The 117,851-nt window shown below is 49.3% G+C and overlaps 1 protein-coding gene and 1 long non-coding RNA gene across 3 annotated transcripts; one reads left to right on the top strand and one right to left on the bottom strand.

The window, feature by feature from the left end:
* Window positions 1–24,867: 24,867 nt before the first annotated feature.
* Window positions 24,868–76,249, top strand: LOC118977658 (uncharacterized). 2 transcript variants are annotated; one of them, XR_005064578.1, is made up of 5 exons: window positions 24,868–25,111; window positions 62,337–62,414; window positions 63,210–63,408; window positions 73,600–73,797; window positions 76,068–76,249. It is a non-coding gene; the product is annotated as an uncharacterized LOC118977658 (long non-coding RNA). The 2 variants fall into 2 exon arrangements; XR_005064577.1 differs by lacking the exon at window positions 76,068–76,249 and having other exon boundaries at window positions 73,600–75,171.
* Window positions 76,250–97,052: 20,803 nt separating this feature from the next.
* Window positions 97,053–106,097, bottom strand: IL4I1 (interleukin 4 induced 1). The gene is given in 15 exon segments (XM_037032546.1): window positions 97,053–97,151; window positions 97,316–97,391; window positions 97,459–97,587; window positions 99,890–100,226; window positions 100,229–100,344; window positions 100,346–100,427; window positions 100,430–100,472; window positions 100,475–100,593; window positions 100,596–100,744; window positions 101,290–101,426; window positions 101,629–101,697; window positions 102,199–102,403; window positions 103,637–103,743; window positions 104,181–104,395; window positions 106,001–106,097. Coding segments are annotated over 15 exon segments (1,980 nt in total).
* Between the last annotated feature and the right edge of the window lie 11,754 nt (window positions 106,098–117,851).

Raw genomic sequence — 117,851 nt, 5'->3', positions numbered from 1 at the left:
AGGAAGGGTCTGAGGACACCTCAGCCTCCCCTCAAGTCTACCCTACCCAGCGGCTTTAAAGAGGTGTGAAGCGGGCTGGGGAGCCCTAGCGCTGAGCTTGGAGGGACAAGTGGTCCCCACCCCAAGCTTCGCTCACACTGACAGCTTTGTTTCCAGAGACTGTCTTTAGCCCAGGAAGTAATTTGGGACTCTTCTGGGTCTAATTTCAAGCAATTCCAGCGAAAGCCACTTGGAGGAACAGAGCTTTCTGAGACTGGCAGAGCGGTTCCAGGTGGCCAGGCGGATGCAGGCTAGTGCGTGCCGAAGAGCACGCACGAGGGCTCGGGCGGGCGGCGGCGGCGCTGAGCAGGGTCCTAGAGGCTCCGGAGTCATCAGTGAGTAAGCCGCTAGGGAAAAGGCTTTTTTATTTTATTTTAGCCTTTAAAGGCAAGCGTCCCTGGCAGTCGGAGAGAAGGCTTGCTGAGTCAACTGCAGCTGATGCAAGGGAGGGCTAGCAGGGGTTGGGACGCGGGAGCCCCAAATCCATGACAGGTTTTGCAATTCAAATTCTCCCAGGCTAAAGGTAAAAACGGTGTTGGACTTCAGGAAGGCCTGATGGGCCAAACGGAATAGTTTGCGTGCGTTTAATATTTTCATTCTCATTTGTACACCCACTCAAATCACCCGCTCCCAGAGAATTTCCTGGCGTTTTTTCTTTATCCTTTTGTGCCCCTCTCTGCAAGCTCTCTCATCAGGGCCACCACTCACTCGCTGGTACTTGGGGGAGGGGGGCGGTGAAGCAACTCACCCCTCTTCTCTTCTCTCCTGAGCACCAGGCTGGTCTGTCCGCCTGTCCCAGAGGTAGTCTGGGACTCCCTGGCACTCCCCAGGTTTAAATCTAAATACATCATCTTCCCCCATCCCTTCCAGTCCCCACCCAGAGATGGTTCCTCTATCCACCAAGTTACTGATTTTTTCCCTTCCCCCGCCCCAGCTTTTAACATGGCTCAACAGGCACTTACTAATCCTGTCATTATTTAAAATTTTGGTATTTTGCCATCATGGGTTTTTCTTTTTGCATTAATTTTGAACCTTAGAAAATATTGCATAAAAAACATTATTTATCTCAATGACTAGTTTATGACCCCCCCCCCCCCCCTTGAATCTTACTGGAGATGAGTGCCTCACTTCCCACACCCTGATCCTGACCCTACTGGTAATGGTTTGTAATCAGGATGCTGGCTGCACAGGTGTGTTTGATCTGTCGAAATTCATTGAGCTGTACACTTCCAATTTTTGTATTTTTCTGTGTGTACATTATGATTCAATTAAAAGAATATTTTTACTTGAAAATAAATCTCACTGTAGTTTCAGGGGAATGCCTGCTGTCTGCTTCTACTAGCTAGCATTCCAGCACCAAAACAAAACAAAACACAACCCAGTATCTTGTACACTTTGGGACTCAGTACTTGTTTGTTGAATGAATTAATACAATATTGTTGAATTTAATCCCCCCCAAAATTATGAGTATTTTTCTCTTTTTCTAAAAGGGAGTGCTGAGATTCAGAGAAGCAAAGTAATTTGCCCAAGATCACACAGGTTCTAGACTTGAGTTCTAGCACCTTCATTAAAAAAATAAAGCCCTGGCTACTGTGCCTGGGCCTCCTCATGCCTGGGCTGCGAGCCAGGTACCGGGTTAGGGGCACATGAGAAGCAACCACACATAGATATTTCTCTCCCTCTCTTTCCCCCTCCCTTCCCCTCTCTCTGAAAAATAAATAAAAATCTTTAAAAAATAATTTACAATAGTTTGAGCTGTATCTTTCTCTAGATAATGTCTTCCTTGAGGCCTGGACTCAGTCATTTCTGACTTCCCTCTTCCAGCTAGTTATGGGTTGACCACAAAATTTGTATGGTTTTTCTGTAAAATGAAATACAGCCCTGGTTGGCGTAGCTCAGTGGATTGAGCATGGGCCTGCAAAGAAAGGGTCACTGGTTCGATTCCCAGGCTGGGCACATGCCTGGGGAGTAGGGCAGATCCCCTCTGGGGGATGCATGAGAGGCAACCACACACTGATGTTTCTCTCCTTCTCTTTCTCCAAAGAGAAACATCATCTATCTCTCCCTTACCCTCTCTCTAAAATTAATTAATTAATGAACAAATTTTAAGTACATATTTTCTGTTTTCTTGAGTAACTGTATTGATTTAGATATTTTGAGTGTGTCGGCTCTCTCCTGTGTGGTATAACATTGAGTGTTCTCAATTGATGTCTCGATTTGATGGCTATCAATTTCACCTGGTCGGCCCCAGCGTCATCCAGCGAGAAATCTACAGCACGAAACCACTTTTGACACATTCCATCATTCACACTGCACAAATCTTTTTTTGTGCTTCAGTTGTGTTTTTACCTTTCTTGAAATAATAAAGTATAATATGCTGAAAATGCGGCTTATTTTCTTCCTTCTTCAATACTAAAATCAGTATACAAATATTCACCCATTTTTATGGGGTTTTTAAAATTGATTTTATTTATTTTTAGAGAGAGGTGAAGAGAGGGAGAAAAAGAGGGAGAGAAATATCAACATGTGAGAAATATACATCAAAGGGTTGCCTCCCTCTTGTCTCCAGTTAGGGATCTGGCCTGCAACCCAGGCATGACCAGAAATGGAACTGGCAACTTTTTGGTTCACAGACCAGAGCTCGGTAATTTTTTACCAAGCTGGGCTAATAATTTTTTAATACATCCTGATATGAAAGCTATCACAATACAATCTATAACAAAATTGTTTCCAACGAAGTTAAAGACAACTGAGCGCTAGTAGAGTCATCTTATGGGAAAAAAAACGAACAAACTTGTTGGCCAACCCAATACTTAGCACAAAGAAGACTGTAAATATTTTTTTAAAGATTGTATTTATTTTTAGAGAGAGGGGAAGGGGAAGAGAAAGAGAGAGAAAGAAACCTCAATGTGTGGTTGCCTCTCATGTGCCCCCTACTGGGGGCCTGGCCCACAACCCACGCAGATGCCCTGACTGGGAATTGAACCCATGACTCTTTGGTTCGCAGTCTGGCGCTCAATCCACTGAGCCACAGCAGCCAAAGTTATAAATATTCAATAAATGAATGAAGCAAAGAATGGATGAATGAGGCCAATGGTGATATGTAGTGGGTAGAGTGCAGGTTTTGGAGACAGGTCTGCTAGCTGTGTGTCTTTGGACATATTACTTAGCCTTTTTGAGCCTCAGTTTCCCTAACTGTAAAATGGAAATAATATCAGTACTTCCCTCAAAGATTTATTGGGAATATGAAGGAAAAAATGACTGGCACATAATAGATACTGGAAAAATTGTAACTATTATTATTATTTCTAATGTTTTACATTTTCAAAGACTATTTGTGTCGAGGGGGCAGAGATCTACCTCTTCTAATTCCCATGTGTTGTTTTCTGGGGTTCTCTGGGGTAGGAAGGAGGGGACCTGGTGCAGCCCACAGGAGGGAGCTTCCTTCCTCAAGCTCCCAGAGAGGGCAAGTGCTGCAAGAGCCCGAAAGCCTGGCTTCATGGCCCACTTCCTTCATGCCAGGGAAGCACCTTTGATGAGTTCCTTCCTCTCTGGGAGCCTCTATTTTCTCTCTGTAAGATAAGGGTCAGAATAAGCTCAGTCTTGTGGGGCTCTGGGGAGGGTTCAACAGCATGTCCCTGGGCCTAGCACACAGTTGGTCTGAGGAACTGTCCTGCACTCTGAGGTGTGGGACAAGAGCCAGCAGGCAGAGGGTCTCGGAGACCAGAGAAGTCCCAGGACTGATGGAAAAAGCACACAGCCTCCTGTCTGGGCTTTGTTCTGTTCTTACAGCCTTATTCTCCCGAGAAGGTAAATAACAACACCCGGACACAGTTGCAATTTTGTGACTGTGCGAAACCTTCCCACACCAGGGTCCTCTGTTCCTTCTCGCACGCACCGTGTGCTGAGGGCAAGACGGAATTTATTTACGCATCTGCTGGGCAGTTGTGGAGACTGAGGCACACAGAGGTTAAAGCCACTTGCTTTACCAAAGCAGGAAATTGGTAGCAAATTAAAGGTATGAAACTTGGACCTCTTAATTTCTACATAACACCATGCAGCTGTTTGTATCCAAAACAAAAGAAACAGTCCACTCCTCCCCTCCCCTCCTCCACACCCCAATCCCCTCCTCAAACAAGCAGTTACAACCCGGCTGGCACTGGGCCATTCCTGACACCACCTGGCAGCCAGTCACGTTCATCACGGAGCTGCCGGCTGATTCATCCCATCATCCTGGAGCTGATGAAACACGGAGCGAGAGCCGGTGGAGTCCTCCCTTCCCCACTGAGGCTTGAAATTAGTGCCTCGAATGCAGGCAGTTTAGAAAGCGAAAGCTCTTGGGGCTGGTGGGAGGCAGAGCTGTCTAGAGTGGGAGCGGGTTCCAGAGGTCTGTGGATCTCTGAGTTCCACTCTGGCTCTGCGACAGGTTTCCTGGGTGACTTCAGGCAAGTCACTGTCCCTTTCTAAGCCTCAGTCTCTTCATTTTTGTGATGAAAGTGTTGCAACAGGTGACTTCCAAAGTCGCCTTCTCACCCTGGGTTGAGAAGCCTCGTCATAATGTCACGTGTATTGGCAGTTTACTAAGTGCCAGGTGCACTACGTAGGGGCTAAGGGAGTGGTACGTAATTATCTCCTTCAATTCTTGTGGCAAATCCTAGACTGGCTGTGTTACCCCATTTCACAGAGAAGGAAACTGAGGCAGTTTCAGTGTGCTTTGCCCCAAGTCGAGGAAGGGAGAAAGGGATAGTTGTGAGCGAGGATCGAGCCCAGTCTGTTCCCAGAACTCTTATAAGCCCACTTATACTTACTCCCTCTCTCCTGCTAGGTCTTTTTCCTCAAAAGCAATTGTGGTAAGATACATGGAACATAAAATGTACCATTTCAACCATTGTTAAGCGAACCGTTCAGGGGCATTAAGCACATTCACATGCTGTGCAAACAGCACCCCATCCAGCTCCAGAGCCGTTTCACCTTCCCCAACAGAAATCTCGTGCCCATTAACAACTAACTCCCCACCCGCCTCCCGCCAGCCCTCGGCATCCGTCGTTCTACTCTCTGTCCTATGATGTTGACTACTGCAGTTACTTGGTATAATCTTTCCTCATTTTAAAAAAACAATGATAGTAAAAGTCAAGAGTTATTTGACCCTTCTATGAGGCAGTTGGCTCTGTCTTGGGTTTGAGTTCCAGTTCTTCCATTCAACAGCTGTGCGCCCCACGTAGCTCAGGAGAGAGTCGCAGGACACGATGCCGAGGAAGGTGCTGGGAAAGTCTGGTGCTGCTTCAAGAGCTTGTTACATACACCTGCTTCCGGGAGTGCTGGGACCAGGGCCCTGGCTTCAATTTGTAGGTGTGAGAGCTGGAAAACATTTAGAATTGTGCATTTCAACCCATTTCCAGATGAGAAGACCGAGACCTAGAGAAGTGGTGGTGACTTCTCCGAAGTCATGGAGCGCGATGCATCTGTGCCCGTCTATGCCCTGAGCACGATGCCTTGAATGTGGCAGGTGCCTGACAGATGTTCGCTGCTGAGGTTGGAAGGTGAAGGCCGCAGCATAGAAGAAAGACACTGCCTGTGTTCCAGCCTGGGTACCTGGAGTTGGAGAGTGGCTGGCACAGCCCCTGCTTGTAGGAGGTGCTGGGGCAGTGTTCTGTCTTGGTTGTTCTTCTTTCTACCAGTTCCCAGAGGCCTGCCTTGTGGCTGAGAGGCCTGTCTTCCTTCTTTCCTTAGAGTAACAGTGTTAGGATTTTTCCATTGCAAGTTTCAATATATCTAAGCCAACTTCAGCCAAAAAAGAACAATTATTAAAGGATACAGAGGCATCTCCCAAACCAGTGGCAGGTGTTAGGTAGCCAAGGTGGCCAAGAAAGGACCAGGAGCTAAGAAGGTCCAATTAAGGGCTTTTATTTGAGGCGAGATGCTGTGGTCAGGTGGGCTGAGTCCCAGCAGACTGCAGCAGCGAGGAACAGAGTAGAAGCATTTCTAAGGGTGTGTGGCAGACCCAGGGGAGGGCGGGTCAGACTGCTGATCTGCCCCAGGCGTCCTGGGTGTAGGTGTTTGGGAAAACAATTTCCTCTGACCAGAGATAGCTGATTCAGCAAGGAAGTCCAGGAGATTTACAGGCCTTGCCTCTGGGACAAGCTCGAGGAAGAGGGGAGGGACAGTGAGGAGTCAACCGGTTTCTAGCAAGACTCCGGTGGCTATGCCTCAGTTGCTTCTGATAATAGGGAATCTCGTGGTCAGGTAGTTAGCTGATGACACATACCTTCTCTGTTCTAGCGTAGGCGGTGGCTTAGGTCCTCCATGTCCCAGCACATTCTAACAGCAGGGATGTAGTCAGGGGCTGACAGAGGCCTAGACTTTGCACGGAGGCTACCACCAGGATGGCTGCACTCCTCCCCCCAGCTTTATTCCTCTCCTCACAGACAGATGTGTCCTGCGCTGCGTGGCAGAATGTGACCACTGCACAGTGCCACACTCTCACGGGACGGTCTCAGCAACCCTCGGGGCTGACTTCAACCGTCTCCTGGGTCAGATTCTGTTTCTGTGTGAGAGAAGCATCTGCTCCCTCTGGGTGAGATGTTCACCCTGGTCCTATTGGCTGTGGTCACGTCAACCCAAGAAAAGTTCAGACCTGTAAAGAATTATCATGAGTTTATTTGAGCCAAACAGATGACAGTTGCCAGGAAGCAAAACCTCAACGAGTTGAGAAAATGCTCTGGAAAATGGCAGTTTTGCACCTTGTTTTATACATTATAATCAAAAGAGGAGGTGTAAGTAGGTTATGTGAAATCCATTGGTGATAGACTAGGGAGGGGGGAGAAAGCAGGGCAGGGTGGGGCTTGGGAGATGGGCAACTTCTGAGACTGAATAAAAAGTAAAATGATAGACCCATATTTCTTTTACACATTTGGGTACAGGATAGCTAACAGCCAACAGCTAACAATAACAACGTGGAGATCTGTGGTCTCTACTCTGGTGTGGTGGCTGTGCCCTGAGGGGGTCTGGAAAAACACACCTTCACATTCCAAAGGTTCGTTTTCAGAGATTCCAAAATACAATAGACAGGCTCAGTTAAGGTAAAGATTGACTTTTGTCAGGGAAGGTTCTAGCCTAGGACAGGACTACCTGCCATAAACTGCTTTTGGTTCAGAAGTTCTGATTTCAGACCATGCTAGGTAGTTACTTTAAGTCTCTGAGTTCGTAAGGCCACCATGCAGGCCTCCCCTGAGCTGGTCAGGTTTACTATGTGGCCCCTTTTCGTCCACAGTCAGGGCAATTGTGGGCTCATAGAGCACCAACAAGGCGAACAGGGCTCACCTCTGTGTGAGGGAGGGGCAGAGGAAGGGCTGTGAGTCACACAGGCAGACATGTGCATCCACTAAAACAAAGTTGAATAGACCCCTGGCTGGTGTGGCTCGGTGGATTGAGTACCAGCCTCCCAACCGAAAGGTCGCTGATTCGGTTCCCAGTCGGGGCCCTTGCCTGTGCTGCGGACTGGGTCCCCAGTGGAGGGTGTGCGAGAGGCCACCACACATTGATGTTCCTCTCCCTCTTTCTTTCCCTTCCCCTCTCTCTAAAAATAAATAAATAAAACCTTTAAAAACGTTGAATAGAAATATACACACATTGACATGAAAAGAAAGTCAAGACTGTTTTGAATGAGAAAAAAAAGCAGGTTATCAACAGTACATTGATCACATTTTAAAAAGCAAATATTTGTATGTAATATAATTAAATTTCTATGCATATGCGTATGCTAAATGATCATTGAAATTATGGGTAGTGGAATTGGGGATAACTTTGACTTTCTCCTTTTTTAATATCTACATTTTTCTGATTTTTTCTCTAATGACTATCAATTGAGTTATGATAAAACAATAACTCTTACCTCACAGGGCTGCCGAGTGTTAACTAAGGCATTTATTCCCTTATTCAGTGACTATTTATTAAGCACCCAGTATGTGACAGTCTGTAAAAGCTGCACAATGACTGGCCAGTGACAAAGACTTGATAATTGGGGTCCCCCCAGGCCCTGCCTTCCAAAAGTGCAGAACAGGGCAGTCTGCTCAGACAGGTGCGTCTTGTTCTCCTGTTCTCTGAATGCTCTGAATCAGGCAAGTGCAAACAGTGGGGGGTTCCGCCATCTATTGCTGTGGAGTAACTACCCCAAAACATCGTGGCTTTAAACAGCAATGATGTATTATTTCTTACAGTCTGGGGCAGTTTTGCTCCTGATGGCACCGCTGAGGTTCTTTACTGACACGGTTGCATTCAGCAGGATCCGTGGCTGGGACCATTCTCTCTGTGTGGTGTCGCATCCCCCTCTGTCTCCAGCTCCACGGCAGCGGCATCCAAGGGGGAACATTCCAAGAGGACAAGCCCTGACGTGGCAAAACGCAACAAGCCTGCTTGCGTCAGTGCACGTCACTCTGGATGTTACTTGCTTCGTTTCTTAATCTATAATGAGCATTTTCTTTGTGAGTAAATATTCCTCCCAGCCCGAATTTTAATGGCTGGGTAATTGTCCATCATTGATTTAAGCAATTTATTATTGATGAATATTTAGGGAGCTTTCATTTGGGGGCAGTTACAAACTCCGTGAAGATGGACTTTGTACCAAGAACTCGGTACAGGCCCTTGGAGGAGAAAGACAACAGGATCAAAGGACAAGGGCATCTTTAAGACTTTACCAAATCATTCTTCAAAACCATAGTACACATTGCAATGCTACCAGCTGTAAAGAAACCCACCCTTTTCACAATCCTCTGGCCAATACTGGGTATGTTTATCTCCTTAGACTTCATCAATTGGGTAAATGAAAACTGGTATCTCATCATCGTCTTCAAAAGGGAGACCACTAACAGTAAGTCTCCCAGAGGCAAATGCTGGAGAAGAGGTCTTGTCTTTCGCTCAGAAGCAGCCCTAAGAAATCAGCAGGGACAAGGGCAGTGTGGTGCAATGTCGCTCAGCCCACCGACTTCAGACTGTAAAAAGGGAGAACAGCCTCCATTGTACCAAGCAGACCGGTAACGTTTTTGCCCGCTTGTTTGCATAAACACACCAAGAGCAGCCATTGATCACATATCATATTTAAGTCTGCTGTGCTGGAACTCACACAAGAAACCTTTAAATTGACTTTTTAGTCTGCCCTTCAGGGCACAGAAGCTGAGCCAGACACTGCCATCTGGCCCGCCTAGGTCACCTGCGTCACTCAAGTCCTTGAGGTTTCCACTGTGCCTTAGTTCTTTTGACAACCTTCGTTCCCTCCCTGAAAAGACCAATATGAGCCCCACAACCAACGGAGGCATCAGCCTTTTTCCATGGGCTTTCACTGGCTTCGAAAGTCAATCCCAGTTCCTCAGGGCTTTCTGGTGACATCCAGAGCGCAGACACACCTCCTGCAGGCATGACATTCGTTCAGATTTGGTTGACAAAACTTCCATTAACCACTGGTCTTGTTGGTTTTATGCAAAGCACCCACGTTCCATCACTTGTTCCTTCAGAATACTGAATTCTGGAGGGATCAGGTAGGGAGAAAAATACAAAGTATGAAGGAAAATCCCTGTCCTTTGAAATTGCCTTTCTACACATTATTCCTTCCATTACTAAAACCATACAACTCCTTTCCAAAGTTTGTGCAAACTTCTGCTACCTTCTTCATTTCCATGTCCTATACTTTCCCTTGTCCACTTTCTTACATAGTATGAAGTTTTAACTGTCCTTGGAAAATCTCAATTTCCTTTTCAGAGCAGATACAGAGCAAAATTTAAAGCAAAGACAGAGTCCCAAAAGAAGAAAGGGGACTACAACCAGCTTTGGATTATAGGTCCACAGGTCCTACTAACCAGTTACACGGGTGAGCTTTCCTAGCCCCGTATGGCCAAAATACTCGTCGATAGAGGCACTCTCTCACCCACCAGTGTGTCCACTGGTCTTCTGGCAGAGACATGCCCTCTCACCACGTGGTCTCTTGGCAGAGACATGCTCTCTTGTCCCAGGGTGGCATACTCATCAGCCCTGAATGACCCTTCCTGGGTCCTGTGTGGTAAAGGTATGTCCCCTAACTGGTTACAGGCGACCTTTCCTAGGTCTTACTGGCCAAAAAGCAGAGACAGGGGATTCCTGTTGCACCCAAGACAGCAAAGTTAAAACCATATCCCCATAAGATCAGAAAGCAAGCAAACAAAGAAGAACAACATCCAAGAGCTGAGGTTTTCTTTCCTTCAGGTTTAAAACTTTCATAATCTTTCCATTTATCTTTACAACTTACCATAGGCCTTCTGTAACATTAACAAACTTTCTGTACATCTTTACCCATTCAGATTTAACCATCGACCTTCAATCCTTGTTCTTTTCCACTCTGGGAAGTGGACTATACTGGCAGCTAAAAGTCCCTAGTTTTATAGGCACATGTATCTTCCACTAAAAGTCTCTCCATCTGCAGAGACATCCTGCAGCTTTCTGAAGCTCAGACCTTGCAAACACCCTGTAACTCAGAGGGTCGCCCTTGGACCCCAGTTCACAGCCTTCAGAACCAGAGCCACCCTGTCAGAACCAGTTGCACAGAGAGCCTGACTGGTACAGTGCCCACACAGCAGCAACACACAACACATGAAAAGTGCATGAAAAGTGCATGAAAAGTGCACCTAGTCCACCATCTTGTCCACTTCCAAGATGGTGGCGCTCTCATGTGACCCATTATCCAAAATGGCGAAACAGCCATGTGCCACTCCCAAACTGGCAGAACAGTCACATACCATTCACAAGATAGTGGCACCCATGCACAACCCATCCTCCATGGTAGAGCACTCATGTGACTCCTCCATTTTACCCAGAATGGCGGCACATCCATGTGGCTTACTGTCTGAGCTCCAACATGTATGTAGGCTTGGCTCACAGAGCCTAGGAGTTCCCTTCCTCTCCAAACCAGCTCCTTTATACCATTCTGGCATTTCTGGTGACTGGCACTTTGGGCTGGGTGCAGGGAATTTCCCTGAGATTGGTAAGTCCCCACAGGTATGCTCCAGGAGTCAATCTGCCCCATGTGGCTGGAACCTGAGTACAGGTTCCTTTAGTCCCATCTGGGTCACCAAAACTGTTACCAAGCAGACTGTGGCCCGTCCATGTGACGCCTTGGTGAATGACCCAACAATTAATGCTGGAAGGAGCAGAACTTTATTTATAATATTCCAACCTTAAGGGGGGTTACAGTACTTCATACTCTGAGCCCTATTTTTCCAAGAGACCCAGCACTTTCCATGCTCTCCACCAGGCTACTAGCCAAATACATCCCCCAAACTTTCTCATGTCCTTATTTGTACAGAATCTGGAACACATTGCCATCAGCCTCTGTAGAATGGTCCAGAAAAGCATGTACCATGTTACTCTGGATCATGGTGAAACTCAGGAAAAACACAGATCTTAATAGTCCAGGTAAAATCCAGGTTCAGCAGGACAGGATCTTCTTGCAAGGAAGTCCTCTGCAGCTCTGAAGTCAGCTGGAGCAGGCACGATCCAGCAGCAGCACCTCCTTTCTTATTAGTCCAGGCCACACGGCCTCCTTCCTCACTATAAACTACACAGCTGCTTGTTTACTTCTCCCTTCTACCAACCGCATGGCAAAAATTCCCTATTACAGACAGCATGTCTCTTCTTGCACTACTGCTTGCTGCGTGGCGAAGCACAGAGCAAGAATGACGGCTGTGCCTAGTTTAAATCATGGCGCCTTCTCTGTAACCCCACTTCTGACTCCTCCCACAATGGGCCACATCTGCCAGTCCTCTGGTATCTTCTGCCTTTCTGCCCATCTCCCTGGCAGCATAGGTATTTAACATAATTATAACACTGACCAACTGTTATTAATATGCAAAGTAACTCTCAGTGGTCCTGCTCTGCTTCTTTTTCCACCAGCTATGGCTGTGGAAGTTTTGGGATTTTTTCCCCTATTTTCCATATTCCTAGGGGCTTCTCAGTCTATACCCCATTCTGAACCTCATTTCATACCCATTACACTGATGGCTGAACTTCCGGCTGTGGAGATGAGGTCATTGTGTCCTCTCAGTGCACTTTATTGGGACAAACCCTCTGCTGTCCTGTCCTGTGTCTGAGGGTTTTCCAATGGGCACGAGGCCCCACCTCCCATGCTCACTATGTTTACCTTGACTCTGGTCCTGTGCCCTCTGATCCCCTGGTGCTGAGGTCCGGACCTGGTCAGCTATGACTGATGAGAATTGTAAGGAGAGGTACACAAAATGGGACCCTGAGAGAGTCCTTGTCTTTGAGCAGCCAGAGCCATTCCTTATGGCCTCAAGAACTCATGAATGGGGGCTACCTTCCTGTGTGGAAGTGGGAGTCCTGGACTCAGAGTCAGCTCTGCTTCTTACTAGCTGTGAAAGAAGCAATGAAGCCTTCCTGAGGCTCAGTTTCTTCCTCTAGAGTATGGGGGTGGTAGAGCTGTTAAAATTATCATGTATTTCCTCTATGTCTGACACTTGTGATCCTCACAGGACCCTTCCAAGTGGGTATCCTGCCCACTTCACAGATGAGGCAAAGTGAGGACCAGAGAAGGAGAATAACTTACCCAAGGTCACACAGCAAACAGGTAGTAGACTTGGAAATGAACTCAGGCGAGTGTGGAAACAAAGCCCATGCAAACTCCTTTGCAGGCTTTGTAAAGGGTTGGACGAGAAAAGGACATGTTAAAAAGCTCTGAGACTCCTTTTTTTATAAAATATTTTATTTATTTATTTTAGACAGAGGGGAAGGGAAGGAGAAAGAGAGGGAGAGAACCCTCAATGTGTGGTTGCCTTTCATGTACCTCCTACTGGGGACATGGCTCACAACCCAGGCATGTGCCCCAACTGGGAATCAAACCAGCAACTCTTCGGTTCCCAGTCTGGCACTCAATCCACCAAGCTGCACAAGCCAGGGCAGCTCTGCTACTTATAAGTAAAAGAATGTCTGCAATGACAGCACAATGTATAAAATCTGCTATCACCCAACTGGATGGCTACTTAGAGCTATTCTCGGTGCTGAGGATAGGTGCCTGATTCCACAGCTACAATTCTGCTTTAGTCCACTCTCTCAACAGAGGCCCTTCACTAATGCTCCCATTTGTTAATGGAGCTAGAAAGCGCTGGGTTCCCTTCATATGCATCTGCCCCTTGTTGCAGTCAGTCTCACAATGATCCTATGTATGAAAGGTCCTGTCGAGGTCCTGCTCTTCAGATGAGCGGTTGGGGCACAGGCAGGTTAAGCCAGGTGCCAGATGGCAGAGCTTGGTTCCAGGATGACTTGGATTCCCACCGTCTTAATCAGAGCCCAGAAGTGAGGTGCTCAGGGCTGGACCACCAGCGTTTACAGAGCTTCTTACCCAGTGATCATCAGAGCCTTCTCTCAGCCCTAGATGGCAGCCAGGGCAGAGCCATTCTCGGCCTTACAGTTGGGAAAACTGAGGCTCGGGGGGAGGAGGAGGTTTGCTCCCTCCACCACGGCAGCTTGTTCAGCCAGGAATGCTGGATGGGGACATGAGGGAGGAAAGCCAGCCACTGATGCTGGACTGCTGCCTGTCAGCCGAGTTTTGGCCGAGTAAGGGCTGGGTGTTTCTTCCAGGGAACTCAAGGTGGGGCAGAATGGGTGGGAGTGAGATCAGAGGGCAGACCAGGTCAGGAAGAAGGGAGGGCAGGTCTCTGGGGGACTGTGGAAAAAGGAAAGGAGCCTAGAGCAGGCTAGGAATGGACCTTGGCCTGGGGGTTATTTAGAGAGAGGTTTAAAGAACGGCCATGTGGGGTGTGGAGCTGGGGGATCAGAGGCTCCCAGGTACAAATTAGACTATGAGAACGGTCAGTCTGGGCAGAGGGTTCCCTGCACTTCAGTGTCTCCATCTGCAAAAGGACCAAAGTGCAGTGGGTAAGACCTGAGATCTGGAGCCCTGCCTGGTTACTCCCAGCTCTGCCACTTTCAGCGTGACTGAGGTAGGTGAATTTGCCCCTCTGGGCCTCAGTTTCCTCATCTGTCAGACAGACCTGGTAAGGACAGTACCCACGCACCAGCCGTTGGGAGGAGTCAGGGGCCCAGCAGCATATGCGGAGGTTTCTTGCAGGCTTGTCACCCAGTCCATCGTTGCTGCCACCACCATCTTCACCCACCTCAGAGGGTTCTTGGGAGGCCTCCACAGGCCGCTGGTCGGACTGGCAGGCACAGGCGTTACTGGGTAATGACTGTGCAGAGTGGCAGGTCCTCTGACAGAGGCAGTGGGAAGAGCAGGGAGATTCACAAGAAAGAGACAAGAGTTCTGCCTGGCTGAGTGGAGGGAGAGTGTGGAGGGCTTCCTGAGGGAGGTGGCTTTTTCTGGGCCTGGAAGGATGTGTGGAAGTTCTCTTGGTAGGGGAAGGAGAAGCTAGAGAGAGGAACTGGAGTGAAAGAGCTGGAGTGTGTCTGGGGACCGTGGAGCAGTTTCATGAGGCTGCATGTTTGGGGTGAAGGGCGAGGTGTGAGGCTGCCCTGGGGCACTGGTTCCAGATGGCAGAGGGGTCAGAGTGCTTTGCCTGGGGGTTAAACCAGCTCCAGTAGGTGGGTAGTTTCTATGCCTGTCTACATGGCAGAATCACCCAAGGGACTTTAAAAAACACAGATTCTGTGGCCCCACCAAGCAATATTCTCAGGTGGGACCCAGGAAATCTATGTTTAAAGCTTCCCAAGAAACTGTGATGCCCACCTAGGTATGGGAACCCCTGCCATGGGGAGAGGGTGTCTCTAAGCAGGGATGGGCCCCATTGAAATACCAGCCCAGATCTCCAAGATCTGAGCAGGAGCCTGAGAAAGTGGGTAGACATGTGAGAGTCCTCTGATTCTGACCCCCAGCCCCCCACGCCTTTCCAGGGGAGTCCCACACTCTGGTGATCACATCTGCCAGCAGGGCTGGCCCCTGGAGATGCTACCTCTCTATAGCTCTCCGTCCCCAGGAAGAGCAGCCTTCCACCATTCCATCCATCCATCTGTCTGTCCATTCATCTATCTGTCCACCCATCTATCCATTCATTCATCCAACCAACAGCTTCTGAGCTCCTCCACCAGGTGCAGGGCGTGAGCTTGGGTCCTGGAGGTACAGTAATGAATAAAGCAGACACTCTACACCCCTTACAAAACCCTTTGTCAGATCTGGCTCTCCCAGCCGGCTGAGCATGGAGTGCTTTGTCATCAGGAATATGGCTAAGTACAAGAAAGCCAGGACAGGAAGCCCACCCAGAGGCCTTAGACAGTGGTAGCAGCAGGGCCCATGCATCCAACCTCCAGGGCCCATGGCTGCCAGGCACTCCTCGGGGTGCCCCTGCCAGGAGGACCCTGGTGCCCAGGGTAGGCATGAACTGTGCAGGTAGGCACGAACTGTCCTTCCACCTCCGCCCCCAAAGAAGGCAACAACCTTGGCTAAGGCCTAAGCAACTCTTCCCAGGGCAGGGTCAAGGAGCATTTCCTCACAGGGGTAGCAGAAATAACAAACAGGAGGAAATGACAGGGATTACAGAAATTCCAGAGATTTCAGAGTACACAGCTCTGGTAAAGGACAGAGCCACACAGAGAGATGGGGCTGGGACCCGTTGTGCCAACTTCCTGGCCTTGCTCTTGGAGCTGTCTCCTTGTGTCTTCATGCTCCTGATCTCCTACTTTACTGTGACCTGTTGCCCACTCCAACACCGCCCACACCAGTGTGGGTGTTATGGATTTCCTTGTTGCACTCACTCATTGCTAATCATTCACTTCATTCATTCATTCAACATGTAGGTATGATGTGCTGGACACTGAGGACGAAGCTATAGGCAGAAGGGCCTCATATGGAACTCTCAGCTGGGTGGGAAACAAACTCAGAGACACCACCAATACAATGTGATTATCATCACCACAGTGTTGTGCATGGAGTGCTATAAACCCACAGTGGAACCAGGGAAAGCTGATTCTTGATGAGGGAGTAGGAACTTGAGGAGAGCACGTCAAGCCGTGAGGACAGCAAGTGTGAAGGAAGAGTGAGAAGAGTCTGCAATGGCTGGGCCGCCGGGAATGTCCAAAGGACAGCAGGAGTGGAGGTCACAATGGCAGTCCACGAAGGGCCTTGAACGCTGGCCAAGGAACTAGAACTTTCTGCTGTGGGCAATGGGGAGCTATTGGAGGATTGTGAACAGGGAAGGGTTGCAGTCTGCATCTTACAATGATGTATAGGAGTTGCTCTGGGGGAGTGGACTAGAGAAGGAGAGGTCAGGCCAAGCAGCCAGTAAGAGGACCAGGCATAGTCCAGGTAGGGAAGCCAAGCCTAATCTAGGGCAGGAGCAGGTTGCTAAGCAGGAATAGGGCACCTCTGGGTATAAGAGCAAAGGTGGGTATAGGGCAGATGGGCTGTAGAGCTGGCCCCACTTGGGGCAGCTGGGCATTTCCATGTCAAAGAGAGTCTGAGGCAGGCAGGAACTCCAAGAACTTCAGGAATTCCTGGGCTTTGGACTTGATCAGACTTAAGGTCAGCATATGCCGCTGGGTCTGTGTCTAGAGACAGGAGGTCCACCAAAGGACCGCAGACAAACACAGGAATCAGGGCAAGGTTCAGCCCTGGAAAAGAGTTCCCATGAGCCAAGCGGGGTGTCAGATGGAGCCCTGGTCCCAGAGGGAGAAGAAGCTGCAGGGTAAGGAGCAGGGGACTCCTGGTTCCAACGTCGTTATGTCCCGGACCACCCGGTACAGCCAACTGTGAATATGGGCGGCAGGGGGCACCTAGGCTATTTTCTTGCCCTCTCAGTTGGTACTCCCCTTGGGCTCCTCAACTAGATTCTAGTTACCCCCTGCTCCTGACCTGGGCACCCAAAGTCTGCATCGGGTTATCCTGTGCGGACGAACTGGGCTTCACCTTTCCAGGTGCCTTTGGGAGTGTGCCCCCCTCGCCAGGCCCCATCAGAATACAATCACAAGATGATGAACTGGAGCACATGGACCCTAGTGCTGGCTGGCCAGAGCCTATTTGGCCAATCCGTCACCCATACAATACACATTTATTTTACAGTTTTCCAGTCTCTGGACTGAGAGCTGGATTTACACGGTTGAATCAGATTCAGTCCTTGTCCTAGAAGGTTCACAGAACAGTAGAGACAAACATTTCCCACACAACACATTCTGTTAGAACACAGCACAGCACAGTTCAATATGGCTCAGCACAGCACACCTCGGATCTCAGTTCTGTTTTGTAGACCCCTGACCTGGAAAGAAGGACCGCTCGTAGGCCACAGGGTTGTGAGGGCTCAGTGAGTAGGGAGGGATGCTTATAGGAATGCCGCAGCAGAGGGTGGAGAGACAGAGGTCCATTATCAGGATTCCCGGTTTTGCTCCTGCCCTTGTAACTTTGGATTGATGACTTAGTGATCTGTGCCTCAGTTTCGACATCTGCAAAATGGAGACACTAATGTGTATCTCATAGGGTTTAAGAATTAATGGAGATAGCTCTGGATGGTGTGGCACAGTGGATTGAGTGCCAGTCTGAGAACCAAAAGGTCACCAGTTTGATTCCCAGTCGGGGCACATGCCTGGGTGGTGGACCAGGTCCCCAGTCGGGGGCGTGTGAGAGGCAACCAGTTGCTTCTCTCACACATCGATGCTCCCCTCCCTCTCGTTCTCCCTCCCTCCCGCTCTCTCTCTGAAAATAAATAAAGTTTTTGGAAAAAAAGAATGAATGGAGATAATACATGTACAGTGTCTGGCATGTGGTAACAGAAGAACATTATCTTTGGGGGTGGGGGTGGTTGCTGCCTTAGAATTCTAAAACCTTATTATACTCTTAGATTCTTGGAGTCAGATAAGTATACGGTCATAGAACCCTAGGATCTTAAACCTTATACATAGAACCTAAATAAAACATAGAGCTTGAATATTAATTAGGGGCCTCCCTGACCCTTCAGGTGGTGGTAAAATTTCTTCTAGTGCCTCCGGGCGGGGCTGTCACATTCAGTGGCTCAGGCTGTGTCCTGTGTGCCTCTAGGGAGAGCCATTCACAGGAGCTCTGCTGTGAGTGCAGCCCCACTAGGTGCTGCAGGACACCTCAGTGCCTGCACCACCACAGAGGAGTGGCCTGCTTTGTCCCAGAGATGCCTGCTAAATGCCAGGGGATCCGGATCACCCTCTTCACCGCCGCCTCCAGCCAAGCATGCTGGCTTTGTCCTGAACCACATTGACTTGAATGTAATGAAACTCAAACCCTGGTCTGGATTCCTTATACAAAATAAAAAATAAAACCACTCCTCCCAGGCATTCCTGAGACTAAATAGTGCAGAGGTTTTGTAATGTTCCAGAGAAAGATCACATCTTGTGGAGCACAGCCTGCTGGCATCTAGATGGATAACGGGGCATGTGCTCCCCCTGCCCGACATGATGAGTCTCTCCCCACCCTTGTCCCCTCCCACTCCCAGCTGGCCCTCCAGGCGCCCAGGCTCTCTGTCAGAACTCACTCAAAGCCCTCCTCTAAGCATTTTCCCTACAAAGAAAGCCCTTTCTCTCCCCAGGAGGAAGGGGCCATATGATTATGTAGTAATTTTTGTATACATCAGCATAATTAGTACCACTTATAAAACCTGAGACTCCCCTGGCTAGTGTGACTCAATGGATTGAGTGCTGGCCAGTGAACCCAAAGGGTCACCGGTTTGATTCCCAGTCAGGACACATGCCTGGGTTGCAGGCCAGGTCCCTAGTGGGGGGTGTGTAAGAGGTAACCACACATTGAAATGTCTCTCTCTTTCTCCCTCCCTTCCCCTCTTTCTAAAACTGAATAAATCAAATCTTAAAAAAATATATACCCTGAGACTTACAGAACATTAAAATAAAAAATCTTAAAAACAAGACTCTTGGAATAATTTAGCTTAAGGAGAAATGATTTCTCTTCCACAGACGTCTCTTCCACAACACGCTGGCCGCTGCTGCTCACCCTGCTGATACGGGCGGCCTCTCCTTCAACGCTCTCACCAGGTGAAGCGTTCGTTCCACTGGGGGCTCCCGTCAGTTGCCCATACAAATGCTTCAGATAAGGAGGCTCTTAACTTTCTTTCGCACCTGTCATAATGCAGGTGGAGTGGGATTTTAGAGCAATGACAGTCGAGACCCAAGAGCTGGGACCTGAGTGGTTCAATGTACGGTAATCGTGGGAGCTCAGATACGATTGGGGCCGGGGTGCAACCAGAGGGCGAGGATAGTGGTGATGGCTACCATGAATTAGTCACGAATCACAATTCCTTAATCATGAGTAAGTTGTATTTCATTTTCATTTAGTTCCAAATAATCTAAGAGATTTCTTCTTTGGCCCATGTGTTATTCAGAAGTGTGTCATCTAATCTCCCGGTATTACAGAGAGAGGGAAAGAGAGGAAGAGCAACATGGATGTGCAAGAGAAACATTGATTAGTTGCCTCTTGCACATCTCCAGTGAGGGACTTGGACTACAACCCAGCCGTGTTCCCCGACCAGGAGTGAACTGGTGACCTTTTGGTTTGCAGGACAGTGTCCAAGCCACTGAACCACACCAGTCAGAGCAACGATCTGTCTTTGAATTGGTACATTTAGACCATCGATATTAAAGTGATTATTGATATAGTTGGATAAATATCTACCATACTTATTGCGTTTTTAATTCATTGCCCTTTCTTTGTTTCTGTTCTCATCTTCCACTTTTTCTGCTTTTTGTGGTTTTACCTGAGCATTTTTTAAAAGATTTTATTTATTTATCTTTAGAGGGGAAGGGAAGGAGAGAGGGAGAGAAACATCAATGTATGGTTGCCTCTCATGTGTCCCCCACTGGGAATTGGCCTGCAACCCAGGCATGTGCCCTGACCGGGAATCGAACCGTGATCCTTTGGTTTGCAGGCCCGCACTCAATCCACTGAGCTATGCCAGCCAGGCCTTACCTGAGCATTTGATATGATTCCATTTTCTCTCCTTTCTTAGCTTATCGATTATACTCTTTTCACAACTTTTTTTTAGTGCTTGCCCTAGAGTTTGCAATAGGCATTTACAATTCATCCAAGTCCACTTTCAACTAACACTATTCTGCTTCAGAGTAGTGCAGGACCTTATACTAATATTTCTGGTTCTTCCTTCGCATCCTCTTTATTATTGCTGTCATTCATTTCACTTATACATAAGTCATAATCATCAAATACATTGTGGCTGTTGTTTTGAACAAAACCTACCTACTCAGATCAAGTAAAAGAACTTAGAATTTTTATTTTCCCTTCACTTATTCCTTCTCCAATACTCTTCCCTTTCAGATGCGGCTCTGAGTTTCTGATCTATATCATCTTGCTCCTCTCTGAAATTCTTTTGACATTTCTTGCAAGACAGGTCTACTGGCAACACATTCTTTCAATTCTTGTTTATCTGAGATAGTCTTCAGTTCTCCTCCACTTTGAAGGACATTTTGCAGGGTACAGAATTCCAGTCTGTGAGGTTTTCCTCTCAGCATTTCAAGTATTTCACTCATTCTCTTCTTGCTTACATGGTTTCTGAAGAAAGGTCAGCTGTAATTCTTATCTTTGCTCCCCTGTAGATAAGGTGTTTGTTCTCTGGTTTCTTTCAAGACTTTTTTTTATCTTTGATTATTTGTAGTTAATACAGTATGCTTAGGTGTAGCTTTTTTTTTCTTTTTCTCCTGCTTGATGTTCTCTGGTCTAAGGTGCGGTGTCTGACATTAATGTGGCTGAAATTCTCAGTGGTTACTCCCTCAAATATTGCTCCTGTCCCTTTTACTTCTTCTCTCGGGCACTCACAGTCTGTAGGTTATACCTTTCGTAGTTGTTTCACAGTTCTAGGCCGTTTTGTGCCCCCCCCCCCTTCTATTGGTTTCTTTTCTCTTTGCTTTTCAGTTTTGGAAGTTCCTACTGAGATACCCTCAAGCTCAGAGATTCTTTCCTCAGCCACGTCCAATTTACGTATGAGCCCAGCAAAGGCATTTTTATTTTCGTAGACATTTTTATCTCTGGCATTTCTTTTTGATCTTAGAAATGTCATTTCTGCTCACATCACTCATCTGTTCTTACATGTTGTCCACTTTTTCCTTTAGAGCCTTTAGCATTTTAATCATAGGCATTTTAAATTCCCAGTCTGAACATCCCAACACCGCTGCCTGATTCTGTGCTTGCTCAAACTGTATTTGCGCTTCGCTATGCCCTGCAATTTGTTGTTGTTGCTGTTGTTGAAAGCTGGGCATGATGCACTGGGTAGAAGGAACTTCATAAACGGACCTTTGTGATGTGCTGGTGGAGGCGTGGGGGACAGGAAGTGCCCCATAGCCCTCTGATTCTGTCTCAGTGTTTCAGTGAACCTGCGTCCCAGGACCATGAACTTCACAGGGGTTTCTTGGCCCCTGCCCCACCCCACTTAGGTGGGACAGAATGACTGCACAGAGCTAGCATTGGGTATTTCCCTAAGGGGCTAGGAGGAACAGGTATGCAGAAGTACCGGTGGGGTAAGTTTTACTTGGAGGGCTTTGGAATTTGGCCATTTATGGTAAAGAAGCACCAACGCCAGGTCTTCCCAGACAACAAGCGAGCTCTGGGCTTATGAAAGGGTGCTGGGGTTCAAGTTCTGGCTTTGTCCTGGTCCTTTGGTTCTGGGGGGAGGGGCAAAGACTGGTGCTGCTGGAGGTCAAAGTGTTGTCCTCTGCTCATGCACTGGCTGCACAGCTTGCAGTGTTGGTTTGCTGTCTCTGAAAAGCAGCCCAGTATCTCGTTAAACAGGACAAGACCACTCTGAGCTGGGTCTGAATTTACGTTGCTAACATGTATAAACACCCGTGTGAAGCGAGCACTTATTAGATACCTCGTTTGATCCTCATGCCAGTCCTGTGAAGTAACGTCATCACTCCACTTTGTAGAAGTGATGCTGTGGCTCAGCAAGAGTAAGTGACCCCTCAAGGTAGCAGTTAGAAAGGAGGACTTGAACTTAGGTCTGTTTAATTACAAAGCCTGTGCATGTCTCATCCATCATGCCATCACCCACAACTGGGCAGACTCTGGAGAAGGCTTTAGGCCCAGAGGCAGACACAAGTCAGAACTAGAAACAGGAGCCCAGGCCAAAACGAAAGATGGGACCCAGAGTGTAAGAAAGTTCTCAGGGCTCATTCCTGGCAGGCAAGACAGCAGGTCTCTGAAGGTAGGTGCCACCTCCTGATTCTGCCCCTTCTAGCTGTGTGGCCTCAGGAGAGTCACTTTACCTGCCTTCTCCAGCCCCGACCTCAGATTCTTATTAAGTGGCCCAGAATCTGGAGAATGGCAACTGATCAAAAATGGAAGTTTTTGCTCTTGTTGTTAGGTAATGTTGCCAGCGGGAAGGGCACAGGTGCTAATTCCTGTTTGACCCTGGGCAGGTGAGGTCAGTCACTGGAGAAGAGGTCAGAGCTATCAGAGACTCCAGCTAGGACGGCTGGGGGAGGTGAAGGCATTGGCATCTCAGAGGGGAATCATTTTGTTGACAAAGTTATAACGAGATACCCCAGCTCTGTCTTCCCATGGGATACACTTGTTACCTCCTCGTCCTGGCCACTGCCCTGGCTGGCTGGCATGCAGCGTTTGAGAGGCGGAGGGCACAGTAGAATCAGTCCTTCCCCGGGGCCTAGCGTGCCGCCTGGTGTAAGGGAGGGAAGGCTCCCAGCCAGGGCGGAGCCAACCCTGACGCTTCCTGACCAATCCCAGCGCCAACTCTGATGACAGGCACTTCTGCTTCTGGTGAAGAGGGAGTAGCAAAAACTAGATTTACTTCCCATCTGAAACAACTAAAAACAAAAATGTGGCACTCAAGACATTGCACCGTGCAAAGAGTGACCACTGAGAGAGAGAAAGGGAGAAAAATAGGCCAGTCCCTGTGATTGACGGAACTCACCGCTCGGAGGAAGTTCTCAGGTACGGCACAGGAACAGGGACATTCAGTAGAGCCTGGCTGTCTCCCTGAGCTAAGGGAACAGCTAAAAGTCCTGGGGAGGCCCAAGAGGCTAGAGTTCGCGGGAGAGAGAGCTCTGAAGACCCGAAGAGGGCCCCTCTCCACTATTCAGGTGCGTGTAAATCAACCAGATATTGTATTAGTCACCTTGAGTGTGGAAGAAGAACCACTCAGAAAGACAAGAGGGATGCGTGCTCAGCACTCACACAAGGCTGGGAAAGGGAGCTTATTCCAGAAAGCCCGAGAGCCAGGGTGACGAGGCTCAGAACTCCAGGGGCAGCAGTAAGCACACTAAGGAGGGTCTTGGCTGAGGGCTGGGGAAAAGTCATCCTGTGCTAAATGTAGCTTTGGCCCCGCCTGACAAAAAGATCAAACTGCTTCTAAGTAATTTAATCACGTCCAGCACAAAACTCAAGGTTATTTATGGAAATATAAAAGTCTACAGAACTCAAAAAGGTAAAATTCACAGTGTCTGGCCTAATCAACTATTACTAGACACTGAAAGAAGCAGGAAGCACCACTTATAATGAGGGCTAGACACCCACTGAGCAGACGGCAGAGTCGATGGGCGCAACCCCAAAATGGATGCATTTCATCTGTTCAGCGAGAGATCGCTCTGTAGAGACATGATATTGCTAAGACAAAAAAGGCAAAAAAGTGGTGCTTTTCATTGTAAACTTTAATAAGATCCAAATAGAAACTTCTAGAGATGGAGACTGCAATGTCTGAGATAGAAATTACAGTGGACGGAAATAATGGTAGATTAGATATTGCAGAAAAGAAGATTAGTGAACTGGAAAACATAGTTATAGAAACTATGCAAAAAGAAACAAGAGAAAACAAAACAAAACAAAAAACCAGTTGTTTAGTAAACTGTGGTACAGCTTCAAGAGCCAAATAGCTGTTTGCACAATAAAGCAAAAACTAAAAACAAAAACAAACAAAAAACAATAAAAGGCAAATAGGATTGGAAAGAAAGAAGTGAAATCACATTTATAGACATGATTGCCTGTCTAGAAAATCCTATGGTATCTACAAAAAAAGATAGCAGAACTCATAAGTGAGTTTAGGGAGATGAATATACAAAACTCAATTATGTTTCTATACACTAGCAACAAACATTCTGACATAATTCTAAAACATTTCAGTGTCAGCAGAAATATGAAATATTTAGGGATAAATCTGACAAAATATATTTTAAGATCTATACACTGAAAATGATAAAATATTGCTAAGGTCAGTTGGCACAGTCCATAAAAAAATAGATCAATTTGACTTTATCAGAATTAAAATTTACTACTCGTAGAAAGACGTTGTGAAAAAATGGGAAGACAGCTACAGACTGGGAGAAAAAAAGATGACCTATTTAACAAGGGACCTGTTTGCAAAATTTACCAAAAAATCCTACAAGTCAGCACTAAAGCGAACAAACAGCCAAGTTAGAACATGAACAAAGATTTGAGCAGACGCTTCGCCAAAGAGAATGAATGGATGCTAATAGATGTGAAAAAAGCCTCCACATCATAGTTACTAGGGAAATGCAAATTCAAGCCACAAGCCGTTACTGCCATGGCTTCATCAGGACGCACAAAATAACGATGCCTTGACCACACCAGGCATTTAGGACGATGGTGAGCAGCTGGAACTCTCAGAGGCTGCTGGTGGGAGGTTCAAATGTATCACCACTTCGGGAAAACAGTTTGGCAGTTTGGTAAAAAGTGAAATGTGACCCTTGTTGTGACCCAGGCATTCCTCTCTTAATTATTTACCCAAGAGAAATGAAAGCATTACAAAAACTTGTGCATGAATATTCATAGCAACTCTATTTGTAATAGCCAAGCATTGGAAACAGTCCAGGTCCTAGGGCCAAGGAAAAAGTACAGGGGCTTGGCCTGAGGATGGCTTAGATGGAGGTTGAAACCAGAGCCATGTGGAGTGTGGAGCTGGGGCATCAGAGGCTCCCAGGTACAAATTAGACTATGAGAACGGTCAGTCTGGGCAGAGGGTTCCCTGCACTTCAGTGTCTCCATCTGCAAAAGGCCCGAAGTGCAGTGGGTAAGACCTGAGATCTGGAGCCCTGCCTGGCTACTCCCAGCTCTGCCACTTTCAGTGTGACTGAGGTAGGTGAATTTGCCCCTCTGGGCCTCAGTTTCCTCATCTGTCAGACAGACCTGGTAAGGACAGTACCCACGCACCAGCCGTTGGGAGGAGTCAGGGGCCCAGCAGCATATGCGGAGGTTTCTTGCAGGCTTGTCACCCAGTCCATCGTTGCTGCCACCACCATCTTCACCCACCTCAGAGGGTTCTTGGGAGGCCTCCACAGGCCGCTGGTCGGACTGGCAGGCACAGGCGTTACTGGGTAATGACTGTGCAGAGTGGCAGGTCCTCTGACAGAGGCAGTGGGAAGAGCAGGGAGATTCACAAGAAAGAGACAAGAGTTCTGCCTGGCTGAGTGGAGGGAGAGTGTGGAGGGCTTCCTGAGGGAGGTGGCTTTTTCTGGGCCTGGAAGGATGTGTGGAAGTTCTCTTGGTAGGGGAAGGAGAAGCTAGAGAGAGGAACTGGAGTGAAAGAGCTGGAGTGTGTCTGGGGACCGTGGAGCAGTTTCATGAGGCTGCATGTTTGGGGTGAAGGGCGAGGTGTGAGGCTGCCCTGGGGCACTGGTTCCAGATGGCAGAGGGGTCAGAGTGCTTTGCCTGGGGGTTAAACCAGCTCCAGTAGGTGGGTAGTTTCTATGCCTGTCTACATGGCAGAATCACCCAAGGGACTTTAAAAACCACAGATTTTGTGGCCCCACCAAGCAATATTCTCAGGTGGGACCCAGGAAATCTATGTTTAAAGCTTCCCAAGAAACTGTGATGCCCACCTAGGTATGGGAACCCCTGCCATGGGGAGAGGGTGTCTCTAAGCAGGGATGGGCCCCATTGAAATACCAGCCCGGATCTCCAAGATCTGAGCAGGAGCTTGAGAAAGCGGGTAGACATGTGAGAGTCCTCTGATTCTGACCCCCAGTCCCCCCACGCCTTTCCAGGGGAGTCCCACACTCAAAATGCTACATTTACTGCCCAGAAGTTTCTTGTAAAGATCTATATTTACATTACAACTTTCCAATTGAAGATGTAAGTGAAAGCTCATAGCAACTATATTTGTTCCAACCCAACATTGGAAACAACCCACGTATTCATGGGTGAGTGGACATATTCATACAATGGAGTACGACTCAGCAATGAAAAAGAAGCTATCGATACATGCAGAATGCCAAAAAAAAGATGAATGGAAGAAGTAGAACCCCCCCAAACAGTACATAATGTGTATGATTCCATTTCCATGACATTCTAGGAAATGCAAACTAATCTACAGCGCCCGAAAGCAGAGTAATGGTTACTGGGACAGGTGGTGATGGAGAGATAATAAGGAGGGGCTGGTTACCAAAGGGAGTAAGCCACTTTTGGGGGTGAGAGATATGTTTCCTATCTTGCAGTGGTGCTGGTTTATGGTGTGTGCACACACACGTCAAAGCTTTTCTAATGGTGTATTTTTATCATGTGCTCTTTATTGTATGTCAGTCATACCCCGATTAAGCTGTTGGAGAAATCTGACAGCGGCTCTGCCTCGTCACAGCCAGCCCGGTCTTTTCACATGACTCCTCCCCTGTGTCCTCTTCCTCATGGCCAGGGCATGGTGGGTGGTCCCCACGCACCAGGTATCATCTGCTACATACCACATGGAATTCTTCATTTCATCCTCGCAATAGCTGAGAGGCGGTGTGGTTATTATAAACTCTGTTTTACATATGAGGAAACTGAAGTTCGGAGATCTTACGTCACTTCACCAAGGAAATGTCACCTGAGTCCCAGCCCCAATGTTTATCCCCAACCTACGGCAGACTGGTCTGATTTGTTCTTATGATTACACAAACGTTGTGTTATTTGTGGCAAACAAATTTCAAATTGCTTTTAATTAATCCCTGTACAACCAAATACCACATCTAATGATTTTGTATTTTCCATGTTTTTTAATCCTTATGAAGACAGTATGTTTACTACCATAATATAATAATGTAGCTAAAAATTTGTTTTTCTCCCCCACAACATTACATCTTTATATGTAATCTTACTGTCTGATTCATAGAGAAAACTATGAAGAAAGCTTTTAGATAGACGATTTTTGTATGTTCAACCTTCTCAAAAGTGGCGCGGGGGCAGGGCACACAGTGTTATGTTTTTTCCTTTTTATCCTGATCTAAGAAAACAAAACAAAACAAAACCACAACTCAACTTCTTCATTGTTTATTGTAAGCTGGCACCTTCCTGGAACTCTCCACTGGACCTTGAAACTCCTGTGGCAGTTCTCACTTCTTACCACCAAGCACCCATTCTCCTGTGTCTCTCGGAAGTAGCTCACTCTCTAACACTAACAGTAGGTTCTGAAGGGGGGGTGGGGAGAGAGAGAGAGAGAGAGGGAGGAAGGAAGGAAGAAAGAAAAGGTTCTGGTAGGTTTTAAGACAATCGGTATATACCCATGGCCATTGTCTAGGCTTGTCTCTGAATCAAATCAGAGCCAGTGAAAAGCAAAGAGACTTTTTCTGGCATTCCTGAGAAAGAGAGGCGGCTGTCTTTTCCGTGGCTACTCCAGGGAGACTCCTTTTTACATAACAATATAGGGGTTAATAGGGAGGCTTTGAGCAGGATGGCAGTGGGTGGTGGGAAGCCTTCCGCTGACACTGTACCGATGGGAGCAGAGAGAGGGCAAGACCCCACCCCCATTCTTGGGGATATCATTTGAGCCACCTGAAGCCAATGAACAGATTCCTTTTGTTTAAACCAGTTTTCATTTAGCCCTGACCGGTGCGGCTGAGTGGGTTGGACTTGGTCCTGCAAAGTGAGAGGTGGCTGGTTCAATCCTCGGTCAGGGCACATGCCTGGGTTTTGGGTTTGATCTCCGGTCGGAGTTGTGGGTTTGGGTTTGGTCCTCAGGTCAGGACTCCTGCCAGAAGCAACCAATCCATGTTCTTCCCTCACACTGATGTTTCTCTCCCTTTCTTGCTCCCTCCCTCCCCCTCTCTCTAAAAAGAAATAAAATCTTAAAAAGAAACCTGTTTTCATCTATGTATTTATTTGAGCAGTATATACTGACCCCTTGCTCTGTGCTACACACAGTTCTAGGAACCATATGAGTTGGGTTTTCCATTTAATCTTTGCTTAATCCTTAGTCAAGAACCTGACTTCTGGCGGTTTTTTTTCTGTGAAGAGTTTTTAGTGGCAAGAAACAGTACAGAGGGCCATTACAAGAACAGTAAGATGCACTTGTACGTGCGGAGCACGAAGGGAAACGCCAGGACTATTGCAAAGACCCTACCTACCGCAGTGGGCCCAGGAGGTCTGCATGGAAAACACCACTACAGATGAGGAATGAAGTCCATCTCTAATCCGCAGAACTTCACGTCAGGTTCTAATGTTAAAAATATCAAGTAACGAAGGCATCCTTAAGTGACGTATTCCCCAGACAAACTCTGTGACTTCTTTATAGATCTCTAATGAGCCATCTCTGATGGACAAATACTACTGGGCTGGCCAAAAAGTCTGTACTCTTTTCCCTAAAATAAAATACATTTAAAAAATTTTCATCAATAACTTTCTTGATTTGGATATTTTGAGTACGTCAGCTATCTTCGGCTATTGGCTTCTAGTGGGTAGAGGTCAGGGGTGCTGCTGAACATCTTCCCATGCAGTCCCACAGCAGAGAATTACTTGGGCAAAATACCAATAGTACCAAGAAACTTCGTGAACCACCTTTGACACGTTCAATCAGTCACAGCACCTTCTCCATACACTGCACAAATACTTGTTTTGCATTTCAGTTGTGTTTTTGCCTTTTTTGAAATAATAAAGCATAAAACACTAAAAATGTTGCTTATTTTATTCCTTCTTCAATATTGAAATGGCTGCACAAAAATTCACCAATTTTGATAAGTTTTTAAATGTACACTGATATGACAGCTGTCACAATACAATCTAACAAAAGTGTTTTAAAGTTAAAGACAACTAAGCACTACTAGAGCCATTGCGGGGTGGGGGGAAACCAAATGAACTTTTTGGCCAACCCAATGTATCACCTGTATATTTACTGGACAAAAACCAGTAAACTCTTTCAAGGGTATGGTATTAAACTCCTTTCAAATAAAAAAAACAAACACGCTGATACTTTAAGTGCTAAATGCGTTCTCTCCTGCCTGGCTCAACTTCTCAGGCTGTTGCTTGTCTCTACTTCAGTGTGATGAGGTCCTTCCACCTCTGCTGACCATGAGGCCAGTCTTGGGGGTGGTCTTAGGTCTGAAAAGAAGCCTGTATTTTGGCCTCACTTAGGTACAGTTTACACACAGCAGCATGCACCAGTTTCGGGTGTAAAATGTGATGAGTTTGGCAAATGTGTACAGTCGCGTGACCTCCACCACGCTGAGACACGGAGCATTTCTGTCACTCCCAAAGGATTCTGAGTCCCTTTGAGGCAAATCCTCCTCCCACCCGCTCTCTCCTGCCCCCAGCCCCCAACTACTGATCCGCCACCTGTCACTATGATTTTTATTTTCCCGACCTTTCTGGTAAGTGGAATCACACTCTACGCGTTCGTTCGGTTTGGGCTTCCTCCACCCGGCACGCTGGTCCCGATGCTCCCCCGTGTTTTGTGTGTGACAGCGGTTTGTTTCTTTGGGTGGCTGAGGAAGTGCCATCACACGGCGGTACCACAGAGGGCTAACCCGTTAGTCGGCATGTGGGTCACGTTCAGTCTGGGGCTGTTGTGCGTAAAGTTGCTGTGAACATTCCCTTACAAGTCCCTGGGTGAACACCTCTCCTCGCAGCTACCGCCCGCGTGCGTCCGCAGGAGTGGGACCGTGGAGCCGCCAGGTAGTTCTATGTTTGAAACTGCCGACCTGTTCTGCAATCGCTTTGTGCAGTTTTCCATCCTGACCAGCAGTGGGTGGAAATCCCAGTTGCCCCGCATCCTTGCCAACGTTGACATGGTCAGTTTGAAGAGTTTTAGTCATTCTAGTGGCCGTGTAGTGGCCTTTCATTATGATTTAAGTTTGCGTTTCTTTAAGGACTAATGATATCGAGTATATTTCTGTGTGCTTATTAGTCAGTCAGTCACATATCTTCTTTGGTGAAGTGTCTGTTCAAATTTTCTGCCTTCTTGCTAAAGAAATTGGGTGTCTTCTTACTTGAAGTTGTAAGAGTTCTTTATATATTCTGGATAAAAGTTCTTTATGTGATAAATGTTTTGCAAATGCTTTCATCTAGCTGGGCCTTGCATTTTGTTTTTTTTTTTTTACAGCATGTTTCAAAGAGCAAACTTTGTTCATTTTTATAAAATCTAATTTATCAAAAAAATTTTCTTTTATGCTTTCTAACATTTGTGTCTTTTTAAAAAAAGATTTTACTTATTTATTCTTAGACAGAGAGGAAGGGAGGGAGAAAGAGAGGGAGAGAAACATCAATGTGTGGTTGCCTTTTGTGCACCCCCAACTGGGGACCCAGCCTGCAACCCAAGCATGTGCCCCAACTGGGAATTGAACCAGTGACCTCTTGACTCACAGGCCAGCACTCACTCAACTGAGCCACACCAGCCAGGGCTAACTTTTGTATCTTATATCCCATTCAAGTACTAGCCAGGCCCGACCCTGCTTAGCTTCTGAGATCAGATGAGATTGGGCACATTCAGGGTGGTAGGGCTGTAGACTAGCTTTTATGTCTTACTTAAGAAATCCTTGCTTAGCCCAGGGTTTCTCAATTTCAGTACTGCTGTTGCTTTGGGCCAGATAATTCTTTGCTGTGGGAAGCTGTGCTGTACATTGTAGAATATTTAGCAGCATCCTGCAATGTGCTTTTAATAAACCAATTCTTACCAATTCTAAGTCGGTGGACTTCCCCCTTCAACAGTAGGAACCCTTAGGACCACCAGTAGCAGGAGCTCATGGACTTTTACTCTTATAGCTCACAATTAACACAACTTAACAACCATCTGAGTTTGCTTCACTTTGTTCTGCTGGCGACTTCAATTTCTCTGTTCAGTCACTTGAACAGGCTTGAACGGGCTCCGATCGCTGGACTCCTTCATACGTTGACCTTTGCCTCCATTTTTCTGTTATGTTTCCCCATGTTTCCCTGTTCACGTTCCTAAGTGTGACCATCTGGTCTGGCCCATTTCATCTTTTCCCTCCAGGGAGCCCTGACTGTGTGGTCAGGTCCCCCCCTGATTCCAGTCTGTTCTGTCTACCAGGAACAAGGTCCCATGGTCCAAATGGACCTCCTTGGGCGGTGGGGGCTGGGGACAGAGCAGTCTCCCTTGAAAAGAGTATGACAAGGCAGGCACCTTGTCACCTTGTCATGCATCCCTCCTGTGATGGACACCTCTCACGCACACCTCCAGCCCTAGGCCCTACCTCCTTAACGCTGCTCCTCATCCAGTCTGAGAGAGAAGCCCAAACCTCATTTTTAGGCTTGGCACTGATTATCTTCCTCTTCTCTCCCAAGCCCTCTCACCCCTTTCTCTGCTCATTTACAGTCAGAACTGAAAGGCCTCGAAAAATCATGCACTCCAATCCAGGCATTGGGCAGGTGAGAAAACTGTGGTCTGGGGAGTTCAAGTTCATGTAGAGGCAAAATATAAATATGGGTCTCCTGATTTTCCCAAGTTAGTGTTTTCCCCTACTAAGTAAGTAATACTTGGGTCCAGCAGGCATGGCCACCTCCCACCCCCCTGGGTATCCGATGGAGCCAAGAAACTTGTGCTGCAGTCTAGTGGAGGCAGCAAGGCCAAGGAGCAGGTGGCAACTATGGCCCAGCCTAGGCTGTGGTGGCAGGTGTCCCATCCCACCCGGGGTCAGGCTTTAGGGCTTAGGGGTGAGAGCCTGGGGGGGTCTAAGTCCAGGTTTGGCTAGGAGAGAAGAGGTACAGAGGCAGGAGACGGGCTGAGCTGGAGAAAACTAATCAAGAAACCTAGACGAGTTTCCTGTGGTGGATGTAGCAAATCGCATCAAAGCGGGGAGCTTCACACAACAGAAAATGGTGTTGTCTTGTGGTTTTGGAGGTTGGAATTCCGAAAGCACGATGTTGGCAGGGCTCCGCTCCCTCCCTAGACTCTGGGGAAGGAGCTGTTCCTGGCCTCTTCCCGCTGCTGGTGGCTGCAGGCGTTCCTTGGCTTGTGGCCATGCCACTTCAACCTCTGTCTCCGTCTTCACATCCCCTCTCCCCTGGGTGCTTGTCCTCTCCTCTCTCTGTCTGTCCCTCTGCCTCTCTCCTGTAAGAACACGTGTGGTGGCAGTTAAGGCCAACCTGGACCACTCAGGACATGCTCCTCTTCTCAAGATCCTTAACTTACCAACAATTTTTTCTGGTTGTTTTTTTTTTTTTTTGCCTGTAAAGCAACACTCACAAATTCCAGGGATTTGAAACGGATATCTTCTGGGCCACCCTTTTGGGTTTACCATGGATCTCACCACTCCACACCACTACCCCTCCATTCAATGGCCTCTGAACTGTGGGGGAAGGGGTCTCAAGCCAGAGTTCCTTCCTTATTCCTCCTGGGAATAGAGAGGAAACTGGGGGTTATCAAGAGACAGGACAACGATTGCCCTCCTACTTTTTTAGGCACTATGTTAGTTTGGGCTGCCTTAACAAAATGCCACAGACCAGGGGGCTTCACCAACAGAAGTGTCTTTTCTTACCGTTCTGGAAGCTAGAACTCTGAGATTGAAACCAAGGGTCCTCAGGACTTTGGCTACTTTTAGCTTTAAATCCTGCCCAGCCTTTCCCAGGGATAATCAGCCACCCCCAAGACAGCAGAAGACAGCAGACCAGACCTGACTGATGATTACAAGGCACAGCCCTTAGCAGGCTGAAGATAACATGTGGATCTGAATTATGTTTCAGCAAATGAGCCCTAAGGTGGAATGACCCCCTGGCTACTTTTGTATGAGATCAGTCAGAGGGACACCAGAACAGACCTCTGAACTGTCCTCAAGACCAAAAGAAATGATTTATTATCCTTCCTTTACCTATGACACGACCCAGAACCCCCTAATCTGCAGAGTTTTAGGATTTTTGCCCTGGCTAATCTGTCACTTACATGCCCACCAGGGAGTCTGGGCTTTTGAGCCTTAGATTCCTGTTCTCCTGGACGGCATCATTCATAATAGAATAGCCAGTATTTCTCCACTGAAATTCTCAGGGTTAAGTGTTCGACTCTGCTCATGCCGGGTGGGATGGATGAACGCCTTCTGTTCGATAACAAGATCAGGGTGTCTGTGTAGCCGATTTCCAATGAGAGCTGCTTTCCTGGCTTACAAACAGCTGCGTTCCTGCTGTGTCTCCCTACCGCCTTTCCTCTGTGTGGATGAGGGGTGGGGAGGGAGGAGGCACCCTCCTGAGCTCTCTGGCGTCTTTTCTGACACTAACCCAATCAGATCAGGATCCCACCCTCCTGGCCTCATTTAACTTTAATTACTTTCTTGGTGGTCCTGTCTCCAAATACAGTCACACTAGGGGTTAGGGCTCCAGCATATAAATTTAGGGTGGGAGAGGATCTAAACACTCAGTTCATAACAGATTCTTTTGTTTATGTTCTTATTGAATCATTTCTATATCTTCAGGTAAGGATTAGTATTCCTACATTACAGGTGAGAAAACAAGCTCGTAGAAGAAGTAACTTCCCAAGTAGTAACTCACCGTCAGAGTCAGGATTTAGAGAAAGGTCAGTCTGGCTCCGAAGTCCAAGCTGAGTGCATTGCCCTGAGCTCCACTGGGAACTCCCCAGCTAAGACTCGAGGCTCTCGCCTGCACACGCTGCTCTCACTGCCGCTGCCCTCCACCAGAAGCACACACGCAGAATGCTCAGCCTCCTGAGAGCAGCATCCCATCTTCAGCCCTCAAGAACCCTAGATACATGCCCTGGCCCAGTGGCTCAGCCGGTTAGAGCATTGTCCTAATACTCCAACGTTGCAGGTTCCATCCCCGGTCAGGTCACACACAGGAGACAACTAGTGAATGATGCATGAATAATGGGGTGGAGCAACAATCAGTGTTGATCTCTCTCACAAAAACACAACAAACAAACAAAAAACAACAAGAAAAAAGAACCCAGATACACTCATGGCTGTCATGGCCCAGGTTTCTTGAGTAAGGAAGTGACTGGAGGAGGAAGATAGGGGGTCTTGTGTTGGGCTTCCCTGTGTCTCCTTGGACTTGAGCCATGCACGTGAGGAGGGTGGTCTGGTGAGAATGACCTGGGAGGGTCATTGGAGGAAGACGTTCTCTCCAGGGAGATAGGAGGTACTAGTTGAGGTCCAAGCAGGATGACCCCCATGAGTGATCTCTCTCTGGCAGTCTGTTCCACTCTCTCAGTTTCCTCATCTGTCAACGGTGAGGATTCAGTCCATCTGTAGAATATATTCAAGTCCTGAACTTCTAGGATTTAAATTACTGTCATATCTACAAAAGCCCTCACACTTAGGGGCTAAAAAAATATCGATACTTTTCCTCACATTTCCTAAGTTCTTCCGGCTGAGCTAATAACCAAATTAACGGAGACAGATTAACAGGAGAAAATCAAAGTCAATCCATGCGCACGTGGAATTCACATAGACTTGATAATTCCACGAAAATTCTAAAGACAGTGAGGGAACATTGGGCATATAAGACATTCCTGGACAAAGAACTGGAGGGGAACAGGGCGTTAGATTTCAGAAGGGAGACTGGGCATTTACAAGTAGTTGAAAGAGGGCAGAACACACGTGGCAGGAAAATCCTTGCTACGCGGGTGACACAGCAGGTATCTAGCTAACAGGCACCTGCCCGAAGCCCTCTTGTTCATGATTCTTAGTCCAAATTAGGCTAAGGCAGCATCCTGAGATCGCCTTCCTGGTGCAGGTTTCTCTGTCTGCATCTCTTGGGCAGAAAAGGAGGGTGGGTCAAAGTTTCTAAGTCCTTTATTTCTTAACCAACAGCTTAAAATCAACATCTCCCAGAGCAGCTTCAGCGTGGCAGAGTTTTGGTGCCTTCACCTCTCTGGTTAACAAAACACATTCACTCATCCCTTAGCCATTCAGTGAGCGTTCCCTTCTACTGCCGTGTGCTTGACCACGTGTTGGGTGATGGAGAGGAAGACTGCAAGTGCTGGGTAAAGGCCGACTTAAAGGGGGGCATGGACAAGAGTGTGACAGGGTGAAGAGAGCTCCCTGGGCTTGGAGCAGGTGGGAGGGGTAGTGATCCCACCTTCAGTAAAGCAAATAAGGCATTTTTATCTCCACTTCACACAAGGCAACTTGGGCTGAAAGAGACATGACCACCTAAGGTCACACAACCAGGAAGTGGCCTTCATTCCAGGGCCTGCTCTTTGGCACAGTTTGCCTCCCACTGTAGTGGACACTGGGGTGAAGGGTGGAAGGAACCTGAGCCAGACACTGAAGATGCCAGTGAAGAGTTCTCAGTCTGGTGCAACGTGGACACACCAGTACTCCACTCGGAAGAATGTCCAGTGTGCACAGCCTGGCCTCCTGGTGGATGTCAGCCCTGGGACTAGGGGCTGAATCGAAGGGTTTCCTGGCCTGTGGGGAGCTGGAACCTAATAGGGGGATGAGGATATACCCCAGGGTCGAAGCAGTGAGAGTCCCCAAGAAGTCCCAGCCTGGGCCTGCAGAGTGTTTTCAGCCCTCATGAATTCATGGCCTTGGACATTCATCCATCCATCCACTCATGTGCTTTCATTCAGTCACCACACAGTAGAGAGCCATCTGTGTACCCAGCCCTGTGTCTGCATTTGTGTCTGCACGCGACTGTTGCTCAGGGGCCTGGTCTCACTCCTCCCTAGCTGACCTACAGGAGACTGCACCGGGGCATTTGGCACCTCTGAGCTTCTCTTTGCTGCACTCCATCTCTGGGAGTGGGCGTTCTAAGCCAGGTTGCAAGGGCAGTAGGTTTGAGTGAGCACAAGGACCCCACGCCCTAGATCCACTGATCAGCTCCAACTCGGAAGGGCAGAGCTGGAGGGGCCCAGATCACAGGGCTCGGCACCATTCCCCACTGCACTGATGAGAAAACTACCCCCACCCTCAACAACTTAGCTCCTAGCTCTTTCCTGGCCTGCACACCTATCCTGGGTGGTCCTCTGGCCTCTCATTTCAATGCTTTGATGGGGAGATGGGAGGTCTCTCTGTAATGGGCCAGCTGGTGGGTGTTACAGGAGCCAGGCAACCCCTCCCAGTCCAGAGGACATTCCCTTCCAAAGTGTTTTTGATCTTCAGTGAGCATGGCTCAAATATTCTCCCAATTCTGCCCCAGGATTGTTCTGCATGGGGGACAAAGGGGTGTGTGCTGGGGGTGGAGGAGGTGAAGAGCCTGGATAATACAAAAGGACCATTCTAAGATTCCATTTCCAGCCCTTCTTGACAGTTGGGATCTCTGGAATGGTTCTGGGGGTACGAACTGGCCAGTGCAAGTAGGAGACTGGGGTGGACATGGGTCTGTGGGACTACACACACGTGCGCTCATATGTGTGGGTACCCGTGTTTGTGGGATTGTGAGCCCCATGAGGGCATCCTGTGGTCAGGGTACAATCAGTGGTGCTGCTGGAATGCCCCAGAAGGCTTTGGTCTCTCCCTATCTCCATCAGCACCACCACTCTGCCTTCCTTTGATGTGAACTGAACTATCTTTCCTGAAGAGCCACTTGGAGACCAGTCTGTTCCAGTGGACTCCTCCTAGATAAGGCATCCTAGATAAGACATTCCCCAGCGCAGACGTGAAGTGTATACGGAACATTCTTGCAGATGGAATTTTGCTTAGGGGCCTGAGGCAGTGTCCTCATCGGGGTGGGACTGAGGTCAGGCACGCCTGAGTACGCCAGGCCTCTGCCTTGGCCGCTCCTGCAAAACACAGGTCTGTGCAGTTCACAGCTCACAGCCGTGGGCTCCTCCCTGCACGACCCTGGGCTAGCCCCTTTCTTTGTCTTGCCACAGACATCCGTCTATCCAACCGGGCTCTGGCCGCCCTCTAGGCCTGTGGGGGGCCTTGAGAGGGAAAGCTCCGACAGAGGAGAGGTTCTGGCCCAGGCACGGTGCGCCCTAGAGCCCCGGGCCCTCCCCGCTGCCCCCTTACAGTCTGCAGGAGCCCCATAGTCGACGGGCTGCAGGGCCGAGCGGCGCCTGGCAGGCGACACTGGTCCTTTGTTACCTGCCCCGCAGCGTGCGGACGAGCGCTACGTGCGGCCGGTGCGGGCGGGGCCCAGGGCCCTCGGCTCACCCCCTCTGCTTCCCCCTCCTGCGTGCCCTGCCCTCTTCCTCCGCCCAGCCTGGGACCTCCCGCGGCAACCTTGTGAAACCCACTCCGGCGCCCTGCTCTGCCCCTCTGGAGCCCTTGCCCTCCTACCACCCGTGGGGATGCTTGCCCAGTTACCGAAGCCAGACTGCCCAGTCCTGATTCAGGCCACCTGTCCTTTTCCACCCGCATCACTTGACAAACTTTCACCCCAAGGTCCAGCTCAGAGGCTGCTTCTGGAAAGCTCCCTATGACTCCCAGTGTTAGTCACTCTTCTCTGGGTGACCTCTGTGTCTGATCACTCCCGTCAAGGCTTGTCACCTCTCAAGATCCAGGGCAGGGCCCGGCCCCCTGGGCGGCCAGTCTCATCCTCCAACAGATGTCTTCAGTGGGGGAGTGAATGAGTCAAGTTGGAGACAGGCAGGAAAGAAAACTCAGCTTCCCTGAGCCCAGCGCAGGCCCTGTGTGCCACCTGGGCTGCTCTCTGGGCTGTCAGTCCCTGCCACTCAGCCTACAGGCTTTCTGGGGGCCAGGATACCCTTCATTTGCCTGACCCACTCAGCCAGAACCTCTGGCCTCCCAGCCCTTGCTCAAGCTGTTCCTTCTGACTGATCCACTCTACAGCCAAGTGTAAACCAGACCCTTCCGAGGCCCATCCCTCCTGGAGAAGGGGTCCTTAGAGCTTGGTGGTGAGCTGGGCACCTGACTTGTGTGCTTCACACATACCGGAGCATTCGCCTCTCATTGCGATCCTGCAAGATAGTGAGGTGACAGACTGCAAGTGGTCGACCTTCAAACACACTTTCTCCCACCTGACACTGTGATCTTCCTTTCTCAGGCCTCCTCCAGGGACAACTGTTGCTCCGAACTGCTTCCCATCCCGCCACACCCTCCCCCTTTCAGGCCGGAGCGAGGCAGGGCTGGGATTCTCCACTAGGGCAGGTCAGTCCGGGGCCCCTGCGGCTTTGCACCCGCTGGAGGAATTTTAGGGGAGATGGTGCGGGGTGTGGTGAGAGACCTGCGATGGGGGCCGAAGGAATGTGGGGCTGCAGGACGGAAACCTAGCCAACGGCGGAGTGTGCTGGGAGAGCCGCTTTCCCAAGCTCTGGGAAGCAAGGACTAGTTTGAATGACAATGGTCCCCTGGGGAGCAGAGCGAGGCTTGTGAGGATGGGAATGTGGGAGGAGGAGGGTCACAAGGGCGGGAAGGAAGCTGCCCCTGGGTTCCCATCTACAGCGGCCCTTTCAAGTCCTGCTAAACCCATAACAATGAGAGGAACTGACCTATGGACACTATGGGCAAAGAATGATTAACGTAATTCACCGAGGAAATATAAAAACTTTACGAAAATGTTAGAAATTCCACAGGACAAATGAAAAGGCGATGCCCGCTTTTGTTACCTATAGAATTGGCCAAGATGAAAACAACGAGGCCGCCAGATGTTGGTGAGGAAGCCTCGCCTTTCTCTCAGGGAGGTAAACTGCACGCTGTTTCTGCAGGACCACTTGACAGTGTGCGTGAGCACTTCAGAAAGAGGATACTGTGATGTAGCAATTCGACTTCCAGGCTCTGCCCTCAAGTCAAAGCTTATTTATCCCAGCCTTAGTTACAATGGAGGAAAACTGGGAATTCCCTAAATGTTCGATGACAGGGAATCGGTAAGTATATTACACCACATTCACAGGTGGAAAGCTGTGCAGAAATCAGACGCTAGGTACTTGGCGGCTGTTAACGGTACGAGGAAATACTCCAGAAATGCTGGGCAGTGAAAGGGGGAAGTAAAATAGCAAGGCTCCAATTTCAGACGACGTCTGTATAGATAGGCCCCGTCTCTCCCATTGACAGGATGGCCTGAGTGCTCTGCCCTGTCTCTCACTGAAGCATCACAGCTGCCTTGCAAGGGAGATTCTGGTAACTGGACTGGGGAGAGCGAACCTGCAAGGAAACTCGCCCAGAAGTTAAGCTTGAAATGAGAGGGCAGGAGTTGTTCCCCTGACCCTGCCGCCCCAAGATTGAACTTCCAAAGAGGGTGTGTGCTTTCAGCTTGCTCCTGTATACTTTCTGACATTTTCCAAAATTTCTTCAATAAGAGAATATAATAATAGAAACATTAGCAATTTTAAAATCACAAAAGTCATTTGTTCAAACATATCTTCAACATCTCTTTTTGGGGGGTGGGGGGCAGTTTTTTCCTTTGTATTCACTTACTGGGGCTGCTCTAACACAGTGCCAGAAACTGGCTGGCTTTAAAAAAAGCCCAGAAGTTTATTTTCTCACAGTTCTGGAAGCTAAAAGTCTGAAGTCAAATTCCTGGCAGGATCTTCCCTTCTGCGTGTGTGAGGGGAGAGTCTGCTCCAGCTCTTTCTCTCACCTTCTGTAGCCTCTGCGGTTCCTTGTCCGGTTTCTCCCTATGGGTCTTCACATCATCTTCAAGCCCTAACACTGAGCCCTCGGAGACGAGTGTGGCAGGGAGGTGGGGGTGGGGAAGCCCTCCCAGGGGTGAGAGTCTGTGCTCTGCAACATGGTGGGTCTCCCTGGGTTAGCCTCACTGCATGACCTCGGCCAGGTATTTCGACTCTTTGGGCTTCACTTTCCTCCTTCGCAAACTGGGGCTGGCATTCTTTACCTCCTAGGGTTGTGAATGAGGGGAGGGGTGAAAAGGGGCTTTCATGGGCCTAGTCTTTTTCCCTGCTCAGCCCAGTGAGGGGCAGATGGGGGTTGGGCGGCTGGGAGAACACTGGTCGGGGATAGTCGTTAGTGGCTTGATTCAATTCTAGTCCTGTCCATCACTAGCTGCACAGTCCTTGTGAGCCTCAGTTTCCTTGTTTGTGAGCTGCTGTGTTTACTCTCCCTGGGACTTGGGCGCCTCAGAGTGGGAGAGGAGGGAGACTGGTAGAGACAATATTGGGGAAGCCGGCGCAGGCGGGGATGCTGTGGAAGACCAGGGCAACTGGAAGTGTCAACTTGTGTCCAATTTAGGTGTCATCTCCTTTAGGAAGTTCTTGAACTCTACAGCCTGGATGAGACCCCACCTCCACTCCACCCCAGACTCCTGCAGCCTCCTCTGCTACCCCCTGTCATGGTATTTTAACTCCTTCTCTAAGACCAAATAAAGCCCCTTGAAACAAGAGACCAACACATCTGTGTGGATGAAAAATAGTAAAACTCAGTGCTGGCAGTGTTGCAGGGATGCACACACACGTACTTATAGTCATGTGAATCAAGACAACCTTTCTAAGAACTATTTGGCAATGCCTATTAAAGCCACATGCTTAAGTATAAGCTTTAGCTAAGTAAAGTAGTTTGGACAATATAGTTCAAGTACATAATGGAAAGGGGGGAAAAGTTACTAGTATAAAGATGCTTGAGCTGCCCAGGCTGGTGTGGCTCAGTGGATTGAGTGTCGGCTTGCAGGCCAACAGGTTGCTGGTTTGATTCCTGGTCAGGGCACATGCCTGGGTTGAGGGCCAGGTCCTAGTCCCTGGTTGGGGGCGTGTGAGAGGCAGTCCATCGATCAGTGTTTCTCTCTCACATGGATGTTTCTCTCCCTCTCATCCTTCCTCCCCGACTCTAAAAATCAATCAATAAAAAAATTTTTAAGATGTTTTGAGCCAATTATCATGTCAGGGAAAAGAGTGGAAATAGTAGAACAACGAGTTAGGGAACGACAACTGTGGCAGTGGTACACACTGTGGCAATTCAGCACAGCCCAGCAAACGCTAATGGAGTGCAGAGCTTGTGCCAGCTCCTAAATTCGACCCTAGAGCCTGGGGATCTCTGCCCGTCTGGTGGGTAGACAGGCAGGGGAACAATCACTACCAGCTGAGAGAAGTATGAAAGGAGAAGGGAGGGAAGTGCATGTGGAGAGGGTAACTCCACGGGAAGGAAGGTCTCGTCGGAGACTTTTTGTAGGAGAAAAAAGGTTTTACGCAGACAATGGTGGGAAGGAGAAGGACTTTCCAGGTAGTAGGGACAGCCTAGACAAATTGTAGGCAAGGCCTGGGTGGGTAGGGGATGAGTTCAGGGTTACTGAGGCTGAAGACTGGCAGGGGCCTGAAAGCCCGTTTGAGCTCTACCTCCCAGAGGTAGGCAGCCAGCAGAAATCTTTGAATTGGTGAGCAAGAACATTGTCTTTGTGATTTAGGAACATCATGGCGTAGCAGTTCGGAGGATGGGCTGGAGAAGCCAAGAGGCAGGGAGACGCAGTCGCGGCCTCTCTCAAGGTTCAGGTAAGACAGGGTAATGAGGCCTTGGGACGGAGAGGAGGAGCAGGCTCCTGAGGAATTTAGGAGGTGGGAGACATAGTCCTTGGTGACTGACAGGATGACTGGGACAGGCAGAGGCAGGTTTGTGGCTGATGGTGCCAATCACCCGGTAGGCAACGTAGGAGGAGGAACCAGGTAAGGGGGAAATAAGGTGAATCAATTGGTTTTCGATCTGTAAAGGGTTGGAGGAAGAAGAGGCCCTCTGGGAAGGATCCAAGAAAGATCCAAGAGGTTGAGCACCAGGTTCCTCTCCCAGAAGCCCAGGCAGGAGAGTGCATAAAGGGGGATGTGAGCACCAGCAACCCCAAGGCTTTTGGGGTCTCAGTTCCTTTCTCCACCCAAGGGCTTCATAATTCCACCTGCCCTCCAGCAGCATTGGGAGCTTTGCATGAGAAACTGGAGAAAATGGTTCTTAAACTGCCAGAGATTATCTCTGGCTCAGCCCTTAAGTCTCAGGCTTTTCCTGAGGTTGGTTGGTTCTGTTTTCTCCTGTCTTTGGTGGCTCGTTGGCTCACACTTTCCTTCTCCAATCTTTTCCCTGTCTGTTCTGACTTGTTTTATGACTGCTATCAGTCTGTGGCGGGCCAGTCCAGCTCCTGTGCATTGAGTCACCCATTCAGCCCTGATTTATTGAGGGTGACTGTTCGGGCTGTTCCTCGCTCCCCTGCATCTCTCCTCTCTTTCTTGTATCTTCAAGCTCTTCCTTCTTCCCTATCATTTCCCCCTCCCCAACTCTAAAAGGCTCAAATAAATGTCTACCATGGTTTAAACAGGAACAAATTGTCCCCTTTAACCCTTCTAGCTCCCTCTCCATCTGCCTGCCTCCTTAACCAAGTCTCTCAAATAATCATCTACATTTCTCATCTCCCCTTTGTTTCTTACTTGTTTGCAAACTGGCTTTCACACCCACCTGTCCAATGAAGCTCTTTGTAATGACCGTTGCGGGAAGCTGAATGCGGACCCCCACAAGGCTGTGTCTAAGTCTCAACCCTTGGAATCCGTGAACGTGAACTTATTTAGAAAAGGGGTCTTTGCGATATAATTAAGTTAAGGATCTCAAGATTAGGTCATCCTGGATTTAGGGTGGGGCCCAGTACAATGACAAGGTGTCTTTATGAGAGAAAGTCAGAAGGAGATTTGAGTCTGAGACAGAGCAGGAGACAAGGTGAGTGCAAAGGCAGAGACCGCAGTCATACAGCTACAGACCGAGAAAGACCAAGGACCGGCCGTCCCCAGAAGCTAGAAGAGTGGCGTGAGGCGACTCTCCCTCAGAGGCTCGAAGAAGCCAACCCAGTAGACACCTTATTTTAAGACTTCTGGCCTGAACTATGAAACAGTAGATTTCTGTTGTTTCAAGCCATCCAGTTTGTGGTGATATGTTACGGCAGCCCAAGAAACTAATTCAGTAATAAGGACAGCAGCTGGCATATACGAGTGCATAGCCTGTGCCTGGCACGGTTCTAAGTGCCTCATTTCATTTATTCCCTCATGAACCCCATGAAGTAGCCACATAGAAACAAAGGCAATGCCACCATAATCAAGTTATTGAGGGTTTGCGATCCCTCTGACGTAGAAATCAAACCTCCACCTGAGTAATATGTCTTGCTGTTCTTCTCTTTTCTAGATGAGAAGTTTGAAGACCAAAAGCTTACGTAATTTGCTCAAGGTTACGCAGTGAGTGTGTGGAGGAGCCAGAGTCCCCACCCTGGTAATTCCATGGGTGCCCTTCAACACTTCGCACTTCTTCTGAGGCCACGGGTGGGGAGAGAGCTGAGGAAGCGGATGAGTGAACTGACCCAGAGCTGGGTTTTGTACCATTAGACGGATGGAAGGAGCGACAGGACAGGTGAATTGGGGGGAAAGACCTATGGGATCGGTCTGGCCTGGCGGGACTGAGGGACAGGGAGGAGGGGATTGGAGATGTGGATAACCTCACAGAGCTCACGTCCTTGGAGGAAGAGCATGAGAGGCAAGTGTCTGTGGCGAGGGGGAGGGGGAACAGAGGTTGCCACCCCCAAATAAGCCTCTTTGGATATGGATTATTTGAAGCAGGTCATGTTAAGAAATAGAGGACTCAAGAAAACCTTTGACGATCCCCCTAACAGCCTAACATTTTTAGAAAGGACCTGCAGCGGAAGGACACTATCACCGTAGATAACTCTAGCTTAGCATGAAGTGACGGTGGCAGATGGGAGGGAACCTAGCAAGGCCCCTTTGATCAGGGTCCTCCGGTGTCCCATTGTGCAAGATGGCCCAGCAAACATCTGTTTAACAAGCGATTGTTCTTCCATCTCCACATAAACTCTCTTCCTTTCCTTTGATGTCCCAAACCACAACCCTGCCTTCTCCATAGCTCAAGATGGCAGATAAGCCTTCGTTCTTATGGGACTCCCATATGGACATAAGTAATTAAATTTGGCTATTTTCTCTTGTTAATCTGTCTCATGTCAATTTGATTATTAGACCAGTCAGAAGAACTTTCTCCTCCCGCACAGCTGGCCGGCCAGCCAGGGGACTTACCGGCTGGACACTGTTCACACCGGGACCACTGCTGGTAGAGAGACCCTGGGGCTTCTCACACGGGCTGGCAGGAGGTAAGAGTTCTTACCATGTTAGCCTTCCTCCCTTTCCCCAGATCTCTGGAGGTCTGTGGGATCAAGTCGAAATGAAAGTGGGGAGATTAAACCAATCAGAGAACTAAGAAGAAAGAATTATTTCCTCTCCTCCACAATGATGCCACCCTGGAGACAAGGGAGTTTAAAGTCCAGAGCTGGAGCGGTTCTGGGTGATGATAAGGTCCAGCTCTGGTTGAACCAGAGGAGTGTTGGGAGCAACAGGATATTGTAGGCAGATTCCACTATGTCAAGAAACCTGGGCAAAGCCCTGGCTGGTGTGGCTCTAGTGGAATGAATGCCGGCCATTGAAGCGAAAGGTCGCTGGCTCAGTTTTTACTCAGGGCACGTGCCTGGCCAGGTCCCCAGCTGGGGGCCTGAAAGAGGCAGCCAACTGACGTCTCTCATGCATATCAGTGTTTCTCTCCCTCTCTTTCTCTCTTCCTTCCCCTCTCTCTAAAAATAAATAAATAAACTCTTTTAAAAAAAGACCCGAACAAAGATCACACTAGGGGAATTCGGTAGACTGCTCTGGCAGATCAAAGGGTTGAGCAATCATTCTTTGTGCTTATTATGAAATAAATGGAACCTGGGCTGCTTCTTGGAAACACACAAACACACAACACAGAGGCATAGATGTGAAAGCAAGAAGGGCTTCTAGAGAACAGGCACCGAAAGAACAAAAGTGCAGGAGGGGGAATACATGGGGCATCTAGTTTATAGATTAAGTTGGCTCTAGTTAAGGGTGCTTGACAGGGTGTGATGGGATTTGAGCTTTGACAGTATCCTAATTTGGGGACCCTGCAAAGCAGATGCTGAACCAAGGACTTGGGTGCAAGTATTTATTCGAGAGGATGTCCCTGGAAAGCCAAGTGAAAGAGTTGGGGAGAGAGACAGACAGGGGAGGAAAGCCAATAAAGTTACTTTTCTGGAGAAGGGGTGTGGCAGAGTTCGAATGGACAGGGTTTAGCAACTGACTGGATCGGAGAGGTGCAGGGGAAAGGAAGAAGATATCAGAAGGATGGTGCACCTCAGGCAGGAATTGATAACATCTCCAGGACCCGTCTTGCTCAGGGAGCCTCAAAAGAGCAACACCATGCGCTGGGCAGACCACCAAACCTTTTCTGAGCATCATTCACCCGGGTTACCCCTGTATTTGGCATCCTTAAAAAATTATTATTAAGTCCATTATTAAAGCACCTACTTTGTACCATGTGCTCTATCTACATTATCACTCTTACAGCCATACGGGCAGGTAGGTATTATGATTAACCGATAAAGTTAATAAAAGAGGAGCAAGTTTCCACTTCGGTAACTGTGGCTTAAAAACAAGGAAACAAGGACTTAAGAGGCTGAGCCACAGGCAAAGTGTCACAGCTAATAAGTGGAGATCAGATCTGCTTGACCGAGTCCTTTCTCTACACTTTATCTCACTGCACATGTGTCAGGGCCTCAAAAATCAGTAAAATGCGAGCAACGATCCTGGGTAAACGCTCAGCACTTTAACCGTGTACATCATGCTTGCTAATGACTCTGCCAAGCCCCTAAGAGCTCCGAGAGCTGAGAGGGACAGCTTTCCCCTTGACCAACAAGAAGACGGAGATCCGGAGACATGAAGTGGCTTATCCAGGTCTCCCAGGTCCCAGGTCTCTGCCTTTGGACCTCGGATCACATCCTCCGACCGTACCCGTCTTGGACACACGTGTGTAGGTAGCCTGGAGAGGAGGAGGAGAGCTGATGGAATGTGACCAAGGACAGTGACAAGGAGAAAGAAAGGAGGGGTTGGGAGAGCTCATCTGGATCCAGGCACTTGAACGCTGTGGCCTTTGTCTCCAAACTTTTGCTCCGCTTTCTTCTACACTGGCTTTATTCTATTTTCCTTGTGCTCACAGCCCCAGCAGAAAAAGAGCATCTCTTCCCTAGCACTTCCAGCATGGGACCCAAGACAGAGTTTCAGTGACTGCGTTGGGTATGTGCCCATCTTGGGCCGATCCTATGCTCAGGACGATTGAAACTACCAACTGGCTGCTCTGAAGCCAAGGGAAGGGGTCAGCGCACCCAAGCCTGGCGATGCAGCCCGCGCCTGGGAAGGCGGAATTCGACCCCAGCTGTGCGTATGCAGAACTAGCACTCCTCCTGGGCAGCACACGAGGTCCTTCTCGTTCTTGGGTCTCCCCATGCGCCGTTTCCCCCAGTTTTATCCTGGGCTCTCCATTTCAGCGCTACTCACAGTGTGTTCCATGGACTGCGCTGGTCTGCCAACTCTGTTACCAGTCCACAGGGAGTTAAGCACTAAAATTCTGAGTGAGCATTTAGAAACATTTTGCAGCAATTTGACATTGCTTTGACACCCAAATGCAGTAATAGAAAAATCTGGATCTGAGATGTGTTGTAAATAACTCGAGAAACATTGCTCAATGCAGTTATCTCTTCTAGAAAAGGCGTGAGCAAAGGAACCATGATGACACTATGGGTCTTCTCCACGGAGGTCCAGTTGGTGGCTCTGTCACTCGTCCAACGGAGGGAAGCTTTGCTATAGACTCCACCCTTAGCACAGGCCTCTACAGCACAGGCCTCTGTGGCTGACTTGCCGCTCCCTCTACCGGAAGGTCAGGCAGGCAGGCTCAGGCCCAAGCCGCTCCAGTGCCCAAGGGCTCTTGGTTGTAGTCCATCTGGAAACTGGCTGGTTCTGCCCCGAGCCTGTGGGCACCTAGCACTGTGAACCAGAGCTCCACCCACCCCGTGCTTCCACACTGTGCCCTGGAGGGAGGGTGATGGCTGACACAAGCTGTCCTTGAAAAACCACTCTAAGAAGAGACCGTTTCTTTTCAAACTGAGGTAAAAGGTCAGCTCAAGATCCAGCTGCCTCCTTGTATCTCGACACCAGGGATGGGGCATGGCTCCTACCTCTGCTTCCCCCTTGGTTGGCAAATCTCTGATGCCAGGGTCTTGGGTCAACAGAGCAGTTCCAGGCACAAGGATTTCTCAAAGCCGGGATGACACAGGTTGGCAAGTGTGAGCCGGAGAGGAGGCCCAGAAGCCAATTCAGCCCTTTGATGGGGGCTAGAGATCCTTTCATCCTGGCGAACCTTTAGTTTACCTGTTCTAGCACGCCCAGTGCCGTGAAAAGAGCCTGCTACTCTGGCTTAGAAACCCATCTGCTGTTTTGCTGAGTAATTGGGGGCCGTTTGCATAATCTTTTTGTACCTCAATTGCTACATTTGGAAAAGGATAGAACTCCCACCGCACAGGTGGATTCTGAGAGTGAACTGAGGTAACCTGCAGCGCACCTGGTATGCACAGCCCCGCCCCCCCGCCCCCCAGGACTAGTATGGGAGTGAATGTGACAATGTTTTCTCCCGCTTCCACGCCGCTGGAGAGAGTGGCAGGAACTCTGCTGTAGAGTCCTGTGGACCTGGTTTTTGCTCAGGCTCAGTTACCTTCAGCTGTGTGGCCATGGGTAAGTTTCTTAGCTTCACTGAGCCTCGATGACTTTGTCCAGAAAGAGCAAAATATCCACCTGCCAAGGTTGCTGTGGAGGTTAAAAGCAACCAAATACACAAAAGAGTGTGACACACAGTAGATGCTCCCTATGTGCTCATTAATTTAACACGTGTTTGTTACTAATGCCGGGGACTAGGTCCGCTAGCCCAGGCACTGAGGGTACCATGGTGAGCAAACACAGATCCAGTCCCTTGCCCAGGATTTAGAAAGGGAAGTGATACTGTAAGAGGAACATTAGCACACACAGATAGATAATCAAGTCACAACTGTGGCACACGCTGCAGAGTGCGATACAGACTGCTAAATAAAGATGAGACGGAGCAATGCCATCAGCTAAGGAAAGTCAGGGAGGGCTTCCCTGAGGAAGTGATAATTAATCCAAGGTCTGAAGCATGAGTGGGAAGAACATCCTGGACAAGAAACAACACGTGTAAAGCCCTGTGGTGGAGGGATCCCAGTAAGTTAAAGGTACTAATAGGAGGTGGCGAGAGCCCAGGAACCAAGGGGCTGTGGGGTAAGGTGGGGCTGGAGAGGAGAGGAGGCCAGACCTCGCAGGCCTTGCAGACTGTGTTATGGATGTTAGACTTTGTCCATATTCTAAACGGGGGCAGAGGTGACATAATCATACTTGCTTTCAGAAGAGATCCCGCTGGCTGCAGCTTAGAGGTGAAGTATGTACCCCCGCAGGGAGTTGGGGGACTGTTGCTGTGGTGTGGGTGACTGATGAAGGAGTTCTGAGCTGAGGTGGTGATGGCAGAGATGGGGAGGAAGAGACAGAGAGAATCAGGGAGGTGGAGTTGATGGTATTTGGTACCAGCGTTTCCTGTGTGTCAAGAGCAACGCCTAGGCTCCTGGACTGCACTAGGACCTGAATGGTGGTAGTACTAGAAGAGGAGCAGGTTTCGGGGATAAGCCCGTAAATAGGACTGTGAATGGGCATCGCTGGTGTGTGAGAGGCAGTTAGACACTTTCCATCGGACTGAGTGAGACGCAGCTCTAGCATTTTTAGCAGGTGCGTTTTCAGTGAGAAATGGAGCATGGAGCTTATAAAGGGGCACAGGGGACTTGCGGGTGTGATGGAGATGTTCATCGCTGTCATCATGGTGGCAGCGCCACGGGTGTATGCGTATGGGGAAACTCACGGATTGTACACGTTCAACGTGTGCCGTTCACTGAGTGTCAGTTACGCCTCACTGAAACTGTCAGGAAAGGGGCGTGGGGGACGGGGACCCAGAGACCGGGCAGAGAGCCCCTCTCAGAATGCAGTGGAGGTGAGAGAGGCAGAGAGTGGCTGCTGGAGGGAAGGGAGAGTGAGGAAGTTGGCTTTTGGTTTTCGTCTAGCAAGGTGATTTGACTGTATTGAAAGCCGAAGAGGCCCTGACTGGTGTGGCTCAGTTGGTTGGGTGTCATCCTGGAAACTGAAGGGTTGCCAGTTTGATTCCCAGTCAGGGCACATGCCTGAGCTGCAGGCCGGGTTCTCAGTTGGGCGATGTGTGAGAGGCAAGAGGCAACCAATCGATGTTTCTCCCTCTCTCTTTCTACCTTCCTTCCCCTCTCTCTAAAAATAAATGAGTTAAATTGAAAAAACATAAAGGCTAACAGGAAGGGGTCTGATGGAGAAGTGGAGACAGAAAATATAAGAGAAAGAAAGGATAGTAAGAAATACACCGTTCTGGAGAAAGGGAGAAGACAGGTGCCAAATCCAGGTGGAGAACTGGCCCTTGATAAAAAATGTCAGCTCCCGTGTTGAAACAGAAGGGAAAAGGTGGAGGATCAGTGGAGAGGTGTGTGCGCGTGTGCATGTGTGTGTGCTTGTGTCTGTATAGAGACTATAGGGATGGCATCCTTTTCTCTGTCACCACTGAGAATAAGGGCAGAGGAAGCAGAGTTTTTAAAATATATATTTATGTCATTTAATTTTTAGAGAGGGGGAAGGGAAGGAGAAAGAGAGAGAGAGACACGTTGATCAGTTGCCTCTCCTATGTGCCCTGACTGGGGACCAAACCTGCAATCCAGGCGTGTGCCCTGACTGGGAATCAAACCGGCAGACTTTTGCTTTGTGGGACAAAACTCCAACCAACTGAGCCACATCGATCAGGGGAGGAAGCAGGTCTGAGGAGCGTGGGGAAGGTGTGAAGTAGCCGTTGGTAAGCAGTTGGTATGGACAGTGTCCAAGGCTCATTCAAGGTGAGTTGCAGGGAAGACCCCTGCTCTACGGTGTGCCCGTGTCCGCAGTGTTTGGCTGCTGGGCACAGGCGTGGAGAAAGCAGATAGGGAGGGCTTTGCTCCCCCAGTGAGATCTAAACACAGAGGGTCCAGAGAACTCATGGCATTGGTGCGACTGTTATTGAAATATGGGACCTTGTCTCGGAGCTGCAATGAAGAAGAGCATGGCTCACACCTGTTAGAACGGCTATCGTCAAAAAGAAAGAAAGTGACAAGTATTGATGAGGGTGTGGAGGAAGGGGAACCCTTGTTCACTGTTGGTGAGAATGTAAGTTAGCGTAGCCACTATGGAAAACAGCATGGAGGTTCCTCACAAAATTGAAAATAGAGTTGCTGTATGAGGCAGTAATCTCACTTCTGGGTGTTTATCCAAAAGAAATGAAAGCAGGGTCTTGAGGACATAACTGCATCCCCATGTTTACTGCAACATTATTTACAATAGCCAAGAAAGCATCAAACAACAGAAGTGTCTGTCACTGGATGAATGGATAAAGAGGGTGTGGTATAGATACAACGGAATATTAGTCAGCCCTGAAAAGGAAGGAAACCTGGCCATTTGTGACAGCATGAATAGACCTTGAAGGCATTATGCTAAGTGAAATAAGTCCGAGAGAGTCAAATTCTGCATGGTATCTCTTTCCTGTGGAATCTAAAAACAACACAAAAACAAACAAACAAACAAAGCCAAACTCATATAAGCAGAGAGTAAAAAAGGGGTTGCCGGGGCTGGGGAGAAAAGAGAACGTGAAATGGAAAAGGGGTGATGGACAAGAAGAACAGAGGGTCAAGCTGCTGGAGATGCCGTGTGAGGAAAAACAGTTGCAAAGGACTTGTGTGGAAGAGAGGAGATCTCGGTCAGACGGTGGGACATCTGAGCCAGGGTTTCTGAGCTGCAGCCATTATGGTTGTCAGTGGGGTCTAAGGTGAAGCTGAGAGAGATGGTGAAGGACCAAGTGGCTGCCTGAGCAAATATATTTATGTGGTAACCTGAGACTTTTTTTGTGTAATAGCCCAACAGCTGATCTCCCTTCCTTCCTTCCTTCCTTCCTTCCTTCCTTCCTTCCTTCCTTCCTTCCTTCCTTCCTTCCTTCCTTCCCATTGTTTAGTTCACAACAACCTTGCCCCAAATCCCTAGAATTTTCTTTCATGTTTCATCTCAAAAGGTCCCTTCCACCAGGAAGCCTTCCATGACTCCTACTCCAGGAAGGGTCCTTGCAAGAACTGAACACCCTCTGAGGAACAGGCCCCCACACCATTAACACGCTCCACCACTCTTACCCTGTCTTCTCCTCGTCTGTGTTCTCTGTTCCCCGCCCTGGCTGAAACCCCATGGTAGGCACTTCTTATAATTATATTCACCATCATAAATGACAATTTAAGGCCCTGGCTGGTGTAGCTCAGTGGATTGAGTGTGAACCTGTGAACCAAAGGGTCGCTAGTTCAATTCCCAGTCAGGGCACATGCCTGGGTTGCAGGTCAGGTCCCTGGTGGGGGCCATGCAAGAGACAACCACCCACTGATGTTTCTCTCCCACTCCTCCCTCACCTCCCCTCACTCTAAAAATAAATAAATTAATTAAAAAAAATAAATGACAATTCATATGCCACTGAATGCTTACCATGTGTCAGGCTCTGTACTGAACTTTAACATGTTTGTCCATTTTACAATAATTTTATGAGTGGGAGGTATATCACACCCTCTTTTTTCAGGTGAAGGTTGAAAGAAGGCAAGTGACGTGCCCAAGGTTATATAACTAAGTATTGGTTTTGCTCACCTTTGCATCTCTACTCCCAGAGCAGAGAGGAGTGATGGGTGAACCACTGGGAGTTCTCTCTGGTTTCCAGCTCCTCACCCTGCTCAAGTTCAAGCAACAGTCATACCTGACCCTCAGCACAAGGTCCACATGGTTCTCAACTTCCACAGGAGCACAGAATCGGGCTTTCTACGGTGAGCTAAGCCCGCTGCCCTGTTCTTGCTGAGACCTTGTTATGAACTGAAAGTGCATCCCCTTCCCCAAACTCATGCCTTCAGGCGCTATCCCTCCAACCTGATGCTATTTGGAGATGGGGCCTTGGGGCGATAATTAGAGCTAGATGATGTCATGAAGGTGGGGACCTAAGAAGAGACACGAGAGCTCTCTGTCTCTGTACCTCTGCACATGCACTGAGGAAAGGCCATACGAAAACACGGAGCGAAAATGACCATCAGCAAGTCAAGGAGAGAGTGCTCGCCAGAAACCAGATTGGCCAGCCCTTGATCTTGGACTTCCCAAACTTTAGAACTATGAGAAGTACATATTAGCTATTTAAGCCTCCCAGGCGTGGCATTTAGTTAGCGCCACCTGAGCACATGAAGATAAGCCTCTCTTCCATATCCTCTCAAAATGCTTGTACCTCCTTTCCCCTGTGGCAGCCCATATATCTCGGAACCTCTGTCTTTGGCAGGATTTTTCTCTCCTTCAGGGAGGAAATCTGCCCACTGAGGCTTCCACACGATTCCAGCTCTGTCTTCCGAACCCGCACAGAGTGAGGCCGGCCGCTCTTCCTTGGCACTCGCTCCTTCAGGTGTTTGCGGGCAGAGACTGGGACCCTCCCACCTGTTTTCAGTTCCGCAGGGGCTGTGCCTGTTCTGTTTGCATCCATGTTCCCAGTGCCTTGCACAATGCTCACCTCGAGAGAAAAGTCTCATTTGTGTTTGTTAGTTGAATGACTAAAACTACTTTTTTTCCCAGGGTGAGCATTTCCAGTTCCTTTGACTGTACCTTCAAGAATGTGGTTGCAAGCCTTTGCTTCATTTTCTTTGCCTACCATGTTCTTATATGAATTTTTCAGAACCTAATTTTTGTTCCTGTAAAAGAATGAAGCTTTGCTCTGGCTGGTGTGTCTAGGTGGGTTGAATGCCGGCCTGTGAACTGAAAGGTTGCCGGTTTGGTTCCTACCCAGGGCACATGCTTGAGTTGTGGGCCAGGTCCCCAGTTAGGGGCGTGCAAGAGGCAACTGATCGATCTTTCACACGTTGAGGTCTCTCTCTCTCTCTCTCTTTCTTTCTCCCCACCCCCCAAAAAAGTAAATAATAAAATCTCTGAACAAAAATGAAGTTTTGATTCTTATAGCTTGGTAAATTGTCAAACATTCTTCCTCCATTTTCCCTTTCCTGTACCCCTCTGCCTTCTTGATCTTTCTACATGACACTGACTCCCTGCTGGAGGACAACGAATGTTGTAAAAACCAAGAAAAGAAATAAGGAAAGCCGACCCTTGTGTTCACTAATGCTACCCCCAAGTGCACCACGTTGTGCAGAGTCTAACCAGAGGGTAGGGGTGGGAGGCAGGGCGGTACATGCGTTTTGGACCAGAGTTCTGGAGCCCAATAGCACAGACAGCAAATCTCGGCTCCACCACTCCAGAACTGTGTGAGCAGGGGGCCAGCAGTGGCTACCCAAGACTCTGTCTCCTCATCAGTAAACCACAACCTTCGGCCTCCACTGCATGTAGAGAATAAATGAGGCCATAAATACCAGGGACAATGCCATTAACAGGGGGCCCAGCACAGGGTGCTCTGGAACGTTGATGATGGGAGAAGATGAAGGGAGGGAAGAAGATAGAGGGAGGCAATAGGTCCTATGGTAGGAGGGTGATGGTGTCTCAGTCAGAAGGAGCTGGGTTCAAATCCCAGCCCACTCCATGACTAGCTGGGTCACCTTGGACAGGCAATTGTATTTCTCTGAACCTCAGTGCCCTCATCTGCAAAAACCGAGGTGCCAGGTGGTTGGGAGGACTCACTGAATGGGTGGCATCAAATACCCCAGAGTAGGGACAGATCCTCCACAGATGTTTGCTCTCGGCCCTTTCCCATGTGGCCTGAGCTCCTGGGTCTCCCTGCCAGCCAGTCACGTGGAAGGAAGGGAAGGTTGGTTCCCTTGAACGGACACATGCCTACATCACAGTGGAACCCTGAACTGCCCCACGCGTCTGTCACTCAAGCAAGTCTCAGAAGTGGAGTGGCGTGGGGTACTCGGGGTGTCAGCGCAGTTTCTACTCCCACAGACTACCTCCCTGGCCTTGTGGAATTTCCCAGGAATGTGGGGCTGGAAGTGACCTCTGCAGGGATGAGCTGTTTGAGGAAGATAACCAGGACAGTAACATCCCGACTGTCAAACGATAACACTCGGTGCCCAGAAGGCCAAGGAGGTGAAATGCACATCCCAGGCTGCAGATCAGAAGTGCCGGTCTGCAACGCCCCCTTCCCCGACTGCCCCTTCCGTCTCCTTTTCGGGCAGGAAGGGGCTGTTGCTGTTTGCTCGGGGAAGCAGCGCCCAGAGAGACTGCACCACGCTATGCCCTGGCCCCTCCTTTTCCCTCTCCTCCCAATAGTGAAAGTAGGAATAATAATGATTATCCTGCTATTGCTTATTAAATGTGTATTGTTGTGTGTAAGAACCTGCCACACGATACCCTTTCTCCCCCTAGTTAATCTTCACAATAGCCAGTAAGCTTGGTGGCCGTCGCCATTCCTGTTGGACCCAAGAGGAAGCTGAGGCTTAGAATGGGGGCATAGTTCGCTTAAGGTCCTGCCGAGGGACCACCAGTCCGCCTGACCTGACTGCAGAGACTCCGTTGTTAGTCCCTATTCTGGACTTCAGAGTAACAGTGTCAGTCCGGGGCCCACCGTGACAGGGGAGCCGGAAGGCCGCAGCTCCGTGAGTGTAGCTGGAGGGAAACGAGAGCCTGGAAGTAGCACCTGAGGTGTGTTTCTGAGTCATGGTTTCTCCCCAGCTTCCTGTCTGACTTTGGACAAATGACTCAGACTCTCCGTACCTAGAGAGACCTCCGAACAAAAGGGGTGAAGGCTAAGAGGCCTCACTGCTGACTCTGGGCTGTGTGGGGACGGCAGGAGAAGGAAAAGGGGCAGAGTGTCTCTGAGTGCCCAGTAAGTGACAGGACCGACCCAGGCCCCACTGCCAACACTGTGGCCTCCACTCCCTTTTAAAAGAGGATTTATCTAAATGAAGTTTATTTCTACCCAAAGTTAAGTTGCAAGGAAAACAATGCTGCAGGGAAAAGTATATATGAAATATTCTTTAAAAAAAAGAGCGCTGAACTTTGAGTCAGAAGGTCTGTGTTTCGCTCTGGTACCATTACCCAAGGTCAAGAGGGATGCGAAGTCCTCCCCCAGCTCGAGCTGGGCTCTGAGTGCAGCTCCCTCTGTTCTCTGGCCTCGGTCTCACCATCCGTGGAATGAAGGCAGCTTTGACACAGCTTTCTGACGTGAGTGTTCTGCCTACCCCTGTGAGTCTGCTCTTACCATCTAGGCAGGTAAAAGGCCTTGGCCACCCTGTCCTGGCCTCAGCAAGGACTCAAGTGATAAGGGCTCAGGGAGGGAGAGAGCGGGGAAGGAGACTAATGCCTCAGGGTAGGCTTCTCCTGGCTTGGCCCTGCATCCCACCCTCCCCCCAGCGGCATGGGGGCCTGGCCTGAGATCAGAGGTCCATCCACGTCAGCCTCGACCCTGCCCTCAAGTCAGGAGGCGCCTTCTCAGGGCAAAACAATGCGGGCTCTTTGAAGGACTGGGCAGCAGGGGATGGGTGTTTCTCCAAACACAGGACCTCCTTTGCAAAACAGGCTTTGATTCCCAGACCTGGAGGCCTCAGGTGCCTGTTGGGCGGCAGGCGGGGCTGGAGGCTTTGTTTGTCAGGAAAAGGGTTCTTGGAAACTCAGGAACAAAGCCTGGGACAGAGCTGGCCCTGGCTGCGGGTGGTCTAGGCAAGTCAGCCAGGGCTCGGATGTCCAGGCAGTGGCCCGAATGTTGGGCCAGCCCCTCCTCAGCCAGGCAGACCCCGGGGATTCCTGGCCTCCTCTCCTGGTGGATCACACTCTCTCATCTATGTGGCAAGTGCTGTTGGGTCTCCAGGCCATCACAGTGGCCCACTGGCTCCCAAAATCTCTGCTGGGGAATGAAACGGGTAAAACCGGAGTCCAGGACATAGAATCCAAGAGGAGGGAAGGGAAGAGCACCGGCCCAGTGTCCACTGGCCAGTACCCAAGGACTTAGGTCACCAGGAAGGATGATGGCTTCTACCAGACACTACACTGGGCACTTGACAGTGACCTTGTGAATTCATCTCCGGCCACTCTCCTCCCCACTCACTCTGTTCCAGGGACACTGTGCTCCTTTCAGTTCCCGACCACGACAAACTCGCTCCTGCCTTGATGTCCCCTCACTGGCTGCTCTTCTGCCCAGCCTGCGCTGGCACGGCGGCCGCCTGCCTCCCTCAGGCCACAGCTCAGCTCCTGCACTCTCAGGGGGCCTGCCCCAGCCCCGCTCCGCTGGAGTGCCTCCCAGCCCCGGACTTGCTGGTCCCCGTAGCCCACCTTCTCCTCCTTCCATCGATTTTCACCTGCTAACACAACATACAGCCACTCACGTATTACACTGGTTATTGTCTCTCTCTCAACTAAAATGTAAGCTCCAACAGGCCAGATGCCTTGGATAACATCACGCACTCATACCCTAAGCACCTAGAACAGTGCCTAGCACGTAGCAGGCACTTGCAAGTTTAATTTTACGGCAACTTGGCTAGGCCATGGCACCCAGCTGTTTGCTTAAACACTGGTCCAGATGTTGCTGCGGAGGTGTTGGTAGACACGATTCATAGTTAGAATCAGCAGGCTCTTAGCAAGCGGATTAGCCTCCCTACCGAGTGGGTGGGCCTCACCCAGTCCATTGGGGCCTGAAGAACCAAGATCAAGGCTTCCTGAAGAAGGGACTCGCCTCGGGGCTGAGGCAGAGAAACTCTGCTGGGTTCCTCGCCCACTAGCTCGCAAAGTTCGGACAGACTCACGCCTGCAAGGCCAGTTCTTACCTGAGTTTCCTGCCTGTCAGCCTGCTCATAGATTTCAGATCTGGCAGCCCCTTAAAATAAGGGGATTTGCCAATTCTTTCAAATAAATCTGTCTGTCTGCCTGTCTGTCTGTTTATCTATCTACTTACTGGTTTTGGAGAACCCTAACTAATTCAGCACTCACAAGATACTGGAGTTGGACCGTACGGTTTTTGTGAGTAGAAAAAAAAGGAGGTTAAATATCAGTAATTTCATTTGATTCAACCTAATATTTATTGAGTGAATAAGTGAATGACTCACAAAAGAATCATGAGATAGATGTTATCTTACTGATAATGACACCCAGACTTCTGTGGAGCTGTTTGCTAAGAAAGGCACAGAGAAGCCCTGGCTGGTGTAGCTCAGTGGATTGAGCGCAGGCCTGTGAACCACATGATCGCGGTTCGATTCCCAGTCAGGGCACATTCCTGGGTTGCAGGCCGGTTCCCTGCAGGCCAGTTCCCAGCAGGGGACTCACGAGAGGCAACCATACATTGATATTTCTCTCCTTCTCTTCTTCCCTTCCCCTCTAAAGATAAATAAATAAATAAATCTAAAGAAAAATCAAAAATAAAAAAGAACTCGCTTGTTTAAAAAAATAAAATAAATAAAATAAAAAAAGGAAAAGCACAGAGAGTAAGTGTCAGGGGTGGGATTTAAACCTTCAACTGATTGAGGTTGAGTGCCCAGTAAGTAGCAGTAATGACTATTATTACTTTTAGCAAATAATATAACTACAATCTTTTTTGGGTAGTGCTGTAAGCAAAGAAGTCAACAGCATTTATTTTGGAGTCCTGATTACATCCCTCGGTCCCCTCCAGGCCCCTCTCCCCCTCAACAGCATGTACCCTTGGAAGAGGATCTGACTGTGATAATTTAGTGTAGCTTTGTGTGGGTGAGGATGTGTCAATACCTTCCCATGTTACCCTGTGAGGAACATTCCCTTTTCAGACCTGAGCTTTCATTTTGGTCCCCAAAGCTTTGTCTGCTTTCAAAAACAAACAAACAAACAAACAAACAATCCCTGGCTGGGTTGCTCAGCTGGCTGTGCGTCCTGTGCACCAAAAGGTTTCATGTTCAGTCCTCAGTTGAGGCTCAAAATGGAGACACCCTTTCAATATTGTTCCTCTCTAACATGACGTTTCGTCTCTCCTCTCTGTCTAGAACCCATAAACATGTGCTTGGGTGAGGATTAAAACAAAACAAAAACAAAAAGCGTCACCATGTCAGGCTCCTGGAAATGACACCCTACAGCAGGTAATTAGGGTGCTTTTTTCACATATGCTGGTGCTCAGGTTGAGCTTGAAGGGAGGAGTGACATGACAGGTACTGTGATCCTGATTTCGAAGGGGTGCAGACTCAGGTCCAGGCAGGGACACGGCTTGTCCGAAGTCCTCGGGCTGAGCCAGGCTGTAAGCTCCCTGTGCTCCCCCCTCTGTCCTGTGCTGTGAAGGTGGACTCCGAAGTGAGGGCAGGTGACAATTCTCTGGGCTGTGGGAAGAACTTCCCTTTATATGCATTTTTATAACAAAAAGTCATTAAACTGTATTACTATTTACTATTGGGAGAAGCAAACATAATATTTAGAAATAAAATATTTGAAACAGCATGTTTAGATTATTGCTAACCAATAATGGTATGAGATCAAAGAGGTCTGAAGACCATGGCTCGAGGGAACCACCCCGAACCTTGGCTTCCAGGATGACTTCCTTCCTGCTTCAAAGCTCAATTCAGGCTGGGTCACTGCAGGGGACCAAGAGGGACCAACAGCATCCTGTTGCAGACACTGGTGGATCCTCAGTCTGATCAGAGTTGTCCGCTCTCCCCAGTTCCGGCATTGTCTGGCCCACAATGGACAGGGAGGTGGTCCATGCTGGAGGCTCCAATGGCCTTTCCTGTTATTGCAGCCCCAGTGTCCAAGGAGGACTCTGGACCTCCTGCCCCTTCCCATCCTGCTGAGTTATGGTCTGTCCTTGGAGCGAGGGTAAACAGACGAGGTGACAGTGTCAATAAATGCCTCCCATGTGGCCTTGGCTAGCACACACATGGACAGGGACACAGGTAGATTCGTGCTCATGGTCCTTCCTATGATATACACACACACAGCAAGTATTAAGGAGACAGGAAATACTAATGAAAGCAAAGAATAGAACAAAAAGGAAAAGAATGTGCCTTTATGGATTCTGAAAGAGATTTTGCAAATGAGTTGTCCTTGACTGGTTTTAGTATCAGGATAATATTGGCCTCATAAAATGAGTTAGAAAGTATTTCCTCTTCTGCAATTTTTTGGGAAGAGTTTGAAAAGAGGTATTAAATCTTCCTGGAATGGTTGGCAGAATTCATCAATGAAGCCATTCAGTCCTGGACTTTGTTTTTGGGAGGAGGGCTTTGATTACTGTTTCAATTTCCTTTCTAGTGATAGGTCTATTTAGGTTTTCCGTGTCTTCATGACTCAGACTGGGAAAGTCGTGTTCTCCTAAGAATTTGTCCATTTCTTCTAGGTCATTGACTTTGGTGGCGCATAGTCTAAAAGAGATCTTTAAAAAACTAGTTCTGAGTAATGTAAAGTCATAACTCTTTGAACCTTGTCATACTTCGTGTGATGGGTCAGAGCCAAATTCACCCAATAAATATAAATTTCCTAGTCACTTACAAATATAATAAACATGTGTCAGTTAGTCATCAATGAATGAGGGAACCAGCAAGATGGCATGACTTGTTCAAAGGTGAATGAAAAGAACCTCACATAGGCAGGCCATGAGAATGCTGATACACTTAAAAATGTTTACAAAATTGCTCTGTCCATGGGTCAATAATCAATTGCTTTTCACTGGATGCGCCGCATTTGTGTTTCTGTGGAAAGAATAATTTGCATTATTATCAATTTTCCATAACTTAGAGAGTTCCTAAATGTCTCAAGGATAAAATAACCTGTGAAGATAACCTAGAAGAGAACTCTAAGCAGGACACCCTTTGTTTTGCTCATGTCAAAGTCTTTCTCACAGTTTTCCCTGATACCAGAAAAATAAGTTTGGAAATACATCCAAAGAATATCATGAAACTTGATTCTATTCGAATCAAAGTGAAAGATAAGTTGTGCTGAGCTCCATCCCTTTCTCCATATGGATGATTTAAGAAAGGGCAGTGTGCTATCAAGCCAGAAAGCAGAAGGAAGATCTGGGTCAGGCCCAACCTTATCTCTCCGTAGTGGGGGCGCCTCAGGCCATTCCTTTCTCTCTGAGCCCTTGACATTTGACTTACAGAAACTGGACCTATAACAATGAGATTACAGAAGGGGAAGGAGTCCCACCGTGCCCTGCACAGGGTGGGAACTCAGGACACGGGGCTTCCTTCTCCTCTTCTTGAACTGTCCCCAAAGCTTCCTCAAGGTCTGTCGAGCCTTTCCCAGTTGCAGAGGCCGCTCGTTTCATCTGCCTGGCACTTCCAGCCCCCTGAGACCTCAAGTGGATGGAGTTTTGTGTGTGTGGCACCCCAGAGGCCCTGGGCATGCCTGTGGGAAGGGTGGCCAAAGTCTTCTTCGGAAAAAAATGGAAACTGGCAGGAGAGGGCAGGTCTCTGGAGCTGGGAGGGGAGGAAGTCAGGGAGCCCAGTGCACAGCACAGCCAAGGAGGGATATTGGTTGAGAGGAAGGTTTGGAATAAGCCAGGGATTCCTACCTTTGGAAGGGTACGTCTCGTCTTTGAAAATCTGATGAAACATGACCCCTCTCCCCAGGAACATGTATGTGAGGCAGCTGGCAGCGGCTATAGCAGGGCCTTCCTCGGAGGCACTAGGCCTGGCCTGGGGCACCCTTTGTAGCCCCCTCCCCTCCCCTCAGTGACTGTCTCAGCTTCAGAGTGACTGAGAGCCAACCTTACAGGGGAAGGAAGCCCCAAAGTGAGAGTGTCTGACTGAGCTCCTTCCCTGTCACCTGAATGGTGGGGCGCGGTGGCCTAGACATGTCTCTGCCCTTGAGAGGCTGGCCTCTCTTGTCCAGCAGGGCTGCCTTGCGCATCTGTCCCCTCAGTCTTTGAGTCTGCACAGCAGAGGACCAGCATGGAGGGAAGCTGCTGGAGGGGGTCTTCCGGACGAAAGGCACGGGCCTTGACCACCTCCCTCCCAAGTTCATGGGTCCCCGAGGGAGGTAAAGAATGTGAACTTTGGAGCCAGTTTGGAATTTGTGTCAGCCATGGAGGTGCATCCCTCAGCTCTCCTTTTAAACGAAACCTTTTTATTTAGCTGGGTATTTGTGTCTGAGGTATTAGAGTGCCACAAACTGGGTAGTTTAATAACAGAAACTGGTTTTCTCACAGTTCTGGAGAACGGAAGCCTAACATCAAGAGGTCAGCCTGGTCATGCTTCCTCTGAAGGTGCCAGGGACGGACCTGGTCCAGGCCTGTCTCCTAGCTCTGGCAGCTGAGGCATCCCTGGACTTACAAATGCATCCCTCAGTTGCTCCTCTTCGCGTGGCCCTTCTTCCTATAATGGCGCTAGTCATACTGGATTAGGGGCCCACTCTATTCCAATATGACCTGATCTTAACTGATTACACCAGCAACTATACTATTTCCAGGAAGGTCACATTCAGAGGTACTGGAGGTTAGGATTTCAATATACCTTTTTGGGGGGACTTGGGGCAGGGTAGACAAATCCAGCCCAGGACAAGCTACCAGGAGTGCAGTCAGTGGGTGTCCTCTTGCTGTAGCACCTTTGGGTAGCCGCGCTTTCCACAGGCATCTCTCAACCAGTGGGACAGAGGCTTCATCAAGTCAGCCTCACAATGAGAAGGTCTAATCCTGCCCCTCTCCCTCCATCTTTCACTGACATGATCTTCTAATAGGTATTTTGTATTTCCAACTCCATCACCGTGTCTGCTTCCTGAAGGAAGCACAGGAGGGAAGACGGGTTTACTTATTAGAGCACTTGCTGCCCGGCTGTCAGCGGAGACCCCCATCCCAGGGTTATGCGAGGCATGATGGTCCCTGGCACAAGGTGGTGGCTCAGTTGCAAATACTTTCATTGGGAGGGACGATGCTGGCCATGCAATGATTCAGGTATTTGAAAAACACAGGGGCAATGCATGAAGGACAATGGAGTTAATTGGGTGTGTTAACTCACACAAGTTACATGGAACCTACAGAGAAGAAAATGAAAAGCTGAGGGTACTTGAAAACAAAAACTTCAATGTGAAGGTGCTTTGTGCCTTTCACAAATAAGCCTTTATTTCCTGCAAAGGGAGCTCAGAAAAGCTTATGATCAAAATCAGGATTTAAGAATATGGAAAGATGATAGAGGGCTCCGCTGAGGCAGGTCTGCTATGCTAAAGCCAGGGACCTGGGTAGGAAAACCGGGGTCCGAATGCAGGGGTTGCAGACACCTGTGTATTTTGCCTGCCCCCCAGACTCCGCACTACCAGAGCATGCAGAGGTGGCCCACCTCCCGCTAATGAGACAGGGAGAAAGTTTAAGCAGGGGGTTTAGGGTGGTCACACCAACAAAATGTCACAATGTCTTGGCCAATTCTTGGACCTCATCCAGTTTTTACATCTTTGTAGAAGGGAAGACCCATTGGTGGAAGAGGTGGCTGGGTCTCCAGGAGAAAGGACAGTGACACACCACAGCGAGCATATTCTGTAAGTATCTCCCAGTCCTTCCCTAAAGAGACTGACGGCCATTTACTCGGAGTCTGTTTACTGGGAAATGGGGTACCCAGATGTTGTTAGGTCTATTGGACCCAGGGTCTGCGTTGACATTGATACCCAGAGACCTGAAGTGTCAGGGACCTACACATGAAGGTCAATTAATGACCACTGGAGTCCTGTCTGGAATTTGGCTTACGGTGGACCCAGATGGGATGTGAAACCACTCAGTACTCATTTCTCTGATCTCTGATGTATAACTGGTGTTGACATACTTGGGAGATAGAGTGACCTGTACTTAGGGTAAGGCTCCCTTACCTGCGGGGTCATAGCTACTCTAGTGGAGAAGGCCAAGAGGAAGCCTCTGAATCTGTTCTCCTCTCCCCCTCCCCACTCCACTCCAGTCTCTACACTCCCCCTCCCCACCAGGACAGTAAACCAAAACCAGCATTGTATCCTAGGAGGGTGGTAGGTATTATTGCTATCATAAGGATGTCAAGATGCAGGAGTGATGGTCCCTATCATATCCCTGCTTAACCTATCAGTCTTGTCCTTGCAGAAAACAGACAGATCCTGGACGGTATGATCCTGGACGGACAGATCCCGCCCATATCTGTGAAGGTAGACCCCTGAGAGCTCTAAAAACCAGTAGCCCCAGATGCAGCTGCCATGCTAATCTAGGGTCTTTGCTAGAGCAGACTAATACGGTACGTATTAACGCACCATACATTCAGGGGCCTGGTATGCTGCTACTGTCTTGACAAATGTGATATTTTCTGCCCCAGTCAGGAAAGAAGATCAGAAACAGTTCACATTCACGTGGAATGGACAACAATATACATTCATAGTTTTATCCCAGGGCTGTGTGGATCCTCTTCTCCTTGTCACAATAGTGCAAAAGAGATGTAGACCATGTGGACATCTTGCGGAACACCACATCGATCCATGGCGTCCGTGATGTCACACTGACCAGGAGGCGGAGCAAGAGGTGGCCAGAATAATGGAGGTCTTGATATGATCGATGTGTGCACTCCAGGAGGCGGGAAAGGAGTCTTGCAAAGATTTACAAGTCTGCCACACCAGGAGAGACTTCAGGGGTCTAGGGGTCAGAGCGTGCTGGGACAGCCCATTTAAAGCAAAAGACGAATGGAAGCATTTTGCTTCTGTTGCCATATAGAAGGAAGCACAGGGTCAGTTAGGCCCTTTGGGAGTCTGGTGTTACCTATGCCGTATCTAGGGACACTGCTTCCCTTCATACACAGGGCGACAGGAAAGTCTCTCAGCTCTGAGTGAGGCCCGAACTGGAAGGGGCTCTGCAGCAAATCCAGGCTACAGGATAAACAGCTCAGCCACGTGGGCCATACAATCCAGCAGATCTCGTTGTTGGAGATACCAGTATAGAAAAAGATGTGGTGTGACATTTGTGGCAAATTCCAGGAAAAAAAGAATCACACCACAGGCCCCAGGATGAGGAATGAGGGCTTGGGTCGCGTCACCTGATCTGCTATGATGGTAGCTGAGGTGGGTGGGGTCGAGATGAATTTAAAATAGAGAGTGGAGGATATGAGGTGATGAGCCCCGGCTGAAGCTCCAAGATGAGCTCCAGTGCGTGGAGTTGCACTTTGCCCCACTAACCTCCCTCGTTTAAGTCTTTTCCCTCCAGAGAGAGAGGTCCCCCGGGAGCCTGGAAAAGGGTGTCCCTGCTAGTGTCCCGGGGGAGCCGTGAAAGTGCATCACTTGAACCTTCCATGGAGAACTTCTGTTTAGCTTAAAGGGGCACAGGAGGGTGCTGGTTTCCATCCGCAGAGCTTTCTGGCCAAGGTCGTGCTCTCTGGGCAGCTCCCAACCAAAAAGCAGCATGTAGGTCCTGGGATCTGACCCTTTCTGCCCAATGTGAGGAAATCTTCTAATTGGCAGTCTTTGCTCAGGGGCTCCCCATAGACTTGGCTAGACTGCGTCAGTTTTCTGAAAGTAGCTTGAGCAACTCTTGGGATCTGAGATCGAGGTAACTCTGGGCTTTTTGTATCCACCTGATGGGGCTGCAAAGTGAGAGGCTCCATTGGAAAGTTACGCCTCCCCCCTACACAGCTCCTGGAAGTTGAAAGAGCACAGGGTTTGGGTCAGACATGCCTGGGTTCCATCTCAGCTTCTCCACTGACTGGCCATGGAGCTTTGGTCTCTGTGCTTCCCGAAGAGGCCTCATCTTTCCAACTCACTGATTCTTCTCTCTTTCTGCCTTTTCCTTCACACCACATGCTCAGCCAGAATCCCACGGGGCCAGATTCTCTGCCAGAAGCTGCCAATGAGCTATTAAGGAAAAGTCTGTATTTCTAAGACAACCCACCCTCTCCCTGGTCCCTTTTTCCCTCCCCTGGATACCTGCCTCCTTTCATTGTCAAAGGAAGCCAGGCACTTAGGAGCTGGATTCAAGTTTAGTAAACTTTCTTGAGTTCCTACTTTGTACCAGATCCCAATGAGGCAGGCTCTGTTATTACACCTATTTGACGAATGAGCAAACTGAGGCTCAGCAGAGTCGGGAGATGAAATTGAGATGGGATCCCATCCCATCATCCTCCAGGCCCAATGCTCCTTCTCTCGTGCAAGCACAGCTGGGTGGGGTCACTGCCCCTATCTGTGGGGATGGAGATCTGAGAAGCCTGACTGATAACCTGATAACTGGGGAGCCCGGGCGACAGTGAATCCAGCCTGCCCAGGCCTGCGGTGTCTGTGTGTTGGAGGCGTCTGGAGGAGCTCCTGGGGCCAGGGAAGTCCTGGGGAGGCCCTGAACGTTCCCTGGAATGTTTGGGACAACCAGAGCTCTTGGATAACAGCAAAGTCATGCTAACAACATCAACTATGATTTCTTAAATTCTTACTATATGCCAGCCACTGAAGGCTAACAAACATAATCTCATTTAATCCTCCAGAAACTCTGAGATGGGGGAATTGTTATCCAGAGTTCCCCATCCAGGCCTGTGTGACTCCAGAGCCTACATACGGACCTTGATACAGATCTGCAGTGATGACTGATGACCCCTGCCCCAGCAGACCAGGCCTTGGCCTGGCCCCTGCTCTGGCCACCGTTCCTCTCTTGCTGGGGCTCCTCCCAGCAAGCCGGAGGTTTCCGGCTTAGATCGCCGATAGGATAAGGCCTTGCTAAGTGTGGTTGAGGCCTTCTTCCCTGAGATACTGAGACTTACAGAAGATGAAAGAGACATTCTGAACCCCATTCAGAGCAAGAGGAAAAGTGAGGGGCAGACTTAATGCTCGTAGAATAGAACAGAACCCTCCTGTCCCCCGTCCTGCAATCCTGCCTTTTCTATGAAGGAGAAAGCTCTCAAACTAGAGAAGAGCAATTTGGCCAAAGACCAGGCTGGGCTGGGACCTGGTGGCCCCCAACTGCCTTTGCTCTGCTTGAGGCCCCTCCAGACAGAGATAGGTCACTCCGGGGCCCTTATAGGGAGAGGAGAGATGCCAGGAAAAGAGCCAAAAATAATACCGCCTCAATTTGAGCAAGGGAAAAATACAGTGCATTGAGTTTATGATAATCCCAGGCAAAATTCCAGAAGTTCCTTTTCTAAGCAGGGATTATAGGGAGCCGAGACAGGTTTGGTGACAGGAGGTCAGCACNGGCAGACTTAATGCTCGTAGAATAGAACAGAACCCTCCTGTCCCCCGTCCTGCAATCCTGCCTTTTCTATGAAGGAGAAAGCTCTCAAACTAGAGAAGAGCAATTTGGCCAAAGACCAGGCTGGGCTGGGACCTGGTGGCCCCCAACTGCCTTTGCTCTGCTTGAGGCCCCTCCAGACAGAGATAGGTCACTCTGGGGCCCTTATAGGGAGAGGAGAGATGCCAGGAAAAGAGCCAAAAATAATACTGCCTCAATTTGAGCAAGGGAAAAATACAGTGCATTGAGTTTATGATAATCCCAGGCAAAATTCCAGAAGTTCCTTTTCTAAGCAGGGATTATAGGGAGCTGAGACAGGTTCGGTGACAGGAGGTCAGCACATGTCTGACTCTCCAGATTTGCCCTGTAAGAGGGCGATTGGAGCATGTTGTGGGAACAGAACCACAAACTCAGAATTTAAAAATAAGACTTTGCTGTTCTAAGAACTACACGGAGGAAGAAAGGGGAGAGTTCATCCGTCAGGTTCTGGAATCCACCACACCCCATCTCCTCACATATTAAAATTACAGGCTTCCTTTTATAGCAGAGTAAACTCAAGAGCGCTGCCCAAATCTGCCTGGTGGTCAGCAATGGAGGAGGAGCCTGGGGAGCTCAAGTGAGGAAGATGACACCTCCTGGGGTAACGGCTTTTTGGCAACATGCATTAGAGAGAAGGGGTTAGTATTGGTCCAAGAAGGCACTTGGGATCTAGGATGTTTAGATTTTATCCAGGGGAAATAAAAACATCAAAAATATGAATACAATTCTCTCAGAATACATGGCCTGGGTGAAGGAGGGGCTGATTTTCTTGGCAGGTACCTCTAGCACTGAGGTCAACCCTGCAGCTGATGAGGCGTTTGGAACGTCTCTCACGTTGTGGATGTTAGTGCAGAAATAGGGACCACATCTTAGGGTAGCTCAGCCTTCTACACGTAGCTGGTTGAACCGCTCTGCCCAGGATTGGAGGAATTGATTCTGTTACAGAGGACTTTGCCGCCTCGATGGCTCAGAGCATCCACAGCGTGGTCCTTCCACTAATGCTCAAGGGCGTCTGCTCTGGATGTGCCCTGTGTGGGGGGCAGGTGTAGAGGAAGGGAATGGGCGAATGGAAAACCCTGCCGGATGCCCCCTGGCCCTGAGACTGGTCCTGTACTGTGCTCCATCTGCCTGTGTGGCCTGGCTGTTTCTATTGCGGAGGCCATAAAGTGGGGACAGCCGAAGCTTCCGGTCTGGAGTTGGACCGACTCCCACCCCCACCCCAGACCATTCAGTCCCAGCTCTGCCATTTACCAGTAGTGCCGTAGGCAAGTTAATAATTTACCCATGCTTCACTTTCTTCATCTGGAAATGTGACTAAGAGTGGTATCTGGCGAATAGGGTTAAAGTCCTGGCTGGATTTCATTTTTTGACTTGTGACCCACAGGAAAGAACACATCTTTATACCCAGACCCAGGACACACTTCCGGTGTGTGCATAACTGGGAGGCTTTCCTACATCACGGCTTGTGGTTGAACTGTGATATTTTCCCTTCTATTCAGTTCTTTCATTAAGTAAAATGATGGTTAACAGCCATTAAATGGATGTTTACTATGCACATGGGCCCACAGTGTGGAAAGCACTTGTTTAAGGTCATTCTGGAGTGTTGTATTTAGTTCCAAAAGCTGTAGTTTTCTTATACATGTCATTTTTTAAGAGAACCGTTCAAGCTAAAAGGTGTCTGGAAGAGAATTACCAGAGCATTCCATTCTGTTATTTTTCCTCTTTCTTCTTCTTCTTCTCTCTCTCTCTCTTTTGCCTCTGATCCACTCATTTGATGGATTCTTCCTGAACTCATTTATTTACCCAGTTATCACAGGTGTACGTGCCTGTCTCATCTGGAAAAGAGACTCCGGGGAAAGACCTGTTACGAAGTCCCGTGAAGGAGGAACTAGGCCTATTCCTCACAGTCCCCTAAGCAGAACTGAGATTTCTGGGTAAAAGTGATGGGAAGCCAATTCCGGTCATCATGTAGAAGGTGTTTACTGGTCCCGGTACTTCTAGGTCACGGGTCCGGGTGCCTGTGAGAAAGTGAGTGACCAGAGGTGGGAGAAAGGACGTTACTACGAGGCCCCCAGTATTGGGTAGAGGCTGGGCTGAGGTTGGCTGTCCACCCCGCGCTCCGCCCAGCTTCGGGCTCTGCTGGAGGCACTGCGAAGGCCGCTGTGGGAATGAAGAGGAAACCAACTACTTGGGGTTCCGTGCCCTGACCTGGCAACCGCCCCCGCTGCCGCATTTCTCTTTCACACGGCGGGCTTCTCCGTGTGGTTTATTTTAGGGGGAGGAAGGTAGAGGCACTGATGCCGGCCAAAAAACCTTTAATCTCCCAACTGGGAGCTCATTAAATCCCTGAAGTTTTAGAAGCAATCATTTCCAGGATTCAGACTCATTTTTTCTCCTATAAAAGCAAGTCCATTATAATTACAGAATATGCTTTTGTTTTGCCCTCTTAAATCCAGATATAATTGAGAGTAAGAGTTAAGGAATCACAAGTATGGCAAGACCCAGGACTGAGATGTCATTTTGTGTCAGTGGTTTTTCTGCTCCCCGTGTGCCCTCCTCCCCGTCCGGCCTATCCCTGTCTATCCCTGTCCCAGGAGGAGCGAGGAGAGCCTGCCTTTGTGCTCGGCCCCTCAGGGGGTGTGGGTGAAGCAGGCTGCAATCAGAAGTCTCCTGCAGACAACTGGTCTTTCAGGCTTTCGTTGATTAAGCCTGAGGGGACTGTGCTGAAAGGAAGGGAAGAAGGAACCAGGGGGAGGTGGGTGGGTAGGTCCTGCGGGGAACTGGCAGAATCCCAGAAGGTAGTGGCTGGGAGGTCCTTGGAGGGACCTGGGAACCCAGGCACCCACGCACCTTTGATCCCCTAAAGCCACAGGGCTGTCAGCCTCCTGGAGGATTTGGGGTTAGCCTCATAGGGCTTCTCAAACATGAATGTGCCTATGAGTCACCTGGGACTCTTGATCAAATGCAGATTCGGAGTCAGTAGGCCTGCGGGTGGTGGGGGTGTGTGTGTGTGGGGGGTCCTGAGAAGCTGAATTTCTAAGGAACTATAATCAAGGACCCTGATATTGCTGGTGTTAAGGCAGTACTTTGAGTAGCAAGGAGTTCAAAGAGTCCTTTTCTTGTTTTCTGGGGGACAAAATAAACCTTCCGGACTCTTGGGCCCCCTTAGAACAGGGAAGACCCTCCCAGTGATAAGGGAACTGAATGTCCCATCAGCGTGGGGTCACAGAAAGCACCATCATTTTGGGTTTGATTTGAAAGAGCTTTCACACTTGTGCTGGTGGTTGCAGACTCACAGCCAAGGCCCAGGTGAAGCAGCATCTCCACGGGATTTGAGCGTTATTAGCCCCTCTTGCTCCAGGTTTGGATGAATCTAGTGGGATTCACCTGCTCTCCCTTCCCAGGGCGAGAAAATCCCTGGGCCTGTGTCCTTTGTTTCAGTTTCCCCAGAAGCACTTGAGCTGGGGGACATCTCCCCCTCTTCTCCACTCCAGGGGGTTAAATCCACAAAATAGCTCCTTATCTTAATGTCTTTGGGTGGAATTTTATCTGTTCCCTATCTGGCCCTCACCCAGAAGCACAGAATCCATCTGTTTGCACCCTCTCCCCCAGCCTGAGATAACAATTAAACCCAGGAGTCAGGAAAGAATGGACAGGGACACAGCAAGGTCCCTTCCCATTTTGAAGGTCTCTCTGTGTCCCTCCCTATTTTGAAGGTCTCTCTTCGGGAAGCGGCGTTAGTGTCACCCTGTTTATTTGTTCATCTCCACTTCCTTTGCGTACTTGTCCTTCCCGGGCGTATACATTATTTTGTAAAGAATAGAAAAAAGCTGACCGTTGGTAGCCTAGCCCTCCCCCTAGTTACTGCCAACCTCAGGGAAGTATTCTTAAAAGGGCCTTTGCCTTCTTTCTTCCACGTGCCTGGACACACATTTGTAAAAGGAACACTTGGTAAATACTCCTCGCCTTGAAAGTAACAGGGTCTTGTATTTGCATAGCACTTTAAACTTTTCAAAGGGATCTAGCATCAATGGGGCATCAGCTTGGGCTGGGGGCAGCATCTCATTTAATCTGCCCAGGAACTCCTAAGAGTGTTACCGAACAAGAGGTCCAAGGAGCGGGCAATACTTGGCCCACCCAGGGATGCCAAAGACTCCTTCAGAAAACAGAGGCCCCTCCCGGGGATGGTACACTAATATCTATTGGGCTCTTCTGTCCACAGCCGATTGGAAAGACATCTTTCAATGCCAGAGATTTGTGAAAAGGAAACAAAATGTTTATTTAATGCTATTCAGGCCTAATGCCTTCATTAAAATATTAAAGTCTTTTAAGGGTATACACCTACACACACACACACTCACACACACACACACAGCGCTCCCTTCTCCCACTGTCCCAACTCCAGGTACCGTGAATCAGGAAAAGAGCACACGTCCGTTTTTCAGGTCGCTGGCACTGTGAGCTGTGTCACCTGTCTAGGCAGGATCTCCAACTAATCCAAAGTCATGTGGCACCTTCNAATGTTTATTTAATGCTATTCAGGCCTAATGCCTTCATTAAAATATTAAAGTCTTTTAAGGGTATACACCTACACACACACACACACACACACACACACACACAGTGCTCCCTTCTCCCACTGTCCCAACTCCAGGTACCGTAAATCAGGAAAAGAGCACACGTCCATTTTTCAGGTCGCTGGCACGTGAGCTGTGTCTCCTGTCCAGGCAGGATCTCCAACTAATCCAAAGTCATGTGGCACCTTCCACTGGCAAGAGTTCTTTGTACCAAGTTCCAGTCAGAGTCTCTCCTGCTTTCCAGGCCACTCGGCCAAAGGGAGCACCCCAAAGCTGTGTGGGCCTCTTCTACCAAAGCCGCACTCCACCAAAAGTGCGTCTTTCTTCTTCACCTCGCCGCAGGGATCTCCATTCCGGCAAAGCTGCGTGGTTTTCCCCTTTCACCTGGCCAAGAGGAGACCCTTATTCTGCTAAAGCCACATGGCTCTTTCTCCTAGTGGCTACGGGGGTCTACATCTTTCCAAAACAGCATGGCTCTCCCCCTCACCTGGCCAAGAGGGGATCCTCACTCTGCTAAAGCCACATGGCTCTCTTGCAGGTACTGTCTCAGAGGATCAGCCCGCCAGTTCCAGCTTGGGTAGCCGCCACTCACTTCTCCCTGGCCCAAAACTTGGCCACAGCTATTTAACATATCTATGAAACCAGTTAAAGGTTATAGATATGTTAAATGACCATTCCAGAGGTTAGCTGCAAAACTGTTGCTATGCAAAACAGCTCTCAATGGCTCTGCTCCATTTGTCCCTTCCCCCAACTGACACTTGGGGGGGTGGTGAGGACATCTTATATGTCTCTCCAATATTCCTGTACACTGTGAGTTCTGGACACCATTCCAAATTTTTTTTGCCCCCCCCACCCTTGGTTGCACCCTGTATCAAGAGCCGGTGTTCGTCGTGATAGTCCTTCTCCATTGGTTCATCCACAAGTATTTAAGTGAAGGTACCTTCCCGGTTAAACCAAAAGCAGAAATGTCCATTTAAAAATGAAGTTTAAAGGAATAGAAAGCTGGAACTCTGCTTCCTTGGCCCATAGGGATGCCCCAGAAAGTTATTTCACACCCCAATCCCTAAAAGTGATAGACGGAAGTGCCGAGGTGGAGATGGTAAGGAGGGGCCTTCCTATCTCTCCAGCCATGCAAAGCCACTGAGCGACTGATTTCTTTCTTCGGGCTGTCTGTCATCAGTGAGCTGGGGAGGTGGGAAAAGGGAGCCCTGAGGCGCAGTTGTGCTGGGTCTTGTATCAGAGGGGAGATTTAGCACCAGGCTGTGCCCAAGCTTGGAGACTAGGTGCTATCTAGCAGCTGTGACATTGGGATGCCTGGAATCTAGCCCAGCAATTCCACTGGCCAACCAGGGGCCTCTGGCCTGGACGGGTGAGGCTCTAAACCTTTTAGGAAGATGGAGTGGCTGGACAGGATGCTCTCCAAGGTCTGCAACACTCTGATCTTGCAGCTTGAGAAGAGAAGTGGCTCCTTTGCCTGAGAAGTTGTGACCTGTTTTCTTTATGGGGGGGGGTGAGAGGAACGAACACACACACACACACACACACACACGGGTGTCATCCTGGGGTACATCCTGGGGATGCCGTAATGACCAAGATAGACACAATTCTTAATCTTTCTTCTCATGGAGCAGACAGAGTGTCGGGAAAGGCAGACACCGAACAAGTGACTAAACGGTTACTGCTTCACTGAGGTTAGAACAGACACCGAAGCGATGAGAAGGAGCATGCGCGGAGTGAAGGGCACAAGGGAGTTCTAGGCAGAGGGAACAGCATGTGCAAAGGCAGAGGCAGGTACAGGACTGCCATGCGGGTGGGACAGAAGGAAGCCTGAGGGTCACAGGGGGAGGAGAGATGGATGAAAGGGCAGTGGCACCTCTTTCATAGTCTGGCTCAGGCTACAGAGTCAAGTGTGGAGGCGAGGGACTGGACTGGGGGTGCTTCTCAGTTTCTTCTCCCCACCCCACCCCATCACACTCAGAGACACACAGACACACACAGCAGCCTCGGGGAGCCTTGGAAACAGCTGAGCAGGAGCTTTGTGGTAGATCATTCAGGGCAGGAAAAACTCTGTTCTTCTCCCCCCAGTCCCACTGGTGGGGGGACCTCGGGGTTTCGCCCAAGGAAAGGAAGCACTGCTTCCTGGTTTATGTTGAAATGGGAAAGACTTGCCCAAGAACAATGGCATTTTTTGTAAGACACCGCTTTGTTCTGGTGAGACCAGGAGGGGGTTTCCTTTGGGACCTTGCTGATCCCATCGCCCCCATCTGCCAACCACAACAGCCACATGGCGTTCTCCGGGACCAGCCTTTCATCTTAAGATACTTGCTCAAGCCTTGCCCTGGCTGGCTTAACCCTTCAGACGCTGCCCTGCCCAGCAGCAGCATCCAGGCCTCGAGGAGGTTCCTGGAGATCACAGGACAAGCTGGCCAGGGGAGACTTTTGGGAGAACCAATAGATGACCATCTTTGTTCTCCCATCTGAAGGGCCCTTCTGGAAAAGGAGTTCAAATCTGTCCTGGGAGTGTCTCTGCTAAAAAGAATCTTTAAAACATGAGTCAGAAGATCGTTCTTTTTACGAGTGAGGAAACTGAGGCAGAGAAAAGGAAGCGAGTTTGCTAAGGCCATACAGGGGGTTGGGGGTGGAGTCCAGGCTGAGTCCAGAGCCCTGACTCCCAGACCGGCTCCCCTCCCATGTCCTGTCCCACCGCAAATAGGCAGAACACACATTTGGGCAGGTGACTGAGGAGAGTCCCCTTTGGAGAGACCGAGGGATCTGCAGGGGCCCCGAGTGTGTGCAGGGGGGTGGAGGGGAGCAGGCTGCGTGAGGAGGGGAGTTGGTGTTTTTGACCTCACAGGCAGTGGGGGATGACTGCTGGAACCGCTCCTGTGTTTTCCAGGCACGCATGGCCGGTCCTCTGTGAATTGCCAAATGGACACGTGTAGGGAAACAATCAAGTCTATTCAGACGAGGACGTTAACAAGAAGACGGGGGGGCATGTACTCAGATAGTCAGAACAACGAGTTGGAAGGACTTCGCTTTTGCTCTCCTCCAGCTTGTTCTTTGTGCATTCTGCCTGCCATAGAAAAGGGCCCAGGTAAACGAGAGACGTCTCTCATTCCAATAAAGAGGCCCAGTGGTGGTGGTGGGAATGTCAGGGTGACGGGAGACACTGGTGACAACCCCGCGGCGGTTACAGTGACAGTATAGATGTCAGCAGTAGTGAACACCACATGACTGTGGTTATAGTAACATGGTATTGGTGTCAGCTGTGGAGACCGTGAGGTGAGTCGCGGTGGTGGTGGTGGCAGCAGTTTGGTGGGGTTAGGACAGTCATGGCAACGATAGACAGTGATGGTGAGAGGGTGAGGTGACAATGGTACGGATTATGTGGTAGCGGGCAGTGATGGCACGATGATGTTGGTGCCGATGACAGTGGTAAAGGTGATGGTGGGGTTGGTGTTGCAAAGGATGGCCATAGTTTTGGTGGTAAAATGACAGTCGTCTTGGACGGTGGTGACAGTGATGGTTGAGGCTGGTGTAAGGATAGCAGGGGTCGTTGGTCAAAATGATTTTTTCACGATGCTTTGTGTTGCTGGTGGTGATGATAGTGGTGATGGGGTTAGTGCCCACGACAGCACTCTGTCTGCTGGTGTTGATGACATCTGCCCGTCTTCACGGAACTGGTGGATGTGGGGGCTGGTATCAGTGCTAAACTTAATGGTGGCCTTGCCATCGGCTGGTAAGTGGTGATCAAGGTGGTGACCAAGGTGGTGCTCACAGTGACGGTGACGAGACAGTGGCGGGACACAGCAATAGGGAGGGCGGTCGTGGAGACAAGGGTGAAGACCGGGATGGCGGTGACTCCATGGCGAGTGGTACCGCCTCTGCAGAGACCCCTGGATTACAGGAGCTGGACACAGGTCTCCTCGCTGTGGCTGACTGTGCTGGGTGCGGGGAAAGGGTCGAACATTCCTCCAGAGCCCTCCTTCCCACAGCTGCATTCCTGGCGCAGCTCAGTTCTCCGTGCAGGAGATGGCTATCTTTGGGGGTCGGTGGGGATGACGCTGAGAAACAGGTCTGTGGCTAGGAACGTAAACAGAGAGGCTCTGTGAGGCAGGTCACCAGGACACAGGTATGTGAGGCACGCCCACGGCAGGGGCTCCACTAGGGGGCAGGGAGGCAGCCGTGGTGGCCGTGCAGGGGCTCACGTAGCTGGCAGGACAAGGGCTGTGTTTTGGCTGACTCAACAGAGCAGGCTGGGACTGATTCTCTTGGACTAATAATGTGTCTTCTCCCCGGATTAGCTCACTCAGTCCTGGCTGGGAAAAGGGGAGGGGGCAGCCTGTCCCATCCCCCCCAGAATTAAGGGCCTTGCAGGAGGCTGGGAGCAAAGTACGAGGCCCTAGGAGGACCAGTGACCGAACCTGTGTGTTGTGTCCTTGACCTCATTTCCAGTGGGCACCCATTTGGCTGGCAGGGAGCCAGCCTCCCCAGGTGTCAAGAAATCTTACCTGCCCTACCCCCTACCCTCTCACTCGCAACCCCACTCCAAGTGGCTGGTTTGCCGTGCGGTCAGATCCCCGTTCTGTTCTGCAGAAGGCAGCACAGCCTGGGAGCGAGGAGCGTGGGCGCGGAGCCAGAGCAGCTCGCTCGCTTCCCGGGTCTCCCACCCACTAACTGTGTGATGCTAGGACAGTCCCCGTACCGCTGGGCATTTGGGCTCTTTGTTTGTGAGATGGGAGCACTGGCTGCCGCTCACAGGCTGTCCTGAGACCACGCGAGTCCAGGCACACAAAGAGCCAAAATGCCTGAAAGTGCTCGATGTGCTGCCATGGATGGGCATTCCAAAGCACTTGCTGTTTATTAGTACTCCTGATTATAGGGTAACTTGAAGGGATTCGAGCTCCCTGCACCTCAGTTTTCCCACCAGGAAAATGGGGATAATTCTCAGGGTGCATAGTTGACATGGAAATTGAAGAGGACTAGCGGAGGGGAAAGAGCCTGTACAAAGTGGCACATTAGTTGTTACCGGACAGTCCGTGTCCCTCCTGGAGCAGGGGGCTCATGTGCAAAATTTGGTATCCCTGGAACACTGCTATCCCGTGGCCTCAGGATCTTGTGCCAGGCCTGCTGCCTTCTGACATCGAAGCAAATCCCTCTATGGCAGGATTTTTGCAGATCAGCAGTCCACTTCCTAGTCCTCTGCCCTCTCCCCCTCCCCCCAGGCCCCCCGGACTGACTCCCTGGGGTAGGAGGGGTGAAGGAAGAGAAGGTTCTGGGAGAGCTCTCTTTAACCCTACCTTCCTCTTTTTCTTCTCTTCCTTCTTCACTCGCTCACTCACTCATTCACTAATTCATGAACAGGACAGAGAAGTCATGGGATCTGCCCTTGTCTCAGAAGACTCTAGTTTGGAATCCAGTAAGAGAAGGAGAGGGTGAAGGAGAGGGCAAGAATGTCAAATGAAAATCAAAATTTGCTTTGCATTAAGGAAAATGACCAACAGTGATGATGCTGTCTAGTTACTATAAAACTAACATTTAAATAACAGAATGACTGTATAACCAGTTTGTTTTCTCAGCTGTAAAAGAGTTGATGATACACCCTCATGGATTTGATATTTTTTCCTGTTTGCTTGGACTTCGGGTGCAAAGACTTGAGTTGGTCACACGCCTCCCTGCTAATTTCCCCTTCCTCCCAGATCCTCACCCCCATTCCCGACTGCCCTCCTCAGTCCAGGAATTCACGCCAACGTATTTTTTAATGTCCTTAAAGTGTGTTTGTCTTTATAAAGTGTGCATTTTGGGGAATTAGTTTACAAAAATGGTATGATGCTGCGAACCTTTCTGGTCCCTACTTTTCTTACTCGACACCCTTACTTTGAGGGCCACGCATGCTCCTGTGCACAGAGTGACCTGCGCCTTCTCACTGCCGCCCAGTGCTCCATGGTAAGCATCACGCCTGCTTCACTCACTCATTTCCCCAAAGACAGACCCGCCACCGCCCCGGCCTCACAGCAGTACCGAAAGACTAGAAAGCCCTTCATGCCAAGCCTGCCCACAGTTCCTGTTCGGTGAAGTCAGCCCTGGTTACTGGTACGCTATCGTTGTTTACATCAGTGCTTCAGGCTGCTCGGTTTCCATAACGTTTAACAGTCAGTTGCACAAGCGCTTCTTGTTTGCACCTTGTTTTGACGGAGGGCTGTTTACTCCCTCACATACCACGGTCGCTCGCTAGGGTCCGCGTCCAGTGCGGGCACAGGACTGAAGACGTCAGCTTCACAAGGGCCCCATGGTCTGGAGGAGCACACCGTCCAGGAAAGGGACAGTTTGGGGCTGGGGTGGGACACAGCATGGGCAGAACCCCCGAAGTAGGATTTTAAAGGACGGTAGGAGCACACAGGCCCATGGGGGAGAGATGTCCTGAATATAGGAACACTGCGTGTGAGCGGCCAGGAGCCTGTAGCTCCTGTTTCAGAAACTTAATGACTCTGCTATGGCTGAGGCAAGGGGCATGAAGGGGAGGGGGCAGAGACAGCAGCCAGTGTTGGTTCAGCTCTTATTATGCAGCAGACACTGTTCTGAGTGAGTAAGTACAGAACGCATTTTTTTTTAAAGTTCAGTGATTTATTACATAGTGAACATCTGGCAATCTTGATCCAAGAAGAAACAGGTAACTGCCAGGACGGAACCTTTTTGAAGCCCCACAAGAGCCCTAGGAAGATGCTCTCATCCCTCCCGTTCTACAGGAACGGAAACGGAGGCTCAGGGGGGCTTATTAATGGGGCACCCAAGAGCTGACGTCAGGCTGCCTGGGCTCATAACCACAATGCACTGACCTCTGAAAAACGAGGAAAGCCCTGACCGGTGTGGCTCAGTGGGTTGGGTGTTGTCCTGAAAAGCAAAAGTTCGCCTGTTCGACTCCCATTCAGGGCACACGCCTGGGTTGCAGGTTTGGTCCCTGGCCCCAGCTGGGGTATGTTTGAGAGGCAACCAATTGATGTTTCTCTCTCATGTTGATGTTTCTTTCTCTCCCTTCTCCCCTTTCCCTCTCTCTAAAAATAAATAAACAAAATCTTTAAAAAAGAAAAGGAAGGGGAGGTGAGGTGAGATTGCAAAAGACCTCACAGGCCAGCCGAGGGGCACAGGAGAAGGTTCAGGAGAGCCCAGGGGCCATGGATGTGGGTGTCGGAGATCCCAAGAGTGGGGTGATGGTGTATGTGCTGCAAGTGTTATATGTGGATGTGAATGGATGTGTGTGTGCATGAGTGTGCGCACACAGGTGTGCCTGGGTATATGTGAGTGTGCCGGGGCTCATGTGTCTGGGAGACAGTGCAGGTCCCACTGGGTAGGTGAGTGCGTGTGGGTGTCCGTATGAGAGCGCTGCGTGTAAGTGTGGGACCCTCTGACTGTTCACGGTGCCTGCGCATGTGTCCTGTTGGCCTTGGTGTTCCTGCCTCCGTGGGGCCCCAGGGAAGCTGTCAGAGCCCATTAGCCCTGCCCGGTGTGAGGGGCCTGGTCTCGGCCGCAGAAGCTGGATGGGTGCGCATCAAAGGCAGCCCAAGCCTGCGGCCAGTGGGCGGAATAATTTAATGAGGGTCCAGGAGAGAGGCGCTGGCTGTGGGGGGGGTGGTGGGGTGGGAGGGGTGCCAGTTTGTGCCCAAGCCAGCTCCCAGGCTCCACAGCCGAGCCTCTTGTGTCTGCCTATGTGGTGGGAGAGGGCGGGCTGTGTGGGTGCCTGGCCACGCTCCCCTCCTTCCCCGTGCAGTGGGGTAGCTGCATCTGGACCCCGGGGACTCCCCGCTCCTGCCTGGACATCAGTCTAGCCCCCAGGTGTTCCAGGGAACTTCAGAGGAACCAAGGCACTAGGTCGGACGCTTTCATCCCTGAGGCTGCTCTGACCTCAGCATGACATGGAACAAGGGAGACCCATTCCCAGATCAACCGGACCAAGCCCCTCACCCGACAGAGAAGTGTGTGTGTTGGGTGTTCTTTCGTGGGCACCTTGGATCAAATAGAGAAAATGGGGGACTCCACCTAGTCCGTTTTATTATGGCCAGAAAAAGGAGGAGGTAGGAGAAGGGGGTGAGGACAGAGTGGCCTTTGCCAGGAAGCAGTTATGACGGGATGCAGCAGAATGCTGTCTTTGTCTTTAGGGTCCTGGACACACACACACACAGCCCTGTGTTGTCCAAAGGGCACCATGTGAGAACTTTCTCCTGGAGGCTTCTGTGACAAATGTCCTTTCATGGCGAGAACCTCCCGTGGGTCGTAGACCCAGCTGCAGGGTTGGGCCCAGACTCCTGCACTCCACAAAGAAGGCTTCCTCCAACTTCTAAGGCCTGGGCTCTGGAAACTCGAACCGAGGGCTGCAGATTCAGGGTCCGTCATCTGAGCCCACCCACAAGTCAGTTTTTTGTTTGTTTGTTTGTTTGGTTTTGGCTGCCACAGGACTGACAGATATTCCTGGACATAAATGCTCTAGACAGGGCCTGAACTCTCTGGTTACACACCAGCCCCACCACTCCCTGTGGCTCACACCCTCCCATTTCGCTCAGTTACATCACCTGCTTGTCACCTGAAAGTACTTGAATTTGGGATCCTGGAGCCTGAGCTCTTTGAGAGACGGGTTTGTGTATTTTAGGTGTCATAATCCAGCACAAAGTAGGTACTTGAGAGAGGTTCCTTGATTCTGGTCAGCCTCATTTCCTGTACCTTCAGCGCCCCCTTCCTTTCACTCCTCCTCTGCAGCCCACACTTAGGCTGGTCTCCGTCCCCTGAAACACCAGTTTCCCTCTGGAAAGCCTCCCGGAGAACTTCAGCTCAGCACTGAAGAGCCAGAACACGCAGCCCCACCTCCCGCCAGAGGGGCGGCTCCCGTGTTCCTGCCATGCTCTGTCGACTACTGAGTTACAGCCCCCAAACCCTGCACCGTAATGACTTGTTCCTAGTTCCTGACTTGTCCATCTTGGAGCATCTGTTAGAGAACTCTGACAGCCGTTTTGAGATTAGTTTGTATTTGATATGCACATAACATGTCACTCACTGAGAACAACTTCAGTGGCTTAATTGGCCCATCTCAAAGTGTCCTCAGGAAGCCTGAGTTAGCTGGCTCACTCACCCATTTCGGTAAATCCCACGTAGCTCTGGTTGCTTTGCTCCCAGATCCTGGTGCCTTCACCTTCCTCTTCAGTGCCTGTGGGAAGAGGCCTCATGACTCAGGGTCTGGCCCTTGAAGGAGGACAGTCCCTGATGAAGCTCCGAGTGGAAGACAAAGAGCCCACAAGCCGGGACCAGCCCTATCACCAGGCTGGCCTGGCCACTCCTGGCTCGTGAATCAGCACTTTCTGGGGATACCTGTTATGTTTGGCCAAGGCGAGCTGCCCGAGCCTGTGGGGAACTGCGGGCAGAGTGCACTTCCCAGGTATGCCCACGGCAGTGCCAGGACGCGCCCGTGTAACGCCAGGCTCCGTGTGCAGCCCCCGCCCTGGGGTCCAGCCTGAGCTGTGCAGGGTCACATCGGGGTCAGCTCGTCTCTCCGGCATCAGAAGGGTGGGCATGTGCGTGTGCAGGAGTGAGAGAACGTGTGTGTGTGTGAATAGACATGTAAGTGTGAGGACTGCGTGCGAATGAGTGTACATGGAGGTGCACTGTGTGCAACTACAGAGGAGCACATGTGTCTGTGTGTGATGAGTAGGTGTGTGCCGTGGCGTGTGCGCAGGCATACAAAACAAGTGAGGATGTGTGTGAGGTGTGAGTGACGGTCTGCGGGTGCATTCGCGGGAGTTGTGTGGCATGTGGGTGTGTATACAGGTGACTCTCTGTGACAACAAACGTGAATTTCAGTCCGGATGCTGCCACTTCCTAAATGTCTTGAGAACATAAATTCCTTCCCCTCGCTCCTTCTGTAAGATGGAATGGCAAAGACAAAGACAAGGTGCTCTCTTAAGTGCCCTTCTAGCTCTGATAGTCGACGACCCTGTGTAGAGGTCAAACACAAGTGTGTGAAAGTTGTGTGCACTCAAGTGTGTGTGTGTGTGACTGTGTATGCGAATGTGTGTGAGCAAAGGGCATGGCTTTGAATGCTGATTCCACACTTAGTAGCTGTGTGTATGAGATCTCAGCCCCGCCCCTCTCTGAGCCTCAGTTTCCTCATCTGCAAGACAGGGCTCATGATTCCTGCAAGGATGCTGTGAGGACTAGGAAATGTTTGCAAAGTGCCCAGCCCAGGACCTGGCTCAGTTTGCTGTCCACAGGAAGTGCACGCATGTGTTTGCGTGTGTGTGTGCACACAGGGACACTCATGCTGACCTGCTTGGCTGTGTGGGTTGGTCCAGAGGACAGAGTGATTGCTCAAACTTGCTCCTGCCCTCAGAGGTTTCTGATTTCTCTTGCTGGGGACACAGCCACCCAGGAGAGGTGGAATTGGGAAGCCAGCGTCCAGCTACTCGCCTGAAACCACGTGGTCCCGAGGGCTCCCTGGCGCCCCAGGCTGGCTGTCACATGAGTGCAGTGGCCTGGAAAGGAGGGTTGGTGTGGGCAGGAGATGGGCTCCCAAATCCGCTTAGAGCCCACACCGCCATCCGGTTTATTAGAGACTAAAGACATTCTTCTTCTTCTTAAAGGGTCAACTCCAGCCTGGATGGTGGCTGCGGTGAGCATGAGGTCCGAGCCCCACGCTCACCGAGAGCAAGGCTTCAGAGCCGGGGCGGACTCGGTAGGGCCTTGCCCTCAGAGTGAAGCCAGCTGGGTGCAGAGAGCCAGCAGGCCTGCGGCTGCCTGGGGTCTCGCCTCAGGGCGAGAAAGGCCCACACTCTGGGAAAAGGAGGGGGAGGGGAGGGAAAGGAAGTTTTCTAGAAGAAAGGGGCTTAAGGGACTGGTTAAGGCTGGAGAGGGAAAGGAGAGGGAAAGGCATTCTAGGCCAGAAGATCAGAGTGGGCAATTGTCAAGAGGTGGGAATGAGCACCTTGCGTGTGCGTGTATGTGTGTGTGTATGTGTGTGTGTAGGTGAGGAGTAGGGAGAGGGTGTAATGGGGGGCCTTGGCGAATCCCCAACCCAATTCTCTCATTTTCTTGGTGAGGGAACTGAGGCTGGGGAAGGGAAGGGACAGGCTTCTGGGCAGAGTGATGTCGTGACTGACTCCCAGCTTGGGTCTGGTATCTGCCTTCATTTCCTAGGTCCTGAAGAGGGCGGCGTCAAGCTGAGCTGCCATGGCCTGGCCTTCGCAAGTCCAGCAAGGGTCTTAGCGAGCCGGGGTGGGGACTTAGCAGTGACCCGTGCCTTCAGGCCAGTGGGAGGGCCTGGGTCCCCCGACAAACCCCCAAGCAGCCACTAACACCTGGACATGAGCCACCAGACCCTGGACACCCAGGCCCTGGACACCCATATAAGATCCCCCAAACTGGGCCACACACACCAGATGGGTTTCCAACTACCATGCCAGAGGAAGCCCCAACAATGTGACCTGGACAAGGCCACACCTGGATGCTGAGCCCTGAGCAAAGGCCCCAACACCTGGGCCACATTCATCTGGATAGGTTTCCCTTGCAAACCTAGAACATTCTGAGAGGGTCCCCACAACTTCACCTAGAAACCCAGTGAAGGTACCAACACGTAGGCGAAAACACATAGACAGGTGCCTACACCCCAACTGAACACTGAGAGAAGGTTCCAGTGCCTAGTCCACATGACACTGGGACCAGGTAACACCTGGATTGGCTTCCAACTCAGACCAGGAACATCCTGACTGGGCCCCCCAAACCTGACCCAGAACACCCAGAGCTGGTCCATACAGGAAATGCACTCCCCCTCCACCCTCAGTGGAACTCGTCCCAAGAGTTCTCCCAAGTGCCAAGGCCTTTTCAGGGGAAATCTGAGGTCATCTGCTACGATGTCCAAGGATGAGCACAGGGGGCAAGAGGCCAGGCCTTTGCCCTTTGCAGGGAGGGGCAGGGGCCCAGCTTAAGGGGTGGGCTTGTCTCCTACCCGATGATGGGTGGGGTGGGAGCAGGCCGGTGGGGAGCTGGGCAGAAATTTTGCACCCTGCAGCTTTCCACCTCATGCCCCCAGACAGCAGGCTTGGGGGAGGGGACGCTGGGCTCTGGGCCAAGAGATCAGGCGCCAGCCCTTGAAGCCTGCCGAGGTCAGGCGGGGGCGGGGTGGCCACTGGCGCTGCGGCCTCAGGTCCCCAGAGGGACAACGCGGCTTCTGTGCCGACACAGCAGATCAGGAGGCTCTCGGGCTGTAAATCCCTTCCGGCTGACGGCCTGAGCTGCCGGGGCCAGGCAGCGTGGGATTGGGATCGGCGAGGTGGGCTCTGAGGACGGGAGGCCATTGGCAGGACACCCCTCCCCCAGACCATCCACCTGCTCTCCGAAGGGTATTTCACCACCCCAAGGCAGCGAGGGTTATTACATTTCCCAGAGAGGGAAACTGAGGCTGAGAGAGGTGGAATCACTAAGCCAAAGTTGTGCAGCCTATTTCATGGTCAAAACCAGGTTCTTAATTAGGCCCTTTGATAAACTGTAGAATTGTTGAGAGCTAGGTGGCATCATTATTCCCATTTAACAAAAGAGGGAGCTGAGGTGCCAGAAGTTGAGGCCACCTGTCCGAGGTCCCAAGACACCTAGGGGGCGAGGCTGGGACGGGAGCCCTTGTCTGCCAACACAGCAGATGTGCCTGCAGTCACCCCTTGGACCCTCCCATCACCAAGTAGTCATGGCGCATCCAGTCAGAGGAGGCAGGCGCAGGTGTAAGTCACTGGGTCCCTCTGGTGGACAAGCGGCGGTTCTGGTTATTGAGTGTGGTGGACCCAGTGAAGGTGTGGAGTTCATCTCTCAGAGGACAGATGGGTTGAAGTTGGGAGGTAAAGTGAGGGAGACAGGTGCGTGGGTGGAGGAGTCAGGTAGGGTGGAGGGCAGGCACAGGTGAGAGTGAGGAGGGAATTGGAGGGGGAATGAACTGCTAGACCCCCTCAACCTGCCCCTAACAGCTGGGGATCCCAGGGCCTGGAAGAAGGGTCATGGAGGGGGTGGTGCTCCAGAACCCGCCTTGCTCGGGTCTGTGGGAACAGGTGGGGAGGGTCCAGTGAATTCTTTGGAATCAAAAAGCGGTGCCTTCTCAGTGCAGAGAGAGCCTGGCTGCGCCGGGTTTTGACGAGCTCCTGGCCTGAGGCAGCTCAGGAGTTTTCTCCCTGTCCTGGAACAATGTTCAACCTAAACGGCAGTGTGGGAGATCAGGGGTGGGAGGGGGTTGACGGAGGGGTGTCTGCTGAGTGTGCATGTGAGCCTCCGGGTGCGAATGTGCCCGTGTGCATCTGTGCGGGGGGCTGAGTACCTCTGTGTGACAGTCTCACTTGCATGTGACTCTGAGACAGACTGCATGCCTGCAAGGTGGGTGTGTTACGCCTGCACATGTTGTTGGTGTCTGGGCCTCTTTACCTCCTCTGGATCCGCGCTATCTCTCTGGGGTTGTGCGATTGTGGCTGTACCGTATCTGCGAGTGCTCCCTGTGTCTGAGGCTCTGCCTCCCTCCCGCCCCGCCCCAACGGGGCCATTAATGCCACTTTGCTGCCTGAGTGTGCAGAGGAATGTGGGGGGCAAGGAGAGAAGGGAGCCCGTGTCCCAGGCTGCAGGCCTCCTGGTTATGGAAAACTACTGAGGCCTCCCGCAGCTGGCAGGCCAGGCCAGCCCACAGCCAGGCTCTGCACATTTGCCCTCCCAGGCTTCCCCCACCCCCTTTCTCCAGGGGCCGAGGACCTGCTGAGATGCGTCCTCCACTGAGCAGTCAGTGCAGCCTCTCCCTGCCACCTCTTCCCAGATGGTCAGGCCCCTCCCTGAGCTTCAGCCTCTCCGGGGGGAAAGTGAGGGGGTGAGATAAATATTTTCTCTGAAGTCCTTCCCAGTCCGAACATTCTCTCCATTCTGTGAATGTTAAAGGGATTCAAGAGGGCAAGTTCACCTCGACTTCAGGGACTGTGAAAGCATAGTGTCCTAGACTGTTAGAGCAAGAGAGGCTCCTGACGTTGGTCTATCTTGGCCCCCTCCACCTGTGGACGGGAGAACAGAGGCCTGGAGTGAGGACTCCAGACCCCTCACTTACCTTCTGGAAGGGCAAGGACCCTGTGCTCAGGTCTCCTGTCCCCCATCATGCTGCTTTTCAGCACAGTCTGCTCGGCATGGACGGAGAGGCACTCCAGATGGCCTTGGGGGATGGGAGGGCTGGACACACGGAGACGCAGCTGAGCCTGTCTGGCACCTGGTGGCCAGAGAACATGGGTTAACTGTGGAAGTGGGCAGGTGAGGGATGCAGTCAGGATGGGGGCTGGGAAGGCACCAACTGAGCACAGTGGACCAAAGGGACTGAAAAAGTGTCTGAGCTATACAGGCAGGTCCTTGGAGGCCAGGTGGGAAAGTGTGAACATTACCCAATAAAGGCAGATGAGCAGTGGAGCTGAATGGTTAGGGCAGGTGCCCTGCAGCCATATCAGACCATCTGCGTCCAAATCTTAGTTCCAAGACTTCAGTGACTGTGTAATTACCCATCTAAGTATGAGCAGGGAACTTAAATTTTTTTTAAAAGATTTTATTTATCCTTAGAGTGAGGGGAAAGGAGGGAGAAAGAGAGGGAGAGAAACATCGATGTGCTAGAGAAACATTGATCAGTTGCCTCTCACAAGCCCCCAACTGGGGACCTGGCCAGCACCCCAGGCGTGTGTCCTGACCAGGAATCTAACTGGCGACCTTTCTGTTCCCAGTCCAGCGCTTACTCACTGAGCCACGCCAGCTGGGCAGGCACTCACTTTTCGTTTGTCTTTGAAATGCAGATAAGACTGGTACTACCCTCACACGGTTGTTGCAGGGAATAAATGATACATGAGGATCCAGAGAAAGCGCTCAATGCCTGACGCATAGCAAGGGCTCAGTGGTTGTTCACAATGATACTGCTGAAATAAGCTGTGCTGTCCACTCGGGCGGCTGGAGGGAAAGGGAGTGAAAGCAGGGAGACCGGTGGGGAGTCCACACGCGAGAGGTGTGGAGGTCCAGGATGGTATTCCTGAGAGAAGCAGCAGACCAGGCTGAGGCTCAGAAGGCCTGGTGTGCAGGAGTGTGGGCGGAACTCGCCCACTGAGTGGCTGTGGAGTGTGAACCAGCCGTTAAGAAGGGCTCCCCCCCGTCGTGGGGGAGGCAGTGAGCCTTCACTGTGGTTTGCAGAGACGGGTCTGTTAGAGAAGTACTTGAGAAATGACTTAACCACCTGGGGACAACTCCATGTGGCAGAGGAGGGCTGAGGAAACGAGGCGAGCCGTGGCCGGAGAGGGCGAAGGAAGATGGGCATCAAGGAGGAGGGTGCAGCCAAGAGAGTCCGTTGCTGGGGAACTAGAGAGGGATTTGGAGAAAGAGAGACAGGCCGAGAGAAAGACTATTCAGGGGCCACTGTTTGGGCCATGAGAGGCTGCCAGCGACCCCTGTAGATTCCACTCTGGAAAGCAGGGCCAAACCCGAAGCTGCAGCCGTGAGGGATTGGGGAATGGAATGAGGAGAGTGGGGACAGCCGAGGGTCTTGTGCAACTGCCTACGACCTTGGCTGAGAAGAGGGAGCTGCCCGAGGCAGCCACACCAAGAGGGTTTTGAGCCTCGGAGTGAAGGGGGACACCGGGGTATCCTCCCTATATTTCAGGTGGAGAAACTGAGGCATAAGGAGGTCAGGAGGCTCGTGCAAAGCTGTACTAAATAATGAGGAGGACAGCTGCTCAAGATCCCTGACTTTCAACGGAGTTTTAATGGTTAAGTGGACAGTTGAAATAGTATAACACACATGTACACGGACATGTTAGGATCATAGATGTAAAACATGTTTATTGGACAAATCTGGAAACCCACAAAAGTGCAAAGGAAAGTCCAAAAAAATCATAAAAACCATGTGTAATTCCACCACCCAGAGGTAAGTATTTTTACCTTGGTGTGTTAAGACCGCCCATTTCTTTGCTCTGCCCTTGCACGTGAATGCACCCTAGGATCATGTGCCCACTGTTCTGTGGATCTGTTGTTTCCACTAACAACATGTCACGGATGCTTTCCCCTTAGGGCTCACAGTTTAGTTTGGGAGGTGAGGTTCAGGGCTGAGATCCCAAGGGCAGGATCCTGAGGCAGTGTCTTACCGTGTATCTCGCTCGGGGCAGCTGCTGGAGCACCAGATGAGGAGCCCACAGGACTGGCGCATTGCGTCCTGGATTGGCTAGCAGCCCACTGTGCTGCTTTCCGTAAAGTATTGGCCCTCTCTGGGTCTCAGAACCCCCGAATCTCAAAAGGGTTAAATGCAAGTCTTAAGGTTAGACACCATCACTGTAAAATGGTTGAGGGTGAAGCAAAGCAAAATCATCATGATTTTGCAGGTCGTTAAACTTCTTTGAGTCTCAATTTATTTATCTGAAAAATGGGAATCACGTTTACCCACTGAGCCTGCCAGGACTCAGTTGAGAATCAAATAAGATTGACTATTGTGATGCCTAAGAACAACTGATGTTTGGACAACCGCAATCTTCCCATATCGTCTGACTTATTCCAACCATCCTCTGAGATAGGTACTATTTCTCTGGATGAGCGAGCTGTGGCTTGGAGAGGTGAGCTCTTGTCCAAGGTCATGGGAAATAAGTGGTGGAGCTGGGCATCGAGCGCAGGTTCCCAAAGCCACGGACTGCTATACTGCAACATTCTGTGTGTGGTGCAGGCTGAGGCGAAGGGAAGAGAAGGGGAGGAGGCTGTGGCCCATTTCAGCCTCGGTTTAGCCGCTTCAGTCCCAGGCACCACCATCTGTGGGGAGTGGCTGCCCTCTGGTGTTGCAAATGTGACATGTCCCGGCAGGGAAGAGAGCAATCTGCTGCTCAGAAGTGGAGTGGCAGGAGCTCAGAATCACAACTCATCCTTGCAGAGCTTGGGAGCCCAGGGAAGGCTGGCGCACATCTCGCCCAGTGGTTTGCTGGATGGGCACCTGTGCCGCAGATGGCACCAGTGGACGCTCCAGAGACCTCTAGCTCCTTTTGCCGCTCCTCCAGTGTCATTTTGCAGGGCGAATGGCCACTTTGCCACTGTTTTATTCCTGACTTGAGTTCTAGCAGGAGGGTGTTGCGTTATTATTATGTAAACTTTACATGAATGTTTTTAAAAATATTTTTAAATTTATTTTTAGAGAGAGAGGAAGGGAAGGAGAAAGAGTGGGAGAGAAACATCAATGTGTGGTTGCCTCTCATGTGTCCCCTACTGGGGACCTGGCCTGCAACCCAGGCGTGTGCCCTGGCTAGGAATCGAACCAGAGACCCTTTGGTTCTCAGGCCCATGCTCAATCCACTGAGCTACACCAGCCAGGGCTACATTAATGTTTTATATGCACTTTTGTCTCTATGATTCAACTCAATAGAAAAAAAAAGTGTTGCCAGTCCCAATGGGGTGATTTTTACTCTCCTGGCTGCCGGAAATGTCATTGGGCCACCATCAAATTGCAAAGCGGTGTGGACAACACCTGAGGTTGTGTGCTTTACAGGGCCTCACCACTGGCCAGCCCATTTTAAAGTCACCATAACCTCGTGAAGACTTTTAAAAAAATTATCTTTTTGTACACGAGAAAATAGACTCAAGGTCATATTCATACCAGTTTGAAGGCAGGGAACTTTCCGAGAGTTCACACTGCCCCCTGTGGTAGCCTTATGCGTCCATCAGGCAATAGCAGCCCACCGAGATACCCATCAGCTCCGAAACCCAAAGGTGTTGGGCTTCTTTCATTGTGACTAGAGATGCCAGATGCAACCACTACCCTTCCCTTGGTGGAGATATGCTGGTATTAATCTTGGAGGGAGTATTTTAATGTGCTAGAGACTACTGGGAGCAAGAAATTTCACTAAGTTGGTAAGTATCAATTTTTGAGGGATTTATTTCATATCCTCTGGTACCTATGTTAACAATTCTCAAATTTCTATTACAACTCTCAAAGTCCAAGTCTTTCTCTATCAGCTCTATAACTTTGATTATACAATAAGCAAGGCTATGAATTCAACTTGTATGTAATTGGGTTAACCACAGGAACAGACTCTGGGTTGGGTTCCCGGATGTTGTGCTAGAAAAAACAAAGATTCCCCCCTCCCCCCCAGTAATTGTATTTTCTAGCTTTCTACCCACCATTCAGCTGAGAATTTAAAGTTCTAAGCTCGTCGTCCTTTTCTTTTTAAGAAAATTGGTTGCAACCAATTGAAAATTGGTTGCAACCCAGGCATGTGCCCTGACTGGGAATTGAACCGCGATCCTTTGGTTCACAGGCCTGTACTTAATCCACTGAGCTACACCAGCCAGGGCCACATGTACTTGTTTCTTAAAATTTTTTTTCAACACTGTTTTGTAGTTTTCCACAAGGTCTCCAGTGTTCTCAGAGGAAGGCAGCCAAACCCATGGTTTTTGTATTTTTTTCCACCATAATACTTGTTTGTTTTCTTAATGCTGAATTTAACAGTTCTTTGTATATGTATTTAAATATTTGTTATTGATTGATTCTAGAAAGAGAGGAAGGGGGCAAGAGTAAGAGAGAAGGAAACATTGATTTGTTGTTCCGCATATTTATGCATCATTCATTGGTTGCTTCTGGTATGTGCCCTGACTGGAGATTGGACCCTCAACCCCAGTGTATCGGGACAGCTCTCTAACCAACAGAGCTACCTGGCCAGGGCTGTACTATTTGATAATAGTCCTTTAGCAGATGTGTCTTGTGAAAATATTTTCCCCAGTGTGTAAGCTTGTCTTCTCATTCTTGACATTGTCTTTTACAAAGTGGAAGTTTTTATTTTTAATAAATTCTAGCTCATCATTTTTTCTTCTATGAATTGTGTCTTTGGTGTTGGATCTAAAAAGTCATATTTATACTCAAGGCCATGTACATTCTCCTGTATGCCATCATCTAGGGGTTTTATGATTTTGCGTTTCACATTTAAGTGTGTGACCCATTTGCAGTTAATATTTGTGAAGGGAGTAAGATCTGTGTGAACATTACTTTTTTTGCGTGTGGGTGTCTAATTGTTCAACACCATCTGTTGAAAAGACTATCTTTGCAGTACGATGGTGTAGCTTTTGCTCCGTCAAACGTCAGTAGACTACAGGTATGTGGCTTTATTTCTGGACCTTCTATTCTGCTCCATTGATCTATTTGCTTATTCTCTCACCAATATCACACTATCTTGATTACTGTAGTTTTATAGCAAGTCTTCAAGTTGGGCAGTGTCAGTCTTCAAACTTTGTTCTTTCAGTGTTTGGTGACTACTCTAGGTCTTCTTCGGTTCCACAGACGAGGTCTGTCCAGGAGGTGTCCAGCCATGTAATAGGAAAAAAAGATATATATTGAAGAATATACAAGAAACAGTGACGCCTCAATCCCCTTCAAAGGCACCTTGCAACCTCATACAGTTCCAGTTTCCATCAGCTGCCCTGTTGTATTTTCCTGCATTTCATTGATGATCTGAAATCTTTTCCCTTTCAAAGGTGATTTTAGTTGTGGGAAAGGCCAGAAGTCACAGGGTGCCAAATCTAGGCTGTAAGGGGGCTGAGTCACCTGGGTGATTTGATGTTTCACAAAAAACTCTGCACAAGACAGGATGCATGAGTGGGCACATTGTCATGATGAGGCTGCCAGTCACCTGCTGTGGCCTTCAGAATCGTTGAATTAGCTTCTGTGGAATCCTTTTTTAAGGATTGTGTTCACTATTCAGGGTTTCTTAGCGGTCTATCTAAATTTGGGATGGCCCTGGATGATGCGGCATCAGCCTGTGGACCAAAAGGTCACTGATTTGATTCCTGGTCAGGGCACATGCCTGGGTTGCGGGCCAGGTTCCCAGTTGGAAGGGTGCAAGAGGCAATTGGTCAATGCTTCTTTCACACATCCATGTTTCTCTTTCTCTTCCTCCCTCCTTCCCCCCTCTTTAAAAATAAATAATAAAAATTTTAAATTCTTTAAATTTGGGATAGATTTTTCTATTTCTACAAAAGAGGTCATTGGATGGGTATTGTACCAAATCTGTAGATTACATTGGGTGGTATTGACATTTTAACAATATTGTGTCTTCTAATCTATGAACATGGGATGTCTTTCCATGTACATGTTTCTTTTTTTTTTTTACTAATTTTATTTCTTTTCTATTTTATTTATCTTTAGAAGGGAAGGGAAGGAGAGAGGGAGAAAAATATCGATGTATGGTTGCTTCTCGTGCATCCCCTGCTGGGAACTGGCCTGCAACCCAGGCATGTGCCCTGACTGGGAATTCAACCGTGATCCTTTGGTTCACAGGCCCGTGCTCAGTCCACTGAGCTACACCAGCCAGGGCCCATGTACTTGTTTCTTAAAAAGTTTTTTCAACACTGTTTTGTAGTTTCCAGTGTATAAGTCTTTCACCTCATGGTTAAGTTTATTCCTAAATGTATATATATTTTATACCATTGTAAATGGATTTTTCATAATTTCCTTTTGAACTGTTCATTATTAAGTGTATAGAAATACAACTGATTTTTGTGTTGATTTTGTATCCTACAACTTTTCTGAATTCATTTATTAGTTCTAACAATTGTTTTGTGGGATTTAAAGGGTTTTCTACATATAAGATCATGTTGTCTGTGAACAGAGATAATTCTTCTTTGCCAATGGGGAGGCCTTCTGTGTCTTTTTCCTGCCTGACTGCCAGCCTAGCGTTCCCACTACTGTGTCGGATAGAGCAGGGAAGTGGGCCTTCTTGTCTTGTTCTTGGTCCCAGAGGAAAAGCTTTCAGTCTTTTGTTACTGAGTATGATGTTGGCTGTGGCCTTTTCATGTGTATACCCAGCTGCTTTTAAATGTCTGAATTTCCCTAAGATCTCATCTCTTCTTCTCGGGGCTTTACGCGTTCTGTTGCGTTCCTCCGCCTATCGTCTCCAAGCCTCCAAACCCCCGTGGGTCTGCAGTTCTACTGCAGTTTGCGTGAGACGTGCAGTCTGCCACTGCTGACAACGGGCTCCGCCTGTGTCACTGCTCCCACCCGAGTGGGAGGAAACAGAAACCAGTCCCTTGGACAGCCCCAGTCACGCCAAAGCATTGCAAACAAATTCTATTCTTTTCTGGAAGGAAAATTCAAGAATTGGGTGACTTCCTTCTGATTGTGCTGGACCTGGGAAGGGGTTGGCAAAGATATGTAAAAAAGTCATGAAACTTCCTACGGCTTTTAGTTTTGCTTTTTTAAAAAAAGACTTTATTTATTTTTACTGCATGTCTCCAGCCAGGGACCTGGCCAGCAACCCAGACATGTGTCCTGACTGGGAATCAAACTGGCAACACTTTGGTTTGCGGGATGACACTACACCCACTGAGCCACCCAATCAGGGTGTAATTTTGCATTTTCTTAATCAGGCATTTGTTGGTAGTTGCAGCCCCTTGACTGGCTTCTAGAGCTCCCACTCAGCTATTTCTAGTCAATCTGTTTGTTGTTGTTTTCTTGATCTTTCCATTGGAGCAGAAGGGTCTGGAGGTTCTGATATGACTGTCAGAAGCTCTAATGGTCTTATTTTATTTTATTTTTTAAAATATTTTATTTATTTATTTTTAGAGAGAGGGGAAGGGAAGGAGAAAGAGAGGGAGAGAAACATCAATGTGTGGTTACCTCTCATGTGTCCCCTATTGGGGACCTGGCCTGCAACCCAGGCATGTGCCCTGACTGGGAATCAAACCCATGATCCTTTGCTTCACAGGCCCATGCTCAATCCGCTGAGCTACACCAGCCAGGGATAGTGGTTTTATTTTTTTAAAAAATTTCACGTTTAGGTGTATGATAGTCAACTTGAAACAGATTTTTTATGATTACCCGGTTTTTAATTTTAACTCCATTATGTTCTTATTATGTGGCGTTGTTGGGAAGGTAACCTTTCTGTATCTCATTTTCTTCATTGTAGTATCTACCTCACAGAGTTGTTGTGAGGCATTTGCATATATGTATGTGTGCAAAAGACTCAGAAACATGACTGGGAAATAGTACATCCTTAATAAATGCTACTTGCCATGAATATTTGCATATCCTTTTGATCCAATGCCTTGGAAGCTTAGAGAAGACCGACCTAATTAAGTCTAAAAAAAAATTTCCAGCCAAGATGGAGGCGTAGGTGGAAACACTGTGCCTCCTCGCACAACCAAGTTTAAAGACAACAAAGTTTTAGTAACAAAAACGCAACCAAAACACAGAAAATTGAACTGTATGGAAGTCCGACAACAACGAACCGTTCAGCCAGACCGGCAAGAGGCAGTGGCTGGCTGAGTGGGGTTGCACAGGAAAACTTGTGCAGACAGTGATTGGCAGATCCCAGGCATGGGGTTGCGACCGGCAGACCCAGTGAGGGCATATGGCAGCAGGCTGACCATGGTCACACATTCGCGTGCAGATAAACCAGTTGAAGGGGCAAGCAGTGAGATGGACCTCGCAGGCCCCAGCAGCGGGAAGCAGCAGGAGTGACTGCCATTGCCCCTCTTTGACCCTGCCCCCACATACAACGTCACAACCCAGTGACTGAGTTGCCCCACCCTGGTGAACAACTAGGGCTCTGCCCCTCATATGTAACAGGAACAGGCGCGAACAGACCAAAACATTATGGCTCAAGAACTCAAAGCCCCAGAGCCAATAACTCTAAGTGACCAAGAAATAGCCAACCTATCAGACGCACAGTTCAAAACACTGGTGATCAGGATGCTCACAGAACTGGTTGATTTTAGTCACAAATTAGAGGAACAAATGAAGGCTAAACTAATTGAAATGAAGAGAAAAGCACAGGAAACCAATAGTGATGGAAAGGAAACTGGGACTCAAATCAAGGGAGTGGACCAGAAGGAAGAAAAAAATGACGAAACAGAAAAGTATGAAGAAATAAGAATTTAAAAAAATGAGGAGAGGCTTAGGAACCTTCAGGATATCTTTAAACATCCCAACATCTGAATTATAGGGGTACCAGAAGGGGAAGAGGAATAGCCAGGAGTGGAAAACTTATATGAACAAATAATAAAGGAGAACTTCCCCAGTCTGGCAAAGGAAATAGACTTCCAGGAAATCCAGGAAGCTCAGAGAGTCCCAAAGAAGTTGGACCCAAGAAGGAACACACCAAGGCACATCATAATTACATTAGCCAAGACTAAAATGAAGGAGAGAATCCTAGAAGCAGCAAGAGATAAGGGGACAGTCACCTACAAAGGAGTACCCATTAGACTGTCAGCTGATTTCTCAAAAGAGACCTTCCAGGCAAGAAGGGGCTGGAAAGAAGTATTCCAAGTCATGAAAGGCAAGGACCTACATCCAAGATTGCTCTACCCAGCAAAGATTTCATTTAGAATGGAAAGGCAGATAAAGATAGCAAACAACTAGAACAGGAACAGAACCACAGAAATGGAGGAGAAAGAGGGAAAAAGTACAGAGAATAAGTAGCATAGATGGTAGGTAGAAAATAGACAGGGGGAGGGTAAGAATAGTCTGGGAAATGTAGAAGCTAAAGAACTTATAAGTATGACACATGGACATAAACTAAAGGGGGGAATAGTGGGGGAGGGGGTGTGCAGGGTGGCAGGGTGAAGGGGAGTGAAGGGGGGAAATAGGACAACTGTAATGACATAATCAATAAAATACATTTTTTGAAAAAGATTTAAAAAACGTCTAAGAAAAAGGCCTAAATCTACCACTCAGCGTAACCTGAAGATCCTGATGGCTGGGTGGGAGCACTGAGAAAAGCCTAGTTGGTTTGAACAATGGGTTCTATTGTGCTAAATAAATGTGAATTTCCTTTTCTTATTTGTGCCAGTATGAATACAAAGTGTTCTGTGTAAGTAGTTTCATTGATCTAATCATTAGCTCAATTTATGCAAACCTCTCGTGTCTTTCTTCTTTATTTCTTTCTTGGGTGAACAGGAAAAAAATTGTTTTGCTCAAAATTTCCTAGAACATAGAGGGCCTCTGTACTCAGTTTCCTTAGTAATTTTGATTGAAACATGAACTAGGTTTGGGGATTGGATTTTGGAAGGCCAGAAGCCGTATGTGAGTGTAGAGGAGAGTTGATTTGTTTTAATTGGTCATTGTTTGTGTGCATTTTATTTAAACATTTCCTGGAGTATTTTTAAAATACAAAAATAAATATAACAAGAACATAGTCATCCTGTACTCTTCAGTAGATTGTACAAATTTTAAATTTGTGGCTCAACTCCTTCTTCCCCAGAAGTAAACACTACTCCAAAGTTCGTGTGTATTTTTCTCCAGGTTTATATTCTTTTGTCAAATATGTATGTATTAAAAATAATATATAATATTTCATTCTTAAGTTTAAGATATGATAATACATGTTTTATCTTTTCAATTTGTAACAGGGTGCAACCAAGAGGGGGCCCCCAAAATGGGATTTGGAATGGGGTCAGAACTCAAGGTGTCCAGGAAATATTAGGATGTCCTTACCCCTCCCCCACAACAGGTGTGAGTTGGGGGAAGGGACACGTGGAGCAGGAACATGCAGAGCTGTTTTGTACAGCCTCAGCTTTGCAGCTAACCTCTGGCCTGGTCATTTAAGATATCTATAACCTTTAGCTGGCTGCATAGATATGTTAAATAGCTGTGGCCATGCTCTGAGCCAGGGGGATGGAAGGGGACTTCCCTCCTCAAGATGTAACTGGGAGCAGGTCCCCCAGGTGACAGTGCTTCTGTGAGAGCTTGGAGAAGATTGGCTCCATGACATGGGGCCACACCTGCCCAGACTCAGGGTGGCAGCCCAGTAAAACTTGGAATAATACAGGAATGCTGGCAGGTGTAACTGAATGTGGGAGGAGTCAGAAATGGGGCTGGATTTCTGACAGAGGAGGATTGGTGTGGGGATTTAAACTCAGACACAGCAGCCATTGAGGAGAGGACCACCTGGTTGTGGCAGTGCAGAGACACGCACTTCTGGCAGAGTGGGGACCCCCGCAGCTGGGGGGGGGGGAATCACCACACAGCTTTAGCAGGGTACTGCCACTTGGCTTTGGCAGAGTGGCAACTGCCCTCTCCCCGCAGCTTTGGTAGAGGAGGACCATATGGCTTTGGGATGCTCCCTTTGGCCACCTGGCCTGGGAAGCAGGAGAGACTTTTCCAGGAAGAAGGGTGAAAAAGCTCTTGCCAGCAGGCTATGAGAAAGTGCCACATGGCTTTGGATTAGAGGTCCTGTTTGGATGGCAACATGGCTGATGGTGCCAGCAACCCGAATCATGGACGCCTACTTCTTTTCCAGAGTTATGATATCCCAAATTAGGGCAGGGGGAGAAGGAAACACTGTGGGCATCTGAGGGTATCCAAAAGAAACTTTAATATTTATTGTTATTTTTGTTTTATTATTTATCTTTAGAGGGGAAGGGAAGGAGAGAGGGAGAGAAATATCAATGTATGGTTGCCTCTGGTGTGTCCCCTGCTGGGAACTGGCCTGCAACCCAGGCATGTGCCCTGACTGGGAATCGAACCACGATACTCTGGTTCACAGGCCTGCACTCAATCCACTGAGCTACACCAGCCAGGGCAAAAACTTTAATATTTTAATGAAGACATTAGTTCACTACTTTAAGTCTGTATAGCTTTAAATAAACACTTCCTTTCCTTTTCACAAATCTCTGGCATTGAGAGACATCTTTCCTATCTGGCGGAGGACATAACAGACCTGGTAGGGGGTCCTTTTGGTAATAGTATACCATGACCTCCCTGCCAAGTCTGTTCTGTAACAAATTTGCTTTTTCACTTAGCATTTTCAAAGATTTATTCATTATGATACATGGATTATTGTGGATTCACTTTTTTCTTTTTTATTGAATTATAGTTGACATACCATATTATACACAGTGGGGCAAAAGCAGGTTTAAGGTTGTGAGTACATGAAAGAGTTTATTCTTGTATTATTACTTATCCATTGTGTATCATTTTCCATGCAAACACCTGTAAACCTACTTTCCCCCACCCTGTGCTGGTTTCGGGTGTACATGACAGTGATTTGACCTCTCACGCCCCGGGAAACAGTAAGGATGGTTACCATCAGTCACCAGACAAGTTTATTAACCACATTCCCTATGCTGTGCATTACATCCATGTGACTTACTTTATTTTTTTTAACTTTAAAAAATATACTCTTTGGCTTTCTTTTATTTCTGGAGGATTACACGAAATATGAACCACACAGTGGAGTGTCTCAGTCAGGTACCCTCTGTGGTGTGTCAGCTGACACTCCCTGTCCCGCACCGTGGGCTTCTCCATGGCCCCTGCCTCCTGGCCCCCTCCCTGGCCATCTGTCCGTCCATCCGTGCGAGCTGGCAGAAGCCCTACTTGGAGGAGCAGGTCCTAATGGAGAGGATGATGAGGGCGTTGTGGTGGCTGTTGGCTTTCTGCTGCAGCAGGCTGCCCGCCAGCAGTGAGGAGGCCTGGCCCCGGGCGCCACTGCCTTAGTCCGCCACGTTTCCCGGTAGCTCTCAGTCAGCCCACGCTCGCTGGGGTTCGAACCGTGCCAAGCACTCTTCTGTGGCTAGGTGGGGGTGCTGCACCACGTCCCAGCCCGGGAAGGAGAAAATGGGGCCCTGGGCTTCACCTGGCCTGGGGAGCCCAAGAGCAAGGCTCTGAAGTTGACGATGGGCACAGTGGCACTGTTCACCTCACGCACAGTCCTGTTGAGACCCTATAGGTGCGATGACAGGAAGGCACGTAAGGTGCCCTCCAGCCCATGGCACTTACCTGCTGGAACCCCGGAGGTCGGCATTGCGGATGCCGTGCAGGTCACCAGGCCGTTGCCTTCTGAGTGCAACCAGGTGCAGCACCAGCTGGAAGTCCCAGTGGGTGACACAGGAGCGCAGGTGGGATGGGCTGGCTGGGGTGCAGGTGGGAACTGTGGTGCAGCACCCCAGTGCAAGGTTGGGGGTCTGGCAGGTATGGAGGCCTCAGCAGGATGCTGTCTGCCCACCAGAGCCGTGCTGTATAGGGGGCTGCTCCCACCCGGCGTGCGGATTACACTCGTGCAGCTGGGCCGGGATGCAAACTATGGCATTTATTTTATAACCAGAAGTTTGTACCTGATAATTCTGTTTACCTATTTCATCATCCCTCACCCTCTTCCCCTTTGGCAACTGCTAGTTTGTTCTTTGTATTTATGAGTGTACTTTTTTTGTTTGGTTTATTAGTTTGTCTGGATTTTTAGTTTCACATATAAGCTGATTCTTGGAAGGATGGGGACAGAGGTCAGAGTGGAGTTTTGATTCAATTCAATAATGATGCTCAGTCTTGTATTTGGTCGCGAGCACAGTGCCTGACACATGTGTCAGGTAGACGCATAATAAATATTGTGGTTTGTGGGCCATGGTAGACACATAATAAATATTAATTGACAGGTTGAAGGGAACAGAATATACTTAATGTTTACCAGGCAAAATGCAAAAAGGCATACAAGATATGACCCCAGCCCTTGGGGGCTCTTAGTGTAGTTGGGCAGATAATACACACTCACGAAGGAATTATGTAACAGCACAAGAAGGTTCACCATCCATATGTTTGGAACTCCAGGAAGCCAGGGCCAGGATTCAGAGAGAGAAACCCCCCGGGGTTCGGATGTGGCTACTAACAGAGAATGTGGGGAGGGGGACTAGTTCGAGCTGGGCCTGGGAGGACAGGACAGGTTTTAGAGAGGAGTAGAGTCGGAGGGAGCGGGTGGCATGAGCTTGGTGTCTTCCCAGGGACTGTGTGGACTGGACAAGTAGAGGTGGGGAGGAGGGTTTTGACTGGTGATGGGGAGGTGAAGACAGAGAGTGGAAGGTGCATGGGCCAAGTGCATATTTAGGAATCAAGATTTTGCTCTTGCAGGCTCAAAAAGAGTAGAAAATAATTCAATGTCTTCACCCAGACTCTATTTTGGGCCATGATGTGAGGCCCCTGGCTCAGGCATGCAAGAATTTGTGTGCATTGTGACTGTGTGGTCATTAAGTGGTTTCCCATTGCTGTGGCTTAGGTTTGTCCCTTTAGGAGCTTCTAGTTGTGGATGACAGAAATTAGGATGCATCGAAAGCTCTCTGTTTGGCTTGTTCCTATTATTCAGGAGATAATGTCCTCCAAGCAAAGGGCTGATTCTAGCATTCTCCATCCTTGGTTGTTTCCTTATCCCTCCATACACAGTAGTCTCCCCACCCCTGCCACTCACCCAGGGTTTCACTCTCCACAGTTTCAGTTACCTGCGGTCCAAAAATATTAAATTGGAAAGTTCCAGAAACAAACAAATCGTAAGTTTCGATTGGGGGCCATTCAGAGTAGTGTGATGAAATCTTGCTCTGTGGATGTGACTCATCCCTTTGTCCAGTGTATCTACCTTGTATACCCACCCGCCCTCTAATCACTTAGTAGTTACCTGGGTTATCAGGTCGACCGTCATGGTATCGCAGTGCTGGTGATCAAGTAACCCTCACCAGGTTTACTTGGTGAACTTTGGGGTTACTTGAGTAACCCCAAAGCCATGAGTAGTGATGCTGGCAATTGGGATGTGGCAACCGGAAGACATAAAGTACTTCCTTAGAGTGGAAAGGTGAAAGTTCTTGACTTAAAAAAGAGAGACAAAAAGTCACATGGTAAGAACAAAGCTTCTACCCATAAAATTGTGTGGAAGGAAAAATAAACGTGCCAGTTTTGCTGTCATACCTCAGACTGTAAAGTTATGGCCACTGCACATGCTAAGTGCTTAGTGAGATGGAAAGGCATTACGTTTGTGGGTGGAAGATGTGAACAGACAGAGACCACATTCACAGGACTGTTATTCCACTATCTTGTCATAAGTGTTCTACTTTATTATTAGTTGTGTTTATTAACAGCTTATTGAGCCTAATTTATAAATTAAACTTCACCGTAGGTGTGCATGTAAAGGAAAAAACAGAGCATAGACGGCGTGTGGTGCCCTGCGAGGTCTCAGGCATCCGCTGGGGTCTCGTTTCTGCCCCTTCCCGTGACGGGACTACTGTTCCCTGCCTCTGCCGTTCCTGGCTCAAGGGCTGGCAGGGGAGAGAAGCAGGAAAAGGGTGATTTTCCTTTAGACTTCCCAGCTGGGTTCTTTGACATTTTGGGGGCCCGGCATGTGGGCCAGGGGGCCTGATGGTGACCTGCCCCCTGAGTCTGCGCCCCCAACTCCCACCTCCCGGCCTGCGGCCCTGCTGGATTCCCTCGGGGCTTTCGCTCCGGGTTAGAAACGTTTCCGCGTGTTGGCGAAGGTCTTCTCTCTCCTCTGGCTTCCTCGTCCACAGCAGCCTGGATGTTCCTCGCTGAGCGGAGGCCGGACTTGGTGGCAGTGTCTGTCCAAGCGTGGGGCAGGCAGGTGTGCTCGCCAGCAAGGTGGATGCGGCCCTCCGGCTGGAAGAGCCGCCGCAGATAGTCCTCGAATTGGCAGGGGGTGAATTCAGCGAAGGCGCCCACAACGAGGGGATCCAGAGACCACTGCTTGAGCGCAGAGGAGGGGCACATGCGCCGCAGTCCTCCTTGGGTATCTGGTGCACAGCCACCAGGTCCTCCAGGACGATGTCCAACACCTGGTCGTGCTTCACAGATATGAGGAAGAAAGGATCGTCGTCCCCGGCCTAGGAGACCAGCAAGGCTGGGGTAGTAGATGTACTACTCCCACCGTGAGGCCAGTCGTGATGGAGGCCCCGCCGCAATGCCATCCCGCTCCCAGAGGACTCGTTGCAGGCCAGAACCACCTTGGTAGCGCTGGTGTGACGCGCCACACTGAGCGGAGTGCGTCCACCTTGTCTAGGGAGAGTTGTGGCGCGAAGGTGATGAGGCGCGTGGCCTTGGCCGAAGCGGAGACGATGACAAAATCCACGGTGAGGTTGTGCAGTGCTGAGTTGGACTCGCCCACCGGGTAGGAATCTGGACCTCAGGCTCATCCCTCACTACCATCTCCACCTTGGAGCCCAAATGGATGGCACCAGGTTTCAAGCTGGCGCTGAGGGCTTTGGGGAGCTGGTCGAAGCCCCCTGTGATCTCAGTAAAGCTGCAGAGGTGAAGAGAGGCGAGCGGGTGAGGGTGAGAGGGAGAGGCCACGTCCCCGGTTGCCTGCAGTGCTCCTGGGCCGAATGGGGAGGAAACTAGCTTCCTATACATACTTCATAAATACCATCTTAACTACTCTCTGCCAGGGAAAGATTGTTCTTGAATTTGATAGTTTGGAACACTGACACCCAGAGAAAAGGGAATTTCCCACGAAGACAGCCTGTGGGTGCAGCCACCATGCAATTCTGCCTCCCAGAAGGAGTTGTTACAGACCTGGGTTTGGATTCTGTCTCCAGCCCTTGGTCCAGTCGTGGAAGCTTGGCTCGTAACATAATTTCTCCCGGCCTCAGACGCCTCATGGGTAAAATGGCTCTGAGTAAGAGTACCTACCTTCCAGGTGATCGTAAGATTAAATGCGGTAATTTGTGGAAAGTGCTTAGGGCAGTGCCTGGCACATAGTAACTGCTCATTAATCAAAGTTCCCTTTCTCTGCTCTGAGTGTTGGAGGAGAGGGCAGACTCGAGTCCCGGTCCAGATCAGTCTTACTCGTCACTCTTGGAGAAGATGATGTCAGATCACAGGGACTCTAGGAATGACTTATAGAATTCGACCTCCTCGTTCATCAGATCCCTGATCATCTTTACTGCCCCTGGGCTCCACGCCCCTTCTTTCAGCAGGTAAGCCTTCGGGGAGGTGGAAGCGTCATATGGAGGGCCTCATACATAGGAAGGGGCTTGGGTCAGGCAAGGGGTGGGACTGGACTCCAGGGAGGTAAGGGTTTTGGCTGTGGGGAGAGAGAGTCCTGGTCAGCAGGGGACGACCCTGGGAGCTAAGCTGAGCATGAACCACTCCCCCTCTATCCTGGGGTTTCTTTGCTTCACTCACGTTGGTGGAGTAAGAAATATAAAAGGCCATCAGGTGGCTGCAGTTGACATTTTTCAGATTTTGTGTGAGCTGCAAAAGGGGAAGACAGGGAAGCAGCTTAGGTCAAAGCCAAATGTCCAGAGAAGCAGGACCCTGGGTTCTCAAGGGCGTCCCTTTGAAGAGGGTGGGGGTGAGGAGGTGGGTGGAGGGAAGGACTTAAGGAAAGATGCTCCCAGGAGCTCCAAAATGCTTCTGTTTCCTCCCAAATCCTTCCTTTGTTTAAAGATCTTTGGAGACTAAGACAAGGTGAAGACTTTCACTGCAGTCTAGCAGAATTGATTCCTTCTTAAGGATTCCTGTTCCTTCCACTGCCACTGACTAAGCAATGACCACGGACCACCCTTGGACAGAAGATATGGGGCTGGACACCAGGGTTGAGGTGGCAACATTCTTAGAGGGTTTTAGAATCAAGGCCAACCAATCACAAAAGTATTGGAGTCAGGTGCCCTGGATCCATCCACTAAATTGCCAGGTGACTTCAGACCAGACCCTGTTCTTTCCCAACCCTGGGAGGGGTGAGGCAGGGAGCACCTTGACCATGGGCTGTTGGAAGAGATTCTCAGTGCTCTTGCCCTTCTCCATGGGGTTCATGGAATAGCCCAGGAGCTCTGGGTTGGCCTTGACCTCCCTGGTGTGATAGCATTGTCCGTTGATGAGGTACCAGGTCTTGCCATTATATTGGATGAACTTGTTCAGCTTCAGGCCCAGCTTCTTGACATAAGTGTGGACCAGCCTGGAGCAAATACAGTCATAACGAGGCACTTCGATCCGGCTGGCCTCACAATACCAGGCCATTTCCAGGAAAATCGGTTTCTTCACGTGCCCAGGGATCTGAGATTAACTGCTTCCTCATCTCCAACCCTGTTTCTTCTCGCTGTGGCGTTAGTTCTTTTCTCTCTGGTTTTGCCCTGAAGCAGGTGTAGAGCAGGACGTTCGCCCATCGCAGCACGAAGGCCCTTTAGGAAATTCTGGGGTACGGGATTCCGATATAGAGATGGAGGCTTTTTGTTCCAGACTTTTGAAGTTCTGTTTTCCATTCTAGGTAACTTGAAGGCTGTGTGTAAAGACTTAGTTTAGTTTGGTTTCTGATGGTGTCTGGAGGGAAATCTCAGGTTCAGTTTATACTTGAAAAAAGAAGTCATGCTCTGGCCTGCTAGTTCAGTTGGTTAGAGCATCGTCCTCATGCATCAAGGTTGTGGGTTTGATCCCCAGCCCAGACACAGATGAGAATTAACCAGTGAATGCCTAACTAAGAGGAGCAATAGATACCGCGCCCCCCGCCTCTCTCTGGTGCTCTCTCTCTCTCTCTCCCCCTGCCTCCCTCCCTCCCTTTCTCTCTCTAAAATTAATTAGAAAAACAAGAAGTTATATTTTTGGAGGTATGTGGGATACCAGGAGAGGGATCCTTTTTGCCTTGGAGGCCTCTGAACCAGGAGTCAGTTATGGTTTAGAAACCAGTCATCTGCTTCTGTGTTGGGCACGTCGTTCCTTTAGAGGAGTTTTGCCACTGTCTCCTGGGAAAACCTTGGGCGAGTCACTTGATATCTCTGAGCCCAGTTTCTTGGTTTGTAAATGGGAACCATAACAGCATCGAACTGCAAGGTTGTGAGGGCCAGAGGAAATGATGCACAGAGAGTGCTTAGCACGCGGTAGACACCAAGCACATGGCAGCTCTTGCTGTGGTATGGTTGACATAGGAAAAGCTGCCCATATTTAAAGCACCACTTTGATGTGCTAATGGTAACTATTATCATTATTAGCTCAGGATCTTCCACTTTCTCTATGGCCCTGGGGTCTGGACCTCAGCTCTCTCCACCAGGTGGGAGACCAGTGTTCGTCCTGACCTGCAGGATCGAATCCGGCAGGACGGTGAACCGGAAGGGGCTCTGCCTCAGTGGCAGCAGGGCCCAGCTACCTCCTCCCAACCCCTTCCCCTTCCCTCCCTCTATCCTTTCCCAAGACTTCCCTGTGGGACTTTGGGGTTCACATGGGCCCCGGTTCATTGTACCACTCCTCCTCATTCCTGATTGTGACCACTCGACCCCCAACGTGGCCGCTGGCGTCCAGGACGGAAAACTGTGGTCCAGAGAAGCCGCGTCATTCCCAGGTCAGTCTCTCTCCTCCCACTCAGTGTTCTGCCCCCACCCAGTCACAGGCTCCAGTCTGGAATCCCAGCAGCGGGTCCCCGAGCGTGCAGCATAGCCAAACTGTGGGAGGGGGGTCCTCCGGGAGGGTCCCAAGCAGTGTGCGTGAGGCAGAGGAGCGCCACATGGCAGGGGACAGAGTGTCTCTTGGTCCTCACCTGTTAGCACACCCCTTCTCTACTTTTGTTTCCACTGAAACGCAGGTTGCCATTAAGGTTAAGTCTCAGGGGAACCCGGAGTTTTGAGAAACAGTAACTAAGGGCCTAGAGACCCCACGGGTGGTTACATGCGTTTTTTTTCTTTTTCTTTTTTCATCCAAGGAGGCAAACCCAGAGGCCAATGGCTGAGGTCCCTCCAAAGCCTGCTTACCTGGTGGCCAGTGTCCTGTAGGGTCTGGGCTGCCACCAAGCCTGACATGCCAGCCCCTACTACCACCATGCATTTGGCCAGTGGGGAGCTATGGAGGCCCTCCTTGGCTGTGACGTGGAGGGACTCATATTCGGGGTCCTGGAAGCACTTGCCCAGGTCCTCATAGTACCCAAAGCAGCTGGGGGTAACCAACAGGAACCCCAAGATCAGGATTCCTGGAGCAGAGAAAGGAAGGGGGGCTGCCTTCCTGGGGCCCAGCTTGGTACTGCACCCTACCCAGGGTGAGCTCGGCTGTGTGAACGAGGGGGATGGTAAGATCAGGCAGCATCTACTGAATGTGTGGCTGTAAACACTCGTATTTGTGATTGTGTCTCTGTTGGGATGATTGTGTCGTGTGGGATATGAATGTGTGTGTGAAGTGTGCTGACCTTAGTTGTATGATAGTGATGGGGGACTGAAAGTTCATGTGTGTGCATGTGATTGAAAACTCATGAGTGTGTCCCAGGTTCACATTGGACTATAAATATGCCGGCTTCTGATGGTGAGTGTGCTTGTGTAGGTGAGCTTGTCTGTGATATGTTGCTGTGATTGTGAGTGTGTGAGTGCTGCCCTGTATGACCACGCATTGCCTGTGATAGTATGTGAGGGGTGTGTTTGTGGGACAGAGAGAGCACCCAAGTAAATGTGTGTGGGAATCTGTATGGGGAAGTGAGGTGGGTTTAGTGTGTGTTGTTAGCCTGGGTTTGGAAGAAGGGAATTTTCCTCAGTTTGAGAAAGACTATATGGTTTCTTGTGTTCTTGTTTGACTCTGTGTGTGCATTTGAGTGTGAGGCTGGGTAGGGGAGGCTGATGGTGTCTGTGTTCTTTGGGAATATATGCATTTGTGAGAGGATATGTGTGTGGGTGTAAGTGAGAGTGTGTGAAGCAAAGTTCTCTGCAGGGAAAGGGAGTGGGGCAATTGTGACATTACTGGTGCCCCAGGGGACCTTGGCAACCCTATGCTCTTCTCCAGCCTCTCGGCATTTTTTCAAGGCCCTCCAGGATGTGCGTGAGTCCCCAGTGACTTGGTTCTCTTTGCCACAATTAACTGCTCTGAGTACATTGGGGACTCTGAAGCAAGAGGCCCTGTGGCTTCCTCAGTGTTGCCAGTTCTAAAAGGGAAAAGCCAGGAGCTGGGACACCTTGTGCCCCTTTGCAATGGCTCTAGGTTTTTTTCTGGCAGGTGAGAAGCCCTTAGTCTAGTCTTTGTACAGGTGTGACAACCGAGGCTCACAAAAGAAAATAGACCCTCAGGGGCTGCCCTGGAGAAGAGGCAGGGTACCCCGCTGCTTCCCAGAGCAGGCCTTTCCCAGTGCCAAGAGAGCCTTCTATACGGCGACTCCTCAGAAAAGAAGAGGGAGGCAACCACGCCCCATGGAGGGAGCCTCAAGCCTCAACCTGCTTCCCCTCCCCCAGGCCCACCTCAACCTCCCTAATTCATTCTCCACCCCTGACAAATATTCCCATCTTCCTGAACTACCATCATTCCTGTCTCAGACCCCATGTCCTTCCTCTTGAATGGGCCCAGGCCCCGGACTCATACTCTAACCTTACATCCATTCTCTTTACTCACTTCCAACACCTGGACCTATGTGTAGCCCCTGATCTAGCCCCTGTCACATCTCAGCCCACCCCCGTCCTCTTGCATTGTTCTATGCCCAGACTCCCCTTAGGGTCCTTGTTGACTTCCCTGGCCCAGCCCCACCCCTCACTCTAGCTCTTCTCCGTATCTCAGCATTCAAGACCTCCTTCTTCAGACCTCAAGAAAGGACCCCACTCACCCCTCATCTTGGCCATGGACCTGCAGCTCACGCGGCCCCTGGGCGGCTCCTTCTCTTTATGAGGAGCCAGTTCCACTGCAGCAGCCGGTGGCCTCATCCCACCAGCTGCCCCAGGGCCCTATTGGCTGGCCTAGCAGATAGAGAAACTGCGCCCTCAGGGCCTGGGCTGTCAGGTGACCTGACTACGGTGACTCAGTCCCACCCCCAGCCTTGTCTTCTGCATCTCCCCACCTTCCTCCTGGCCTCGCTCCCCTTCTAGAAAAATGAATTCTTCCAGCCAGACCCCAGCACCTGAGTGCAGAGGAAGGACCTCATTTCCTTTTCTCTGAAGAGAGGTGTGGGAGGGATCATAGGAGACCAAGTTCTTGCATTATTTGAAAATGCCTTCATTCTTAGCTGCATTTTTATTGTTAAGTTTCATCTTACCTTTTTATGGCTACTGATTTAAAAAAGTGTATTTATTTTTAGAGAGACGGAAAGGAAGTAGAAAGAGAGAGAGAGAAACATTGATGGGTTGCCTCTTACCCACCCCCAGCTGGGAACTTGGCCCACAGCCCAGACACATGTCCTGACTGGGAATTAAACTAGCGTGACCCTTTGATTCACAGACCAGTGCTCAACCCACTGAGCCACACCAGCTAGAGCTTATTGGTACTGCTTTGACCAAGTATAGAATTCTACAGTTCAGACACCATTTTCACTAGGGTCCTGGAAGGCCTGTCTTCAGTCTTTTCTTTTGGAATCCAGTGTTCCTGATAAAGTCTAATGTTAATTCTGTTTTTTGTTCCTTTGCAAGTAATCTTTCATCTTCCCCACCACTTGGAGCATATAAAGATTTTCTCTAGTTCATAGAAATTCTGCAATTACATGAAGACATGTATGGATGTCAATTTTGCTTGGCAGACAGGAGCCCTTTGCATCTAAAGACTTCAGACTTTGCCAGCTCAGGGAATTATCTTTCTATGTTATCAGTTATTTCTATTTTTTAAGAAATATTTTAGTTATTTATTTTTAGAGAAAAGGAAAGGGAAGAAGAAAGAAAGGGAAAAAAAACATTGATGTGAGAGAGAAACATCAATTAGTCTCAACCCAGACTGAACCCAAAACCCAGGCATGTGCTCTGACCCGGGATCGAACTGGTGACCTTTTGCTTTGCGGGATAACACCCAACCAACTGAGCCACACCGATCAGGGCAGTTGTTTCTATTCTTCTCCTAGAATTCCTAGTAGGTTGAACTGGAATCTTTATCTTTTCATCATTTATTTTTTCTTAAAGTTTCCATTTCTTTATAATTTTGTCTACATTTTGAAAATGATCATTATGTAAATTGTATCTTCTTGTATGTATCTGCCGCTTGCTTTTCTTTCCCTCAGCAATGTATTTATGAGCCTCCCATGTGAATACATGGGCTTCTAATTCATTCATGTTAAATGTTTAATAAATAGTATTTTGTTTGTCTCTTTCTTTTTAATGGGCATTTGGTTTATTTTCAGACTTGCTCCATCACAAACAATACTTCTGTAGTATTCTTGCAGGTTCTCCTTGTGTACAGGTGTGAGTGTTTCCAGGGACTATGTCTGAGAATGGAATTGCTGGATACAGGGCACTTCGTCTTTCAGCTTCGCTAGATGATGCTCAGCTGTTCTCAGAGCCGATGTGCCCATTGGTACTCCCACTGGCTGAGTCTTGGACCTCTGATTTCTTCACATCCGAGCCAGTACTTGGTATTGCCAGTTTCTTAATTTTTGTTAAAGCGACAGGGGTGAAATAATACCTCTTTATTGTTTATTTTGCATTTCCCTGACTATTAGTGAGGCGGAACACCTCTGTACATTTGATTATTTGGGTTTCTTATTTGTAACTTGTCTGTTTCTGTTCTCTATTTATTTTTCTATTGGATTTTGTCTTTTTCTTATTGATTTGTAGAAGTTCTTTTTTTAAAAAAAATATTTATTTATCTTTAGAGAAGGAGGGAAGAAGAGAGGAAGAGAAACATCAATGTATGGTTGCTTCTTGTGCATCCCCTGCTGGGAACTGGCCCCTGCCGGGAATTGGCCTGCAACCCAGGCATGTGCCCTGACTGGGAATCGAACCGCAATCGTCTGGTTCGCAGGCGCGTGCTCAATCCACTGAGCTACACCAGCCAGGTGTAGAAGTTCTTTTTAAAAAAGACTTTATTTATTTACTTTTAGAGAGAGGGGAAGGGAGGGAGAAAGAGAGAGAGAAACATTGGCCTGCAACCCAGGTATGTGCCCTGATCAGGTACTGAACCTGCGACCTTTGGGTTTGTATGTAGGCTGGCACTCAGTCCACTGAGTCACACCAGGCAGGGCATGATTTGTCAAAGCTATTTTATTTATTTTTTTATTTAATTCTTGTTCAAGTACAGCTTTCTGTCTTATATTCCCAGCCCTGCCCGCCCCCCGCCCCATGCTCCCCGCCTCCCTCCCATTTCCGCCCCCCACTTAGTTATTGTCCATGTGTCCTTTCTACTTGTTCATGTGAGTCCATCCCCTTTTCCCCTATGATTCTCTCCCCTCTCCCCTCTGGACCCTGTCAGCCTGTTCCGTATTTAAGTGTCATTGGTCCTATTTTGCTTGCTTGTTTGTTTTGTTGTTTAGATTCCTGTTAACGGTGATATCATATGGTATTTGTCTTTCACCGCCTGGCTTATTTCGCTCAGCATAATGTTTTCCAGTTATTTATACTGTATACTACGGATATTAATTTTTCATCTATAAACATTGTAAACATTTCCCCTAGCCTAAAAGTTTGATTTCTATCTTTATTTTTGGTGTTCATTTTCATATATAACCACTTATTTAATGTTTCTATGGTCATAAAAATAGCATCCCATATTATTATATTAATTCAACAAATACTTGTCAGCATCTATTAAGTTCCAGGCATTGTGCTAGGCCTTGGAGAATCAGCAGAAAATAGCACAGATAAAAATTCCTGTTCTCAAGAAGCCTTGAGGACACAGGTAATAAACCAAATAAGTAAGTAAAATACTTGGCATGTTAGAAAATGACCATTGCTACAGAGCTAAAGAAAACAAGAGTGGGGGAGGGGGAGGGGGTTCCAGCGATGGAGCGGTAGATTTGGAGTAGGGTGAGTTGGAAAGGCCTCCCTGGAAGGTGACATTTGTAGGAAAGATGTGCACCAGGGGAGGGAGGGAGACACAGGCCAGTGCGGGGGAAGGAGCTCAGTGGTCAGAGGGAGCAGTACGTGCAGCCTCTTGGCTTCTCTGAGGAACAGGAGGAGCATGGCTAGAGCAAAGTGAGTAAGAAGGAGCGTAGTAGGAGTGGAGGTCAGGAAGGTGAGGAGGCGCAGGCCACATCATGCAGGGCTTTGCAGGTGATTGGGTTGACTTTATTTCTTGCTCTGAGGGAGAGGGGGAAACCATTGAAGGAGGTTGGCAGAGGACTGACACGATCGGAGCTGTCCTCTGAACGGATCCCTCTGGCTGCCCCATGGAGAACAGGGTGTTGGGGGCAAGAGGGGCAGCTGGGAGCCTGGTCAGGAGGCCTCTGCAAAGATCCAGGTGATGAATGGAGAGCCCATGCTGTCTGGACTAGGGTGGTACTCGTAGAGGTTGTGAGCAGTGGCTTCTGGTTGTGTTTTAAAGGCAGAGCTGACAGGGTTTGCTAAAGGTTTGAACGTGGAATGAGAGAAAACAAAAATTCCAAGAAAACTCCAGGGTTTCTGACCTGAGCAACTGAAGGATGATGTCAACTGACGTGGGAAAGAGTTCAAAGTGCAGGTTTGGGGGAAAAGATCAGGAGCTGGTTTTGTACATGTGAAGTTTGAGACATCAGTCAGGCAAAGCAGCCACCTGGAAGTGCGGTAGCTCTGGGTCAGTCAACTCAGAGATTCCACAGCATCATCAAAGCCCTTGGTGTCGTCCAGCCTCGAAGCTGCCAACCTCGGAGTGCTGGTGATCACGTGGGAACCTTTATGGTCACATAATGAGCGAAGCAGTTCTGGGCACCATGTGCCAACTTGACAACATCAAGCAAAACCAGGGCATTTTTCCCCCCTCATGCGTCTGTTTTGTAAGTGAGGAAAAACCTTCCCCAGAGGCCCCCAGCAGCCTTCACACAGGCTGATTCTTCAGGATAAGGTCACATGCCTGTTGAAACCAACTGGTGGCATGAAGAAGAATACTACCACCCACATCAGACCAACCGGGATTCACACGTGGGGGCGAGGGAGGTGGCCACTTCCTTGAGCACACGACTGCCGAGATGACCAGAATCAGGGCTCTGTCTGAGAGGGAGGAGTGAGTGTGGAGGTTCTCCCAGGGTGACTGTGCACTGGGGAAAAGGATGTAAGCAGAATTTTCAGGTATCACTGGAACTGACATTCATTTCTAGAGACTCAAAATGCCACTTGTACGCCAATCAGCTTAGGGGCTGATGGAGGTTAGGGGATCAATNGGGTCCTTGTTGACTTCCCTGGCCCAGCCCCACCCCTCACTCTAGCTCTTCTCCGTATCTCAGCATTCAAGACCTCCTTCTTCAGACCTCAAGAAGGGACCCCACTCACCCCTCATCTTGGCCATGGACCTGCAGCTCACGCGGCCCCTGGGCGGCTCCTTCTCTTTATGAGGAGCCAGTTCCACTGCAGCAGCCGGTGGCCTCATCCCACCAGCTGCCCCAGGGCCCTATTGGCTGGCCTAGCAGATAGAGAAACTGCGCCCTCAGGGCCTGGGCTGTCAGGTGACCTGACTACGGTGACTCAGTCCCACCCCCAGCCTCGTCTTCTGCATCTCCCCACCTTCCTCCTGGCCTCGCTCCCCTTCTAGAAAAATGAATTCTTCCAGCCAGACCCCAGCACCTGAGTGCAGAGGAAGGACCTCATTTCCTTTTCTCTGAAGAGAGGTGTGGGAGGGATCATAGGAGACCAAGTTCTTGCATTATTTGAAAATGCCTTCATTCTTAGCTGCATTTTTATTGTTAAGTTTCATCTTACCTTTTTATGGCTACTGATTTAAAAAAGTGTATTTATTTTTAGAGAGACGGAAAGGAAGTAGAAAGAGAGAGAGAGAAACATTGATGGGTTGCCTCTTACCCACCCCCAGCTGGGAACTTGGCCCACAGCCCAGACACGTGTCCTGACTGGGAATTAAACTAGCGCGACCCTTTGATTCACAGACCAGTGCTCAACCCACTGAGCCACACCAGCTAGAGCTTATTGGTACTGCTTTGACCAAGTATAGAATTCTACAGTTCAGACACCATTTTCACTAGGGTCCTGGAAGGCCTGTCTTCAGTCTTTTCTTTTGGAATCCAGTGTTCCTGATAAAGTCTAATGTTAATTCTGTTTTTTGTTCCTTTGCAAGTAATCTTTCATCTTCCCCACCACTTGGAGCATATAAAGATTTTCTCTAGTTCATAGAAATTCTGCAATTACATGAAGACATGTATGGATGTCAATTTTGCTTGGCAGACAGGAGCCCTTTGCATCTAAAGACTTCAGACTTTGCCAGCTCAGGGAATTATCTTTCTATGTTATCAGTTATTTCTATTTTTTAAGAAATATTTTAGTTATTTATTTTTAGAGAAAAGGAAAGGGAAGAAGAAAGAAAGGGAAAAAAAACATTGATGTGAGAGAGAAACATCAATTAGTCTCAACCCAGACTGAACCCAAAACCCAGGCATGTGCTCTGACCCGGGATCGAACTGGTGACCTTTTGCTTTGCGGGATAACACCCAACCAACTGAGCCACACCGATCAGGGCAGTTGTTTCTATTCTTCTCCTAGAATTCCTAGTAGGTTGAACTGGAATCTTTATCTTTTCATCATTTATTTTTTCTTATAGTTTCCATTTCTTTATCATTTTGTCTACATTTTGAAAATGATCATTATGTAAATGGTATCTTCCTGTATGTATCTGCCGCTTGCTTTTCTTTCCCTCAGCAATGCATTTATGAGCCTCCCATGCGAACACATGTGCTTCTAATTCATTCATGTTAAATGTTTAATAAATAGTGATTTGTTTGTCTCTTTCTTTTTAATGGGCATTTGGTTTATTTTCAGACTTGCTCCATCACAAACAATACTTCTGTAGTATTCTTGCAGGTTCTCCTTGTGTACAGGTGTGAGTGTTTCCAGGGACTATGTCTGAGAATGGAATTGCTGGATACAGGGCACTTCGTCTTTCAGCTTCGCTAGATGATGCTCAGCTGTTCTCGGAGCCCATGTGCCCATTGGTACTCCCACTGGCTGAGTCTGGGACCTCTGATTTCTTCACATCTGAGCCAGTACTTGGTATTGCCAGTTTCTTAATTTTTGCTAAACCAACAGGGGTGAAATAATACCTCTTTATTGTTTATTTTGCATTTCCCTGACTACTAGTGAGGCGGAACACCTCTGTACATTTGATTATTTGGGTTTCTTATTTGTAACTCGTCTGTTTCTGTTCTCTATTTATTTTTCTATTGGATTTTGTCTTTTTCTTATTGATTTGTAGAAGTTCTTTTTAAAAAAGAGTTTATTTATTTACTTTTAGAGAGAGGGGAAGGGAGGGAGAAAGAGAGAGAGAAACATTGGCCTGCAACCCAGGTATGTGCCCTGATCAGGTACTGAACCTGCGACCTTTGGGTTTGTATGTAGGCTGACACTCAATCCACTGAGTCACACCAGGCAGGGCATGATTTGTCAAAGCTATTTTATTTATTTTTTTAATTTAATTCTTGTTCAAGTAGAGCTTTCTGTCTTGTATTCCCAGCCCTGCCCACCCCCCGCCCAGTGCTCCCCACCTCCCTCCCATTTCCGTCCCCCACCCTTAGTTATTGTCCATGTGCCCTTTATACTTGTTCATGTGAGTCCATCCCCTTTTCCCCTATGATTCTCTCCCCTCTCCCCTCTGGACCCTGTCAGCCTGTTCCATATTTGAGTGTCATCGGTCCTATTTTGCTTGCTTGTTTGTTTTGTTGTTTAGATTCCTGTTAACGGTGATATCATATGGTATTTGTCTTTCACCACCTGGCTTATTTTGCTCAGCATAATGCTTTCCAGTTATTTATACTGTATACTATGGATATTAATTTTTCATCTATAAACATTGTAAACACTTCCCCTAGCCTAAAAGTTTGATTTCTATCTTTATTTTTGGTGTTCATTTTCACACATAACCACTTAAAAACAGCACAGATAAAAATTCCTGTTCTCAAGAAGCCTTGAGGACACAGGTAATAAACCAAATAAGTAAGTAAAATACCTGGCATGTTAGAAAATGACCATTGCTACAGAGCTAAAGAAAACAAGAGTGGGGGAGGGGGAGGGGGTTCCAGCGATGGAGCGGTTGATTTGGAGTAGGGTGAGTTGGAAAGGCCTCCCTGGAAGGTGACATTTGTAGGAAAGATGTGCACCAGGGGAGGGAGGGAGACATGGGCCAGCGCGGGGGAAGGAGCTCAGTGGTCAGAGGGAGCAGTACATGCAGCCTCTTGGCTTCTCTGAGGAACAGGAGGAGCATGGCTAGAGCAAAGTGAGTAAGAAGGAGCGTAGTAGGAGTGGAGGTCAGGGAGGTGAGGAGGCGCCAGCCACATCATGCAGGGCTTTGCAGGTGATTGGGTTGACTTTAGTTCTTGCTCTGAGGGAGAGGGGGAAACCATTGAAGGAGGTTGGCAGAGGCTGACACGATCGGAGCTGTCCTCTGAACGGATCCCTCTGGCTGCCGCATGGAGAACAGGGTGTTGGGGGCAAGAGGGGCAGCTGGGAGCCTGGTCAGGAGGCCTCTGCAAAGATCCAGGTGATGAATGGAGAGCCCATGCTGTCTGGACTAGGGTGGTACTCGTAGAGGTTGTGAGCAGTGGCTTCTGGTTGTGTTTTAAAGGCAGAGCTGACAGGGTTTGCTAAAGGTTTGAACGTGGAATGAGAGAAAACAAAAATTCCAAGAAAACTCCAGGGTTTCTGACCTGAGCAACTGAAGGATGATGTCAACTGACGTGGGAAAGAGTTCAAAGTGCAGGTTTGGGGGAAAAGATCAGGAGCTGGTTTTGTACATGTGAAGTTTGAGACATCAGTCAGGCAAAGCAGCCGCCTGGAAGTGCGGTAGCTCTGGGTCAGTCAACTCAGAGATTCCACAGCATCATCAAAGCCCTTGGTGTCGTCCAGCCTCAAAGCTGCCAACCTCAGAATGCTGGTGGTCACGTGGGACCCTTTATGGTCACATAATGAGCGAAGCAGTTCTGGGCACCATGTGCCAACTTGACAACATCAAGCAAAACCAGGGCATTTTTCCCCCCTCATGTGTCTGTTTTGTAAGTGAGGAGAAACCTTCCCCAGAGGCCCCCAGCAGCCTTCACACAGGCTGATTCTTCAGGATAAGGTCACATGCCTGTTGAAACCAACTGGTGGCATGAAGAAGAATACTACCACCCACATCAGACCAACCGGGATTCACACGTGGGGGCGAGGGAGGTGGCCACTTCCTTGAGCACACGACTGCCGAGATGACCAGAATCAGGGCTCTGTCTGAGAGGGAGGAGTGAGTGTGGAGGTTCTCCCAGGGTGACTGTGCACTGGGGAAAAGGATGTAAGCAGAATTTTCAGGTATCACTGGAACTGACATTCATTTCTAGAGACTCAAAATGCCACTTGTACGCCAATCAGCTTAGGGGCTGATGGAGGTTAGGGGATCAATAAAGTTTCAGCTCAGGTGTGGTCCACAGTTGGTGCAAGTGGGTCTTTGAGCCTCTCCTGTGGTTGTGTCCCTGGTTCTGGAATGCACAGCTGAAACAGACATAGATAGTCAGGAACCGGAAATCCCCACAGTGACCCCTGACCTGTGACGTGGTAGGAAAGGCCAAGTAGAAGCCATTAGAAACTGTCTTTAAATATAAAAATAGTAAACCAAAACCCATACCATATTCCTGGAGGGATTGCAGATTAGTGCCACCATCAAGGACTTGGAGGATGCAGGGGTGATGCTTCCACCTCATCCGCATTCAACGCACCTGTGCAGGAAACAGGTGCATCTTGGAGGATGACAGTGGATTATCGCAGACTTAGCAAGGCGATGACTCCAACTGTAGCTGTGTTTCCAAATGTGGTTTCAATTCTTGAGCAAATGGACACTTTTCTGGCACCTGGTGACATGACTACAGTGACTCAGTCCCACCCCCAGCCTCATCTTCTGCATCTCCCCATCTTCTTCTTGGCCTCACTCCCCTTCTAGAAAAATGAATTCTTCCAGCCAGACCCCAGCACCTGGTATTGGTCTTGCAAATGCACCTTTCTTTTAATACCTCTTAGTAAAGACCCCAGAGATAGTTTGCACTCGGTTGTCAAGGCCAGTAGTACCCTTTTTGTTATTCTACGTCAGGGGTATATCCTGTTACTGTTACTCCCAGTAACACTCTAGCCCCAGGTCATGATTTAGTCCTTAGGGATCTTGACTTCCTTTCACTTCCACAAGATATCACACCGGTCCGCTATGCTGATGATGTTATGCTGCTTGGACTTGACAAACAGGAATAAGTCACTGTGCCAAGGCATTTGCATGTCAGAGGATGAAAAGTAACTCAACAAAGGTCCAGGGACCTCCCCCCTCAGTAAAATGTCTAGGAGTCCAGGGGTGGGGGGCATGTTAAGATAGCCCCTCTACCACCAAGAACAGACCCACAATGCCCGGTGTGTCTCCTCGGATTTTGGAGGCAACATCATCCTCATTTGGGTGTGCTGCTCTGGTACATTCACTGAGTGACCTTCTGAAGAGCCTCTTGTCTTGAGTGAAGCCCAGGATGAGAGAAGGTCCAACAGCAGGTCCGAGCTGCTGTGCAAGCTGCCCTCCCATTTGGCCCACATGATGCTGCGGGTGCGGTGACAGCAGCAGGTAGAGCTATTATTGTTCGGAGCCTTTGACGGGCCCCTATCGGTGAATCACAGCCTGTCCCTCATGCTTTTGGAGCAAAGCCCTGCTATCTGTGGAGGGTAAGTACTGCCTTTTGGGGAAATATTTTTTGGCTTTCTTTCTATTGGGCCTCAGTAGAGACTGAACACTTAACTAGGAATCACCAAATTGCCATGTGACCTGAACTCCTGCCATTAACTTGGTGTTGTCTGATTTAACAAGTCGTAAATTTGGCTGGCACAGTAGCCCTACATCATTAAATGGAAGCGGTGCATGTGGAACCAGGCTCTAGAAGGCCAGCAGGCACGAGGAGTTTATAAGAGGAAGTGGCCCCAATGCCCACTCCTGCTCTATTACCCTCTGTGGCCTGCACCCGCAGCCTCATGTTGACCTTAAAGGCCCCTTCTGACTCTGAGAGCAGTGAGGGGACCAAAACCAGTGTCAATGATTCCCTTAGGACTTGGCCCATGACAAGTGCTTGATAAGTCTCGGTCGTCATCCTTGTCGTCATCTATAAAATGGGGACCATAACACCTGCCTCACAAGGAGTGCTGGGAGGACCTGGAGAGAAAATATACATGAAAGTGCATTGTAAACCATAAAGTTCTGTGAGACTGTCCCAAAGGAGCACCGAGATCAACTTGATCATTAGCATCATTACCACCTCTTGCTAGTCCCTTCTGCTCACTCCCCAGACACAAACACAGAAAAGTTTCTGGGGTGCCTATCTTAGCAAATGAGAGCCAGTTCCCACAGGGCCCTCCCAGAGGCCTTCTCAGCCTGGGGCCAATTAGAGAGTCCCAGGTTGGTAGAACTGCAGGCAGCCCTAGCTTTCCCCTTCTCACAACACCTTTCAAGCATGCAGTACCATATCCTTCCCTATTGTCACCACGCCGCACATCAGACCCCAGAACTTACTCATCTCATGACTGCTTCTACCCTTTAGCCAACGTCTCCCCCACCCCTCCCTCGCAGTCCCTGGCCACCACCAGTCTGCTCTGCTTCTATGAGTGCGACGTTTTTAGATTCCACCTGTGAGATTCCATCTGAGATCATGCAGTATTCGTCTTTCTCTGTCTGGCTTATTTCACTTAGCACGATGCCTTCAGGGTCCATTGACCTTTGAATGTAATGTAATTTGTTTAATTGTAGTTCATATAATTGAGTAATGATCTTGTTTAACCTCACACATTTCTGAAGTCAACAGTTGGTTTTGCTGACCTGTGGCTGATGAGGAGGGGCCTCAGGGGCCAACCTCCTCTTTCTGAGTAGGTGGGGAACCAAAGGCCAACAGGACTCAGGGAAAGGAGCTCACAGTCGACAGGCATGGCCAAGACTTGTGCCAGGGATTTCAACACATTGTCTCATTTAACTCTCCCAGCAATCTCAGGTTAAGGTTATTAAGGGACTATTTGTATCATTTTACAGAGAAGAGAATTGAGGCAGAATAACAGCAACTTGGAGAGAACATGCGCTAGAACTCGGTGGGTCCTGATTCAAATTCTGCTCTGCACTTAGAAGATGTGAGCCCGTCAGCAAGTTCCTCACTGCACTGGGCCCCAACTTCCTTGTATGTAACATGGGGCTGATACTACCTACTTTCCAGATGTTGTTTGCCGGGACCTGGTCCAAGACCTGGTATGGGGTAGGTGCTCCATGGTCAGCTCTTAATTATCAACACAGAGGCTGAGCAACTTGTCCAAGGTATTGTACTGATGGAGAATGGAGGAGGGTTTTGACTTGCCCAGTGAGGAATGGAGGTGTGGCTCAAACTGACACATCAGGGTACAGGGGGTTGGGAGGTAAGAGGACCTTCCTGGGTGAGGGAGCTCTCCCAGGAAGGCCTGGAGAGGAGACAGGACCATAAGGCCTCAGCAGCTTGGCCCACTGGGAGGAACGTGGGATGGCTGAGGCTCCCTCTGCCTGGGCCCCAGGACCTGACAAGCACGGCTTTCAGGAGCCTGGGCTGGCCTGACCAAGTGCAGAGA

This window comes from Sturnira hondurensis, unplaced genomic scaffold (assembly GCF_014824575.4).
Source record: "Sturnira hondurensis isolate 20B ecotype Veracruz unplaced genomic scaffold, ASM1482457v3 Scaffold0021490, whole genome shotgun sequence".
Classification (NCBI taxonomy): domain Eukaryota; kingdom Metazoa; phylum Chordata; class Mammalia; order Chiroptera; family Phyllostomidae; genus Sturnira; species Sturnira hondurensis.
This window is presented reverse-complemented; position numbering and strand designations above follow the sequence as displayed.